The following is a 137,285-nucleotide window of genomic DNA, read 5'->3' on the forward strand; positions in this document are numbered from 1 at the left end:
CATTTTCACAATATTAATTCTTCCAATCCATGAGCATGGAATATTTTTCCATCTCTTTGTGTCTTCCTCAATTTCTTTCAGAAGTGTTCTGTAGTTTTTAGGGTATAGATCCTTTACCTCTTTGGTTAGGTTTATTCCTAGGTATCTTATGCTTTTGGGTGCAATTGTAAATGGGATTGACTTCTTAATTTCTCTTTTTGAACTTGGCCACAGTAACTTCTTGCAAGATACATCCATGAAGGCAAGAGAAACAAAAGTAAAAATGAACTATTGGGACTTCATCAAGATAAGAAGCTTTTGCACAGCAAAAGAAACAGTCAACAAAACTAAAAGACAACCTGCAGAATGCGAGAAGATATTTGCAAATGACATATCAGATAAAGGGCTAGTTTCCAAGATCTATAAAGAACTTATTAAACTCAACAGCAAAAAAACAAACAATCCAATCATGAAATGGGCAAAAGACATGAAGAGAAATCTCACAGAGGAAGACATAGACCTGGCCAACAAGCACATGAGAAAATGCTCTGCATCACTGGCCATCAGGGAAATACAAATCAAAAAACAATGAGATACCACCTCACACCAATGAGAATGGGGGAAATTAACAAGGCAGGAAGCAACAAATGTTGGAGAGGATGTGGAGAAAGAGGAACCCTCTTGCACTGTTGGTAAAAATGTGAACTGTACAGCCACTCTGGAAAACTGTGTGGAGGTTCCTCAGAGCATTAAAAATAGACCTGCCCTATGACCCAGCAATTGCACTGCTGGGGATTTACCCCAAAGATACAGATGATGTGAAACGCTGGGACACCTGCACCCCGATGTTTGTAGCAGTAATGTCCACAATAGTCAAACTGTGGAAGGAGCCTCAGTGTCCATGAAAGATGAATGGATAAAGAAGATGTGGTATACTTATACAATGGAATATTACTCAGCCATTAGAAATGACAAATACCCACCATTTGTTTCGAGTGGATAGTATTGGAGGGTACTATGCTGAGTGAAATAAGTCAATCAGAGAAGGACAAACATTATATGGTCTCATTCATTTGGGGAATATAAAAAATAATGAAAGGGAATATAGGGGAAAGGAGAGAAAATGAGTGGGAAATATCAGAAAGGGAGACAGAACACGAGAGACTCCTAACTCTGGGAAATGAACAAGGGGTGGTAGAAAGGGAGGTGGGTGGGGGGGTTGGGGTGACTGGGTGATGGGCACTGAGGGGGCACTTGATGGGATGAGCACTGGGTGTTATGCTATATGTTGGCAAATTGAACACCAATAAAAAATAAATTAATTAAAAAAAAGACATATCAGATAAAAGGCAAGTATCCAAGATCTACAAAGAACTTATCGAGCCCAACACCCAAAAAACAAATAATCCAGTCAAGAAATGGGCAGAAGACATGAACAGACATTTCTCCAAAGAAGACATACAAATGGCCAACAGACAAAAAAAAAAAAAAAAAAAAAATTGGCCAACAGACATATGAAAAAATGCTCAACATCACTTGTCATCAGGAAAATGCAAATCAAAACCACAATAAGATATCACTTTACACCAGTTAGAATGGCTAAAATTAACTAGATGGGAAAAAACAAATGTTGGCAAGGATGTGGAGAAAGGGCGACCCTCTTACACTCTTGGTAGGAATGATACATTCTACTGATACAAAGCTGATACATTCCATACTCTGGAAAACAGCATGGAGGTTCCTTGAGAGGTTAAAAATAGAGGTACTCTATGACCCAGCAATTGCACTACTAGGTATTTACCTCAAAGATACAGATGTATTGAAATGAACGGGCACCTGCACCCCACTGTTCATAGAAGCAATATCCACAATAGCCAAACTGTGGAAGGAGCCAAGATGTCCTTTGACAGATAAATGGAAAAAGAAGATGTGATATAAATCAATTGGAGAAAGACAATTATATGGTTTCACTCATATGCAGAATATAAGAGATAGTGTAGAGGATCATAAGGGAAATAGAGGACACTGAATGGGGAAAAAAATAGACAGGGAGATAAACCATGAGACACTCTTAACTCTGGGAAACAAACAGGGTTGCTGAAGAGGAAGTGGGGAAGGAGGTGAGGTAACTGGGTGATGGGCATTATGGAGAGCACATGACGTGGTGAACACTGGATGTTAAACACAATTGATGAATTATTGAAAACTACATCCGAAACTAATGATGTACTATATATATTGGCTAATTGAATTTAAAAATTAAAATAACCATTTTTATTAAGCCATCAGCAATAGTTTAACAAAATGTGCATGGCAGCTAAATACAGAATGCTAAGATTTTAGCTCCAGTGTGTTTATCATTTAAAACTGGAGCAGCCCCAGTAGCTCAGCTGTTTAGCACTGCCTTTGGCCCAGGGCATGATCCTGGAGACCCAGGATTGAGTCCCACGTCGGGCTCCCTGCATGGAACCTGCTTCTCCCCCTGCCTGTGTCTCTGCCTCTCTCTCTCTCTCTCTCTCTCTCTTCGTGTCTCTCTCTCTCTCTCTCTCTCAAATCACTTAATTTCTATGAACTTCAATTTCCTCAAATTTGGAAAAGGCCTCTTTCAAAGGAGTTTTTGTACAAACATCTAAAACCTATCCAAAACAAAACCATTATGGTAATTTCTGTTTTGATTTCTTCTTCTTCCTTGGAAGACCTCTATTCTATCCTTAATTTTTACCTCCTGAGAAATCAGAATATTCAGGACTGAATACTCTCCTACTTTGTCTACATCAAAAATACCTACAAAAATACCACCGAGTGACCTGAAGCTGGTAACTAATTTTGTTTCTTCTGTAATCTTCCTTTTAGGACTATTTTGGCCATCTCAGTTACTCTTTTCTGAACATTTTCCAGAGACAAGAGACATGGTGTAATATCATGATGAAAGGGATTATGAGTGAATCTTATATCTTTAAATTAAATCTGAATCACAGCTGAACACTTAACCAAGTTTCCTTCTTATTTCCCTCTATCTACAGACAGACGCTACAGTTTCAGATGTCTCAAGATCGGGATATCTCCCAGAATGCACCCAACAGCTCAAGATTTCAAGTGTCTAACTTCATCCTGATGGGGCTTCCATGCATTCATGAATGGCAGCTCTGGCTTTCCCTGCCCCTGGCTGTGAGATGTCTTAGCTCTTGGTGCCAACATTCTTATTGTGATCACTGTTCACCATAAGTATAACCTCTAGAGCCCATGTATCAATTCCTTAGTGTCTTGGTTATAGTGGACATTGGCTTGTCAAAAATCATCATGCCCAAGATTTTGGCCATATTCTGGTTTGATGTCAAGGCCATTAGCTTCCCTGAGTGCTTTACTCAAATTTATGCTGTTCATTGTTTTATTAGCATAGAGTCAGGCATCTTCTTCTGCATGGCTGTGGATAGATATGTAGCCATCTGCCACCCCACTTCAATACTCCTCCATAGTTACTGAAGCTTTTGTGGTAAAAGCACAGTGTTCATGGTGCTTAGGAATGTACTGTTGACCATCCCAGTGCCTATAGTGCCCAGAGACACTATTGCTCCCGGAATGAAATTGAGCACTGCATGTGTTCCAACCCAGGGGTTACTGGCTTGGCCCATGATGATATTACCATTAAAATGTTCTATCAATTGGCTTTGGCATGGGTCCTGGGTAGAAGTAGCAAGGTTCTAGTCTTTATTTCCTATGCTCTAATCTTTCAATCTGTGCTGGTTCTGCACTCTACTGAGGCAAATAATCAAGGCTCTGAGCACCTGCCGTTCCCATCTCATCTTCATCTTCTTTTTCTACACAGCCATTGTGATGGTATCTATAGCTCATCTGGCTGGAAAAGCAGTTCCCATCTTCCCTGTTCTTCTAAATGTGCTCAACATTGTCATTTCCCCAGCCCTCAACCCCATGGTATATGCTCTTAGGGCTCAGGGGTTCAGAGTAGGCTTCTGGAGGGTATTTGAGTTAGAAAAGAACGTGTCCCCAAAATGACACAAACTTAAAGAATGTGATATGCCATGTTACAAAAGAGCACAGGTTTTGAAAACCCAGGCTGCAGTCCAATTTCCATCTTTCATTAGGAAATACAATTTGCTAGCCAACAAAAATTCACACTGTCTAGAAATAAAAATGTTGTAAATTAAATAGATATGAGAGGCAGTTCCTGACTAAATGGAACTATATACTTGTTTTTAATGGAATCAATTTACATTTAAAACCTACAAACTTAGGGAAGGGCAAGATGGCTGAAGAGTAGGGTCCCCAAATCACCTGTCCCCACCAAATTACCTAGATAACCTTCAAGTCATCCTGAAAATCTAGGAATTTGGCCTGAGATTTAAAGAGAGACCAGCTGGAATGCTACAGTGAGAAGAGTTCGTGCTTCTATCAAGGTAGGAAGATGGGAGAAAAAGAAATAAAGGAACAAAAGGCCTCCAAGGGGGAGGGGCCGCGAGGAGCCGGGCTAAGGCTGGGGCGAGTGTCCCCAGGACAGGAGAGCCCCGTCCCAGAGAAGCAGGAGCTGCACCAACCTTCCTGGGTGGAAAGGCGCCCGCAGGGAGTTAGAGCAGGACCCCAGGAGGGCGGGGATGCCCTCAGGCTCCCGGGGACACTAACAGACACCTGCGCACCCAGGAGAGTGCGCCATACCTCGTGGCCGAGCTCCCTAAAAGACTGAAGCACGCTCCGCTGGACCTGGAGCTGCTCGGAGGGGCTCGGGCGGCGGCTCCGCGGAGGGGGCTGCCCAGCCGGAGCCCAAATCCAACAGAGCAGGCCCCAGAGCACAGGGCGCCGGGACACAGCCCAGGATCCGGCCTCCCCCCCGGGACAGGCAGAGGCCGGGAGGGCCCAGGACCCCAAGGACGCTCCTGCCCCGAGCTGAGCAGATCAGCGGCCCTGCCCCCGAGCATCCAGGCCCCTATAGACAGAGAGCTCCGGAGTTACTGCGGGAGCTGACTCCAGGGCTCCAGAGCTGGCCGTAGCCACTGCGGTTCTTCCTCCTGGGGCCTAACAGGGTAAACAGCCCCCACTGAGCCCTGCACCAGGCAGGGGGCAGAGCAGCTCCCCCAAGTGCTAACACCTGAAAATCAGCACATCAGGCCCCTCCCTGAGAAGACCAGCTAGACGGACAAGTTCCAGGGGAAGTCAAGGGACTTAAAGTATACAGAATCAGAAGATACTCCCCCGTGGTTTTTTAATTTTTTATTATTTTTTATTTTTTTAATTTTTTTTTATTTTTTGCTTCTTGATTTGTTTGCTTCCCCCACCCTTTTTTTCCTTTCTTTTTTTTCTTTCTCTTTTTCTTCTCTTTTTTTTCTTTTTTCTTCCTTTTTTCTTTACCTTTTTCACTTTTCTCTCCTTCTTTCTCCTCTTTTTCTCCTTTTCCCAATACAACCTGTTTTCGGCCACTCTGCACTGAGCAAAATGAGTAGAAGGAAAACCTCACCTCAAAAAAAAGAATCAGAAACAGTCCTCTCTCTCACAGAGTTACAAAATCTGGATTATGATTCAATGTCAGAAAGCCAATTCAGAAGCACTATTATACAGCTACTGGTGGCTCTACAAAAAAACATAAAGGACTCAAGAGACTTCATGACTGCAGAATTTAGATCCAATCAGGCAGAAATTAAAAATCAATTGAATGAGATGCAATCCAAACTAGAAGTCCTAACGACGAGGGTTAACGAGGTGGAAGAATGAGTGAGTGACATAGAAGACAAGTTGAAAAAAAAAAAAAAAAAAAAAAAAAAAAAAAAAAAAAAAAAAAAAAAAAAAAAAAAGAAGACAAGTTGATGGCAAAGAGGGAAACTGAGGAAAAAAGAGACAGACAATTAAAAGACCATGAGGATAGATTAAGGGAAATAAACGACAGCCTGAGGAAGAAAAACCTACGTTTAATTGGGGTTCCCAAGGGCGCCGAAAGGGCCAGAGGGCCAGAATATGTATTTGAACAAATCCTAGCTGAAAACTTTCCTAATCTGGGAAGGGAAACAGGCATTCAGATCCAGGAAATAGAGAGATCCCCCCCTAAAATCAATAAAAACCAACACCTCGACATCTAATAGTTAAGCTTGCAAATTCCAAAGATAAAGAGAATATCCTTAAAGCAGCAAGAGACAAGAAATCCCTGACTTTTATGGGGAGGAGTATTAGGGTAATAGCAGACCTCTCCACAGAGACCTGGCAGGCCAGAAAGGGCTGGCAGGATATATTCAGGGTCCTAAATGAGAAGAACATGCAACCAAGAATACTTTATCCAGCAAGGCTCTCATTCAAAATGGAAGGAGAGATAAAGAGCTTCCAAGACAGGCAGGAACTGAAAGAATATGTGACCTCCAAACCAGTTCTGCAAGAAATTTTAAGGGGGACTCTTAAAATTCCCCTTTAAGAAGAAGTCCAGTGGAACAATCCAGAAAAACAAGGACTGAATAGATACCATGATGACACTAAACTCATATCTTTCAATAGTAACTCTGAACATGAACGGGCTTAATGACCCCATCAAAAGGCACAGGGTTTCAGACTGGATAAAAAAGCAGGACCCATCTATTTGCTGTCTACAAGAGACTCATATTAGACAGAAGTACGCCTACAGCCTGAAAATAAAAGGTTGGAGAACCATTTACCATTCAAATGGTCCTCAAAAGAAAGCAGGGGTAGCAATCCTCATATCAGATAAACTCAAATTTACCCTGAAGACTGTAGTGAGAGATGAAGAGGGACACTATATGATACTTAAAGGATCTATCCAACAAGAGGATTTAACAATCCTCAATATATATGCCCCAAATGTGGGAGCTCCCAAATATTTAAATCAATTAATAACCAAAGTGAAGAAATGCTTAGATAATAATACACTTATACTTGGTGACTTCAATGTAGCTCTTTCTATACTCAATAGGTCTTCAAGCACAACATCTCTAAAGAAATGAGAGCTTTAAATGATACACTGGACCAGATGGATTTCACAGATATCTACAGAACTTTACATCCAAACTCAACTGAATACACATTCTTCTCAAGTGCACATGGAACTTTCTCCAGAATAGACCACATACTGGGTCACAAATCGGGTCTGAACCGATACCAAAAGATTGGGATTGTCCCCTGCATACTCTCAGACAATAATGCCTTGAAATTAGAACTAAATCACAACAAGAAGTTTGGAAGGACCTCAAACATGTGGAGGTTAAGGACCATCCTGCTAAAAGATGAAAGGGTCAACCAGGAAATTAAGGAAGAATTAAAAAGATTCATGGAAACTAATGAGAATGAAGATACAACCATTCAAAATCTTTGGGATGCAGCAAAAGCAGTCCTAAGGGGGAAATACATCGCAATACAAGCATCCATTCAAAAACTGGAAAGAACTCAAATACAAAAGCTAACCTTACACAAAGGAGCTAGAGAAAAAACAGCAGATAGATCCTACACCCAGTAGAAGAAGAGAGTTAATTAAGATTCAAGCAGAACTCAATGAAATCGAGACCAGAAGAACTGTGGAACAGATCAACAAAACCAGGAGTTGGTTCTTTGAAAGAATTAATAAGATAGATAAACCATTAGCCAGCCTTATTAAAAAGAAGAGAGAGAAGACTCAAATTAATAAAATCATGAATGAGAAAGGAGAGATCACTACCAACACCAAGGAAATACAAACGATTTTAAAAACATATTATGAACAGCTATATGCCAATAAATTAGGCAATCTAGAAGAAATGGATGCATTCCCGGAAAGCCACAAACTACCAAAACTGGAACAGGAAGAAATAGAAAACCTGAACAGGCCAATAACCAGGGAGGAAATTGAAGCAGTCATCAAAAACCTCCCAGGACACAAAAGTCTAGGGCCAGATGGCTTCCCAAGGGGAATTCTATCAAACGTTTAAAGAAGAAACCATACCTATTCTACTAAAGCTGTTTGGAAAGATAGAAAGAGATGGAGTACTTCCAAATTCGTTCTATGAGGCCAAAACCAGACAAAGACCCCACCAAAAAGGCGAATTACAGACCAATATCCCTGATGAACATGGATGCAAAAATTCTCAACAAGATACTAGCCAATAGGATCCAACAGTACATTAAGAAAATTATTCACCATGACCAAGAAGGATTTATCCCCGGGACACAAGGCTGGTTCAACACCCGTAAAACAATCAATGTCATTCATCATATCAGCAAGAGAAAAACCAAGAAACAAATGATCCTCTCATTAGATGCAGAGAAAGCATTTGATAAAATACAGCATCCATGCCTGATCAAATCTCTTCAGAGTGTAGGGATAGAGGGAACATTCCTCGACATCTTAAAAGCCATCTACGAAAAGCCCACAGCAAATATCATTCTCAATGGGGAAGCACTGGGAGCCTTTCCCCTAAGATCAGGAACAGACAGGGATGTCCACTCTCACCACTGCTATTCAACATAGTACTGGAAGTCCTAGCCTCAGCAATCAGACAACAAAAAGACATTAAAGGCATTCGAATTGGCAAAGAAGAAGTCAAACTCTCCCTCTTTGCCAATGACATGATACTCTACATAGAAAACCCAAAAGCCTCCACCCCAAGATTGCTAGAACTCATACAGCAATTTGGTAGCATGGCAGGATACAAAATCAATGCCCAGAAATCAATGGCATTTCTATACACTAACAATGAGACTGAAGAAAGAGAAATTAAGGAGTCAATCCCATTTACAATTGCACCCAAAAGCATAAGATACCTAGGAATAAACCTAACCAAAGAGGTAAAGGATCTATACCCTCAAAACTATAGAACACTTCTGAAAGAAATTGAGGAAGACACAAAGAGATGGAAAAATTTTCCATGCTCAGGGATTGGCAGAATTAATATTGTGAAAATGTCAATGTTACCCAGGGCAATATACACATTTAATGCAATCCCTATCAAAATACCATGGACTTTCTTCAGAGAGTTAGAACAAATTATTTTAAGATTTGTGTGGAATCAGAAAAGACCCCGAATAGCCAGGGGAATTTTAAAAAAGAAAACCATAGCTGGGGGCATCACAATGCCAGATTTCAGGTTGTACTACAAAGCTGTGGTCATCAAGACAGTGTGGTACTGGCACAAGAACAGACACATAGATCAATGGAACAGAATAGAGAACCCAGAAGTGGACCCTGAACTTTATGGTCAACTAATATTCGATAAAGGAGGAAAGACAATCCACTGGAAGAAAGACAGTCTCTTCAATAAATGGTGCTGGGAAAGTTGGACATCCACATGCAGAAGAATGAAACTAGACCACTCTCTTTCACCAGACACAAAGATAAATTCAAAATGGATGAAAGATCTGAATGTGAGACAATATTCCATCAAAATCCTAGAGGAGAACACAGGCAATACCCTTTTTGAACTCGGCCACAGTAACTTCTTGCAAGATACATCCAAGAAGGCAAAAGAAACAAAAGCAAAAATGAACTATTGGGACTTCATCAAGATAAGAAGCTTTTGCACAGCAAAGGATACAGTCAACAAAACTAAAAGACAACCTACAGAATGGGAGAAGATATTTGCAAATGACGTATCAGATAAAGGGCTAGTTTCCAAGATCTATAAAGAACTTCTTAAACTCAACACCAAAGAAACAAACAATCCAATCATGAAATGGGCAAAAGACATGAAGAGAAATCTCACAGAGGAAGACGTAGACATGGCCAACATGCACATGAGAAAATGCTCTGCATCACTGGCCATCAGGGAAATACAAATCCAAACCACAATGAGATACCACCTCACCCCAGTAAGAGTGGGGCAAATTAACAAGGCAGGAAACCACAAATGTTGGAGAGGATGTGGAGAAAAGGGAACCCTCTTACACTGTTGGTGGGAATGTGAACTGGTGCAGCCACTCTGGAAATCTGTGTGGAGATTCCTCAAAGAGTTAAAAATAGACCTGCCCTCAGACCCAGCAATTGCACTGTTGGGGATTTACCCCAAAGATTCAGATGCAGTGAAACTCCGGGACACCTGCACCCCGATGTTTATAGCAGCAATGTCCACAATAGCCCAACTGTGGAAGGAGCCTCAGTGTCCATCCAAAGATGAATGGATAAAGAAGATGTGGTTTATGTATACAGTGGAATATTACTCAGCCATTAGAAATGACAAATACCCACCATTTGCTTTGACGTGGATGGAACTGGAGGGTATTATGCTGAGTGAAGTAAGTCAATCGGAGAAGGACAAACATTGTATGTTCTCATTCATTTGGGGAATATAAATAATAGTGAAAGGGAATATAAGGGAAAGGAGAAGAAATGTGTGGGAAATATCAGAAAGGGAGACAGAACATAAAGACTCCTAACTCTGGGAAACGAACTAGGGGTGATGGAAGGGGAGGAGGGCGGGGGGTGAGGGTGAGTGGGTGACGGGCACTGAGGGGGGCACTTGACGGGATGAGCACTGGGTGTTATTCTGTATATTGGTAAATTGAACACCAATAAAAAATAAATTTATTATTAAAAAAAACCTACAAATTAGAAATAATTCAAACATGCATCAGCTGATGGATGGATAAATAAAATGAGGTATAGCCACCTTTTGGTATATTATCCAACAATAAAAATGAATGAAGTGTTGATACTGCTACAATATGGATGAACCTTTAAAACATCATGTTAATTGAAAGAAGCCAGACATAATATGTCATATATTGTATAATTTTATTTTTGGGAATTGTGTTTAATAAGCAAATCTATAGAGATAGAAGTTGATTGGTGTTTGTCAGGGACTGAGAATGTTGGTTGTAGGAGAAGAGTGATCAATGCTCTTAGATAACATTTCTTTTTGTGGTGATGAAGTTGTTCTGGAATTCTATAATGGTGATAGTTGCACAATTCTATGAATATATTAAAAACCATTGAATTATACACTTCAAAGTGTAAAACAATAGTATGTGCAATACAATTTTATTTTTTAAATTTTGCCAGAAGCTTGTCTAACATTGCAGGCAGCAGACTTTCTTCTAGAGATCAGTATAATAAAAATTAATTATATGTGGCAAGCATATAACATACATTATTTTGTGACTTGACAAAGGCTGATCTTTCTCACTATATACAGAGCCAATTTTTATTTGATCCAAGAAAGCTTTCTGGAAGAGAAGTAATGAGACCACCTGCCCCTATAATCTCTTCATTTTAGATTTTAATATATGCCTTTTCTCAAAGAGTGGATGATGATCCCAACAGAGTCTAGACCTATCTGCATCAAAGATCATAGAAAATTTCTCAAGGGGAAATCTCACCATCAGTTAAGAGAGAGAGTATGTGTTGGGAGGAAGTAGAACTGATGTCCTGGGACCAGTATCAAAATCCAGATGGACAAGGGAGGGTTGCCAGATTTAGCAAATAAAAATACAGAACATAAGTTAAATTTTAATTTCAGAAAAATAGCAAATGTTTTTTAGTAATAGTACATGCCATGCAACATTTGGTATCTACTCATACTTAAAAAATTATTTATTGTTTATCTAAAATTCAAACTTAACTTGGTGACCTAAATTTTATCTGGACTGCCACCAGGTAGTAGATTGCTCAGAGTCCCCACATGGCTGAGGGTGTGAGACTCTCTCTGACTTAGTCTCTCCAACTCTATAGGAAGACTTTGGGAAGAGTATTTTTCATAAGATGAAGCATGTAAGTACAAGGTAAAGGGCTGTCAACTTGGGAGTCTCAGCATGGAGCGTGCTTGGCCAAACATACTGAGGAAATGTATTCATCCTACCACAAAGAAATTTTTAGGAAATAGAAAGTGGTATGACAGTGTGGAGAAGTCATAAATCTTCTTCCTAGGAAACTATAATATTAGAAATAATTATCAGAAATACTCACATCATGGTTCTGGATACCACCCAGTGGAAAAACTACATATTGAGAGACATTTATTGAACAGCTGCCAAATGTTGGGTAGAAGACACAGGACTCTTTTGTTCTTGCATGGAGTGACTCCCATGTAACCTCTTCCAATCCCAGTTGGTCAGTATGACAATTTCACCAGCGAAAGACTGGGTGTAAAATTAGCAGCTTCATTGTCAGAGAGGCTGATTATTTGGAATGAAGAGTGTAAAACCCTTTTCCAGGGTGAAGGGGAAAGCCCTGCAGTCATCCTAGCCAGAGAATGATGCCCTGACTGGGGTTAGCAGCAGACTAGAAGACTGGCCAGATGTTCACAAGGAGATATTAGCAATGAGAGAAGCTTAGAGGCTTTGATTAGCTCTTCACACATGCCCCACTGACTAGAATTTTGTACAGACATTCAAGGGAGAACAAAGAGACCCCAAATTCTCCACACATCCTAAGCTGCCCAGAGGCTAAGTGCAGAAAACACTTGAGAAGACTGATGGAAAATTAAAGCCAGGGCAGACTTAAAAATTGCCTAAACTTTGAATATAAGCACATTCCAAGCTGAACACAAATCCACAGCAGAGGAGACAACTATTACTAAGGTATTTAGACACATCTGATAAATCACTGGTAGCCTACTAAGCTATGCAGACACAAGGAAAGTCATTAAATTCTAGGCTTAATAATAAAATTTTAAATTTAAAACTTTCAAGCAGAGAAGTCAGGTGAGCACTGTGGGAGAGACAGGTTTCACAGATGCCAGGAAAAGTTACTTTAAAAAAACAAAACAGCAACAACACTTGCAGGGGGGTAAAATCAGGAAAAAAATATTTAAAATGCATAGTTTTAAAAAGCTGTTTATTTAAATAAAGTAGGAGACATGTAGAGAAAGAAGATAATAAGACCTATGGTGGGGGGGTGGGGGATGGAGGAGTCATCAAAATGGACTCTCAGTGGACCCAGATATTGCTTTTATCAAAGACAGATTTCAGAGAAGATATTATAAATATGTTAAAAGAATTAAAGGGAACCATACTTAAAGAATTAAAAAAGATAGGAAGACAGTGACTACAAGCAGAGAATCTTGATAAAGAGATAAAAACTATATATATATATATAAATATATATATATATTAATCAAATGGAATTTCTGGAATTGAAAAGTAGCATAACTGAGGGGGAAAAAAACAACAGTGAATTTGCAAGTAAATCGAGAAAAAGAATACAATCTGAAGGACAAAGAGAAAAAAATAGTTAAAGAAAAAGGAACAGAGACTCAGAGATCTGAGATACAACAAAATACCAACATATGTGAAATGCAATTCTCAGAAGGATAAGAGAGACCAAGAATGGGGCTGAAGAAAATACTGAAGAATCAAAAACACTTAATAAAAAAACATTAATCTACATATTGAAGAACATCAGAGTCCCAGCTATGATAAAAACAAAGAAATCTACATCTACACACTGAGAGTCAACCTACTAAAGACTAAGACAAAACAATCTTAAAGGCAACAAGAGAAAAATAATGCATCATAAACACACATTACAATTGATAATGACACTTGGAGGCCAGAAGGCAGTAGAATGACACATCCCAAGTTCTGAAAGTTCTTAGTGTCAACCAAGAATTCTATATCCAGCAAATTATCCCTCAAAAATAAAGGCAAAATAAAACAATCACAAACAGAAAAAAAAAAAAAAAGGCTGAGGAAATTCACTGCCAACAGACTTTCCTTATAGGAAATACTACAGAAAATCTTGGAGGAAAGCAAGTAACACCAGACAGTATGTTGAATCCATAGGAAGAAATGAAGAAACTAAAAATGGTAAATATGTGGCAAATATAATGACTGTATAAATAAATATATATATTTTTTTCTCTCAAAACTTCTTTAAAAGACATAAGACTATATAGAGCAATAATAACAAAACTGTGTTGGTGGGTTTGTAACACATAAAGATATAATATTTATGCAACAGTGAGAACAAAGAAGGAGGAGGTAATCTAGATATTCTGGAACAAAGTTCTTATATTTTATCAGAATCAAGTTTTTATTCATGTAAATTGTGATAAAAAGAGGTGCATTCATAAAGCAATATCTAAGAAAATAACCAAAGCACAGTTTAAGAATTAAAGGATTAAAATGGTACAATAAAATTTTTATTTCATACAAAATAAGTAAAATGGTAGTAAAAGCAATAGATGAGCAAAACCTGGAGGAACCTGAGACATACAGAAACAAAAAGCAAAATAGCATATACAAATCCAAACATATAAACAATAACATCAAATATGCAGGGATTAAACACTACCATCAAAAGTACTCAAGGGACGCCTGCGTGGCTCAGTGGTTGAGCATCTGCCTTCAACTCAGGGTGTGATCCTGGAGTCCCTGGATTGAGTCCCACATCAGGTTCCCTGCATGGAGCTGGCTTCTCTCTCTTCCTGGGTCTCTGCCTCTCTCTCTGTGTCTCTTGTGAATAAATAAATAAAATAAAATCAGAAAGAAAGAAAGAAAGAAAGAAAGAAAGAAAGAAAGAAAGAAAGAAAGAAAGAAAGAAAGAAGAAAGAAAGAAAGAAAAGAAAAACACTCTGAAAGTACAAATAGTTTAAAATTTAAAAAGTAAAAATATAAGCTATACAGATAAAAATCGTAAGTGCTGGACTGACTATATAAATGTCAGATAAAATAGACCTTAAAACAAATATTTCTAGAGTCATTTAATACTGCTAGAACAAATACCTTAAAAAGATATATCATCTATAAATGTGGGCACCTATCAATACAGCCCCAAAATGTTTAAAGCAAATCTTACATAATTTAGAGAAAAAAACAGCTCAACAACAATAGTTAGGGATTTCAATATGCCACCCTCAATAATTAATAGAATAACTAAACAGAATATCAGCAAGAATACAGAACACTTGAACAACATTATTGACCAACTTGATATAGTTGATATTTATATAACACTCCATCCAATGACAGCAGAATACACATCTTTCAGGTACATTTAAATATTCCAGGATAAATCAAATACCACATGATAAAACCAGTCTCAACAAATGTTAAAAAAAGTTTAAAGATTGATACCATATAAAATATTTTCTGATCCCAACAGAACTAAATTAGAAATTCAAAACGAGGGCACCTGGGTGGCTCAGTGGTTGAATGTCTGCTTTTGGCTCAGAGTGTGATCCTGGAGTCCCAGGATTGAGTCCCACATCGGGCTCCCTGCATGGAGCCTACTTTTCCCTCTGCCTGTGTCTCTGCCTCTCTCTCTGTGTCTGTCATGAATAAATAAATAAAATCTTTATAAAAAAAGAAATTCAAAACAAAAATTTCAAAGAATCTCCAGATGCTTAGAAATAAAATTACACACTTCTAAATAAACCATAGGTTAAAAAAATTATAATGGGAATTATAAAATATTTTAAATTACATGAAAATTAAAATGCAACATATGAAAATGTATGGAATGCATCTGAAGCAGACATAAATGGAAAACTATAGCTTTATTCTTTTTTTGAAAACTGTAGCTTTAAATATCTGTATTTAAAAAGAAGAAAAATTTCAAATCTGTAATCTAAGCTTCTGTTTTAAGATATTAGAAGAATTAAAACCAAAGCAAGTAGATGAAATAATAAAAAGAGAACAGAAATCAATGAAATAGAAAATTTAAAAAGAATAAAGAAAATAAATAAAACCATTAATCCATCCTAAATATTTATTTAAAGAAAATAATCTGTAAAAAGGTGTGAATTTTATTAAGAAAAATGTTCATTGTATCATTACTCAAAAAATAAAATGCAGTCCATAAAAAGCATATCTACAAGACTTTATAATTTTAGGGGCACCTGGGTGACTCAGTTGGTTGAGCATCTGACTCTCGGTTTTGGCTCAGGTCCTGATCTCATGGATGGTGACATTGAGCCCTAAGGCGGTCTCCATGCTCAGTAGGAGTCTGCCTGGATATTTTCTCCCTGTCCTTCCTCCTACTCATTCTCACTTTGTCTCTGTCTCCTTCTCTCTCTCGCATAAGTAAATAAATAAATATTTTTTTTTTTAGTCTTTATAATTACAATGGGAAACTATGAAATAATATTAATTTAAAAAGAAAACTATAAACTATCTTCAATAAGATATCTCTCTCTCTCTTTCCTTCTCTCCCCCTCACCCCCAACATTTACTATTTGATATGCTTTGGTGAAAGAATGATAAAGTTTTTGGAGTGCCTGGCCTGATCTGCCACATAATGGTGGTTGACACCTAGCTTTCAGTATCTACTTTTCTAAGAAATGTCCTCCCTAATCATATGATTGACAAGAAGGCACGCTCCTTCCTCACAATATTTTGGAGGAGGAGTAGGCATTTGACTTCAACTGAGCCTAAAAGACCATTCTCTAAAATTATTAGGCAGTCACTCGCCAGTGAACAAAATTTTTAAATGTAACACTCGGAAACTATATTTCCAGGCTATGGAGAAAACCAACCTATAGTATGATATATAACTACTACACACAGGAAATAGAGATGATAGTTGGACAGGGCTAGTTCCAGCCCTTCCTAAAGTCTAATATCTTTGCCTTTCCTACAGTATAGTTTTTAAATCTTCAAGCTCATAGGTTCCAATTTTGTTTGCAACCTGTGTTCTATTTTGGTTAGCAGCAACCCAAAAGACAGAACAGTGTCCTTCATGACTTACTTAACTTCCCTATTTTTTTCTCATTTGTACTTTGGGAATAGTCCCTGTTTACCTACGTAACTATGATATTGATAAAATTAAAAGATAGGAGAGGACGATGTGCTTTTTTTTTTTTTTTGATGTGCCTTGAATGTGCAATCCACATAGAGATATTTAGTTACTTTGCAATAAAATTCAAAACCTGGACAAATGATCCCACATACTCTTTGGGTGGAGACTAGATGATTGTTTTCTGTTTTTGCCTCTCTAGTGAAACTATAAACAAAACAGTATACCTAGCACAGGACTAGCACCCCACAGCTGCCTAACAAAATCTGTGTGTCACAGGTCTATAGTAAATGTAGTCTTTCCCAGTGTATTTTTTTTTTAAATGTTCTGGACCATTCACTGAAGGGAGCCTTCAGGAAGCTTATGGATGAATCCACACTTGGGCATCAGCTGCTTGGAAAACAGATTCTGGATGGATGTGGAGCAATGGTAGGAACCATGAGGTGACCAGCCAGACTGGTCCAATGCAGGGCAGGATATGGAGGCTGAAAACCCACAGCAGAGCCACGAGTAATCAGCCCTTAAACTGGGATGGGTGAACAGGAGAGGCAGCAGTAAGGAGAAAAGCTGCATCCTTTTCCAGCAGGTCAGAGTGATTCTTCCACCAATGAAGTCTTGAGATTAACCCAATATCTTTCATTTGTCCACCTGGCAGGAGCATAAGAATAATAGCAATGCCCTATATAGAGTATCTGGCAGCTAAAAAATTACCATAAAGTCTCATTTAATCTTCATAAAATTATTAGTTAGTTATGCTCCTCGACATTCAAAAACTCCAAGAATCAGACTAATTCAGTGGCTGTATTAATAATACAACTTCAAATTTTCACATATTTGACACAATAAAGCATTATTTGCTATTCATACAGAAAGGAAAAAATGATAATATAGCTAGCAGGTTGAATAGGACTACTAGTGGGTTTCCTCCAAATGTCATTTTCCCCAGCTTTATTCAGATATAATTGACATACAACGTTTTATAAGTTTGAAGTGTACAATGTTTTGATTTGATATACTTATATATTGCAGAATGATTGCCACCATAGAGTTAGCTAACATTTCCATCACATCACATAATTACTATTTCTTTTTAGTGGCAAGAACATTTAAGTTCTACTCTATTAGCAACTTCCAAGTATATAATACAGTATTATTGCCATGTTGTGCATTAGATCCACAGAATTTACTTTTTTTAAAACTAGAAATTTGTACTCTTAGACCAACATCTCTTAACCACCACCATGCATGGTAACCACTATTCTACTGTTTCTATGACTTTGGTTTTTTTAGATTACACATATAAATTATGTCATACAGTATTTGTTTTTCTCTTTCTGACTTGTTTCACTGGTACTTTCCCTTCTGTCTGCCTTTTTTATTTATGAGGGCCCTTATGATTACATTGGCTCCACCCACATAACTCAGAATAATACCTGCTGATTAGCAACCTTAATCCCTCTTTGCCATATATCCTAATATTATTGCTTCCAAACAGTAAGAAATTACTTTTTAAAGCTTCAAGCAAAATTTCTCAGTAAATTAAATTGCCAAAAGATAAAAATCATGTTATGAGCGTACTCTCCAATAAACATCTCAGATGGATAACAACTGAGAGCAAAGGTCAAATTAAAGGTGGTACCTTCCCACTAAGGCATCAGAGTCCCAAAGTAGCCTCCATTTAGTTCAGAGATATACATGGAAGTGATAAAGGGAAAAATAGAAAAATTTGGAGAATTATGTCTTTAAAAGATTTGGAATGTGTTTATTGGCACATAAGTGGAACCAAGTACATAAGAAACATACTAGGTTTTTAACCAACTTATGTTGCCAAAAAAAAAAAAAAAATCAAGAGCTCAGCTAAGAAATCCCTTGACTGTGATCCCTGGGTGGCTCAGTGGTTTAGTGCCTGCCTTTGGCCCAGGGCATGATTCTGGAGTCCCAGATCGAGTTCCACATCAGGCTCCCGGCATGGAGCCTGCTTTTCTCTCGGCCTGTGTCTCTGCCTCTCTCTCTCTCTGGTCTTTCATGAATAAATAAATAAAATCTTAAAAAAAAAAAAAAAAAGAAATCCCTTGACTACTTAAGAGTTAATCTAACTCTTGAGATAAAACATTTCAACACCAGAAAATGGACTGAGAAACCTCTGCTGTCCCCAGAAAGGACATATTCCCCCATCTCCCATTTTAGATATGACCTAAGAAGATAAGAGAAAAGAAAAAAGATTCCAGAGAGATGCTTTCATGAGTCACAGTAAGGAATGGACAAGAGAGTTTCTGCTAGAGAATCTATCAAGAAACTTCTTCCACCCACCACCTCCCCCCAAAAAGAGAAACTTCCCCCAAATCCAGGGCACAGAGAGTATTCCCAGTGTCTGCCCAATGGGGACTTCAAAATTGCTATGAATTAATGACCATTGTATGCCTCATATTCATCATCTTTCCAAATGGAAGAAGTTGTTGTTAAATGTTCCTGTCACTCTATCATATAATTAATTAGGGGGTGAGGAGTCAGCAGATAAATTTCCTTTTAAATCATAGGTCTCAGGGCACATGGATGGTTCAGTGGCTGAGTGTCTGCCTTTGGCTCAGATTGTGATCCTGGAGTCCTGGGGTGGAGTCCCACATCAGCTCCCCATAGGGAGCCTGCTTCTTCTGATTATGTCTCTGCTTCTATCTGTGTGTCTCTCATGAATAAATAAATAAATATTTAAAAATACTAAAAAATAAAATATTTCTTAAAATAAATAAATCAGGTCTCTAGGCCAAGAAAAGCCTGAAACAAATCTGATGGAGAAATTCTTGTGTATCAGCTGAAGATCCTACACTTAGAGCTGGGTGAAGTGCCTGGATAGGACTTTGGGGTTTCTACAGTGGAGATGATTTGAATGTGTTCTAATATGGGAAGAAGAGAGAACACAGAAATATTAAGTGATCAAAAGCATGGGTGGATCATGGATACACACTCAGACAGCATTCACTGCAAACCCATGAGCTTCCCTACATTTCCAACCTTCCCTTGCAGTTGAGTTATGGCCTTGTTAAGACAATGTGCTCATCAAGGAAAACGTGAGCAAAAATAACAAATCACTTCAAGACCAGGGCAGCCTGGGGGGCTCAGCGGTTTAGCGCTGCCTTCAGCCCAGGGCGTGATCCTAGAGACCCATGATTGAGTCCCACGTCGGGCTCCCTGCGTGGAGCCTGCTTCTCTCTCTGCCTGTGTCTCTGCCTCTCTCTGTGTCTCTGTGTCTCTCATGAATAAATAAATAAAAATATTTTTTTAAAAATCACTTCGGGCAGCCTGGGTGGCTCAGCGGTTTAGCGCAGCCTTCGGTCCAGGACGTGATCCTGGAGACCCCGGATTGAGTCCCACATACGGCTCCCTGCGTGGAGCCTGCTTCTCCCTCTGCCTGTGACTCTGCCTCTCTCTCTCTCTCTCTCTCTCTCTCTCTCTCTCTCTCTCTCTCCCTCTCTCTGTCTCTCATGAATAAATAAATAAAATCTTTTTTAAAAAATCACTCCAAGACCAAAAAAGGAAATAATTTCTCTTCCCTGCTTTCACAACTTAGAGAAACGCATGTTGATATGCCGACACTTCACAAGACAGAGGGATCCATAATTTCAGGTTACTTAATGGAGAATAGATTCTGTTGATATACACTATACTTTAAATGAGAGAGAAATGAACTTTATAAATTCACTGAAATAAAGTATAGCTTAAACTATCCTAATACAGACATGTTTATTTTGAGATGCCATAAGACTTATAACTAGAGATGTCAAGAAACAGTTGAATATATGATTTTAAAGAAAAATTCAAGGCTGGAGATACCAATTTGGAGGTCATTCTATTTTAGAAATGGAATTTAAAGCCATACAACTGTCTCTGATTAGGGGAGAGAGTATGGATATAGAAAAAGACACAGAATCACAGGATATTACCTTATTTCCTCTTTTTAACATCTGAGTATTTGTGTGTTGTACCATATTCTCTATTATCACTGTGGACTCATAACTTGTTCTTGGTTCATGCATCCAACTCAGACAACTAACTCTGAGGGCAATGCCTATGTCTATGTCACTCAACCATTTTCTGCATAAGTTAAAAAATTTATTTTTTAAAGCTAGTTTTTTGTCTTTTAAGATTTTATTTATTCATTCATGAGAGACAGAGAGAGAGAGAGAGAGAGAGATTGGCAGAGACATAGGCAGAGGGAGAAGCAGGCTCTGTGCGGGAGCCTGATGTGGGACTAGATCCTGAGTCTCCAGGATCATGCCCTGGGCTGAAGGTGGCACTAAACTGCTAGGCCACCGGGGCTGGCTAAGAAATTTATTTAATATAATAATAGTGATAGTTCCTTGCATATAAAATGTAATCATTTTTCAATGATTTCAATCCTTAGTCTTTTTCAACAGCTTACTTTAAAAAAAAAAAAAGCATTTTTAATGCCTTTTACCTAAATTGATTTATACAGCATTTGTGGTTATGATGGCAATAATGTTGGAGATGATGATGATGGCTATCACACAGTCTTGGATGGTAAGCAGAAGGCAGAACAGCCTCTGAAAATATCGGAAATCTCACATACATCAAATCTAAAGCATCTTGCTTGGGTAACGAACTTCAAGTTAGAATGAGAGCTAATATTGAACACCCCCAGTGCTGAGCAATGTACCAAGTAGTTTCCAGATTTTAATCTTTACAAAACCCTTACAGCATAGGTACAATTGGTTCTCCTTATTGGTTAGGACTAAATTTCCAAAAGGTGGGAATCTAACTATGGTCAAAAATCAGGAAGTAAGGGAGTTAGGATTTGACTCCAAGTATATTTTATTCTAAAGCCTATTTGAAGCCTTTGTGCTTCAAAACACTAAAGTACCAAAACTGGGGTCTTGATTGATAAGTTCTTTTTTTTCTCCTGCTAGTAAGAGAAAACTGTGAAAGAAACATAAACTTTCTCAAGACTTCCCCACAACAGATAACATGAGCCATACTGTCCCTGATTTGCTTGGTTTTTGCTCCATAGATGATGGGATTAAGCATGGGGGAAATTAATGCTTAGAGATTTGCCAGAAGGATGTGGATATGGTGGGGGATATTCTTGCCAAATCAATGGGTCAAGAAAGTAAAAAAGGATGTGATGAAAAAGAGAATGATTTCAATGTGGGAACCACAGGTATTGAGAGCTTTGTGCCAGGAATCCTGGGAAGGAAGTCTAAACACAGCTCGGATAATCAAAGTGTAATATCTACCAAAACTGGTGCCATTGGCACTGAGAAGCCATACAAGATATTGACAGTGATGTCAGCACAGGCCAATCTGGCCACCCAGATATGCTCACATTATAAGTGGGGGATGATATTTATTTGACAGTATGGCAGTCTCTTCAACAGGAATATGATCAGGAACATGTCCCAGTGCTTCATTCCCAGATTGCCAGAGTCATTTTTCCAATTGCCATAGGAGTTAAGATGGTTATGTATCTCAAGGGAGTACAAATGGCCACATAGTGGTCAAATGCCATGGCCATCAGGATACCTGACTCAGCCACAAAGGCAACATGTATGAAAAACACCTGAGTGATGCAGGCATCAAGGGCAATCTCCCCAGCATGAAACCAAAAGATAGCCAGGGCCTTGGGAACAGTGGTGGTGGACAGCAGGATATTAGTGCCAGCCAACATGGATAGGAAGACATACATGGGTTCATGGAGGGTGCATTCACTGAAGACAACAAGGATGAGGGCTTCATTTCCCAATACTGCAGTGATGGACATGTGGCAGAAGGGGATAGAAAGCCTGGCATGGTAGTTTCCCAGTCCCAGGATGCCAAGTAGGATGAACACAGTGGGATGGAAGGTGTGAAGTTAGCACCAAACATACCTACTTTAGGAGTCTCTCTATGAAGACTACAGAAAGGAAGAATCAGTGGGCAGAACCAACAATAACTTTCACTAAAAGTTGAACATTAGATAATTAAATCAATCACTAATGCCTTGACTTAGAGTATATAATGCTATGCTTTTATTTCCTACATTATCATTATAAACACAAATATAAATATAAGTTCCTGCTCACACCTCAGCAATGTCTAGAAGCCATACATAGCTCCTCATTCTCACTTACGTGTTCCATCTCTGGCTTTAAGCATCCTTCACTTGTTCTGGTGCAACAGCATCTTAAATAACTGAGTTCTCTATCTCCCAGTTTCCCATCCTCAACCCCTCCATGTCCATGAGCTAGCTATGTTACAGCCTGGCTGCTATGCACAAAACAAACTGAAATCTTATCAGATTTCCTCTTATAATCTTTATATAATGATTTATTCATCACAAGATAAAGCCCAAACTTCTCAAGCATACAAAGCTTCACAATCCTCCTGATACTCTCTTCTCTAGCTTTTGTTCCATTTAGGCATTCTGATATTAAATTACATGAAAGTTAAATAGATCATGATCTATTCTCCACATAAACTCTGAGTTCTCCACCTTTCATGATTTTTCTCAAGCTTTTCTCTTAAGCTGTAACATACTTTTCTACCTTTGATGTTTGTTAAACCCCTGAGCTCCCAATTCACAGCTTAAATATTTATCATCTGAGAAGTCTTCTCCGGGTTGAAATTCTGGGCTTCCAACTTTCTGATATTGACAAAAAGCAAGTTTTTTACACTTCAGAAATTTAGCCTAACCTGTGAAAATGAACTATTCATATTTACCTTGCAACGATTAAACCAAATACTTTCTTTAAACTGCCTACTATAATGCCTAGAATAAAAATGCTACATAAATGCCAGTTATTAATAGTCAGCAGATCAGTACAACTACATAGAGAGCCCAGAAACTAATATATTTGAAATTTTAAATGTAATAAAATACCATTTCAATTTAGTGAGTAAAGGAAGGCCTGGCCAATTAATGTCATTGGGATATTGAGCAATGATATTTTTGTAAAAGAATAAAGCCAGTTCCCACCTTACTCACTAAACAAAGAGAAATCTTAGATAAATTAAAGATGTATATATATTTTTAAATATGTATATTTTTAAAATAAAACCAAAAAATATTAAAAATTAAGGTGAAGGTCTTAGGGGAAAACAAAAGAAAATTTTTAATTTTGGAAAGATTTAAGTTAAGAACATGGTATTTCATGGACAATAATAATTGAATGATATAACTATGCAAAAATGTAGACAAGAATAAATTCTAGGAGAACAAATAAAAGTTCTAATAGAAAAGTTATAACACATATAATAGACAAAAGACTAATATCCTTATTTACTAAAAGTTAGTATAAATGAATGAGCAAAAAACAAAAAATATGCAAAGAATCAAAATAGGCAATTCACACAAGAAAAGTGGCCATTATACACATGAATAGATACCCAAAATTTAAAGAAACGAAAATCTGTCATTTTGAAGTATCATAATTTTACTGTCAAATTGGAAAACATAAGGAAAAAATTAGCCTCCAGTGCTGGTGACACAGCATGAGAACATATAGATATTTCTACAAGGATATTCATTGTTATACTGTTGCTTAATAAAAGAAATTATGACAACATCTATATCTGTTAATAGAGGAAAAATAAATTATGGCATATACAGTACAATAATATGTTTTGTTTCCATTTTTAACAAAAAAAGTATCAGCCAAGGCATACAATTAAGTGAAAAAGCAAATTGAAAATTAAAATGAATACAATAATTCTTTTCTTCTTTCTTGTATCAGTTATAGCACTTTACAAGTACAGAAAAATCCAATCTTACTTTGACTTGAAAACAGAAGGAAATGTCTTTCTTCTGAAACTGAAAGGTATGTTTCTATCAAGTTTATAAACAAATTTAAGCAAGGGCCATATTTTTTTCTGACTCAGATCTGCCTCCAGGTGTTGAGTCTCCTAAGGCCAAGACTAAGGTGAGATGAATGAGAACTTACCTCCGTACAAAATGTTAAGTGTGCAAAAACTCAGTAAATAGGATAAGTAATATTTTAATACAATTTTCAAATCAAAATTATTGCAAAATATCCATGATGAGGAAGATAACAAAATTTTAAATAAATAAATTCTAGGAGAACAAATAAAAGTTCTAATAGAAAAGTTATAACACATATAATAGACATGATTAACCATGCTGTACTTAGCCATATCAGAGCCCAAAGTAAAAGGGAAAATGGGAACACTTCTATATATATGTTTTTATGTGCTTTTATTTTTTTTTAAGATTTATTTATTTATTTTTATTTATGATAGACACAGAGAGAGAGAGAAAGAGGCAGAGACACAGGAGGAGGGAAAAGCAGGCTCTATGCTGGGAGCTCGACATGGGACTCGATCCCGGGACTCCAGGATTGCGCCCCGGGCCAAAGGCAGGTGCCAAACCACTGAGCCACCCAGGGATCCCATTTTATGTGCTTTTAATGGTTAATTTTTTCCCTAATTTTATTTTCAGACCATTATTTATGAGTTTCTCCCATTAAAGCCACTAAAATTATAATAAATTCTAATTTGTATATAAATAGTATATTTAAACTTAATGTCGTGAGTTTTAGTATACTTACTTTTTAATTGTGTTCAATTTTTTTCAACAGTGTGGACAGTGTTCCATTTTTATAATTTTTTAAAGATTTATTTCTTTCTTTGACAGTGTGTGTGCGTGTGTGTGTGCGCCCATGTGAGTCAGGGGAAGGGCAGAAGAAGAGAATCCTCAAGCAGACTCCCCACTGTGGAGCTTAACATGTGTGGAGCTTAACATGGAGCTTGATCTCAAGACCTATGAGATGATCTGGGCCAAAACCAAGTGCCAGACACTTAACCAACTGAACCATCCAAGAGCCCCCAGTATTCAATATTTTTTTAAACCACTGTTAATTCTGGAAAAATATTTGTTATACCCCCCAATCCTGCATAGTAAAAAACATATGTAGCAGTTCAAGATGTCAAGATGTATGTACTTACACTACATTATCCAGAGGAATCAAGATCTGATCTGAATCAATAGTTTATTAAGTTTATGCCAGAAAAACCTACAATTCCTAGGAATGAAATATTTATCCCCTTCCTAGAAACTTGCCCCAGTTCAAGAGAAAGTTCTTCCTCGACATATGAAAGAAGCTGACAGATAGACTCTGGAGTGAAATAGGACAGTATTTGAACCTCATCCATAGGAATCTCTGCAAGGAGAGAGCTTCTATTCCACTCTTTAGGGAGCATCTGCTTTAATCAGACAGAAGCAGACCCCAGCAGGACCAATCTCCAGAGATCACTCATCAGGAACCAGAGTGGGCAATCTAACTATGCCCTACCTATAGCAGTCAATACATACTGCATCTGTTAAAGACCCCATGTCTCTGGCGAAAATATGGGCAGAGTGGATTTGAGTTGCTGCTAGTCAATACATAGAACGTTGAAACCTTGCCTACACCAGGTAGACCTCAATGTACATACAAACCTGTGAAGATGTAGAAATAAATCAAAAGGAACTAAGTGGGGTGTGTGTGTGTGTGTGTGCATGCATGTGTGTTCAAATGATTTTCAGTCATAAAATTAGATAATATTTAACAGTGAAGGGTCCAGAAGTCAACCACTTTATAACATTTAATATTAATCAATCCATAAATATACATAATTAATCCTGTGCTAGATGTTGGAACTATGACGATGGGTAAGACTTATTCTTTGCCCTCACAGAACACAAGCTCTGATGGTTTCATAGAGTAATTAATATTCAGTTGAAACATAAATGTTATTACTATGAGAGCCAAAGGACAAAGTAATCACCTCTGACTTGGGGGGATTGACAAAGACTTCTAAAGGGAACTGACATCAATACTCTACCATTTCTCAGCTGAGTGGCCTTCGTTATTCATCCTCTCTGACACTTGGGTGCCCCTGTGTATATAACTGATAGCAAAGATACTATCTCATAAGGCTATGTAAGTATTAAATAAGTTAATACATCAAAGCATTTAACATGGCTCCCAGCATTGATTAATCCCTTAATAAATATTAGCTATTGTCTTAATTATAATTATTAATATTATTATACACTAATGCATTACTATATAGTGGTATGTTTTGAGATAGAAGTGGAAAGGTAATTTAGGACTACTTACTTTAAGTTAATGCTTGGCTTAGGAATTACCTTGTAGTCCTATGATTTCTAAACTGTGGTTAATGGAACACTACGTTATTTTAGAGGTGTAAATTGATGGGCTATCAGAAAAATGAAAAACAACAAAGATATGGACACAAATATCTATGTTCACATTACTATGGGATATGATGCAAACTCTAGCTTTCCCTTGGACAGCCATGTGAATAACCCATGGAGTGTCAGTACATTTCACTTATTTGACCATGGAACTTTTTTATAAAGCATCTATTATGATATCTGCTATTTCTGCAGAATATTCTATGGAAAACATTTCTGTAAATAATGAAGATTGCTTGAAAGTATTTGACAGAAGCTCTGCCTTTTCAAATGTTTAACTTCAAGTCAATTTATAGTTTACCTATATAATATACCTATATAATTTATAGGTTACAGTGTAAATGACTGAAAACATGAAATCATTAAGAAGCTAATGTTTTATCTGAGGTGAAAGATGATAACAGACATAAGTAATTGGTACAAACAATGTGAAAAAGAAAACTAACAATACTAAAACCTTAGCATTAATGAAATATTTCTCAGATACTTACTATGAGCCAAGGATTAAGTACTAGCTATGTGGTTTATTTCATTTCAACCCTATGAGGTATTATTGCTATCCCCATGACAGATGGAAGAAATGAGAACTAAAAATATTAAATATGTTTCACACATTCACACAGCTAGAAAATAATAGGGACATGACTTTAATCCTGACAAGACTCCAAATATTATCCACATAACTATTTAGTGGTATAATAATCAATATTGGTAACAATCATTAACTTCTTGAGGAACAGGACAAAGAAGAAGAGGTTGAGTAACTCCCCAGGGTTTCCAGCTCAGCGACGTTGATGCAATCAGCATAATCTAGTTCCTAAGAAAAGGAATTGAACAGGAAGAAAAGCTAGCCTCAATGGGAGCTCCATTTCCTGGAGGAGATATCCAGTTGATAGATATATTTATCAAAAAAGAGTTCTAGGATGAAGAGAGGGATGTTGAATTCATTTGTGTAGTTGAAGAAATGAGTATATAGGCTCTCTTCTGAAAAAGCATGAAAGAATGACAGGCAAGACTAAACTCCAAGAGATTATTACTTTAATGTTGCTAAACTGGCCAGGAATAATGTGCTATAATTCCTAATACTGAGAAGGGTCAGAGACCAGTTTAGAAAAGAAAATCAAAAGTGCCCTGTTTCCTCTTACCCTAGTCTATTCCCTGGTCTCTGTGTTACAACAAAGGTGTAAGTAAGATGCTCCACAACCCGCAGCTTATTTGCCTCCCTGACACCAACTGCCTTTGTGAGGAACTGATTTACTCACCACTGGTTTGTGGACTAATTCAGCTGATCATTTGAGTGCATAATAGAAATGCATGTTCTAACATCAGGAGGTAATTGTGCTCTCATTCATTTTTCAAAATTTATCATGTGCCAGGCATTTTATAATGCACTGAAGTACAAATATGAAGGATACTCACTCTTCTGATTTCAAGGAGTTAATAGTCAACTAGGGGTACAAATAAACAACTCGTTATAATTCACTATATACATTTTGGGATTTGTATAAGGTGCAATCAGTATACAAAGATACTAACCTTGGATTGCTTGGAAAAATCACAAAAAGAGTTTTCAGGGAAGCTAGTTCTTTAATTTAAAATTTGAAGAATGAACAGTTTTTCAGAGGGCTGAAGGGCATGCATGACTGTTTTTCAAAAACACTTGCTATTGTAAAAGTGAGGAGAGAGCTACTTGAGTCTGTATAAAAAATCAATGTACATTTAAAGATTTTTTTAAAATAACTGGAACCCCTTCAAATGTTAAATATAAAATTATTCTCATCCTTGTATTTATAACCTGCTTTCTGGTGTGTTTAGTTCTCTGTGTTTCTGGAGTATGTCTGGTCTACTGAAGGTATCAATATTCACATCAGAGGCATGTATACTTAGTTATTATTTCTGGGTTATAGAGGAGGGATATGAGAAAAGAAGATACAGAAAACAAACAAACAGGAGAAGGAGGCAAAGATGTAGAGTCAGAAGGGGAAAAAAAGAAAAGTTGGAGGAGGATGACAACAAAGAAGGAAAAGAAAAAGGAAGAGAACTAAAAAGCCCTCTCTGTCCAAAAAATTTCTATATTCCATGCCTTGTTTCCTTGATAAAGCTTGGAGTGCAGATTCGTGGAGAGCCATTAGCCCAGAGGGGAAGCACAGCACCAAGTCTTGATGTCAAGAAACCGGTGGGCTACACCCTCCCGGATCTGCTTAGTCTTCACACCATAGACGATGGGGTTGAGCATGGGTGGTACCACCACATAAAGATTGGCCAGCAGGATATGGACATGTCGAGGAATGTTACGTCCAAAGCGGTGGGTCAATAGTGTAAAGAAGGATGGAACATAAAACATGAGGATGACACAGAGGTGGGAGCCACAAGTGCTGAGGGCCTTGTGCCGGGCATCCTGGGAGGGCAAACGAAACACTGCTCGGAGGATCAGTGAGTAAGACACAGCAATGAGGATCACATCCAAGATGACCATGACAATGGGCACTGAGAAGCCATACCAGATGTTAATGGTGATGTCAGCACAGGCCAACCGGGCCACTCCAATATGCTCACAATAGGAATGGGGGACGATGTTGGTCCGGCAGAAGGGCAGCCGCTTCAATAAGAAGATCACTGGGAAGATGATGCAAAAGCTTCGGGTGACAATGGCCAGAGCAATCCTTCCCACAACTCGCCATGTTAGCACTGTTGTATAATGCAAGGGAGCACAGATGGCCACAAAGCGGTCAAAGGCCATAGCTAATAGGATGGCTGACTCCCCTACAAACATCACATGGACAAAGAAAACTTGGGTGACACAAGCATCAAAAGCAATATTATGGGCATGGAGCCAAAAGATGGCTAGAGCTTTGGGTACAGTAGTGGTAGACAGCAGGATGTCCGTGATGGCCAGCATAGAGAGGAAGAAGTACATGGGCTCATGAAGATTACGATCTGTGATGATGACCACTATCAGGATGGTGTTCCCCAGGACAGCAGTGATATACATGAGGCAGAGGGGTACTGATAGCCAAATGTGGTAAGCCTCCCACCCAGGGATGCCCAGTAAGACAAAAACTGCAGGGTGGAAGATGGTAAAGTTGGTGTGAGTCATGATGCACTTTAGGGTTCTTTATAATGACTCAGAAGCTGAAGAGTCTGCTGAAAGTGACAGAAACAGAAAAGACCTCTGAGTGTATGCAGAGATCATAAAAGATACGATCTCTAAACTGTGGGACTCTCCAGGCAAGTTCTCCTGAGAATGCTCAGTTGGGCGTAGGAATGACTTCTGACCCATGGTGCCTCATTACCATGTAGAGCTTCTGTGCCAATCATTCTTCAAGAACTAACAGAGGCTTCACCCTGCCTCTAGCTACTCTACTTCCAAAGTTTGGCCCCATTAGACTTTTCTGATCTCATTCCACCATTTCCACCCAAATGACATATGCTCCCTTGATTGTTTTATACTTTTCCCTCCCCCAAGATCTTGCTCCTTCTCTATTTACTTGGATTTCCCCTTCTCTTCCACTTCTACTTACTCAAATTTTAACCTTAAAATACCTTCTTATATTCATTTGGGGATTATAAAAAATAGTGAAAGGGAATAAAGGGGAAAGAGAGAAAATGAGTGGGAAATATCAGTGAGGGTGACAGAACATGAGAGACTCCTAACTCTGGGAAACGAACAAGGGGTGGTGGAAGGGGAGGTGGGCAGGGGGTTGGAGTGACTGCGTGACGGACACGAGGGGGCACTTGACGGGATGAGCACTGGGTGTAATGCTATATGTTGGCAAATCGAACTCCAATAAAAATATATGCAAAAAATAATAAAATTATAAGATATTTAAAGTAAAAGAAAAAAAAACCTCCTTAAAATATACCACTTTGCAGTGGCCTATGTTTATAACAATGTACCTCAACAGTGAGACAGCACAGGCAGGGTGGAAAGAAGGGCAGCAATGCCTGAATGACTGTTATTGAGCTTCCAGAAAGGAGGTTGCTGTGTATGAATAAGGACTTTCATTTCATTCAATGGCTTCTGAGGGCCCCATCTCAGCCTTGCTAAGGGTTCTCAGCAGGAGGGTTGTTGGCTCATTTAGGAAGAGGGATGAGAAAAGAGGAAAGTCACAGGCACCAAGAAGCACAGCCAAAGTCTCATAGAAAGTACTTCCCAGAACCCTCAGAGAATATCTACATGAGCAAGAAATAAAGATCCATAATGGTGGAAAAGGGGCAGGGAGCCATACTGAATGGGAAGGAGCAGGTATAGTAGGTGAGGACACCAAGTTCTGGAGCCAGACTTCCTGGGCTAATATTCCAGTTCTTTCCTGACTAACTGTATGATCTTGGGCAGTTACTTTACTCCCTGTTTTTTCATTTGTAACATGTGAGTGACAATGAACTGCATGTGGTAATCAGTAAGATTAAATGAGTTAGTTCAGATAAAGTGTTCCAAAGGTTATTATTCTTGTTATTATTATCTATAAATCTCTTTGGCTATCATCCCATTATTTTTTCAAAAGGCAAAACACTTCAATGAATATTCAACAACATTAAAATCTTATTATTCACCTAAATATGACCAAAGGAAATTCCTTTCCAAGGATAAAGAAGAGTCAAAGGAGAAAAGTGTCCAAGGAGAGAAAAACAGCCTCAGAACAGATCTCTCAGAAAGACCCAGTGTCTCAGAACCAAGACCCGAGGGCTGGGTGGTACACCAAGCAGGTCCACCACTGACAGAGTTTGGTTGGGTCATAACTAGCTGGCAGGTTTCCCTTAAGTGCTTTGAAAAACACCCATATATCTAAGCAGAAACAGAGACTGTCTCCATCACTTATAGAATGCTGGGGGCAGGGCAGAGTGATGGGAGTTGGAGTTTCAGCTCTAGAACCAAGGAGACCCAGAAGTGAGCATCAGTGAGCATTCAGTCCAGGCTAAGGAGAAATGAAGCCATTTCTTCCCTGTAACCCCTGAGCAGATTTTGCTGTCTCCTTTCCTCCTGGTATCTTCCTTTCTTCCTGCGAGTCCCAACCAATTCTATTTTTTAGTTATGCCCCTTCTCTCTTTAGGGGGCTATGTAAAAGCCTTTTATATCTTCATGCAGTCTTAATTTTGGAAGACTCTCCTGACACAAGAACATTAAAATGCACTCACAAACTTCATTAGGGATAATTGTTAGACAACTATATAGAAGTTGAGTCCATTACTTTTCTGCCTAGTTGTATTATGTAGATATTTATTTAAACAAATAGTAATTTATTTTGCCATTTTCTTTGTACATATGCTTCAGATCTCAAATGTTTTTCACCATTCTTGGGTTTTTTAAAAGGTACAGGCTCTACACACTGAAGTCATGTCCCTAATGGATAAAACAGCCTGCCCCTGGCTCCACATTACAAGGGTGGCCTCTGTTTGCACCACAATATATTGGAAAGATTAGTTATGAGATCTGTCACAAGAAATTCCTTTCAATACATAAGGTACAAAAACTTGTGAATGTTTATCTTTTCAATAAATTGGAATAAAAGCAAATTTATCTCTCTAATAACCTCACTCCTGCTCACCTCCACTTAAACCCAGAATGTAAAATGTTTTCATAATCTAAAGCCAGTGTTAGCTATACTGCAGAGGTACTGATATACCCTTAATTCACTGACATAGTAACTTGTGTTTTTTAATAAACATCTCAAGGAAAATTTCCACCTACCCATTGTTTCACTTCAAATGAGCATTTTAAAGATTTTGTAAAAAAAAAAAAAAAAAAATCTGTGTAAACATATAGTGGTGTAACATGTGTAAATATCATCCACCATATTCTTATGTTGTGATGGCGAAAATATGGAGAACACTGCTCCAAGGCACAATCTCTTGTTTCAATCTCTATACCTATTCTACAAAGTACAGGATGGGAAACAGAATAAGAAGGACTTTCCTGGCTTATACACACCTGACACCCAAATTACCAAGAAAAGTTTCCTCAAGAGTCCTCCTCACTTTGGGACTGGGAGTTCACAGGACTAAGCACAGAGTCTGGCACATCATAAGTACTTAAGAAATATCTGAACAAATGAACCCTGGAACTGGTGAATTAATCTTTAAACACTAACTTTGTCTGTTTCACCAGAAGTATTGACCAAAATCTGAGGCATTTTCATGAATAGCTTCCATTGATAAATTCTGTCTTGATATGGCCTGATGCTGACTGCTCTGTGAAGTACCATCAAACATTTACCATGGGTGTCCGGCTGGCTCAGTGGGTAGAACATATGACCTGACCTCAGGGTTGTGAGTTCAAGCCCAAATTGGGTGTGAAGCCACTTTAATTTTTTTATTATTATTTTTTTAATCAAGAAAAGTCTCTTCCTTCACATTCCCCAGTGCTTTTCCTCCCCCATTCTGCATTACCCTTCCTAACTAGTGCAACCTCCTGGTCCAACTGACATCTCCCCCTGTGCCCACCTTCCTCACCCTGTACTCTGCCATGCTGCATTCCCTCTCTCATCCTTTGTCTCATTCCCACATCTCTACTTCCTCTCTCTCAGCTCTAGTCTCTGGCCTTCACAGATACTCCTAAATACACACATGCTCACACTCACAGTTCTGTCCACCCCTCCCCTGCCACCTTCAATGCTCTTAAACTCACCACCAAATCATAGTATCAGCTGAAGGACTGAGAAGGTGGTAGAGCAAAGCTCAAAGCATTGCTTGTTCTGAAAGAAGAGGAATGAGAAGAAAAGAGAAAGCTGGAGATTGATCATGTTGGCACGAGGGGATATCACTATTCCTGCTCTGTTCAGGGTGCTTATATTTAGACTAAGAAGACACATGCTTTCTTCTTCTGGAGGCAGGTGTCAGAGTCACCCCTGGGATCATTAAGCATGGAGCCAATGAACCAAAGGAGAAAAGAAAACTCTTCCCCTAATGCCAACAGGGAACACTAACTCTAGGGAAAATTAGTAACTCCAGACAAAATGCACAGAAAATATATGAAGACATAGCATAAGAGCAGTGACAAAAATCCCAGTGATAAAATAATAACATAATGACAGTTAACATCTAATGAGTCCTTATTACATCCTTGTCCTTATTACATCCTTGTCACTGTGTTAGAGCTAAACATAAATTATCTCATTTAATTCTCACAGCAATCCAATGAGATAAGGACTATTATTATATTCATTTGGCAGATAAAAAGATAAAGGTTTAGAGAGATCAAGTAGCTGATAAGAAAAAAAGACAAACATCCTCAGATGAGCATGTCAAAGTGTTCAGACCCAGTCTAGAAACTCTGATTAAAAGAACTAAGAGGAATAATCTGGAAGCAACCTTGGAAGATCAATCACTTATGGTAAGTTTAAGAAAAAAGAAACAGTAAATTAAAGATTGATTAAAATATTTATCCAATAAAAGCAAAATTTATTTTGTGTGAGCACTTAATTACAGTACTCTAAAATTTTTGGGAAGAGAGTACTTCTTCCCAACTCATCATGTAACTTTTGGAGCAAAAAGTTGCTAGGAACCCAAAAAGGAGAAAAGAAAATGACATCAACTGAACAATCCCATTTTCATGTATTTACCCAAGAGAAATAAATCATAAACCCACAAAAGCCTTGTACACAAGTGTTCACAGCAGCTTTATTCTTCTTTTTTTAAGATTTTATTTATTTATTCATGAGAGACACAGAGAGAGAGGTAGAGACACAGGCAGAGAGAGAGGCAGGCTCCATGCAGGGAGTCCTATACGGGATTCGATCCCAGGACTCCAGGATCACACCCTGGGCAACGCTGAGCCACCCAGGGATCCCCAGCAGCTTTATTCATAGTAGCCAAAAATAGAAACAACTCAAATGCCTATCAACAGAAGGATGGATAAAAAAAAATTGTGATATATTTATACAATGGATCCTGTTCAGTAATTAAAATGAAAAAACTACTAAAACATGCATCAACACAATTTAAACTCAAGATCATTATGTTGAGTGAAAGAAGTTAGATACAAAGGCTACATACTGGGATCCCCGGGTGGCGCAGCGGTTTGGCGCCTGCCTTTGGCCCGGGGCGCGATCCTGGAGACTGGGGATCGAATCCCCACGTCGGGCTCCCGGTGCATGGAGCCTGCTTCTCCCTCTGCCTGTGTCTCTGCCTCTCTCTCTCTCTGTGACTATCATAAATAAACAAAAATTAAAAAAAAAAAAAGGCTACATACTGTATGATTCCATTTGTAGGAACTTCAACAACAGACAATTAATCTGTGGTGACATAAATCAGAGTGCTTGCCTCCAGGATGGAAGGAAGCAGGGGGAGTTTCTTCGGTAAAAATATTCTACATATGGAGATGTGTGAGTTTCATGTGTGTCTGAATTTGTCAAAAGAAGGATTTAAAAAAAAAAGAAGGATTTTTTTGAGCATCAGAAACAAAGATCCCATTTAGAATTGCACCAAAAACCATTAGAAACCTAGGAATAAACCTAACCAAAGAGGTAAAGGATATGTACTCTAGAAACTACAGAGTCTGGCACATCACAGGTACTTAGGAAATATCTGAACAAATGAACCCCTGGAACTCATGAATTAATCTTTCACCATTAACTTTGCCTGTTTCACCAAAAGTATGATCAAAATCTGAGGCATTTTCATGAGTAGCTTCCATTGATAAACTCTGTCTTGATACAGCCTGATTCTGACTGCTCTATGAACTGTCATCAAACATTTACCACAAGTAACTTATAAAAGTTACTGGCTAACTTATAGAAGAAATTGAGAAGGACACAAATAAATGAAAAAACATTCCATGCTCATGGATTGGAAGAACAAATATTGTTAAAACATCTATGCTACCCAGAGCAGTCTACACATTCAATGCAATCCTTATCAAAATACCATTGACATTTTTCACAGAGCTGGAACAAATAATCCTAAAATTTGTATGGAACCAGAAAAGACCCCAACTAGCCAGAAGAATGTTGATAAAGAAAACCAAAGCTGGAGACATCACAATGCCAGACTTCAAGCTATATTACAAAGCTGTGAGCATCAAGGCAGTGTGGTACTGGCACAAAAACAGACACGTAGATCAACAAAACAAACTAGAGAACCCAGAAATGGACCCTCAACTCTGTGGTCAACTAATCCTCAACAAGCAGGAAAGAATAACCAATGGAAAAAAGAAGTCTCTTCAATAAATGATGCTGACAAAATTGGACAGCCACGTGCAGAAAAATGAAATGGGACCATTCTCTTACACCATACACAAAGATAAGCTCAAAGTGGATGAAAGACTTAAATGTGAGACAGAGTCCATCAAAATCCTTGAGGAGAACACAGGCAGCAACCTCTTTGACCTCAGCCACAGCAACTTCTTGCAAGACATGACTCCAAAAGCAAAGGAAGTGAAAGCAAAAATGAACTTTAAAAAAGCTTAAAAGCTTCTGCACAACAAAGGAAACAATCAACAAAACTTAAAGTCAACTTATGGAATGGGAGAAGATATTTCCAAAAGACATATCAGATAAAGGGCTAGTATCCAAGATCTACAAAAAACTTATCAAGCCCAACACCCAAAAAAACAAATAATCCAGTCAAGAAATGGGCAGAAGACATGAACAGACATTTCTCCAAAGAAGACATACAAATGGCCAATAGACACATGAAAAAATGCTCAACATCACTTGTTATCAGGGAAATACAAATCAAAACCACAATAAGATATCACTTTACACCAGTTAGAATGGCTAAAATTAACAAGACAAGAAACAACAAATGTTGGTGAAGATGTGGAGGAAGGGGAATCTTCTCACACTCTTGGTAGGAATGCAAGCTGATACATTCCATACTCTGGAAAACAGCATGGAGGTTCCTCAAGAGGTTAAAAATAGAGGTATGCTATGACCCAGCAATTGCCCTACTGGGTATTTACCCCAAAGATATAGATGTATTGAAATGAAGGAACACCTGCACTTCAATGTTCATAGGAGCAATGTCCTCAATAGCCAAACTGTGGAAGGAGCTGAGATGTCCTTCAACAGATGAATGCATAAAGAAGATGTGAGATATACAGAGATAGATAGAGATAGAGATGATAGATAGATAGATAGATAGATAGATAGATAGATAGATATAGATATAGATAATGGAATATTACTCAGCCATCAGAAAGGACGAATACTTACCATTTACATCGATGTAGATGGAACTCAAGGGTATTAGACTGAATGAAATAAGTCAATTGAAGGAAGACAATTATCATATATGATTTCACTCATATGTGGGATATAAGAAACAGTGCAGAGGTCATAGGGTAAGGGAGGCAAAACTGAATGAGAAGTCATCAGAGAGGAAGAAAAACCATGAGAAACTCTTAACTATAGGAAAAAAACAGGATTACTGGAGGGGAGGTGGGGGGGGAACTGGGTAATGGGCATTAAGGAGGGCATGTGATGTGATGAGCACTGGGTGTTATATGCAACTGATAAATCATTGTACACTACATCTGAAACTAAATATGTACTTTATGTTGGCTAATTGAATTTAAATTTAAAAAAATTTTAATTAGAGGATCCCTGGGTGGCTCAGTGGTTTGGCGCCTGCCTTTGGCCCAGGGCACGATCCTGGGGTCCCGGGATCAAGTCCCGTGTCAGGCTCCTGGCATGGAGCCTGCTTCTCCCTCTGCCTATGTCTCTGCCTGTCTCTCTCTCTCTCTCTCTCTCTCTCTCTCTATCATAAATAAATAAATAAAACCTTTAAAAAAATAATAAATAAATAATTTTAATTGAAGAAAAGAAACAAAGAGCAATGACAGGAACAGAAATATGGGTAAACTTTTCTTCTCATGAGTTTTTCATTTTGCATGCAGTGTTTAAAACAAATATTATAATACCATCTGATATGCAAGATAATGATATTTAAAAGTGGCAAGAGCAAAGGGACATCTAAATGGAACTATGGTTTTCACACTTCACTAAAAGTGGTAAGAAGTTGATACAATACCACTGGACTATGAGTCACATATATAAACATTGTAATAAAACCACCACAAAGAAAACTATACAAAACCATACACTCAAAATCCTATAAATAAATCAAGAAAGAATCCTAAAAATGTTAAAGTAACCCACAGAAAGGTGAGGAAAGAGACACAAAAGAAACAAACAGAAAACAAATAATTAGATGGCAGACTTAAGCCATAGCATATTAACAATTATCTTAACTGTAAATTATCTCAATGTACCAATTGAAAAACAGAGACTGAATTTAAACACACACACACACACAACTCAACTACATACTATTTACAAAAAATTCACTTCAAATTCATGCTGAGATAGGTTGAAAATAAAAGGATGGGAAAATACATATCATGCAAACATCACAAAAAAAGTAGCTTTATTAATAGCAGATAAAGTAGACTTCAAAGCAAATTACTAGTAACAAAGAGACACATTACATAGCAATAAAAGATCAATTCACCAGGAAGATACGATGATCCTAAATATGTTTTGCTTCAAAACACATGAAGCAAAAACAAAAAGAACTGAATAGAAAAATAGACAACTCATCATTGTATTTTAGAATTTCAACAACCGGGCAGCCCCGGTGGTGCAGCGGTTTAGCGCCGCCTGCAGCCAGGGGTGTGATCCTGGAGACCTGGGATCAAGTCCCGCATTGGGCTCTCTGCATGGAGCCTGCTTCTCCCTCTGCCTGTCTGTCTGTCTGTCTGTCTAAATAAATAAATAAATAAATAAATAAATAAATAAATAAATAAATAAATGAATGAATCTTTTTAAAAAAAGAATTTCAACAACCTCTCAGTGTCGAAGTCCTATATCAGCAACTGATAGAACTACTAGATGGAATATCAACAAGGAGAAAGGAAACAGGATCTGATTGAAATATATAGAACAGTTTACTCAACAATAGAACACACTTTTTTTCCAAGCACCCCTAGACATTTATCAAGGTAGATCTTATTCTGAGCCATAAGACAAACCTTAGCAAAATTTTTTGAGTCAGACATCATTTGAGTCAAATGTCTAATATATAACATTTCAGATATGTATACAATTATACATATATAGTTAGGACAAATGCTTGAAAAAAGTGTATAGTTTGGTCTTTATATATATATATATAAATATATAAATATACATATATATACATATATATAGCTAACATATAGTAGAAGCATGGAAATAGGCATACTAAAATATCCACAGTAAGTTCTTTTTTTTAAAGATTTTATTTATTTATTCATGAAAGACCCAGAGAGAGAGAGGCAGAGACACAGGCAGAGGGAGAAGCAGACTTCATCCAGGGAGCCCCATGCAGAACTCAATCTCAGGTCTCCAGGATCAGGCCCTGGGCTAAAGGCGGCGCTAAACCGCTGAGCCACCCAGGCTGCCCAAGTTCTTTAAAAGATTATATTAGGAGTGCTGTTTATTTTTCTTTTTTGCTTATTCTTACATTCTAATTTTTCTACAAGAGTACATGAGTTGCATTATAAAAATTTTGAAGTTTATCTTTTAGAAGCATATGTATATTCAACTGAATTTTAGTGTTAATCCAGGCTATTTTTTAAAATTTCTCTTTAATGTGTGTGGTGAGCCATTTGTTAAATCAAAGGATGTGTGATAGCATAATAATATTGACTACTGACTTGTTCACATTATTTGAGCTGCTTTCATCAGTTTAAAAAACAATGCCATTGAAATGCGTACTTTACTCACTTAATATTGTTATATATTGTGGAAACTAGAAAATGTTCCCTGGGTCACAAACATGAAAAATATTAAGGATAAAATTTTAAAATATGCTATATTTTGAAGGACTCCATTTTATTTTTAAGGAAAATGGAACTTTTTGCTGTGCCACTAATTTTTAATTAACTACCACATAACAGCAACATTATCACATTCAAGTACCAAAAAGAAGCATTATTACATCATTGGAATATATTGGTCTACAAAAGAAAAAGTGGGGAAGATAAAACACCGTATATTAGTAATCGTTGTGTTTTCTTTTGTTGAGATCATGGCAGCTCTACTTTTACCTAATTAAATTTTTGTAAGCATTCCCTAAAAAACATAATATACACATTTCTAAAATTATGTGGAAAAATATTAAAAACTGTGATGGTTAGGTGCACCTGGGTGGCTCCATCAGTTAAGCACCTGACTCTTTGTTTTGGCTCAGATCATGATCTTGGGGTCCTGAGATGGAACCTCATGTTGGACTTCATGCTCAGTAGGGAGTCTGCTTGGGATTCTATCTCCCTCTCTCTCTGCCCCTCCCACTCATGCTCTCTCTTTCTCTTAAATAAATAAATAAATCTTTTTTTTTTAAGAGTGATGTTTAATTTTATATGTCAATGTGACTGAGCTAAGGGATGCCCAGATAGTTTGTAAAACATTATTTCTGGAATGCCTGGTTGGCTCAGTCAGTTAAGTGGCTGACTCTTGATTTCAGCTCTGGTCATGATCTCATGGGTCATGAGATCAAGTCATGCATAGAGCTCTGAGCTCAGTGTGAAGTCTGCTTGTACCTCTCCCTCTGCTCCTCCCCCTGCTCGCACCCTCTTTCCCTCTCTCTCTCCAAAATAAATAAATAAATAAAATCTTAAAAAAAAAAACATAATTTCTGGTGTGTCCATGAGGGTAAGCCTGGAAGACATTAAAATTTAAATCAGGAGACCAAATAAAAGAGATTGCCCTCAGCAGTGTGTGGGGGCATCATCCAATCTACACAAGAGCCAGAGTAGAACAAAAAGGCAAAGGAAGGGCAAATTCACTCTTTCCACTTAAGCTGAGACATCCATATTCCCCTGCCCTCAGACATCTGTGGTCCTGGTTCACAGGCTTTTGGATTCAGGTTGGGACTTTACACCATCGGCTACCCAATTCTCAGGCTTTCAGACTCACTACTAGCTTTCCTAATTCTTCAGCGTGCAGATGGCAGATCACGAAACTTCTCAGCCTCCATAACCATCTGAGTCTGCCCAATAATAAATCCTCTCTTAGAGATAGATGATAGATAGATAGATAGATAGATAGATAGATAGATAGATAGATAGATAATAGAGATAGAGATATATCCTACTGGTCCTTTTTCCCTGGAGAACCCTAATTAATATATGACTCATTTAGGGATGCCTGGGTAGCTCAGCGGTTAAAGCATCTGCCTTCAGCTCAGGGTGTGATCCTGGGGTCCCAGGATTGAGTCCCACATCGGGCTTCCTTCAAGAAACATGTTTCTGGGGCAACCCCAGTGGCACAGCGGTTTAGCGCCACCTGCAGCCCAGGGCATGATCCTGGAGTCCTGGAATCGAGTCCCATGTCAGGCTCTCTGCATGGAGCCTGCTTCTCCCTCTGCCTGTGTCTCTGCCTCTCTCTCTCTCTCTCTCTCTCTCTCTGCATCTCTATGAATAAATAAATAAAATCTTTTAAAAAATTTATAAAAAAAAGAAACATGTTTCTGTCTCTGCCTCTCTCTGTGTGTCTCTCATGAATAAATAAATAAAATCTTTGAAAAATATATACATATATGACTCATTTATTTACTCATTCAACCAAACAACACACACGTGCACAACACACACACACACACACACACATAGACACACACACTTGAAGTGCCACCATGGATTGAGGAGGGGGTTGATACAGAATCTGGATAATATGTAGTCCTTGTTCTGCAATATCACAAAACTCACAAGCAAAGATGATAAAAATATGATAAATCCTTAATGAAGAAGTACACAAAATTCTATGGTAAAATTGGGCAGGAAACACCCATTGCTTCCCATGGTGTTAGGGAATAACATATCACAAGAAGAGATATTTGAATTGAGTACCTAAATCCTTGAAAGGAGTATAGGAGTTCAAGATAAATATCAGACATAGGAAGAAAAATGTGCAAGAGAAGCACTAAAGAATATGACATACTCCCTGAATAAGGAGATATTCATCATAACCAAGGAATATTGTAAGCTTCAGTAGAAAAGTAGAAAATCAATCCAGATTAAATTAGACAAATTGGGGCTACACCTCTGTCAAATTAAAAGAATTGAAATCACATAGATTATGTTCTCTTACCATAATGGGATCAACCTGAAAGGCAAAAACAAAGAGAACAGAAAAATCTCTAAGCACTTAAAATTAACACCCTTTAAGTAAACCATGTTCAAGGAGGAAGTCATCAAAGAAATTTTTTAAAAACATACAACTGAATGGAAATGAAAATATAAAATATCAAAATTTATGGAATATTACTAAAGCAGGGTTGAGAGGGGCTTTTTTTGCATTTTTATTCAGACATAATTAACATATGTCTTGTCTCTTAGCAACATTCAAATATACAATACAGTAGTGTAAACTATAGTCATCATGCTGTACTTTACGTCCCGTCCCTAAGACTTATTTATTTTAGAACTGGAAGTTTGTAACTTTTAACCACCTTCATCCATTTCACCCAGCCCCTACTCCCCCCACCTCTGACAACCACCAATCTGTTCTCTGTTATCTATGAGTTCAGTTTATCGCTTTGTTTTGTTTTCAGATTCCACATATCATTGAGCTCATGAAGTATTTATCTTTCTCTGATTTATTTCACTTAGCATAATGTCTTCCAGATCCATCCATGTTGTCACAAATGGCAGGATCTTTCTTTTTTATGCTTAACATTATCCCAATGTGTGTGTATCACATTTTTAATCTACTCATCCACCAATGGATGAGACTTCTATAGCACCAAATGCATATATTAAAAAAAAAAGAAACATCTCAAATCAAGAATCTAAGTTTCTATCTCAAGAAACTAAAGGAAAGAGAAAAATAAACCCAAAGCAAACAGAATGAAGAAAATTACTAAGTTTAGAGCAGAAATTAATTAAATGGAAAATGAGAAAAATAGAAAAAAAACAATGACCTAGAAAGCTGGTTCTTCAAAAACAATCCATAGAATTAATAAATCTCTAGCAAAATTGACAAACATAAAAACTAACAAGATTAAAATCAGTATCAGGAATGAAATGGAGATTATATCACTATACATTTTTTATTACTACAGATAATAAGGAAATATTATGAACAACTTTATGCCCATAAATTTGACTATTTAGAAGAAACCAATCCCTCCATAAATCTTTTCAAAATTTAATTTTTTGGAAATTTTATTTAAATTTTAGTTAGCTAACATACAGTGCTAGATTGGTTTCAGGAGTAGAATTCAGTGATTCATCACTTATATACAACACTCAGTGCTCAACATGACAAGTGCTCTCCTTAATACCCATCACTCATCTAACCCAGAAGGTGGAAAAAGGAGAGAGGGAAACAAGCCATAAGAGACTCTTCATGAAAGAGAATACTGAATTTTTAATTAAAAATCTTTTGAAAAAGAAATCTTCAGGCCCAGATGGTTTCACTGCAAAGTTCTATCAACTTTAAAGAAGAATTAAAACAAATGTTTACACAATCCCTCTCAGAAAAAAAAAGAAGAAGACACTTCCCAATTCATTTTATAAGGCCCATTTTACCCTGAATCAAAAATAGATGAAGACAGTGGAGAAAAGACTACAGATCAGTATCTCTTAAAATTGCTCAACAAAATATTAGCAAATCAAATCTAATAAAATATTTTTAAAATTTTACACCACAATCAAGTGACATTTTTTTTCCAGGTATACAAAACTAATTCAACATTCAATGATCATTCAGTGTAATTCATCAAATCAATAGCCTAAAGAAGAAAAATCAAATAATCTTATCGACTGAAGCAGGAAAAAGTGTCTGGCAAAATTCAATATCCATTCATGATAAAAATTCTCAACAATTTAGGAATCAAGGAGAACAGCCTCAATTTAATAAAAGATATCTACAAAGAACTGACAACTAACATCATATCAATATGCTAAAGGACTGAATGATTTAGCATTCAGTAGGTAGGTCAGGAATGTAGCAAAGATACCCACTCTCACCAATTTTATTCACATCATACTTGAAGTTCCAGCCACTGTAATAAGACCAAAATAACAACGACAACATTAATAATAATAATAATGCAAATGAGAAAGGAAGAAATAAAACTGTCCTTATATACAAATGGCATTATTGTATACACACAAAATCCCAAGGAATCTTCAAAAATATGTATATTCCTAGAATGAATAAGTGAATTCAACAAAGTTTTAAATCAACACACAAAAATCAGTCACATTTCCACTTGCTAACAAAAAGCATATGAAAACCAAAATTAAAGATACAATACCAGTGAATGATGGCAAGAAATCTACTATTTCAACCCTTAAACCCCCATAGAAACATCAATTATAACAGCCACTCATAGACAAAAATACCTTTGTGGGAGCCCAGGAATCCGGCTGAAATGTTCCATTACCCTATTGGAGCAAAAGAAAAAGATAAAGAATAAAGACATTAAAGAGGGTACAATATTAGAATAGTTTCACTTTAACTACATCACTCCTTCCCCAAAACAGTAAAGCTCAGTGACAAGAGAGACTCGCTCAGTTTACAACCTCTCCCACAAGAAAAGAGAGAGTGAAGTCAGCATCCAATTTCCCCCGCCTCTTAGGACACTGCCCAAGAGGCCACTTCTGCCTTGTCCCACTCAGAGCATAAGGAGATCAGCTTGGATGAATAGTCTGGGGACAGCTATGACCAGGGGAAAGGGAGAGGGGCTCTTAACCACCAATGCAATTATCTCAGCTAAAATTCTTACTAACTGGCTTGCAGTCTCCACCAATAGCCCATCCATGAATCCTGAAGAACACCTCACCTGTGGAAAACCCCCACAATAGCCAGTGTGTGCCCCCATATTCATGAGTGCCCCTATAGCCGGCACCCTGCATTCCTCTACACATAGTGTGTGTGAGCATCCATAGATGGCACACAGATATCAGCAGTCAACCAGATTCAACTGGCATGGAAGGGAGTACACAATACTTAGGGTACCACCCTAAGAAAAATAAATGGGAGACTCTCAGCACCCAGCCTGGCTTGGTAGGATCAAAAGAAGACACACAATCCTAAGAATTTCTCCTCAAGAGAGAACAGGAAAAGGGAGTAGACGTATCCTTAGAAAAGGTCTTAGAGATCCTTAGAATCTCTGACCAGGTGGACGGGTGAAGATCTTTCTCTCCTGAAGCCAGTCAGCAAAGACTGGAGGAGGTGAGTGCTTGTACAAATGCGAAGAGAGAAACTCAAAGCTTAGGACAAATTAAATGAAAATACAACATAGCAAAATTTATGGTATGCAACAAAAACAGGTCTAGGAGGGAATTTTATAGCAATAAACACCTACATCAAGAAAAAAATTCTCAACCTAAATTTATAGAACTAGAAAAAGTACTAAGTCCAAAGTTAGCAGAAATAATAAAGACTGGAGCAAAAATAATGAAATAAAGACCAGAAAAACTATTTTAAAAAGGTCAACAGGGGATCCCTGGGTGGCTCAGCAGTTTAGCTCCTGCCTTTGGCCCAGGGCCTGATCCTGGAGACCTGGGATCGAGTCCCACGTCAGGCTCCCTGCATGGAGCCTGCTTCTCCCTCTGCTTGTGTCTCTACCTCTCTCTCTCTCTCTCTCTCTCTCTCTCTCTCTGTGTGTGTGTGTGTCTCATGAATAAATAAATAAAATCTTTAAAAAAAAAGTTTAAAAAAAAATTCAACAAACTAAGAGTTTATATTTTAAAAGATGAACAAAATTGACAAACCCTTGGGTACATTAAGAAAAAAAGAGAGAAAACTCAATAATAAAATCAGTAATGAAAGAGGTGATGAATAATTATGTGCCAACAAATCGGATAACCTACAAGAAATGGATAAATTTCTAGAAACATGCAACCTACCAAGACTAAGTCATGAAGAAACAGAAAATTTGAACAGACCAATGATGAGTAAGGAGGTTGAATCAGTAATCAAAAATTTCCCAACAAAGAAAAGCCCAGGATCAGATAGCTTCATTGGTGAATTCTCCCAAACATTTATAGAAGAATTAATATCAATCTTTCTCAAACTCTTCCAAAGAATTGAGGATAAGGGAACACTTCCAAACTCATTTACAAGCCCAACGTTACCCTGATACCAAAACCACACAAAGACATTATAAGAAAGAAGTAGTACAGGCCAATAACGCTGATGAAGATAGATGCCAAAACTCCTCATTAAGTTACTAGCAAACTGAATTCAACAGCACATTAAAAGAATAATACACTATGATGAAGTGGGACCTATTCCTGGGATGCAAGGATGTTTCAACATATCCAAATCAAAAAATGTGATACATCACCTGAACAGAACGAAAGGAAAAAATCATGATCATCTCAATAGATGCAGAAAAAGCATTTGATGAAATTCAATATCTACTCGTGATTTTTTTTAAATTCTCAATAAATTACATATAGATGGGATGTATCTCAACATAATGACAGCCATATATGCTGGGTACAGCTAACATCATACTCCACAGTGAAAAGCTGAAAGCTTTCTCTCTAAGATCAGGAAAAAGACAAGGTTCATACTCTGAACACTTCTAACCAACATAGTACTGGAAATCTTCACTAGAGCAATGAGGCAAGAAAAAGAAATAAAAGGCATCCAAATCAGAAAGGAAGAAGTAAAATGGTCTCTGTTTGTAGATGACATGATGTTATAGATAGAAAATTCTAAAAGCTCCACACAAAATACCCTGATAAAGAATAATAAAAAAGTTCAGTAAAGTTTCAGGATACAAAATCAACATATAAAAATCAGCTGCATTTCTACATGCTAACAGTGAACTATCCTGAAAAGAAATTAAGAAAAAAATACTATAAACTTGCATCAAAAAGAATTAACTACTTAGTAATACATTTAACTAAGGAGGTAAAAAAATCTATACACTAAAAACCATTAAACACTGATTTAAAAACTTGAAGGAGACACAAATAAATGGAAAGATAACCCATCTCCATGGATGGGAAAAATCAATATTTTTAAATATTGATCCATACTACTGAAAGCAATCTCCAGAGTCAGTGCAATCCCAATCAATTCCAATGCATTTTTCACAGAAATAGAAAAAAAAATAATTCTAAAATTCATATGGAACCATAAAACACTAATAAGAGCCAAAGCAATCTTGAGCAAGAACAACGCTGGAGGCATTGCAATTATTTCAAATTATATTATAAAGCTAATGTGATCAAACAGTATAGTACTGACATAAAAACAGACACATATACCAACGGAACAGAATAGAGACCCTAGAAAGAAACCCATACATATACAATCAACTAATCTTCCACAAAGATGCCAAGAATCCAAATTGAGAAAAAAAAACTTCAATGACTAGTATCGGGAAAACTGGATATCCAGATGCAAAAGAATCAACTTGGACCTTTATCTTACATATTACAAAATCAACTCAATATAGATTAAAGATTTAAATGTAAGGCTTGAAACCACAAACTCCTAGAAGAAAACATAGGGAAAAATTTCCTTGATATTGGTCTTAACAATGATTTTTTGGATATGACACCAAAAACACAGTCAACAAATGCAAAAATTAATAAATTGGATTACACCAAACTAAAAAGCTTCTTACAGCAAAGGAAACAATCAATACAATGAAAAAGCAACCTATGGAATGGGAGAAAATATTTGCAAACCAAATAGCTGATGAAAGGTTAGTATTCAAAAAATATAAGGAACTCACACAGTCAATAGCAAATGAAGAATCAACTTAAGTAAAAAATGGGCAAAAATAAATAAATAAATAAATAAATAAATAAATAAATAAATAAATAAAAATTTAAAAAAATGGGCAAAAAAAAAATGGGCGAAAGACTTGAATATGTCTCTAAAGAAAACACACAGGGGTACCTGGGTGGCTCAGTTGGTTAAGCATCGGCCTTCAGCTCGGGGCATCATCTCTGGGTTCTGGGATGGAGCCCTGTGTCAGGGTCCTTACCCAGCAGGTAATCTGCTTCTCCTTCTCCCACTCCCCACTCCTGATTCTCTCTTCCCCTGCCCCCGTCTCTCTCCCTCCCACTCTCTCAAATAAATAAATAATAAAATATTTAAAAAAGAAAAGAAGACACATACACACACACAAAAAGCACAAAAGTAGATACATAAACAGCCAACAGGTGTGTGAAAAGGCTTTTAACATCACTAATCATTCAGAGAACTACAAATCAAAATCATAATGAGATATCACTTCATACCTGCTAAGATGGATAGCATTTTAAAAACAATAGATAACAAGTGTTATCAGCAATGTGAAGAGAACCATAGTACTTGGTCAGAATATAAATTGGTAATAGCCATTATGAAAACTTTATGGAGGCTCCAAAGAAAACAAAAAAATAGAACTACCATGTGATCCAGCAATCCCACTTCTGGATACTTATCCAAAAAAATTAAAACCAGGATCTTGAAGAGATAGCTATGCCCCCATATTTGTCATAACATTGTTTACAATAGTCAAATAGTGGAAATAACTTAAATGTTCATCAATGAATGAATAGATAAAGAAAATGCGGTATAGACATACAATGGAATATTACTGAACCTTAAAAAGGAAGGAAATCCTACCATTTGTAACATGAATGGACATTATGCAATGTAAAATAAGCCAGATACAGAAAGACAAACACTGTGTGCTCTCACTTATATGTGGAATCCAGAGTAGTCAAACTCAGAATCAGAGTATAAAATGGTGGCTGCAAATGGCTGGGGAAGAGGGAAATGGGGAGGTGATGGTCAAAGGATACAAAGTTTCAGTCATACAGATAAATAATTTCTATATATCTACCATTCAGCATAGTGCTATAGCTAACAATACTGTCCTGTGTACTTAAAAGTTGCTAAGAGTATAGATCTTACATTGTGTTCTTATCACACACACACACACACAAACAATAATAAAGAGGACAAGAAAAAACTATGAGAGGAAATTGATTTCTATGGCCTTGATGGTGGTGATGTTTTCATGGGTACACCCAAACTCATCAAGTTGTGTACATTAAATATGTATCACTTTTTACATGTTAACCATACCTCAAAAAAAGCTGGCTTAAAAAATAATTTACAATCACTCAAAGAAAATGAAATACTTAGGTAAACTTAAAACATGCATAAGATCTATATGCAGAATATTACAAAATGCTTGTTTAAAAAAAAGAAGACATAAATAAATGGAGAGACATATTGTGTGAAAGGATACATTAAAGATGTCAATTCTCCCCAAATTGATCTATAAATTTTAATGAAATTCCTATCAAAATCTCATCCAGGATTTCTTGATAGACATAGACAACTTATTCTAAAATTTATATGGAAATATAAAAAATCTAGAATAGTTAAAACAGTCTTGACAAAAAGTAGAAATAAAGTAAGAAGTATTACTCTAGCCATTATTAAGCCCTATAATATAGCTATAGTAATCAAACAAGATGGTATTGGCAGAGGAAGAGACACATAGATCGAAAGACCAAAAGAGTGAACCCAGAAACAGACCCGCAGAAATATGCTAAATTGAGTTTTCACAAAGGTGAAAAGTCAATTCAATGAAATAGCCTTTTCACCAAATGATGTTGGAGCAATTGCATGTCCATATGCAAAAAAAAAAAAAAAAGCAACTCCACCTAAATTTTACACCTTATACAAAATTTAACTCAACATGGATCACAGGTAAGTAAAAACATAAAACTATAAGAACTTTTAGGAAAAAAACATGAGAGAAAATCTTAGGGATTGTCTAGGCAAAGAGTTCTTAGAGTTGATATCAAAAGCTCAGCCCATAAAAGGGGAAAAAATAAATTGGACTTCGTCAAAATTTAAAATTTGCTCCACAAAAGACCCTGTGAAAAAAAGATGAAAGACAAGCTACGGACTGGGAGAAAAATATTTGCAACCACATGTTTAACAAAAGACTGATATCTAGAATATATGAAGAACTCTCAAAACCCAACAGTAAAAATAACAATCCAATTCAAAATTGGCAAAAGACAGGAAGAGATATTTCACTGAAAAGGATATACAGATGGCACATAAGCACAAAAAAAATGTCTAACATCAGTAGCCATGAAGGAAATACAAATTAAGACCATGATAAGATATTCAATGCCCACCTCTTAGAACAGCTAAAAATACAAAATAGTGACAACACCAGATGCTAACAAAAATGAGAAACACCGAATCACTTATACATTGTTGGTAGAAATATAAATGGAACATCCTTTCTGGAAAACAGTCTGGCAGTTTTCTACAGAACTAGACATGCAACTACCATATAACCCAGCAATTGAACTCTTGGGCATTTATCCCAGACAAATGAAAACTTATGTTCACACAAAAACTCATACATGATTGTTCATAGAAACTTTATCAGTAATAGCCAAAACCTGGAAACATCCCAGATGTCCTTCAACAATGAGTTGTTCAACAAACTGTGGTATATCCATACCATGAAATATCATTCATGGACTACTGATTCAGACAACAATCTCGAGAGAATTATGCCAAATCAAGAAAAGCAATCCCAAAAGGTTATATTGTGTGATGCCATTTATATAATATTGTGTAAATGACAAAGCATAGAAATGAAGAGGTAATAAATAGGAATAGACTACTGATTCATACAAAAATCTCGAGGGAATTATGCTAAGTCAAAAAAGCAATCCCAAAAGGTTATATACCATATGATGCCATTTATATAATATTGTGTAGATGACAAAGCATAGAAATGAAGACAAGGTAATCAGTTGCTAGGAGTTTTAGAAAGGGATGTAGGAAGAAGGGAAGGAAGTAGGTGTGCCTGTAAAAGAGCAAATAAAGGGATGCTAGTGGTAACGAAATTGTTATGTATCTTGACTGTATTAACATCAACTTCCTTGTTGTGATATTGCATTATAGTTTTGCAATTTGTTACTACAGAGGGAAACTAAATGTTACGCAGGATTTGTCAGTATAGTTTCTTACACTGCATATGAATATATAATTATCTCAAAATAAAAAATGTGTTGTGGGACACCTAGGTGGCTCAGTGGTTGAGTATCTGCCTTCTGCTCAGGGCATGATCCCGGATCCTGGAATCAAGTCCTGCATCAGGCTCCCTACAGGGAGCCTGCTTCTCCCTCTGCCTATGTCTCTGCCTCTGCCTTTGTCTCTCATGAATAAATAAATAAATAAATCTTTTTTAAAAAAGTGGCTTGTGTATGTGCATATACAGCTATTTTAAAAGAATACATTAGCACTATATCTATTGACCTGAAAAATATACTATTAATATTACTATTAACTAATAGTTGGAAAGAGGACAAGATGAAGAGAGAGTATTGAATTTTTTTATACATCTTTATAACTCTGATTACAGTAAGCACCTCTGAAGTTTGAGGATTTAGGAAAGAGACAACTAAGAAAAGATAGTTTGAAAATATTTTTAGATTTTTTCAAAAAGGTAAATAACCCAATACAATGAAAGTCAAAGAATATGAATGTGTGAATATGACTGTGGGATGCTTTTACCACACTGATATTCAAGTGGTACAAAGTTTGCAAAATGAGGCAAATGCAGCTCTTATCTACAAGGAAGTGGTGATGAGACCCCAAGGTGAGAAGAAAGCCGGAGGCTCAGTGCTGACAGACTAAGCACAAGAAGCAATGGGGAGAAAGATAACTCTGTGACAACATATTCACCAGATTCAAGAGACAGTCCACACCTAGACTCCCTGGACTACCAGACAATTTTATGGCTTTGTTCCCTCCACACAGAAAGATGGGCTAGGAACGCAAACATAACAGTGACTATCAAATACAGAGAGTGGAAAAAAAAATATATATATATATATATATATACACAGAGAGTGGCACTAGCACTGTTCACGTTGCAGAGGAGGCACATTTGAGTGAAGTGAAAACTGAGACACAACTGACATTTGCAATGAATCCTCAGCCCGTCAGTGACAGAGTTACAGTGAAGCAACTTCTACAGTGTTTTACATTGCTTTCGGTGCACAAGGGAAGGAAGAGAGGAAGAGAGAGGGCTGCTGGCCAGGGAATTATGGAATACTGAGTGTCTTAAGAGAAGCTGGAGGACACAGCTGCAGGACTTTGAGGAAGGAACTTTGTGATGCAAAATTCACAATGGCAACTACAGAAGAGAGGCAGAAATAGCATGTTATTTCTTCATTACAGAAGCTGTAATGAAGAGAAAGAAGGCATTGAGTTGGGTGAATGCAAGACTATTCAAGTAAGCTTAGAGGTTAGGAGAAAAGCTATCTTATTTACCTACAGATTTTAGGCAAAGCAAGATGGCTGGTCCTTCAACTTGAATATGTGCATTGATCTAGGGAAGGAGAAATGCAGGCTAAGATGAAATGAAATTGCCTATGATCAAAAAATGGAAACCAACCTGATTTAGTTTTATGAAGCCAACATAATCCTGAAATTATATAGTCATTAAAAGAATCCATTTTGGACTCACACTGACCTGGATTTTTTCTTTAATGAAGATTTTATTTATTTATTCATGAGAGGCACAGATTGAGAGGCAGAAACATAGGCAGAGGGAGAAGCAGGCTCCCTGAGTGAAGCACAATGCAGAACTCGATCCCAGGATCCCTGGGATCACAACCTGAGCCAAAGGCAGATGCTCAACCACTGAGCCATCAGGTGCCCCCACACTGATCTGGATTTAAATCCAGACTCATTTGAAATTTTGTGATCAGAAGTCAGCTATTCACATTTTAAGGAGTTTATTTGTTAAATGGAAATAATGATAGTACCTACCTCACAGAGACATTATATTGAATGAGATGATACATGTAGAGTGCTCAGTCCAGTGCCTGACTCACAGTGTTCAGTAAATCATAACTTGGTAGATAATACCAAAAGTTGGCAAGGGTGCAAAATAACTAGAAATCTTATACAATTTTGGAGTGCATAATGGTACAACTACTTTGGAAAAGCATTTGTTAGTTTCTTATAAAGCTAAACACACATTTACCATATGATACACCAATACCATTCCTAGATATTTACCCAAGAGAAATGAAAATATTTCTACACAATGATTTTTATGCAAATGTTCACTATAGCTTTATTAATAATAGTTAAAATGTGAGGACAACCCAAATGTCTATCAAAAGAATAACGGATAAATAATTGTGGAATATTCATACAATGCAACACTACTCACCTGTAAAAAAGAATAAACTAAAAAGAAAAAAAAAAGAATGAACTAATGATACCTACAACAAAATGGATGACTCACAAAAACATGTTAAGTGAAAGAAACCATACACAAAATAGTACATACTACATGATTTCATTTATATAAAATTCTAGAAAAAGTAAAACTATAAGAACAGGAAGTATACCATTAGCTGCCTGAGGCTGGGGCTGGAACAAGGAAGCCAGAGAATTAACTGCAAAGACTAGCAAGGGAACATTTTGGGATGATAAAAATGTTGTATTTCTTGATTGAGATGGGGCTTATATGGCTGTATACAATTGTCTAAACCCATCAAATTATACACTTAATATGAATGCATTTACCCCAATAAATTGATTTTTAAAACTATAAGAAACCAAGAACAAATTTTCAAAAGATGTACATTAACATCTGGAGAAATCTTTAAATTTTATTGAATAAAATATAAGGAAACTAGAATAAACAGTAAGATATAACATATTTTGAATGGAAATATTCCATATTGGATGGCTATTGATGCTCCTAAATTAATCTATAAGCTGAATTCATTCCCAGCTAATCCCATAGGATTTGGAATTTAGCGAAGCAATTCTAATAATTGTGTAAAAGAATGAAGGCATCAAAAAAAAAATCCAAGATGTTTCTAGAAAAACACACACACAGAGAAGAATAAGAATGACTTACCTGCCAGATATAAAGATAATTACAGTAGTTAATATTGGTGAGGAGTTAGCAAATAATATTAATGTTATAAGGACATAGCCTAGATCAAAGCTATTATATATAGGAACTTAGTGTATAATAATTGTATATCACTGCAGAAAAGTGCTGGAAGAACCAAGTTTCCTTTTAAGAAAAATAAATAAAATTAGATCCTGGTCTCATGTTACACACAAAAATAAATTTCAGATGGATTAAAATAATTAAACATAAAAGATATGTAAATGCCAAAAAATGTATGATAATATCTTTATGATCTCAGGGTAAGAAAGAACTTATTAAATAATACACAGAAGTACATGGCCTAGATGTGCTTTTTATTAAAGTTCAAATTAGTAAGACAAGTGACACCATAAACAAAATTAAAAGATAGTTAACAGATTGGAAGTTTATATTTCCAATATAAAACAAAGGATTAGTAACCAGAATATACAGAGAAAGAGTACAAAAAATATATAGGGGGGGAAGACAGCTGAACAGAAAAATGGACAAAAGATAGATCAGACAATTTATAGAAGAACTATAAATGACCAATAAATATATTAAAAATATAAATTAAAATGAGTTAATATTTCTAATTAACCAGATTTGCAAAAAGGTAAGAGTCCGATAATATAAAGTGTTGCCAAGGATGTTAAAAAATAAGATCTTTCATAAAAACTACAAGGGAGAATATAAGTTGGAACAACTATTTTGAAGAACGATTTGACAATATCTGCTAAAGATGAAAATGTGCATATCTCATGACCCAGCAATTCCACTCCTAGATGTATAGTCTAGAGAAATTTTTATACATGTGAAAAAGCAGACATGTACAAAAATATGAAATAGCAGTATACACAGCAAAATAGGCAGGAACAGTAAGTCCACCAATAAGTAAATAAATAATATTTGGCATAATCAGATGCTATAAAACTATGTAGAAATGTAAAGGAATGATAAACATCTGTATATCTGCATAAACAGAACTCAAAACATCATTTCCTATATACACTAAGAAATAATTTATGTAAATGTCAAAGAGCACCAATTAGCAAAAGCTTTAAAAACTGAATTAGAAAGATACACTGAATTCATGATAATTGCTGTTTCTAAGGTGAGAATGAAATACAATAGGAGATAAAAGAGACTTTAATTTTATCTTTAACTTTTAATTGCATTGATTAAAAAGGAACTGAAAGCAAACTGGGACAAAATGGTAATAATGATCAGTTCTAGATGTCTGGATAATATGTGCACTTGTTATTCTTTATAATTTTATATATATATTAGCCACTTCTCAAATAAAAGTATAATGAGAAAAGAAAACACAACAAAGTATATTAGAAACACAGGTATCAGTTATGAGACTGCTGCAATATTCTAAGATAAGGCTGTGGGGTATACAGTGGGACATTTTCCATTGGGGATGAATGCTCTTAAGGAAGTGGGCCTTGGTGGCTGTGTGAATGTAGTGAAGAGAGGCTGGTTCCCCATTCACAATACTGTGTTTGGCATGTAATGAGTTCGTAATAATGTTTACTGGATTCTGTGGACGACATTAGTATTTTCCTGGTTGTAAGAGCTTCAGCCATGCAAGTGAGCTTGGAGGAAGGGAGGTGATAGTAGGAAAAGATAAAGGCGCTACCTATTACCTCAGAATAGATCTTTAGGGAATTAATTTCTTGAAAGATGGCCCCAAAAAACATAGTCAGTTCCAAAGTCCCCCTTCTAAGTGCTACAGAACCTTTAGAGGGAACTACTCATCTTTTGCAAAGAAAGTCTTTGGAAGACTATCCCAGCACTGGTCTCAATAGTGGTCAGAGATAATTAATCTGAAAAAATGCCTCTTCTGTGCCTCACACTGAAGGAAAAGAATGATTGGACAAGGTAAGGCATTGGGGGAGGTGTTTAGCATCATGACCCAATTTTTCTTATAGTGTCACCTGGGAGACCAAGACAGGAACTATAACAGCATGTCCTCAGCATGCAAGAGAACACTGGAGTCACTACTACCTATGGCCAATGATAGAGTGAATTGAAAGGACTGATCCCACTGCAGAGGAAGGGGAAATGGATAAGGACACCAGACAATATTACAGGAAAATTGATTAAAATTAGATCTGAGCTATCCCATACCCCTAACAGAACCTGAATCCTACCAGATCCTATTATAACAGGGAGAACAGTTAACCTCATAAGTTTATAACCTCAGTGCCAGAATATCTACTATCTGGGGTATTTGGGTATTTTAAAAAATATTTTATTTATTTATTCATGAGAGACACAGAGAGAGAGACAGAGACAGAGACAAAGACAGAGGCAGAGACACAGGCAGAAGGAGAAGAAAGCTCCATGCAGGGAACCCGACATGGGACTCGATCCCAGGACTCCAGGATCATACCCTGGGCCGAAGGCGGCGCTAAACCGCTGAGCCACCCGGGGTGCCCATATTTGGGTATTGAAGGAACTTAATGACTTCAATTTTGTTGGGCTTAAAGGATCTGTGATTTATCTTATGAACAATCTTTTGTATAGTTGGTGCCCAGGATAGGCATATGTCAGCAAAAAAGTTCCATTAGTGTTCTCTTGAGGCTTGGCACTCAAGGGCATTTTTTCCCAATCAATCATCTCCTTCACAGCTCTGTATTCACTGCCCCCAGCTCCCAAGTGCTACTCTCCTTCTTCAGCAATCCTAGGACAACCTTTCAGGTACTGATCCTTTTGGCCCAAATACCCTAGAAAATACCTATTTTTGTTCTAAGTCTCAGCAGAAAAGTTTAAAGCAGTGGCTAAGAGCAAGAATGCAAGGGCCAGATCCAGTTACTGTCTAACTGCTACTTAAGAATTGTGTGACCTTGGATAAGTTTGTGCCTTAGTTCTTTATCTGTAAGATGGGGGAAATCATTATACTTACTGCAAATGCATGTGGCAGAAATAGGACTTAGAGCAGTGCCTGCACATAGAAAACTCCATAGGACATAGCCATTACTGTAATTCAGAAAATTTCCTAACTCTCCAGGGAGAGGGAAAGGCTTCTTTCTCTGTATTCCCACTATATCTGTACTAACCTGAATTAATGCAATTACTTATGTAGCCTTCCAATAACTTTGCATCACTATGTCCACTAGACAGTGAGCTCCTTGAGGGCAGCAAGGTCTTGTTATTGCCATTGTATCTTCACCATATGGTACAGGGCCAGGTACAACAGAGATTCAATGAGATTGCTATAAAGCTGATTTTGAAAAGCAAATGTGTTTCAAACAATTGACACATTGGGAAACTCAGTATAACCTGTGATTCCCTCTGCCAGGAACTACATGAATGCACAAAACTGCATTCAAAACTGCTGAACACAGCAGCAAAAGAAAATCCAACATGCTCACACCTGAAACATCTATCACAACTTAGGTTATGAAATACATCATGCATATGTAGTGTTATAAGATTCCACCAGATTTCATATTATAATAGTCCCCTGCTATCCACAGGTTATACATTCCAAGACCCCAGTGGATGCCTGAAATCAGAGATAGTACTGAACCCTATATATACGGCATACCTCAAAAATACTGCTGATTCAGTTCTGGACCACTGCAATAATGGAAATATAGCAATAAAGTGAGTCAAATGAGTTTTTGTTTCCCAGTGCATATAAGGGGTGTTTATATAATACCATAGCCTATTAAGTGTGGAATAGCATTATGTCTTAAAAACAAAACAAAACAAAAAACAATGAGACTAACTTAATTTAAAAACTTTATTGCTAGGGGTGGCTCAGTGGCTCAGTCAGTTAAGCATTGAACTCTTGATTTTGGTTCAGGTCAGGATCTCAGGGTCATGAGATCAAACCCCCATGTCAGGCTCTGCACTCAGCAGGGAGTCTGCTTGAGATTTTCTCCCTCTCCCTCTATCCCTCCCCTCAGCATGAGCTCACTCTAAAATATATATATAAATCTCTGAAAATCTTTTTTTTAATCTCTGAAAATCTTATTGCTTAAAAAATGCTAACCATCACCTGAGCTTTCAGTGAGCTGTAATCACTGATCACAGATCAACATAACAAATATAATAATAATGAAAAAGTTTGAAATACTACGAGATTTACCAGAATGTGCCACAGACACAAAGTGAACAAGCACTGTTGGGAAAAATGGCACCGATAGGCTTGCTAGAAGCAGGGCTGCCACAAATTTTCAATTTGTAAAAAATACATTATTTGTGAAGTGCAATCAAGTGAAGCACAATCAAATGAGGTATGCCTATATGGTGTTTTCCTATCTTACGTGCCTATAATAAGGTGTAATTTATAAATTAAGCATAGCAAGAGACTAACAATAACTGATAATAATGGCAATATGCTGTAATAAAAGTCATGTGAATGTGCGCTCTCTCTCTCTCTCTCTCTCTCTCAAAATAACTTACTGCATTGTACTCACCCTTCTTCCTGTGATGATTTGAAAGGATAAAATGCCTACATGAGGACACGAAGTTAGGGGGATAATAACACAGCATTGTGACGTAGTGTTAGGCTACAATTGACCTGATGATTCATCAGAAAGGATCATCTGCTTCCCAATAGTGGTTGAGGGCAGCGGGCAATTGAAACTGCAGAAGCGAAACCACAGATAAGGGGGACTATCATAGTCTCCCCTTCTACCATTTCTCAATTATTCACAAGCCTCTAATGGTTCCACAAGGAAAACTCTAGGTACTAATGTGTCATATTTATTGGTGTGTTTATGTGCTTTCTAACCAGTTAACATATGTAAAATGGTGCCATTTTTATTAGGGTCTTATCCTTTTTTAAATGTGTCACTGACAAGGTTTTTGAATGTTGTACCCTATTGCCACCTTTCCCACAAGCCTTGTTTTTATTACATTATCTTGCACACTGTGCTGATTTTTAGGATAGGTCTCCTTAGAACAGAATCATACCCAGTGGACTCATGGCTGATGGTGAATAACTTTTCTTTCTCATCTCCATGGATACCAAAGGCTCCTGAAACTGTAGGAGCCACTGTTAGTCAGTAAATGCTGTTTGGGCCAGCAGTACTATCACACAATTAAAAGCAATAAATATTTATTCATAGACAACTAGATGCCAGGCACTGTGATGAGCAGTAGAGATGCTGGCTAATAAAAACTGCCTACAACTCTTTCAATCTGGGGATGGGGGTGGAAGGGAGAGAGACGAGTAATTACAATAGAGAGGGATCAATGCTATTCAAGAATATAGCAAGGGCTTCTCTCCAGACTTCAGGGAGGCAGCAAAGACTGGAAAGAGGAAGTGTTCCTCTTTCCCAGATCTCTCCACTCCTATAAATCAGTCTCTTTCCTTGTTGTCCCCACCTCTGCCTCCTTCCTCTACTTCCTGAGTTATCTTGCTGTCAGCTCTGAGCAAGGAGGCAGCAAAGGGAAGAGTTAATGTGGCACAGGTGGGAGGGGTAAGGTCCCTGAGGGGAGCAACTAAGAAGCTTCATAAAGGGCCCCATAGGCATTGGTCAAGGTAAAGAGAAGGTGCCAACACACAGTGCTCAGGATCTTTCTCCAGTCAAGTCTTCTGGGGTGCTCTCCTCCTGTTCATTTATCCATTCAATGTTTATTCATCTTCTGCCGTGAGCCAGATTCTGGGTGAAATCGGTTCTACTCACCTGACCTCCTCCTACATCAGAGATGCTTCTTCCACGTAAGGCTGCTACTCTGGGTTGAGTGCCATTTCCTCCCCCTTTGGAAGCTCCACTCCCTCAGGTACCCCAGGAATAAGACTTTAGTGGGACCCCTTTCTGGATTGTGAAGAAGGAAGGGAGACAGAGAAGTTCCCTTTTATGCTGCCATTTCTTTGTCAGTGCTTTTTGCCGCCCAACTTCAACTCTCCAGCAGGTGTTCAAGTTCACTACTTCAGCATCAAGGTAAAAATAATGTAAGCACCCCAAAAACCCAGGTTTTCTCCTGTCACGTGAGGCTTCCAGCTTCACTGCAGATCCAATCTTCCTCCTCTTGTTTCTCCTCTTCTCTCTACTCTTCTTCTCCAAGGGTTGATACCCAGAATGTTAAAGCTGGACAACACTACAATCATTGTGTCCAGCCCCACTGTACAGCTGAGGAAGCTGAGGCCCAGGAGCTCTGCCTAAGGATATACAATCAAGGACAGTACAGCCTGGGGCCTGATCCCCCACCAGCTCTGGCTTTCTCTCCACCTTAAGGAGACTGAGATGGACTCTACTTTGGATCCTGAGGAAGAAAAACACTAATCTCAGCCCCAACTATACCAGCAACGGCAGGTGACCTCCAGCTATACCAGCAACTGCAACAGTGAGGCCCTCATTTCTCAATACCAGTGTCCCTCCCCCCCCCCCATTTGTCCCCCTACAATACTCATGGGCTTTTAGGCACAAAGGATTCTCCCATCTAAGCTAGGGTAGTGACTTTAATTATTTATCCAAAACCCCAAACAAAGGTTATAACCCTGTGACCCCCCAACCCTGCACTCCCCCTACACATACCCCATGGATGGGTCTGTGCCCCTGTAACACCCTCCAATATCTCTCCCCTATCAGGAGTCATGCCCCCATGAGCCCTAAAGCTTTGCCCCCACAGGATGGCAGAAGGTCCACATCCCAACTCCACCTTCCCACGCCCCACTTTCTTCATACTGACTGGCATTCCAGGGTTAGGGGGTACCCAGACCTGGCTGACACTGGTCTTTGGGCCCATGTATCTGCTGGCCCTGCTGGGAAATGGAACACTGTTGGCATTGGTGCAGATAGACTCCACACTGCAGCAGCCCATGTTTCTACTCCTGGCCACACTGGCAGCCACAGACCTGGGCTTAGCCACATCTATAGCCCCAGGGTTGCTTGCTGTGATGTGGCTTGGGCCCCGGCCTGTGCCATATGGTGTCTGCCTGGCCCAGATGTTCTTTGTTCATGCACTGACTGCTGTGGAATCCGGTGTACTGTTGGCCATGGCCTGTGATCGTGCTGTGGCAGTAGGGCGTCCCCTACATTACCCTCTCCTAATCACCAAAGCCCGTGTAGGCTATGCAGCACTGGCACTGGCCCTGAAAGCTGTGGCTATTGTTGTGCCTTTCCCTCTGCTGGTGGCGCGATTTGAGTACTTCCGAGCCAAGACCATAGACCATGCCTACTGTGCACACATGGCAGTGGTAGAGCTGGTGGTGGGCAACACACAAGCTAACAATTTGTATGGGCTGGCACTTTCACTGGCTGTGTCAGGCATAGATATCCTGGGCATCGCTGGCTCTTATGGACTCATTGCCCACACTGTACTGCGGCTGCCTACCTGGGAGGCCCGGGCCAAGGCCTTTGGCACATGTAGTTCCCACATCTGTGTCATTCTGGCCTTCTATGTACCTGGTCTCTTCTCATACCTCACACATCGCTTTGGTCGTCACACCATCCCAAAGCCTGTGCACATTCTTCTCTCTAACATCTATTTGCTGCTGCCACCTGCCCTCAACCCACTCATCTATGGAGTCCGCACCAAGCAAATCAGGGACCGGCTCCTGGAAACCTTCACATTCAGAAAAAGCCAGCTCTAATGAGCACAAAACAATGGAGCCTGCTGGTGGAGGTGAGGGAACATTCAAGAGAGTCTAGAGCCTGGAGGTGGGGATTATGTCATGTTTGTCCCACTGTCTACATATGACTGTGATAACCATTCAACAACTATTTGCTGTGAAGTCTCTACTATCCATTATCACTAGCATCTGCAGACTTTAGCCTATCCACATATCTTGCTTGGGAGGAGTGAGGTAGGGGGCTACACGTTACCATGCAGGGAAATAAGATCAGGAGTTATCATGGCTTATAGTACATGAGATTTAACTTAAAGAAAACTCTCCTCCCTAGCCCCTCCATCATTTTAACCTAAGTCTCCCCGTGTTTCCACACAAAAGCTCCCCTACAGATGCTAGACCTGGGGGTCTAGGAAGAGTGATGCTGCCTCAGGAGGCAAGTGTTTGGGTACTTGTCTGGGATCATAGTCCTCTCCATTTCTGGAGCCAGATTCTATTTTCATCCTGTCCTTAGGGAAGGAATTACAGGCTTATTCCCCACATTCTGAGAATCTGGATAATGCACCCAGACTAGGGTCCCAAATTTGGCCAGCACACTGATCTTTGCCATTCCCAGTTCAGAGAATCCTCCTTGTCTAATGTGTAATTACTCCCACTCTCCTGTCAATATCTCAAGAATTAATTGCTAGAATTTCTCTTCCTGGGCCTAAAGCCTCAGGAGTCAAAGGTCCAACTGAAAGAAATTTTTATATCCCAGGAAATCATTATAATCACTTCACTTGCTTGCCTGACATCCAGTCACTGTGGTCTCTTATGAAGTTGCTCTTCTCTGCATCCTCAGCCAGGAACGTTGAATTCTCAAATAAAATCCACATCAACACCCCCATTTGTCCTAGCTAACATCACTAGAAGCATATGATGTTGGTGATATATGATTAAATAGGAGTATTTCCCACTGCTGTGGCTAGCAGAGAATAGAGGTATTACACAGGAAGCATCATGGTGTTGCCCAACAGGAGATTAACTCAGTTAAGAATCTATACTGGAAGGGACATTGTGCAAAAGCTCTTTCACACCAGCATGGAGCCAAAAATGAATATAATATCAGACAAAAGGCAGGGATTCACCATTATAAGATCTGAGAAAGCTGCAGGCCGCACAAGTAGACCCAAGCTCTGGGGAAACTACCATAACTGCAGGTCTTAAAGTCAGCCATGAAGACCTAAAGTGAAGTGCAGTGCTGACCACTCAGCACAGATACCTGGGCCAAACACCATGGGATACCACACAGAAGAGGAGGCTGCAGATCTGAAAAAGCAGGTGACATCCTCTCCAGGGCCACATGGGGTCTCACCAGGTTCTCATTAACCAGGAGCTAAAGAGATAGTACAGAGTTCTACATGATTTTCAGAGGTGTTGTCACACTGAGGAAATCTACAGTTTTCCTCAAGTGTGGGCTTAGTCATTCTCAAAACTAATCTTTTTCATGAAGTTCTGAGTTAAAAAAAACTCCTCAGGTAATGATTTTGTGGATAATTGTGACAAAATCTAATCTTAATTGGTCATGAGTCTTTAAGATGTCCATATCCTTCTCTCAGGGATTCTTCTTCAAAAAATCTATCCTGACAAAATAATTAGAGATGTAAACAAAGATGTATGCAGTAAGATATTTATTACAACATTATTATAAAGAAATGTATATGTGATATCCCCTGTCACACATACACATTATGCACATTTTTTGCCTTTCCCCTGTGGTACATGAAAAGGGAAATCCTATGCAGTCAATGTTCATAAGCAATGAATTCTATCACCTTCCCACCACAGGAGACCTCCTGTCTAAGGCACCTTCGTTCCCTGGTTGTGCACAGCTCCCCAAGGCAGCTGATTTCAAAGTCGTGCATTATTCATTGCAAGAACCTTCTTTCTTCAGGCCAAAAATCCACCCACTTGGACATTAGTATTTTGTTTTGGATTGAGATCACACACCTACCGTGTGATGTGTTTAGAAAACTACCAGCACTCCCTTACTCCTCACAACAACCTGAGAGTAATCCCATGGTCCCTCATCCACAATTCCAAAATAAAAAAAAAATATCTGAAGAAACAATAGCTTTTTCATGACTTTGGTTCAAAACCCAACCTGAAACATCATGATGGTATCTATAGTATTTTATTTATCTCACTTGGTGTGAATATTCATACCTTTAGCTGCAGAAATATTGATGTGTTTGATTATAGGGCACTGCCCTAAACCTCACTGGAGTACTCCTTTATATATGATAAAGGCACTATATTCCCTTTCTAAAACCTGAAAATCTCAAGTCCAAAATATATCTACCCCTAAAGGTTTCAAATAGGGACTTGTATAGTTATCCCTGTAGCCTGAGAGTAGTGAAGAGACTGGTTAGGGCTCTTTATTCCTCCAAAGGCTTGGCTATCAACACTATTCTATACTGCCCTGGAGGTTCTTACAGAGAACCTCATGTTTCCTAAATAACCAGCCCCTGCCTGTTTGTTCCTCTCGTGCTCTGCAGTCGTCACCACTCAGATATGATGCAGATGATCTGTGTCCAGGGAAACCCCAGTATGTGCCACACTAGAGACAACCCCATGACCAGGTATGGCCCAAACAGCTCAGCCCTTAGGCTCAACTCCATCCAGAACTCACTCATTTGTTTTCCTTCAGCAACTTTCAATCTCAGACTCTATGAGCCAAAGGGAAAAATAGACTCAGTTAATGTCAGGGTAGGGCAGTGTGGAATGCAGTGAGCTTAAAGAATTATGATCATCAGCAAAAGAGATGAAGACATGGGCTTCTGGCTGAGGAGTTTATCTATACCCAATTTTACCCTTTTAGCCTCCTCTATGAAAATCTGAAAAAATCCTCTTCATATTTCACCAACAGCCCATCATCCCTGTCCCTACCCTATTCATTCCCTTTTCATTCTAGAACCCCCTCAGGATATGGATGTACACCATCCCCTGCCTATGTTTATCAGTAACTCTCATGTCTGTACCTTTGCATCTCTGCCTCCTTGCACTGTTTGTGTCCCTTGTCCTGGTATAATGTCTCTCCCCAACTGCTACCTCACTCAGGATTCCTTTCTGAAGGGAACAGAGGTACCAACTATACTACACCAAAGACCACTCCTAGTGCAGAGCTAAGAGGGCACTAGAGTAGAAATTTGGTTTTGCCTGCCCTGATAAGAAGTTTGGGGTTTCTCATTTGGTCTACTGCAGCATTTCTCTCATCCTGCCCACTTCCTTTTCAGTACACGACTTTGCATGTCCACTGAGCAGGCACCCTCCCACCATACACTCAGGAGAGCAGAAAGGACACAGCAATTTCTCCTTCCACGAAAAGGAACTACCATTCAAATTTAAATTTAAAAGCTGGAATCAGGCCAACTTGGATTTGAATCCCAGATCCTCCATTAACTCACTGCATCCCTTGTATTAATCTACTTAACCTCTCTGAGCCCATCAATTCACTTGTAAAATGAGGAAATAATAGTACCTACTTCATGGCATTACTAAAAGGATTAACCAGGGTAATGAATTCAAAGTGTTTGGCACAGTCTCTAACATACATGACTTAAACAACTCAACAAATATTTAATATCAATTCCTCTCCTAGAGCATAGTCCCCTGTCCACTGTTAAATCTTAAACACCTAGCACCCACACCCTTAGCCCTGTCTAGAGAGACCACTTCAGCCAGATCAGAGGATAGCCAAATTCATGGGACAGCCCTACATGTTAGGCCAGAATAGGAAAGAATGCTCCCCATACAGAAGTGGTCTTCCTGAAGATGCAGAAGACTCTCTAGAGGGACTCAAAAGAAGACTTTGTGGACAGATAAATGGTAGAGTGGGAGAGTAGCTACTAGAAAGGCTCTCCAGAGTGGTTCTTCTCCAAAAAGCCACTCTTCTTATCCAGCAAACACCGGGTTGAGATCTCTGGGACAGACACAAGGGGAAATCACACAGAGATTAGGACTGCAGTAGGAGAATGCCAACTAGACACAGATTAGTTTAGGACAGGGAATGGGGCATGGAGAAAAATTTCCTCAAATTTACCTGGATAATTCTGGCTTCCTGAAAGTCCTCTTCAGTTACTAAGGCAACATTATCCCAATTAGATTCTTATCCACCACATTGTCACCACTCATATGCACCCTCCTACACACACACCTGGTTTTCACTGCAACTGTAACCTACTCATTAATAATAGGCTTCAACCTAAGCTGCACCTAAGAATTGCCTGAGAGGCTTTTAGAAATCCTAATGCCTAGGCACACTCCAGACCAATTAAATCAGAATCCCTGGGGGTAGGATCCATGTATTTGTAGTGTTTAAAGCTACCAGATAATTCCAAAGTATGACCAAGGTTAAGAACTACTGCTTAGTTCTCAGTTTAAGTCCTGATTTATATTTCTCCCATGTCCTTCAGGACCCCTATCTAACCTCACAAGGAAGTCATCTGCAGCTGATAAGATAGTACAGCAAACTGCTTCAGGAGGCTACTGAAGGGGGAAATCTGATTCTGCTTCCTTAAATAACTCAGGCCAAGAAATACACACACACCTGCACTCACACATGCACACACAGACATATACAAATGCACCCAGACACACCTGCATTCTTCTCCCCTAAGGAGGAGAATGGATAAGTGACTTGAGGGTATGGTATCAGGCTATGGGCATAGTGAGGCTAGTAAAGTGACTGCCCTTTCCCCACCCAAGGCCCCATTATCTACAGGACCTCTATGACCTCATGCTATAGTAGGTCAAAGCCTGAGGCCTGGGGCCTCACCTCCTTGGGCAGCTTGGGGTTCCTGCAGCAGCCACTGCCCTGCCTAACCCCTCCCACAACCCACCATGTTAGTTGGTACCCCCCACCTGCTGACACTGGATGAAGCTGATGCCACGTGGGCTCTCATCAAGGATAAAGTAAGAGGGCTAAAAAGAAAGTAACAAAGTGTAACCTAGATGAGTCTGAGCAACTTATGAGTAGGAAGGGGTGGGAAGCCTGGAGACAATAGTAACTAGTATTTACTCAGTGCTTGTTCACATGCCAGACACTGCACTAAGTGCTTTGCACACAGTCCAATTTCGTTATCACAATTGCAAAACTGGAAAAAGTTTCCTTGAAAAGCAATAGGAATCAGTGAGAACAGAAATAAGTGCTAAATCAATGTAGGACTTAGGTCAGGAAGACTTCCTGGAGAGTGACATTCTAGCTAGGCAAGGAGAAATTATTCTCATGGAGAGGGAAAAGGAATTCCTGATTCATAATTGGTGCTTAATAAACACCTGAGTTAACGAGTAGGTGGGCAGGTGAGTGAGTGAGTGAATAGTGTCCTAATTAAAGGTAGAGCACATACAAAAGCCAGGAGAGGAAAAGGAAAACTATGTATTTGTGAACTACAAATAGTCCTCTAGAGTAGAGTTCAAATGAGTAGTAGTGAAAATGAGGCCAAAGAGGTACAGGGGCTGATCACAAAGGGCCCTTTAAACTTTCTAAAGAAACTTCGACCTCTTCACCTTTAACTTCCACAGAATGGAAAATTTGGGTTTTGAGCAAAATATGTGGATTTTCAGGAGCAGGCAGATGTCCCACCAAATCAGGATGGCTCAATTTCTGAATTTGGAGAATTTAGGGATCGGATTCCAGTTATGTAATTTGAAGAATAATGAATTTCAAACACTCATTGAAGGCAGCCAAGCAAGTTTAAAAAAACCATCCTACAGTAGTGCCTATCAGACTCAAAGCAACTTTAATAGCATGTAACTCCAGCAGCTCACCACAAAGGTCAGCCTCCCAGGGAAGTAGAAACAGAAGCCAAGGCCCTCCCAAGTTCAAAGTACCTGGTTTCAGCTGTGTAAAAGGTTGATCTAGACAAGATCAAACATTTCATTAGGATGAACGTTAATGTGATCATCAACTAGTAAAAAGTTACACGATCTCTGACCATCAGAAAAATTCCCTAGTTAAAGGCAAAATTATCAGGAAAGGCAACATAGACATTGAGGATAAATCACTGGTAATATTTTCCAAAATCAAGGCGCAGGACACCTCTGAGTGACCTGGTTTCCTCTCTCCAGAACTGCTGAGAGTTTACTGAACACTTTGTAGAACATACAGCTAACCAGAATGTGGCTCAAGAGTTCCTCATTCAGAATCCAAACCAGCCAAGGTACCTCCAGGAAGACAGTCTTCCACACTCACCTTCCCAGGTTGCCCCTGGGAGATCTCAATTTGCAGGCCTCTATGTCTCACAGAACTCACCCAGAAGTAAAAGTGCAGTGAGAACAGGTAGTGGTCTCAAATGGTGACTCTACCAAGAATAGTCACCCTGGCATAGAAATGAGTGCCTTATTTTCCCTATTTTAGTATAACTACTGGGGGCCTCAAGGGTAAGAAAGAGGGACTAATAATAAATCCCCCACAAAAGGCAGTATCTATACTCTGGGAAAAAGCCTCCAACTAAATCAGGGATTCATCTTTAAACAGACACTTGGACCATAAGAACTAGGATTTTTTTTTTTTTTAAGATTTTATTTATGAGACAGAAAAAGAGAACACAAGCAGGGAGAAGGGGCAGAGGGCAAGGGAGCAGACCCCCAGCTGAGCAGGGAGCCCAATGCAGGGCTCAATCCCAGGACCCTGAGATCATGGCCTGAGCCAAAAACAAAGATGCTTAACCAAATGAGCCACCTAGGTGCCCCAGAACTAGGAATTTTAAATGTCAAGATCCCATTAAAGTATCCCCTTCTGGGGACACTCCTATTTGTCTTATTTGTATAGGATACTAGGGACCAGCTAGGGTAGCATTCTAAAGCTATATAGTGACTACACTTTCTTTGTCAGACCATTCTATACAAAAATGCCAAACCACCAGTGCTCTGCTGTCACCCCTAGTAACCCAAATGGACCTTCTCAGAGCCCTGTCCTTCAGCCTGATGCCCCCACCAGAAAGAATTCCATGTCTCAATGAAGCAAAGGAGAGGAATGATGGGAAATTCTTCCATGCAGATTCAGAAAGAGCACCATTTATTTCCTTGCTAGGTGACAAAAGACATGGACTTCAAGCTATCTCAGCTTGTTTTAAGTGCAACTATATCAGTTAGCTACTCTCCTCTCATGCTATGGGGCAGCACTTCCAAAACAGCTCTATGTAGCAAAATCCAAACTGGCCTTAAGGGATCATTGATGAATTCTACCAGAAGACCATCAAAGTGGCCAATGCCAGCAATAGGGAGACAGACATGTTGGAACTGGGGGCTGAGGAAGAGGAGTAGAACAGAGCATTTTCAGAATAGGTCTCAAACAGAAAAGGGACCCAAACAGGGAATTTTCTGTACTCTCTAACAGAACACAGAGCCAGAGTCTCGGCCAGCAATATCTTTGGTGAGTAGAGAGCAAACCTACGTACAATTACTAGAGGAGATCTTACAAGGTTTCCAAGTTGGTCATGAAGTTAAACTTTCCAGAACTGGATTACCAAACCAAAAGCCAAGATAAGAAGGACAAAACCAACAGGCACTAGAATCCCTAAAAACATATTGGGACCAGCATTACAGAGATGAGGCCTCAAATCCCTAACACTACTCCTTGCAGCCAGAGCAGATGTTGAAGAGTGGTCATTCCAAACCTCTCCCTGTGTACCCACTGTAGTGAATGACATCACCCATCTAACCAGTCATCTAAGACTATTCCTTCATGATTCCTTTTCCCAGACTCCTTAACTGACCAACTTCTACTAATTCTATACCCTACAGATCGTCCTCCATGATTTTAGTTGAAGGCCTCACCATGTTTTGGTTGCAGTATTATAATACTCTTAACTGATCTTTCTCTCTCCTTATTTTGTCTTGCTATTCAACATTAACTTTTTTTTAAAGATTTTATTTATTCATGAGAGACACAGAGAGAGGCAGAGACATAGGCAGAGGGAGAAGAAGGCTCCATGGCGAGAGCCCGATGTGGGACTCGATCCCGGAACTCCAGGATCACACCCTGAGCCGAAAGCAGATGCTCAACCGCTAAGCCACTGAGGCATCCCTCAACATAATTTTCTAAAGCACCTTTCTGATCCTGCTCCTCTTACCCAGAGCCCTCCAAGTGGTTTTCCATTGACCTCAGTATCATATCCCTATCACTTAGCACACACAAGATCTTCCATAGTCTAGTTCCCGTATTCCTGTCCCTCTTCAGACCCTATGTTTAAGTACTAGGAAATTATGCGTTCCTGAATTGCCCTTCTTAGTTTATAAGTTCAGGTTTTTTAACTGGCTGTATCCTCTCCCTGGATTGACCATCCTACCTAGCTAATTTCCTCAAAGCTCAAGTATTACCACCTAGGAACCTTCTCTGATCCTCTTGTGTCAAAGACAAAAGGTGTTAAATCACTTCTGGTCTCCTCCACACCTTGCTATTATTTTATTTAGCTGACTACTGTTTGTATTTTTGTCTCCTCCATTAGACTAAATCTCATGTTTTTATGTATTCCCAGTATCTGCAGGGTCTGGCACATGGTAGACATTCAAGGGTTTGCTACAGGACAGAACTAGGAAATAAGGAGGAAACCTAACAGTCTGAGCACATTGTGGAGATATAGTTACAGTGAACAGTGGGAGGGTCAATCTAGAGTAGGCTACCAGGTAACTCCTGACTCAGTCCCTGACCTATAAACTGGCCATCTGCAGGTTATCGAGGAGCGCTTTGGGCCCAATGTAGTGGCAGTCCCTTTCCTGTCGGATGCAGCCTGCTATGACCTACTGGGTGTGCTAGTGAAGCAGTCCCGCCCAGCCCACACCCGCCTGGCTTTACCAGGTCGGCAGGGTCGGCGGGCACTACAACCAGTGGGGCCACTACCGAACCTCCTGGAGCAGGCAGGGTCTGAGGGTGCCTTTGCGCACTGCACTCGGGAATACTCACCAAACGGCAGAGCAGAGATAGCCTATGAAGAAATGCGACTGTTGGATGGGCAGCCCTGCCGGATCCGCCTGCACATGGGTGGCCTGCGCAAGAAGGTGGCCTTCCTGCTGCTGCCACCAGGGCAGGTGAGCCTACAGCAAAATCTTCCCTGGCTCCGAAGCACCCACAGCATCTATGTCATCTACCAGGTCTTCTCCTGTTCCTGGCTGCAGCTCGGGCTGTTACCTACAGCCCATGAGCCCCAGCTGCTTCGGTTACAGCGGTCACTGCCTGTTGCCTTCTCCTGCCTCAAGTTTTCACTGCAGCCCAAAGGAGTGCTGGGACCGCAGAAGCCTCTGACCAAAGATCCACTGCCCCATGGTGCCAACTGGGTCAGACCCAACCTCGGCATCATGCCATCTCTGGCCCCTACATCCGCCCCTGCCAATACCCCTGAAGCTGCTGATGTGCCCCCACCTGTCCCAGCCCCACCTACACCACCTCCACAGGAAAGGCCAGGAGGCAGACCCACCAGATTCTCCTACAAGGGTCGAAACCCCTTCCGCAGGAGGCCCCAGATGTTATCAGGTACTAATAGGGGATATGAAGCTGAGAGGGATGAGATCGGGTGGAGGGAAAGAGCATAGGGAATATAGGAATGTGTGCCCCAGGAATGTGTGGGGGCACCCTTAACTCCACACTGGATCCTGGTAAAGGGGATGGAATGAGGGAGCTGGGGGGCAATGAGGTGGAAGCCTGGTCCTGGTGAGGGGGTGGGCACAGCACAGAGGGCCAGGGAGGGACCAGGGAGGCAGAAAGACCAGGGCATGAGTCAAGCTGTGACTATCCCCAACCCTGGCAGAGAACTGGCTCTTCAGCCCCCGCAGCCCCCCACCAGGAGTCCAGGGTGGGGGCCCCGGGGACCCCGACCGGCACTCCATGTCCCTGCCCCTGCTGCAGGGTCTGTCCTCAGAATTCGACAGCGACGAATGAAGCTGAGGCGAGAGATGCAGGGGGCGAGGCCCCCAAGATCTGGCATAGGGATACTGGTCCCCAATAAACATCAGCTGCTGCTCCCCCAAACCATGCTGGGCCCATGCTGCTTCTTCCTTCTGGGGGATGGAGGAGAGTTCCTACTTTCTTCCCTAGGCTCCATGACCCCCTCATCCTTTAAGGGCATAAGAAGCACCTTGAAACCTTAGTACCAATGTCCCCATGAGAGAGAAATTACCCCTGACCTCCCCATTAATATACAACCTTCCTGGGGCTGCAGCCCCAGAAAAAAGGGTGGGAAAGAAGAATGAGCACAGAATAGAGATTTCCCTTTTATACATATTGCAACAAGTTCTCCATAAAACATTCATCGGAAATAAATTAAAAAGTCCTCTTGCCACTGCCTCCAAACATAAAAAGGAGCCTACACCCCGGCCCTGGCCCAGGCCACACGAGGCTCTGATTGTCCATGGAAGAAAGTTAAGGATTGAGGGGCCCAAAGCCTGAGACAGGAGGGCCAGATCCCTCCTCTGAAGTATCCAACAAGAAAGGCGAGGTGACAGCATGGGCCTGGGAGATGGCAGCCAACTCCTTGAGAAACTCAGGGAAAATGACTGCACAGTAGACCGCATTCTTGACTCGCAGAGCCTCACCTTGGCGCTCAGGGGCCCCACCCCGAGGGGGCAGAACTGGAGTTGAAGCCCCAGGGGAGCCCCCACCTAGGCCAAGTCCTGCGCCGTCTCTCCCAGGCTGAAGAACCAACTGTGCCGCCTGCCGGGCCCTGGTTGGACTGTGTGCATGCCGCAGGAGCAACTCCCCCAAGGATGGCCTCCGGCTCTTCACTGGGAATAAATGGGTATCGGGGATTGTGAAGGTGCTGGGGTCAGGCACACTCTCCCCATCTGAGAGAGATGCCCCCCTCCCTGGGTTCATGGACGTCTCAACTAGGACTCGAAAACCAAAATGCTGCCTGCCGAACCTTCTTCCCTCTATCCAGCCTCCCCACCCAGCCAACCATCCGTCAGTCAACACTTGAGCCACTTATTCCTAACCAAGACCCCTTCCTCACACCCTCTCACCCCAGGGACTCTCTCACTACTCCCTTTCCAATCAATATTCTACCATCACTAAGCTCTTTCTCCTTAGTCCATAACACACCCTTACCTTATGCTCCTGAACTGGAGCCAACCACTTCCACCTTCCCTCTGCCTGCCTATAACACATGACCCATATCCTCTGCTCCTTCCACAACCACAGGGCCATATATGCAGTCACAGTTCAGGGGCTTTACCACTTCTCTCAAACTCCACTAACCCTCCAGAATCTGTTTTCCTATGCCCCCACTTTGCCTACCACCAATCCCTCTCCTCTATCTACCAAAGCACCCTTTCTAATTCACATCAGCTTAGACAACTTTACATGGCCAGACAACTTCATCTCAGCTTAGACTCAAATAAACCATTTAAAATATTGCCCTCTCTCCTATAATTTTCTTCCTAGATTCCTGGATCTGGATCTTTGTCCAATATGTAGGGCCTAGACTCTGAGGATCTAGCCTCTAGAGCATGCTACAGTTCCCATTCTCTATCTCTAACATTGGCTACAGAGATATGCTACACAGATCTATTAAATATGGCATTCAGAAGCCTTCACAACCAGGCTCACATGCCCCCTCCGGCCCCTTCTCCAAACTCTTTATACCTTCCCCTGCCTTTGTACCCACACTATCTGCTTTTCCTGAAATCCTCTAGGCTCTTTTCATGCTTTGGTAGCCCTCTCTACCTTATTTTTACTCTCCTTACTGTTTTCATCCTTGGCCTAATCTCATTATCCCCACCCCTCTGAGAAACCTCTTCTGATCTACCCTCCACTGGCTTCCCATTTCACTGCCTTTATCACACTGTATTGAAATAACTTAAGTATATATAGGTCTTCTATCTCATATAGTAATCTGTAAACTCAAGGGTTCAGACTCTTATTTACCTCCACAGTGAACACAGTACCAGTACTATGGACATAAGACACCTTCACAGTACTGTACCATGGGGGAATCATGCTAAGGAACTTCAGCCGTATAATAACCATTCTGGTACTGTCTTCCCAACCCACATCTCTCAAGATCCTCCATTTTATTGCTGCTCTCTTGCTCTTAGCAGATTATTTTGCCTCCTATTTTAATTAGCAAATAAAGGACTTCAATTTCCTGACCTTCCTCTCTGCACCTCACAACTCCATGGATACATATCATTTCCACCTTTTATCTATCCTTATTTGCCTGGACGGGAGGGGGAATTTTTCCCATCCAAAGTTAATCCTTTCCTCGTGCACTAGATGCCACTACATCTACCACCTTTGGGACCTTGCTTTCTCAGTTATGACACTTCTCTAGTCACTCTCTAGACTGACTGTCAGCTCTTAGAAAGCAGATGTCTCATCTTGTATCTCCCTGAGCTTCCTGTTCCAAAGCCAACGGCCAGCACATACGGCAAGTAGACACTTGCATATTTAACTCTTCCTTCTTCACTATATATCACAACCATTCACCAGATTCTGCCAATACTTCCTTTCCATTTCCTACCTTATCCAATTCTTCCTTTCTGTTTCCACTATTCTAATTCAAGCCTTGCTGGTCACAGCTGCAATACAGCAGAAGCCTCTTGACTCTATTTTCTCCTGTCTCTAATTCACCTAGCACATGAACTTAACATGCTTATCTCTCCAGTCTCACATCTACAAACCTCCAGTGGGTTCTCACTGCCGAAAAGATCACAACTTCTACTCCGCTCAATCTCTAATCTGAGCACCTACTGCTCTGGCCAAATCTTTCCAGCCTTACTACCAACTATTCCACCACCTTCTAAATCCCCTGCTCCAACTAAATAGTTCCTACAGTCCCCTGGACAAAAGAATAAAGCCATCCCATTCTTTTGCCTACCCAAGTCTTAACTATCTCTCAAAGACCATGTCAAATGCCATGTCCTTTCCCGAGCAGTAACAATACCTCAATCTAGAGACTATTCTGTCCCCTTGCCTGTCCTCAACTCCTAAGCAGTTTTTGCTGGTGCTGCTGATTTGGCTCTTGGTGGATGTAACTGTATTTTATCCTCTGACCAGAGCCAAATAAACAAACATCAAGACTCAATTTTCTGCAATTCCTCACTTCATGGCACAGAATTCACTCTTAAGAGCTCAAAACTAACCTTGGCTAATAAGCTATCTAGGGAAGGTAGGGAGAGGGGTAGAGTGGTGGGGTAGGCCTCACCTAGGGGATCAGAGCGGCGGGGGGCAGGTCCTGCTGTAGGGCCCTCGGCCCAATCCAACTTGCCACGGGCAATGAGGTACTTCTTGGCTTTGGACAGCAGTGCTGGGAAGTCTTCCTGGGAGGCCGCAAAGCTCTCAATTTTATTCTTCACAGAACCCAGCACCTATGAAGCACAACTTCATGACACTTCTGTGTGGCTCTAGACTGACAGTCCTTTCTAGTCCCACTGAGCCTGTTCCCAGTCCCCCCAGGGCCACTCCAGCTGCGGGCCTGGCCCACCATGGAGCCTGGACGCACCCATGCATGCATGCATCGCACACCTGCAGCAGGGACTTGACACTGGGCTGGAAGACCATGTTGGTGTTGAGCAGGAAAGAGCGGAGCAGGGGCTGGGGGTGACAGGCCAGCTGGGCCACCAGCCCCGTCAGCAGGAAGTTGACATAGACGGAGTTCTGCAGCATGTTCTCGAGTTTGGCAAAGAGCACAGCCATGAAGGGGCCTGGGGGAGGGTGGGCACAAGGATACAAGGCCTGAACACAATGCACATCACACTCATTCCTCCCAAAACCAAGAGACCGCCCCCAACTAGATGAAAATTTTTTGTATGTCAGTCTCTGGGTATGTTTAAATATCCTGTGATCACCTACTTTGGAGGAGATAAAATGGCAGACACCACATGGACTCATAAGAGTCCAGATGCCAGCTTTACACACACTCAAGATGAAGAGTCAGATCATAGGCTCTGAAGTCAGACAGACCCGGGTTTCAAATTCCAGCTTTATCTTTTACTAGTTATGTTACTGGATGAATCAAAATTCTCCAAGCATGGTTTCCCACTTGGCAAAATAAAATATACCCACCTCACAAGATTATTAAAAGGATCAAAAAGATATTCTTACAAAGCAGTTAGCCCAAGATCTAGCAAATTCTAAGTACTCAATAATAACTATAAGCTACATAACCTCTCCCAGTTTTTTAAGCTTCACCCAAGAGGCACAAAAGAAAAAAGAATGAGCAAGAAAGTGATTGGAACCAAAAGAAGAATCAGGTTACACACATGACAAAGGATAACACCACATATGGGTCAGAAGAAAGCAAGAATGAACCGTAGCAAAAACAAAGGTGACTACACAGGCCAACTTCAATATAGGAGAGAAATCTCTGGAAGCCCAAAAAGAAATCAGCTGTGTTTAGGAACTGGGAACCAAGAAGGCAGAAGAGAATTCATAGGAAAAAAAGAGTTTAGTTCACAGCCAGAGGAAAATGATTCAGGGGAGACTCTGCCAGGTGAGAAGATAACAGAAGGGATTAGAATGATCTGCCAGGAGAATTGGTCTCAACTGAGCTAGATCAAAAAGCATGAGGACTCTAGAGCCATCAAGGTCTATCTGACCAGGGATCTGTAAGAAAAGGAAATTATACCCAAAAACTGCACTATGAACTAAGGAGAACAATGAAGGGAAAGAGGCAATGAATTCTGAAAAAGATCCTAGAACATTCGCCACTCCAGATACTAGTCTTAGCTCCATACAACTCTAGCTTAACAGGGTCCCAAAGATACCCCATAACTTTGTCCTTCTGTTTCTCTCATTGGGTCACTCTTGCAAGAGAAAATTCAAAAAGCTCAGATAAGTTTACAAAGAAGAAAAGGGACATAAGTTTCAATTAATGCTTGCTTCAAGAATGTGGTAAAACCTACATACCACCTTTCAAGGATATTGGGCAGGAAGGAGCAAAGCCTAAACAAATGGAAAGATATTTTCTAGTCTGTAAGAGGGAGTTGTGATGACTCTAGAGCAGTTGTTTTGGTGCTGTGCAAGCAGGATGGCAGCATATCCCAGGCCCAGTTAGGACTGGACTGGTAACTTGACTACATGATAACTTGACTGCAAACAACCAGAAGATGGGTGGGTACCTTGGTCAACTTATATCTGCCATGCACCCAAGAGATGATAATCCTAGTGAAAAGCTACCACGTGCTGAGTTTTCCCAATGCACCAGTATCAACAGTACATGGTTTACATCTATCAGTGATGCGGATGGACACTAATTCAAGGTATGTCTAATCTAAAGCACTACACTGCTTCTCAGAGGTGTTTTTTGCCCATACAGTAAGAGGAGTAAGGATAAGAACCAGATAAGAGGTGGGATGGTAGAACTGGCTCTCAAACAAAAATCAAAGAGGAGTTAGTTAGCCCAGCCACTCAGGTCAAAACTAGCTCCAGGGTCTCTGGAAAGACCAAAGAACTCAGCTGGGGACCTCAGGACCACACTTTGTCATTTGCCCTCAAAGAGGTATTTCACTCTATCTGCTTCAGTCCTTACTACTAACCATAATTTTTAAGAAAGTCTTACTGGGTAGTCACAGCAACCAACAAGGTACAAGGACAGGGACAGGAAAAACCTGAAATTGAATCCTTCTCTGAGGAGACTGGGAGAAGAAAGGAGGCCAGGGCAGAGTAGAGGAAGAACACCAGAAGAGCTGATCCTGGGCCACAGAAAAGTTGACAAGAGACCCAACACCCAGACAAATATAAAGGTGGGAACAGCAGGGAACAGCATGGCTTACAGGTGCCGCACATACAGGATAGCACGTATGTCCTCCATATATATTATTCAGATATATTGCTGTGATTCACCAGGAAACAGCAAACACAGAACATCCTAATCACAATCCCAGGAAACGGCCAGATTGGGGAAGAGGAGGAACATGCACATAGGACAGACATACAAGGCTCAGACATAAATCAATACTCAAACCAGCACAAGCATGAAGACATACAGACAGACACAGAGACGTAAGTATAACATGAAATGGATCTGGAAGGGACCCAAGCAACATGATGAGGAGCTAGGCAAGTACACAGTAAAGACATGGCCAAGAAGTCTCAAAAATCAGCACAAACATGTCGAGTACATGCAGAGAGTACACAAAGGAGAAGGCCTAGGCTAAGTAGCTTACCAGTGAAGGGTTGGCTTGGCAGCTGGTTGAGAGTCCGCAAAGGGCTGCTGAGGAAGGGGCCAGGGGGCTCAGGGGGACAGGTGAAGCTCTCATAGGCCTCCTCCTCCTCAAGAGGTAGTGGAGGCTCTAGCGGGGGTTCTGAGCCAGCCCCCCCATTGCTCAATGCCACCTCCAGTTCCCGGAGTTCCTGCCCAAAGCCCTCTAGTCCTGCCATGCCCCCAGAGGTGCCCTCCAGCAGCTCCCCAGCTCCCTCCTGAGGCACCCGTCGAACTTTCTTTGCCCCCTCAGGCCATGGTCCTGGCACCCCATTGAGCTGGGGAGGAGGCAGGTGGCTAGGGCCCTCCCCTGCACCCCCAGCAAGCCCCCCACTCCCCAGCTCTTCCTCCTCCCCTTCCCCCACATTGTCCCTGTCCTCCTCAGGCAGTAGGCTGCGTTTCTTAGTCCGGGAGCCAACAGGACTAGGCTCAGGAGGGGGCCGCTCGCCATCATAGGGGGCAGACCAGGTACGGCAGGCTCGGACACACCGGTCCACACCACAGCGCGCCTCACGCAGATACTCCAGGTAATTGTCTTCCAGCTCACCAGGCTCCTCCACAGGGCTGGGCCTTCGGCCAGGGCTGGAGGCTGGGGATGCAGCAAGCCCTGGTGAACGAGGGGCTGGAACTGGGGATTCTGAGCCACCCAGACTCTGCTGTCGCAGGAAGAGGGCCAGACGAGATGGTGTGGAGGGCCGGGGCACTGTCACCACGGAAGAGGAGTCAACACTTGGGCTTCCAGGGCCTACACAGGGAAAAAAACATAAGAGGGATCAAAGAGACAGAGGGCTAGGAGGAAGGACAAGACACCTAGGGAGACTAAGAGACAAAGCAATGAAGCAACAAAGACATGTGACCTATTCAGGTAGCTGATTCTCCACCCTCCAAATTAAGCTTTTCCGTATTCACCACCCCCTCTCACCATCCCCAACACCAAAGAAACAATGAAAAATAGAAACAAAAAAAAAAAGAAAAATAGAAACAATACAAGACTGGAATGAAGAAAAAGAGCAGCTTTGCTCAGAAGCTAATTTTCTTTGGTGGGGTTAAGGATCTACCCTGCAAGACCCCTCATCGACCTCCCCAAAGATAGAATGCCACTCATGGCCCCATCCTTCCCCCTACCCTAGCCCCACCTTCTTGTTAGACTCCCCAGAACCCAAGCCATACCCGTGGTGTCCTCCCTTCTCCCTGCCTCTCTGCTAGGCCCACCTCGTGCCCATGAGGCATGCTCTGGACGGGGTGGGCTAGGGGCACGATGCCGACAACAGCGTGGGATTAGGGAGAGAAACTTGTCTGCTGCTCGTCCATAGAGGTCCACATCACGTACAGCTGGCTTCTGGCTCAGCATCACATGGTTACACGGGACAAGATACCTGGGAAACACAGCAGAAAAAGGACACAGGATAGATGAGGAAGGACCAGGCTTGGCAGAACATTAAGCCAATGGAACTACATGGCTAAGCCAGGCTCCAAGAGGAAAGGCCTCAGTAACCCCAATACAACCCATTGCCCAGCAGTGCACAAGGCCCAGAGGGGTCAGGATCAGCCATCCCTCAGCCCTGTCCCCACAGGTACCTGAGAACCAACTGCAGCAGGACATCCTCACAGCTGAGGTTCAGTAGGGTCCTGAAGAGACTCAGAGAGACCATGCAGAGCTGGGAGGGGGGGGGGGGCGGGGGGGAGGAGGGACGGAGTCACCATAAGAGCTCTCTACCCTCCGAGATATTTACCGAATGGGAACCCCCCCAGCCCCAGGCCCAACCAACCACTCCTAGAGTAACAACGTGCACAAGGCCCAGCACATAATAATCAAGTATTAAATAAATGCTCATATGGGCTTTGTAGGCAAGACATCAACTGTTCGCAGACAGGAATGAACCATGTGTCAGATTCTGTATTTCTACAGACCACACACGTCGGCAGACCCTCTGGCTATATATACCTGTTGGCAGAGCTTCCAACAATACTTAATGGAATGAACACCTATGAAGAGAGACCCTGAGAAATGCGGGGACTGAGTGAGTGGCTGCCAGGAGACAACAGCAATGTAATAAGTGAGGGAATGCCTGTCAGTGGAGACTGCAGCAGCACAGAAGCCAGAGGGAACCTGGAAGAATCCCAGCTGGGAAGTGGGCGGGGCTGTGAACAAGGAGTCTGAGTCACCTTCTCCAACAGTGGTGTATCTCTCAGGAGGTAGAAGAAAAAGAAGCTCAAGCACAGCTGACAGGAAAAGGAAAAAATAGGTGGGTCCAGAATAGAGGAAACCATTTGTTTTAGAAAATAAGAAGGGTAGTTCTTCGGTGGCTAGGCTAAGAGAAGAGAAGAGAACAGACACCTGTAAGCACTCCCTGACTCCTCTGAATCCCCACAGCACTTTCCCTCTACTTCCCATATGGCACCTGGAGCTCCCTGAAGACAATTATCGGGTCTTGGGCCAGGGCACAACTGCACAGTCTAGGCACTCATCATTTACTACATAACTGTGGAAGGATTAAAAGCCAAATGCAGTGGGAAAGAGATGAGACAGCAGTTTACACTTTGGACAACACAGATGTTCAGATTTACCCTAAATGACCATTTTAACTAGCAAGGAAAACATTCCCACTCACTGAAAGGTTGTTTGGTAGGTATAAAAATAGCCCCCCAAAGATGTCAGGCCCTAAACTCCAGAACCTGTAAGTATTTTACCTTACAGGACAAAAAAGTATGGTTATGGTTACGGAATTTGAGATGTGGACAGTAGCATGGATTACCCAGATGGACCCGTCTAATCACATGAGTCCTTAAAAGCAGAGAGCTTTTTCTAGCTGGGTCAGAAAAAGGAAAAGAAATCTGAAGCATGAGAGAGACTTGATCCACCATTGATGGCTCTAAGGATAGAAGGGGACCATGAACCAAGGAATTTGGTTGGCCTCAGAATCTGGGAATGGTCCTCTGCTGACAGCTGGCAAGAAAACGGGAATCTCAGTCCTATACCTAGAAGGAAACAAATTATACCAACAACCCTACTGAGTAGGTAAATGGATCCAGTCTTAGAGCCTCCAGAAAGGAACACCGCCCCACCAAACATTTTGACTTTAGCCTGACGAAATCCATATCATATACATATATATGATTACAGAGCTGCAAGATAATAAATTTGTGTTGTTTTAAGCCTCTATATTTATGGTAATTTGTTATGACAGCAATAGGAAATTAAAACAGATAGGTGCACAGACAGATGAGCTAGCATGATTGATGTTAAGCCACAGAAGACAAACTTAAAGAAGTTCAAAGTCGGGGCAACAGGATCAAGCCTAAAAAGGCCAAACAGTGGAAAGGAAAGCAACTACATCCTGAAATCAGAAGTGTTCCGGTTCCTCGAAGAAGCAGGAACCAAGAAGAAATACCCCAAGAACTTGAAGGCTCCTGAGACCAGAGGACCAAGACTAATAGAAACAAATGCCAAAAACGAAAGACAATGGGAGAGAACCAAAGAAGTGAGGATAAGATTAAGACAAAAGCAAGATGGATAGGTAGAGCCTGGCATAGGGAAAAGAAAAATCAACCTTAAGAAGGAAATCAATAGTCCCAAAACACAAAGAGGACATTCCATCAGGCCAAACAGATATAAGACCATAGTCTAACTTTAGCATAATGAGAAATAAAACTTTTTTGGTATCTTTATAAAATTAAAGCTTTGACACCAATTCCCTGTTGATTTTTGCCAATAATAATTTCTCCATACATGTATCATAATTACTTTTTGGAATAATGTAAAGACGTGTATGCCCTGTATATTATAATTCAAGAGATCTCAGGCAGAGTCTAGAAAATACTGTTGTTGCCATTTTTAAATTCTGAGTTGTGCACCTGGTTCAGAAACACTGGTCTCATCAGTCAGAGTGGAATATCTCATCTGTAACCTCAGTTATTCAGAAATCTCACCTATACAAAATATAGCTCTCCTGAAACCTCACCTACCACAAGGCTGACTACCAGGTATCTCAATTATCTTGAAGGGTTTTTCCATAACCTTTAGTAATCCAAGGACTTCTATTTTAAACATCAGGACCTAGGGAACTTCAATTATTTGTAAAAAGAAGAATAAGATACAAAAATAAGAAACAAAAATGGTTCCAGAGCCAACCAAATGCCGTAAAATCCATAATTAAATGAATGCTTTATTCCCGTAGAAAGACTCTGGGTCTTTATTACTTGGAATCTACTTACTCCTATTTCATATATATTTCTGCTGGTTAAAATCCAAACTTTTTACCATAGTCTACAAGGCCATGCCTGATCTGAATCTTACCTACCTTTCTACTTTCATATTATTCCCTTCTTTCCCTTGCTCACTACATCTCCAGTCATACTGGTCTTGCATTTCCTCAAATACATTCAGCTCATCCCCATCTAATGTCCTTTGCATGTTGCTCCCTCTGCCCAGACTCTTATATCACTTGTTCTTCAATAGGCAAACTCTCTCATGACCTTGAGGTCTTAGCTCAGAGAGGTTTCTGACCACCTTATTATTTTCTAAGCACCCTATTTAGTTTTTTCATAACAATGACCACAATTTTCAATTATTTTATTAATGGGCTTATGTATCTATAAAGGAAGCTCCATGAAGTCAGCACCCATGTCAACCTTGTTTACCATTTATCCTGAGTATAAATGTTCAGAAAGGAATGTTTAAGTAGGTAGGTAAGTGGATGGGTGCTCCAAGTTATAGCAGTTCAAATGCAGCAAATCCAAAGGGGAGAAAAACTAAGCATATCAGTAGCAGCAGGATCACCTATCAAAGCAGACACAAAACCTGGAGAAGTGATCTCAAGTCACCCACAGCAGGCCCCAGAACAATACACAGCTAAAGAGAACCTCAGGCCAATGCTACATTACAAGTATAGCACAATGGCAAAACCTCTAGTCACGAGGAGCGGCCAGTTATCCAGAAAAAGTAACTGTGTTCTAGATTCATATATTACAAAAGCAAGGGAGTAGATTAAAATCTGTACCCAAAATGGTCAAAGTTTAATACTGTAAAGTAAATGCCACCTAACTTTGAAGTGATTGCTGGAGACAAAGGCCAAAGAAGGGCAGACACACCCTCCCAGAACAACAGTCAGAGAGAGAAGATGGCTCACCCAGGTAAGCCAGGACAGAGGTAGGGGCCATACCCGGGAGTTGCTGCCAATTCGGGCAACGAGGGTGTCAAGAATGGTATGGGTGTCATGCCGGTGTAACAGCAGGAATCGCAGGAAGGTACGGAGCAAAGCAGGCTCTGAGATACTCCGTAGGAAAAGTTCCAGATAGGCGGTACTGGCGATCATCTCTTCCACAGACGTCTGGATGAAGGGAAGGGAAAGTTTGGAAATTTAGGGCTTCCCTGCACATATACTGACTCATTTTCCTTCTAAGAAGGAGGCAGGAGCAGACAGGATAGAAGGGAGGAGGACCCAGCCCACTGCCTCCCACACTGGTTCTGGTATTTAGGTCACCACCCCTTAACCTAATACCCTAATCTACCTTGCCACCCATAACTCTCACCTTGTGCAGGGCAGGGCCCATGACAGGCACTAGAAACCCATTATGGATATAATCAACTAGCTGCTTCTGCACCAAAGGATGAGCCACCTGTAAGGGTGCAAGAAAGAGGGTGGAGGAATGTGAGGTGGCCACTGTCTGGGAGTGGAATGTACAAAGCAGGCACCCTATCCCCAAAATGGCAGAATAGAACTCCAGGGAATATGCCCCCTTCCCCCGCAATATCCCCAGAATGACCAAGGGACCAGACCTCCTGGGAACCCATCCCACCTGAATGACTGCATTGCAGAATTCTAGGGAACTCATGAACAGCGCAAGTGCTGGCACTCCCAGCCAGTCCTCCCGTCGCAGGCAATGCCAATCATCCCCTGGAACCTCAATCTTTCGGGGCAGTGAGGAGTATAGGGCACTCAGCCCTGTGGCCAGCACCTGGGGGCCATCCCCAAGGACAAGTTACAAAAAGCGCAGACAATATAAAAATAGGGAATCAGGGGAGTTACTAACCCAGAGTTTTGACAGGAGTAGGGGAAAGAGCTATTCCTAAAGCAGATACTTAGTTACTGAATGTGCCAGGACATCACCTGGGAACACTGGCCCATGAAGAACCTTAGTACCTGTGCTATCCACCTAAGCCCATGTTTCATCCCCACCCCAACCCCAGGTACTTCTTTCAAACCCAAGGGGTCACTACCTAAAGGAGAAGGACCCAGTACATAGCCCCTCCACGTCTTCTGGATAGCGAGTGTCTACACACCATACCCCACCCCCATCCCAGGAGGTGCTGACCGGGCAGAAGTACGAGTGATCTGCAATGTAGCGGCCCACAGTGGGACTCCCAGCTGACAGAGCCATGAGCAGGAGTAGGGCGTCACGAGCCTGCTGGCCCAGCGTGCCCTCTCGATGGACGAAGGGAACAAGGCGAGAAAAGAGGAGAAGACGGGGGGCAGCTCCAGGCTCAGGAGGTGGCTGTAGGAAGAACTCGAGCAATGAAGGCTCCCGGGCCAGACACACACATAGCTGGCTGAGAAGTAGCACCAGGCCTTCATCTAGTGCTGGGCTACTGGGCACAGGGCGGCCACAGGCATCCAGCAAGGTCAGCAGAGCCTCACGAACTGGACCATGTCGCAACAGTGGCTGGCGAGCTTCGCTCACTAGCATCTCAAACAGTTTCAACTGCTCAGCCCGCCGTTCCTCAACCCCATCCCCAAGCTCATCCCACTGAAGCTGCCACGCCAACACACGGGTTAGCAGGTCCTCACGCAGAGCAAACTCCAGCAAGGGCCCAGGGGCCGTGGGGGCGGAGGGAACCGCACGATCTTCTACCAGCAGTGTCAACATCTGGTAAGTGTGGTTGCGCACAGCACTGAGATCATCTACACCCCCAGCCGCACGAGGTCCTTGCCGCTCCAGGATTCGCACCACCTGAAGAAGACAAAAGATAGAAGGAATCTAAGATGTTATGATGACTAAATGGGATGGTGAGAGAACACAGCAGGTTAGAGGATTCAGGTAGCCAGTAGATCAGGCCATTTTGCATAGAATCTCCTACCTGAGACCAGTGATTCTTGAAGACCATGAGGCAGGTCTCAGGATCAGCCATGACAGGGGTCTGCAGATTGGCCCCCTGAGGTACACGGTGCCCAGGGCCCCGGGAGGCCAATCTGCTCAGCCAGTTCATCCTCTCCATGAGGCAGGCTGGGCAGGGCCAGTGGCCAGAGGGCCACTCTCTGAGAATCTGCCAGCTGGAGGCTTTCTCCACTTGTATCTCTAGTCTGCTTCATCCGGTCTGTAGGAGCCAGTAGCTGGCCATGGAGCCAAAAGATATACCAGGCTAGAGTAGTAAGCCCAGAGGTCACTGCCTAGTCCAGACCTGCAAATCTAATTCAGAGAGAGAGAAAGGAAGAGATCAACAGGAGTTTGCCTCTCTCCACTCCCCAACAGGCAGAACTCAGAGCCACCAATCCACTGAAAATTCCACTCATGCATAGCATCTTAAACAGAACTCATTTCTACCACCAAACCTGTTACTCCTCCAGCCTTCTCCATCTCAAGAAATGATACCAACATTCACCTACATGCTCAGGCCAAAAACTTGAGGATCCTCCTTATTTCTTCTTTTCCTTAATTCTAATACCTAATTCAACAGCAGCAAACCCTATCACCTATACCCTCAAAGCATATCTTACTATTGCAATTGTTTCCAATCTGGTCTCTGTGCTGCCAGTCTTGCCTCCCACCTCACCTCCCTGACAGGTATTTCTTTTTCTTTTTCTTTTACTTAGTTACTTAGTAGGCTCCACACCAAGCGTGGAGCCCAACTTGGAGCTTGAACTCAGGACTCTGAGATCAAGACCTGAACTGAGATCAAGAGTTGATACTTAACTGACTGAGCCACCCAGGCACCTCAGAGCAATATTTGTAAACTAAATTATGTTACACCTCTCCTCTTGAGGTGTATACCCACTGAATACTCTCCAATGATTTCCCATCACACTAGTAATAATCCAAATACCTTACCGTGGCTTTTAGAGCCCTATATGATCTAGTCTGTATTCACTTTCTACCATCCTCCTCCTCACTCATACTTTTCTCGTACAGGCCTTCTTGAATACGTTCTACTCCCTCAACCTGGAATGCTCTTCTGACCTTCACATTGTTCACAACACTCCATTGTTTCTGAATGCAATTTCCTCAGAGGCCTTACTTAATTCTATCTAACTAGCACATCTTTACTCTCTAGCTTCCTAATCTTACTTTCTTCTTAGCAGGTTTCACTATCTAAAGATACTTATTTGCTTATTTATTTGTCTAGCTTCACCACTAGAATACAAGCTCACTGAGGGCAAGGTTTACCTGTTTTGTTTACTGTTGTATCCCCGGTACCTAAAGCAATACCCAGGGACTCAGTAAATATTTGCTGAATGTACGAATGCTTAAGTAAATAAATGAATGAACAAATGAATGAACGATCAAGAAACCCAGTCTTGGGGCACCTGGGTGTCTCAGTCAGTTAAGTGACTGTGGCTCAGTTAAGTGACTGTGGCTCAGGCCATGATCCCCGGGTCGTGGGATCAAGCCCCCTGTGAGGCTCCCCGCTCAGCAGGGAGTCTGCTTCTCCCTCTCCCTGTACACCTCTCCCCGCCTCCCTCTGCACTTTTCTCATGCGCTCAAGCTCTCTAAAAAAATAAATAAAATCTTAAAAAAAAAAAAACAAAAAAAAAACAGTCTTGGCATACCTGGCTGGCTCAGTCAGTAGAGCATGCTACTCTTGGCCCCAGGGCCAACGTGAGTTGGAAACCCACACTGGCTGTAGAGATTACTTAAAAAAAAAAAAAAAAAAAAACTTAAAAAAAAAGAAAGAAATCCAGTCTTGATCCGACTCTAACCATCTGGGACGGCTGAGGAAGAAATTATTTTGTACCTGTCACAGTCCTTCCCTAGAAGCCTACCCAGTAGGAAATTACCCAATAGACCCTTAACTAGCTGAATATACTTAAGAGGTAGAAATCTAGAGCCAATCAAAAGAGCAGGACATTCATTTCAGCAAAGAACACAGGGACACATTCCCATATAGAGATACATATACCCCACTCCTGCCAGATATATACAACACTCACTCCTGGGGACATGACATGACACCCTCCCTAGAGAAAGGGGAAAGGTACCAAAATAGCTGTTGGCCTAGACCATAGCTCACAGCTCCTTCTCTATCACACCCCTCACCCCCTCAGTAGTATTCAGAGGAAAGGTGTGGTTCAGTTGTCCTTCCTCTTTAGGCTCAACAAAGGCTGAAGGAACCAGAGACCTGGCACCGCCTCACACTTTGCCCTCAGGTTATGTTAACACCATCCCCTTCCACCCAGATTCTCCATTACCAACTCACAACTAAAGGAAGGTAGCAACTAGGCTTAAGGAAACCTTTGAACAGGAGATAGTCTTCTATAACAAAGGGCAGAGCCAATCCTAAACAGCAGGCAGGACTCACTCACTAACTCTGTAACTAAGTACATCCATACTGATAAAGTACTGAGCACACTGCTAAATAATCAATGGAAACACAAAGACAGATAAAAACAGTTGGAGAACATAAATAAAAACTCCAATGAATATTACTAACAGAGGTATTTACAAAAAAGTTACAGAGACATGAAAGAAAGCAACTAATTCTGCCTGAGAGACTATAAGAGTTTCCAGAAAAGAGATGATGTCTTACTTAAGTCTTTAGCAATGAGATACTGGCCACAAAGGGAACAGAGGGAGAGGCCTTCATATTAAAACAGTATGTACAAAAATACGGCACCATGAAAGAACATGATAAACTTGAAAAACAGTTCCGGGTTTGGGGTGGCCTAATCAAAGACTACTTAGAGAAGAGAGATACAATATTTAGTTGAAGGGTAAATATGGGTGAAGGTTATAATTATCATTGAGTATCAAGTTTAGGTTTTATCTATTGACACCCTGGAAACAAAGGAGGTTTTCAGACAAAGAAATGACAAGATTAAATTTGCTTTTAAAAAGATGTCAGATAGCAGTATAAGATGGAGCAGAGAGAGGCAGATGGCAGATGAATTAAAGTGGTAAGAGCAAGATTAGAAAAGATAAATCTGAGATTCACCTTTATCTTAGCCATGTCCCAGGTGATAATGAAATTATTTACACCTGTAATATCTATGCCAATAATAGCAAGCTCGTGCAAAAGGGATCAGATCACTCCTTCTTCTTCACATTACAGTGCCAACACAGTGCCTGGCATTCAACAATGTTTGTGGAACTAAATGCTAAATTAAAAATAATTATAGTTAACATATATCGAGCACTTACTATGTGCCAGGCTCTATTCTAAGCACTATATGTAGTAGCTCATTTAAACCCCATAAAAACTCTAGATGTACTATTATCTCCATTTTACACATGAGAAAATCAAAACCTACAAAGAGTAAATATACTAAGTCAGCTAGCTAAAAGGAGGAAGACTGGGATGCAAATGCAGATACTCTGCATCCACTTAATTTAGCCAGGAGGTAGAAGCAACAAGACCTGACAAATGGAGGATAAGAGAAGACTCTAATATGAACTATAGGAGATTCAGTAAAAGATAATGCCATTAATGGGTCAGAAACATATAACAATAGTATAAAAGTGTTTTAGAAAAGAGGATGAATAGCTTTGTTAAGCTTTGAGACACCTATAGGATATCCATAATGTTCAGAAAGCAAATAGAAATATTATCCTTGAGCTCAAGAGTGAAATCAAGACTAGAGATATATACCCAGGACTCAAGAGTTTATATAGGTGGTAGATGAAGCTATGCGATGGATGGAATCAAACAAAGACATCAGCAGATCTTGAAAGGAGCTGAGGATGACATCATGAGGAAAACCAGAAATTAGGAAAGCAAAGGAGGTGTCTTTGAAGACTGTGAAGGTAGCCAGAAATGGAAGGAAAAATCCAAGAAATAATGATAATCTAGAATTCAAAGAAAGGAAGTTTCAAGAAAGTGGAGACTGCCATAATCATAATGTATAGTCTACGGAGAGACTAAGTAAAATAAAGATTGAAAATGATCAGTCAGTTTTAGCAATCAAGTTTTAGATAAACTTAGGAAACTAATTAGTTAAAGAATGACTAAGCCACAGAAGTATAAGACACAATAACAGGAAAGTCAGTGACATAGGGAGGGATGAAAATAGGGCAATGGCTTACAGAAGCTAGGAGGGATGGGAGGAGTCAAGAGAAATAGCTTTTACTCTTTGGTTTGGTTTTATTTTAGGATGGAGAGCCTCAAAGATGTTTGTTAAGTGAGGAAAAGAAGTATGAAGAAAATAACAGGTTGTAGATAAATGAGCTGGGGATAACTGACAGAAAAATCAGATACAGGACTAGTCTGAGAAAAAGAAGTATTACTACCTTCTCTGAGAAAGGAGGAAAATAGTAATAAAGGAGGCGTGCCAGTTCAGGTAGATCTGAAACAGGGAAGCTAAAATCTTCCCACCTAACCTTCCCTCACTCACTCACCCAAGAGAGTAGGGGTGAGGCAGAAGAGGAATGAGAAGGTGATAGAGCCACAGAACGGATGTTCAGTCTTTCACACATGATTTCCTATAAACCATCAGTCATACAGTCTAGTAGCTACCAGCGGCAGGGATGTGCTTAGCCATCTGCCCAAGTCCTTATGCTACCAAGTAAGCACCGGCTGGGGAAGGCAAAGCCAACAGTTGAGAATACTGGTAAGAAATGTCTTCTTTTACGGGCTCTCTCACTGCTAGTAGCCCCAGGAGACTGCATCCTTCCTTACTGGTTTCCTGAACTCTGCCCATGCCTTTGTAAAACAATCCCTTTATTAAATTCTTCCCAAACCAAATTTGTGCAATCTGCCCCCTGCAACTGATACAAGAGCATTACTGGTTACGGAATGCTTCTCAATCATATCTCATTTGAGGACTGAAAATAGAGGCCTGACGGTCAAGTAAGAGTAACACAAAGTAGTAGGTAAAGAAGGAGCTCTGGTTTGAATCTCAGTCCACCATTTTCTAGCTGTGTGACCTTAAATAAATCATTTCACACATGGGAGCCTCAGTTTCCTTACCTAAAATTCCTGATAAAATAAGTATTGTCAGTATTTTAAAAATTAAATAAAATAATCTATGTAGGGGGGCACCTGAGTAGCTCAGTGGTTGAACATTCTGCCTTTGGCGCAGGTTGTGATCCTGGAGTCCTGGGATGGAGTCCCAATTGGGGGACTGCTTCTCCCTCTTCCTATGTCTCTGCCTCTCTCTGTGTGTTTCTCATGAGTAAATAAACAAATCTTTTAAAAAATAAATAAATAAATAACCTATGTAGCATGCCAGGCATATAAAGCAGGTGCTCTGTAAATGACATTTTCCTTTCTCCTTTCCCTTTCCTGATCCTACCTGACCAGGGTATCCTCATCCCTGACTTAGAGGAGATCTAACCTGCTCTGACACATCCATCCCTACCACCTCCCACTCAAACTCTGGTGAGCTGAAGAAGAGCCAAGCATCCAGTTTCAGCAAAGTAAAGCTTTAACATGTCCAAAACTAAACTGTCTTCAGCTCCTAGAATTCAATTCCAAAGATTAACAACCAACTCCTACCTTGCATATAACTGGAGTGCCCACTTCTGCTTCACTGCTTGACCAACAAAGGGCACTGCTCACAGACGCAAGGGGAATAGCCTCCAGGACCTTTCTTCATCCCCCCACCCCCACCCCAACTCCAACTCTACTCAAAGAGAAGAGCCACACTGAAATCAGTGTCTCAGAACACAAAAGCTAACATGTAACCCGGGCCTCCTTCACATACTGCAAAAACACAAAAGAAGACCATAGCTTGGTGTTCCTGTCACCTACTTAAGACTTTCTCATTCCCTGTTAACCGTACAAAGTTCAAAACGAGACAAAGAGAATGGAATTAATACCCTATTACTGTGCCCTTTCCTCTCATTACAAAGCCTAGAAAAAAAGAGTTGACCCCTCTTTCCAGATTTATCTTCAGGCTCAGCCACAGAGGAAAAGGAAGAAGAAAGAGCCAATCTGTCAGAACCACAAACAGCCAAGGTCAGTCACTCACCTTACAGCACAAAATATGGCCTTACAGGCACATTCAGCAAGGGTGTCCACCAACCTCAGAATAGCAGGCACAGGGCGGGAAGTGGCTCAGTCTTACTTATGGACCTTTGCCCTGGGAGAGGCAAAAGAGGGAGGGAGCTATGAGCAGGGATACACACCTGCAATACCTACAGCAGACAGGAAGACCAAAATGACCTTTCAAGAACAGGTCAGTAAAATCCTGGCATTTCTTTCCCTACAATAGCTCTTTCTAGGCAAGATGACTGATTACTGACATAAGAGGATTGAATAAGCCATTATCCTAAATACTGAAAAGTAGAAAGATCTGATTAAAACCTCATAGGAATACAAATGGTAGGGGGTGAGGGGCCAGGAGAACCTCACAGAAGCCTCCTAACCTAGAGCTCAGCTTACACATAGTCTCCCTGCTTGTCCATCCCTCATGTATAGGACAAATGGGCTATCAGTGTGTGATCCCAACTCACTCCCTCCCCTCTCCCCAAGAATCTCCGTTTCTTGCAGGGATCTCACCTGACTCCAGGACACCCTTTATACAATGTGAACCTCAATCACAGTGACTCTCCTTTACAGCAAGGAAGCTCCATGTCACACGTGGTTCTTTCTCCACCCCTCTTGGGTGATGACAAAGATGTCAAAAAGAGGAGGAGAGAATGAACTAGATCCTAAAGAACAAGGAAAGTTCACTGGGCAGAGAAGAAAAAGTATTCTTAGTAAGGGAAACAGCTATTACAAAGATCTCAAGGCTCAAAAAAGTAACATGTTTGTTAGGGAACTGTGAACAATTTATTCAAGCTAGAACACAAAATAGGGAGTGGCAGGAGACAAGGCTGGAGAGGTGAGTTCAGGCCAAATGATGCCATATTAAGGAATTTGGATGTTGTCCTACAGAACACAAAGAGCCAAAGTTTTTAAGCAGAGGAGCTCCATGATTACATTTGTATTTTTAGAAAGATCATTCTAGGGACAGACTAGAAAAGAGCAAGTCTGAAGGCAGGAGACTGTTGGGGGTGGAGGGGAGTCCAGATGAGAGACGAGGAGGAAGTAAACTAAAGCTTTACAGTGAAAATGTAGCCATGGAGATGAAGAGGAAAATAATTTAGAGGTTAACATACTAAGATTTTAGTAACTGACTAAATACAGGGGGTGAAGGAACAGAAAGAATGAAGATAACAGTGAAGCCTTTGCCTGGACTGTGATACAGCATGTGGTACAACAGCACACTCTCAGAGCAAAGACAGTGAGTTCTATTCTGGACATGTAAATCTGTAATACCTGTGGAGATATATGGCAGAGCACTGAATATATATGACGGGAACACAGAGAGAGATTATATCCTCATGATATGCTTTTGTATTTCACACTCTCTCTCTAAATTAAAATTATCTTTTCATGTATCTACCTCTCCCAACCTGAGTGAGAATTCCTTGAGACCTTAGACGACCATGTCTCACTCATCTTATCTCATAAAATTTAAGTTTCAGACTACATACTGAAAAAGTATTTGCTAAATGAATAAATGAATTCATATATGAATGAATGAATTTGCTTTCCTAGCACTCAGCAGAGTACCTGGTGCATAGCCAAAGTGGAGTAAATGGTTACATACAGCACTCTAAATATGTTTCTATCTCTACATCACCATCCTCATTTATGTTACTTCTCAGATCTACCACTAGTCTGTATGTCTAAGTCAAAAGCCATTTTACTTACTGTACTACTATTTCAACAGAGTTCAGTATAGTTTACCAAACCCAGTGCTTTCTCCAGAACACTCAAGAATTTGGACAGTCCCTAAGAACCCTCTGATGACTTGACTAATCCAACCACCATCACAATGTGATCCAGGTACTACGTGATCTGTTCCCATGTCATTGCCACAATATTAAACAGAACCCTCATCTTGGGCAGCCCCGGTGGCTCAGTGGTTTAGCACCACCTTCAGCCCAGGGCCTGATCCTGGAGACCGGGATCCAGTCCCACGTCGGGCTCCCTGCATGGAGCCTGCTTCTCCCTCTGCCTGTGTCTCTGCGCCTCTCTCTTTCTGTCTCAAATGAATGAATGAATGAATGAATGAATGAATGAATGAATAACGAACCCTCATCTCTGTGGCACTCTCAAAATCTCTTTAATCTCTTTTGGAACCACATTAATTATAAATCATTAAAAAATGCTTTTTGCCAATATAACGTCCTCCAGGTCATCACAACTCTTCCCAAACCTAACATGTCTTTTACTCCACATGGCTTCCACTCTCTGCTACAAATCTTCTTTCCCCAAGTCACTCACTCTCAGGAAACCAAAGTTTGGGCTCAGCTTTGTCACTGTCACGATGTGACCTCTGGTTTATGAATGATTCATCATCTATAACATAAGAATTCCTGCCCTTGCCTACTTCACAAAGTATGTAAACCCAGTGAAATGTGAGATTGAATGAATGCTGTTCAAATGTCAGAAGTTATCTAGAATTACTGTCTAAACACAGGCTTCCTAAAAACATAACAACAACAGCCACACCATCATCACTCTAAATTTCTGCATTTCAGGAACCAGTAAAAATAATTTCTAAAAATTTTTGAAAATAGGCTTGTTACTTTTTATTTCGGCAAATAAGACCATTTCTTTAAAGCCCACCATCTACTGTCACCGTTATTTCATCAGTCAGAAAGCACTTTAACACTAAAATAATCATCTCAGAATGAACTTATCCTTATGGAAAACTCATGTTTCATGTCATCTTCCTCTCTTTCCTCCTGGATGGATGAAATCTTTATCGTGGACTGACACTATCCTTGGCCCAATGTTTAGTAGTCACTGCTCCAAACCCTGTCATGATACATGTCAGTTACAGGGTTTTGCTCATCAGGGTAGGCGGTAAAGGGTTCCACCAGCAACAAAATGTTTGGCCTCCAGAGAGAAGCAATGGAAACATACCACGGGTCAGAACAGTTGGTTCTGAGGCTGAGACTCTAGAACAGAATGGCAACTTGGGCTTTGGCTGCTCCTCATTCTCAAGAGAATAGTCCTGATGGGAAAGGCCTAAATCTCCCTGAGGTCGGGGAAGGATAGTATCTGGGCTCTATGGTCAACTGCCACTAGAGAGGACAATTTAGTGGTGAAGTGCCATCCCAGCTGTCTGGAACTTATAAAATGTTCATGTGAGTATGGGTTGGCAGGGAGAAAGGGATCTGTAACATACTAATAATAAAGTGAATCCAAAACTGTGTCATGGACAGAGGAATGAGTTGCAAAGGGACAGGAGAAAACTTCTGCGGGCGGTATATGTTCAGTATCTTGAAAGTGGTGACGGTTTCACAGATGTAAACATATGGCAAAACTCATGTACAGGTTACCTATGAGCAGTTTATTGTATATACATTTACCTCAGTGAGGTAGGATTTTTTTTTTTTCTGTGAGAAACTGAGAGCAAACCCATTCTGTTTGAGACCCTAAATATAGTGTTGCATGTAACAAACCACGTGACTTTCACGAAAGTAGAATTAGCTACTGAAAACGGTTAGTCCAACTTACATGACAACCCTCGGAGTCCCGCAGCCAAGCATAGGTGTAGGTGAGGGGCAGCAGGGGAGTAAGGATGCCCAGAAGCAGGTGGAGAGAAAACAAACGAGAGGCTGTCACAGCCAAAAAAAAAAAAAAAAAAACAACTCCATGCGAGGGACCATCTCCAAGTCTGGAGTCCCAAAGAGGAACTTGAGAAACTGGCAGTTTCAGTGATTACTCTGGTTGAAAACTAAGCCTCAAGAAATGATTTTATCATAGTTATTACTGCTCGTGACGCCTTCATTTTTCTGTCCTCGAAAAGCCAAGTGCACGACACTCGCACCCAAGCTGTCCTACTCGGTCTGCAGCTGGGCAGGACCCTGGGCAGGACAGTCCATCCAAGTAGGCTCCGGAGCCAACCTCAACGTTACGGATCCTCGTCCCTTCCCGCACGCCCTACCCTCAACTCCCGCATCCACGCCCCAGCAGCCCGCACGCTCCTGCCTTTGCCCTCTCCTCTCCCCTCCCGCACAGGCCGTACCCTCACTCAGCTCCCAGGGCTGCCCTCACCCCTGCCCACAGGTGCCTCAGCCCCTCCATAGCCGTGTTCACAAGTCCCTTCCCTTGGCCCCTCGAGAAGCACCCCCAGCCCCTCCTCCCTTGCCCGCTCACCCTCCGGCTCTCCCGTGCTCTCCTACCTGAGACACTCACACCGGCCCCTCACCACATGCCAGCCCCTCACCCTGTCCCCTCACAACCAGCAGTCACCAAGTCCGCTGCCGTCTTTCGTCAGCTCCTCAGCCTCTCACGCGCCTCTCCGGGCCCTGCGGCCCATACTTGCCGTTCACTCACAGAACCCCGACCCTGACCAGGCCCGATGGCCGCAGCCCTGCTAGGTGAGCTCAGGCCGCCGCCATCGCTCCTCAGGCGCACCAGCCGCGCCCCGCCCCGCGCCACACGCAACCCGCGCCCCCGCGCACCCCACGTAACCGCCCAGCGACGCACCGCTGGGCAGTGGCGTGCCAGCTCATTGGCTGGACCCGTCCAGAGCCGGAGCGTCGAAGCTTGTTTCCTGGCAACGGCCGAGCGCAGGGGCGGGGCCGCCGACGGCATTCCGAGCAAGGAGCCCCGCCTCTTCCCCGGGCCCCGCCCCCTCGCGCCCTAAACCCCACCCCTCTGAAGGACTCCAGCGTGTCACAGGGAAAGACTGCTGGGGAGGCGGAGGCCCGTAGGGCGGAGGCGGAGCCTGAGGAGGAAAGGTCGAACCGGAGGGCAGAAGGCGGGACCTGAGGGAGGGCCGCGACTCTAAGAGGCAGGGACAGGCCAGGGGCGGGGCTGAGGAGGGAGCTGAGCCCGGGAGACTCCGTGGGGGGCGGAGCCAATGGTCCTGGGCGGTGCTGAGGGTGGAAGAGTGGGCCGGGGGGCGGGGCTAGAGCGAAGGGTGGGCCTGCGGGGAGGAGTCAGGGGGGGGGGGCGGGGCCTATGGAAAAGCTGAGCCCAAGAGAGCGCTGACTGCAAACAGACCAGGTCGTTTTTGCCCCAACTGCGCGCAGGACTTGGACAGTGCCGGGGCGATGACCTCCCCTTCCTAGCTTCCCAACACCCGCTGTCCCGTGATTCGCCTTGGACACCGTCTTGTTCAGTCACTCAAGGAGCAAGGAATAAGCACCCCCACCCCAGGCAAGATTCCAGATCAACTAGAACCCATCTCTGTCCTGCAAGACCTCAGCCCTTTTTTTTTTTAGTTTTTTTTATTGGAGTTCAATTTGCCAACATATAAAATAACACCCAGTGCTCATCCCGTCAAGCGCCCCCCTCAGTGCCCGTCACCCAGTCACCCCCACCCCCCGCCCACCTCCCCTTCCACTATCCCTTGTTCATTTCCCAGAGTTAGGTGTCTCCCATGTTTTGTCACCCTCACTGATATTTTCACTCATTTCCTCTCCTTTCCCTTTATTCCCTTTCACTAATTTTTATATTCCCCAAATGAATGAGACCATATAATGTTTGTCCTTTTCCGATTGACTTATTTCACTCAGCATAATACCCTCCAGGTCCATCCACGTCGAAGCAAATGGTTGGTATTTGTCATTTCTAATGGCTGAGGAATATTCCATTGTATACATAGACCACATATTCTCTTAAGACAGACCATTGCAATATAGTGTAATAATTGCTATCAAAGAGCAGCACTTAGCATGGCTTGTGTGTATGAAGGGAAAGAAGGGCGAAGGGGCTTAGGAAAACCATCAGGAGTAAATGATGTCTGGGGCACCTGGGTGGCTCAGTAGTTGAGCATCTGCCTTTGGCTCAGATCATGATCCCAGGGTCCTGAGATCGAGTCCTGCGTTTGCTTGTCCCTCTGCCTATGTTTCTGCCTCTCTGTGTGTGTCTCTCATGAATAAATAAATAAAATCTTCCCAAAGAAAAATGAGTAAATGATGTCTAGGAACAAGCAAGAATGTGGTAAACTAAGATACAGAGATGAAAGTTTCAGATCAGGTCTGTGATTTATTTCAAAGTATTGTACCAATGTTAACTCCCTGGTTTTGATCACTGTACTCTAGTTATATAAGATGAGAACAAGGGAACATGGCTAAGGAGTTTACAGGAACTTTCTGTACCTTTTTTGCAACTTTCTGCAAGCCTGAAATTAGTTTAAAATAAAAAGCATTTAAAAAGAAGAAATGGAAGTTTCAGCCCAAAGGATCAGTCATACTAAGGCAAGGAAGAATGAACAACAGGTGGGAAGGTGCTCTGGGAACTACAATCAGTACAGCATGCCTGGAGCCTAGACAACATGCAAAGGAAACACAGCAATGAGGCTGAAGACATGGATAAAGGTCAGGAACAGGAGATTTGCATGCCATGTGAAGGAGTTCAGATTTTATCCTTGGGATAGCATAGAACTGTAAAGAATTTTATACATGGTCAAACTGAGAAGGCCCAAACTGAAGTAATAAAGTTACAGAGAAATGGACATGTAGATATTAGAAGGTAGGGCACCAGGGCTTGAGGACTAGATGAATATGAAAGGGAAAAAAATTAAAAACTGATGCTTAGTTTATATAAGTTTATTCACAGGCAAAACTCAACTATGGTATTAGAAGTCAGGCTAGTGATTACACTTGGAAAGCACAGACTGGAAGGGGGCAGAGTAGGGTTCTTGTGAAGGCCACTTACATGGGTGTGTTCACTTCATGAAATTCATCAATCTATATACTTAGGAGATGTGCACTTTTTAATATATATGTTTGTTCTGGTTACTATGCTGCATAACAAATCATCCCAAACTAAGTAGTGTAAAACAACCACCATTTCTTTATGCTCATAGATTCTGGGAATTCAACCAAGATACAGCAAGAATGGTATATCTCTAGTCCATAATGCCTGGGGCCTCCTATAAGACACCTGAATGCCTGGGAGTGACTTGAGGCTGGTGGCTAGAGTTATTTGAGTCTTCTTCACTCTTTTTCACATGTCTGATGTGAACAAGGGCTGGGACAACTCAAAGGCTGAGCTCAGTTGGGACTGCCAAACACAGTACAGAGACACAACTGTTCTTTGTGGCTTGCACTTCTCACAATGTGGCAGCTAGGTTCCAAGAGGGAGTATCCTGACATGGAGCTTCCAAACAATGAGAATTCCCAAGAGAACCAGAAGGAAGTTGCACAGCCTTTTATGATTCAGCCTCAGAAGTCACTCCTGCTATATTCTATTGGCTGACACATTCATAAGGGAGGAGTGTCAAAGAATTTGTGGCCATTTTTAGAAACTGCCACAATGTCATGACATTAATAATAATGAGAGTAATAATAATAAATACTAGTGCTAGATGTTTGGGCTGAAGGCCAGAAGGAGGGATTACAAGAGAAAGAACAGATAAAGGAAAATAGCTCAGTTATAGATCCAATGGGCTAAAGGTGACTGTGGAATATCCAAGGGAGGACATCCAGTGAGCAGTTAGAGGTATAGATCGAGTTCCTGAGAGTCATTAGGTAGGAAAGGAAATCCTTTGGGTGACTAAGATTGGCCAGAGAGAGCTAGGAGCATGGAAAGAGAGAAAGGCCTAGGTCATAGTCCTAAAAAAAACACCAACACAGAAAGGATGGGCAGACTGGCTTACAAAAAGACTGAGAAAAAATAAGTAAAAACCAAGAAACTGTGGTGTCACAGAAGCTGTGGGAAAAGAGGATTTCAAAAAAAAATAAAATGTTGGAGACTATAGACATTTCTTCCATGAAATTCTTCAAAACACATATCTGACCATATTACTTAACTATCCAAAACACTCCACAGGTTCTCCATTGCCTTAAGATAAAACCCTAGCTTTATAAAATGGCTGAGAAAGTTCTCCCTGGGCTGTCCTCAGCCTGCTTCATCTTGCACCACTAGCCCCTCACATTCTCTACAGAAACTATTTGATGTCTCCCAATCACCCTTGTTTTTTAAAGCCTCTATGCACTTTGCCTCTACTGCTTGCTCTTTGTTCTCCCATCTCTAGACCTAACTCCTGTTCATCCTACAGAACCCAGGCTCAGTTGGGACCCTCCTTATAGTGTAATGGCTGTATGTATATCCACCTAACAGAGAAACCCATCAAACTGATATGTAACTGCCTCTCGACCCGATTATTTCCCCTACCAAACTCTGAGTTTCTAGAGGGCAGGGAGTATGTTTCATTCATCTTTTATCCCCAACATTGAGCATAATAGTGGCCTGGTACATACATAGCAGGTATTCTGATTATGACTGAGAAAAGATGATAGAAGTGAAGGGGACATCAGTATGAGGGAGAATTTTTAGGACTTTACTGTTTGTTTTGCTATGGGAGAGATTTAAGCATGCTCATAGAAAGGGGAAAATTAAGAAGGTTGAGGATCTAGATAACATATGAAATAGCTAATGGGATCAGGTACTAGAGGTAATAAGAAAGGAATGAGGGCAAAATCCCCAAAGAAGGGCCCCCATCACACTCATCCAGTAAGATTGAGGTAAGGTGGGGTTGCCTGGGTGACTCAGTTAAGTGTCTGACTGTTGATTTTAGCTCAGGTCATGATCTCAGGGTCAAGAGATCAAGCTCCAAGTTGGGCTCCATGCTCAGAGGGGAGTCTACTTCACATTCTTTCTCTCCCTCAGCCCCTTCTCCTGTTATTCTCTCTCTCTCTCTCTCCCTCTCTCTCTCCAATAAATAAATAAATCGTTTTTTAAAAAAATTGAGATAAGTTGGGTGCAGAAAATGAAAACAGAACTCACATTTGATATGACAAGCGTTCTTTGTCCCAAGAGACTAGTTCAGCACCTGACATAAGTGAGCTATTCTGTAAATAGTTGTTAAATGAATAAATAATGAGGCCCAAGCAGGTAATTTACACAAAGTAAAACAGAATGACTGAGCCTACACTGGCACCCGCTTCTGCTGACTTAGAAGACCCCTAAGTAGTTCAGCTTGGCAGGTGAGAGAAGAAACAAGGCCCAGGCTTACCTCTGAGGTATGCACCCCCACCTCCTCCAGGGACCTCATTAGAGATGTTTAGCTGGGCAAGTGTAAGCCCAGGCCCTGGGAGACAGGGCGGGGCGCTGGAGCCACACCGCCTCTGCCCCTTCAGTAAGGGCTGGCCCTGGTTGTGTTGCTAAGAGCTTCAGAAGTCAGGGAAGAGTCACAGCTGGAGATCAAGGGCAGCCTCTTCAAGGCAGGCAAGCAGGCAAGCAGTAGCCCCCACCTCCTGAAGCCACCCATCAATCAGCAGAGGCCCTGGGTATCTCACATCCAAGCATCAGGCCACAGAAGCATGAACCAGGACAGCAAAGTAAAGACGACGGAGTCCAGCCCCCCTGCCCCACCCAAGGCCAGGTGAGAGATCCCGGTCCCTGTGTCACATCTTTCCACCTAACTGAATGGAGTCTGATTCTTATTGATGCCCCCAGTGACAAACTCAATATTGAATGTCTGGTGAAGAAAATGAAGCACTGCTTCTCCTCTTCTTTCCACAGGAAGTTGCTGCCTGTCCTCGACCCATCTGGGGATCACTACTACTGGTGGCTGAACACGATGGTCTTCCCAGTAATGTATAATCTCATCATCATCGTGTGCAGGTTCGGCAGGGTGCTGAAGGAAGGGTCTTAAGCAGAGATAAGAGCTCAAGAGTCAGGCCAAGGAAAGGGGCAGGCCCTTGGTCAGGACCCAAGGGAGAGGCAGCATGGTAGAGAGGACCCAGGGCAAAGTGCTGAGTGCCTTGGGGAGATTGCATTACACAGAGGGTGTTCTTGAGCCAACCTTTTCTATCCCTGACATACAGAGCCTGCTTTCCTGATTTGCAACACAGTTATCTGGTGGCCTGGTTAGTGCTGGACTACACAAGTGACCTGCTATACCTACTGGACATCGTGGTGCGCTTTCACACAGGTCAGTGAGCCCAAGGCTGACCCTTTGTCCCATGTTACCTTCCTAAAGATGGTCTTTGAGGCACAAGGAAGTGACCCCCTCCCTGATAGCAGTTTTGCATGCCTCCATGCTCACAACACCCCTATGCCCATCCCAGAAACCCTGGAGCAAGTTTATGTCCATCCCTATCCTGTCCCCGTGTCTGTCTCCCTGTCTTACGGTGGCCCACCCACACTCAGCCTTATTAGTGAGGTAAGCGGTGCCTTGACTCAGCCCCATACCTCACCCCATCTCATGGCTGATCCCAGCCTGTCTCCACCTCCTCCTCCCCAGGATTCTTGGACCAGGGCATCCTGGTGGTGGACAAAGGCAGGATTTCAAGTCGCTACGTTCGCACTTGGAGCTTCTTCTTGGACCTGGCTTCCCTGATGCCCACAGACTTGGCCTTCCTGCGTCTGGGCCCACACACTCCTACAGTGAGGCTGAACCGCTTCCTGCGTGCGCCCCGCCTCTTTGAGGCCTTTGACCGCACAGAGACCCGCACAGCTTATCCAAACGCCTTTCGCATCACCAAGCTGATGCTTTACATTTTTGTTGTTATCCATTGGAACAGCTGTCTATATTTTGCCCTGTCCCGGTACCTGGGCTTCGGGCGTGATGCCTGGGTGTACCCTGACCCCGCACAGCCTGGCTTTGAGCGTCTGCGGCGCCAGTACCTCTATAGCTTTTACTTCTCCACGCTGATCTTGACCACTGTGGGTGATACGCCGCTGCCAGCGCGGGAGGAGGAGTACCTCTTCATGGTGGGCGACTTCCTACTGGCTGTCATGGGTTTTGCCACCATCATGGGTAGCATGAGCTCTGTCATCTACAACATGAACACTGCAGATGCAGCTTTCTATCCAGACCATGCACTGGTGAAGAAGTACATGAAGCAGCAGCATGTCAATCGCCGACTGGAGCGGCGAGTTATTGACTGGTGAGGATGCTGGGGTCCCAGACCAGAACAGGGAGAGGTGTCCTGGATAAAGCCTGAGAAAGGTGGCTGGGTCCTTACTGCCTAGCAGGCCAGGCAGGGCAACTAAAGCATGGCATTCATTGAGAGGTTCACTGGGCAGGGCTTAGAAAAGAATGTCTTCCACTAGTTGCATCTGGACTTAGGGGACTGGGTTGGATAAGAGATTATAGGGAGAGGAACTCATACACAAGGAAGGATAACCTGGAATAAAAACTGCCACTGCCTGGTAGGGCTCAGAAGTCCCTGGAAGGGCTAAAGGGAGAAGAGCAAGACTTGCCAGAGGATGGCCAACAAAATGGTTGACTATGTCATAGTTGTCCATATTATGGGATAAACAAAAGGAAATGTCAGCAAGTAGAGGAACTCAAGCAGGGGGCCGTTAAATACAGGGTTTGGTGATTGAAGTAGGTAGCAGTGGGATGGTACAAGGCATCACTGAATGGTGGGTGGGGTAAAGTTTGACCGTAGGTAAAAGGTATCTTATTCATTGTCGACTGGAGGCTTTCAGGCCCTGGGTAAGGGAAAAGAGGTCAAAACATATCTGTGTAGTGACCCTGGAGTGAAGATATTCATCAGCCAACTGTCAAGTATTCCCATGACCCCTGTGAGATCTCAGTGTGACTGGGCCCTTGGCTGAGGCTTAGCTGAATCCTAACGGAAGGAATAGAGTTAGGCATCTAAGGAGCTGGTGAAGAACAATTGCTGCCCTTGTCCCCAGGTACCAGCACTTGCAGATCAACAAGAAGATGACCAACGAGGTAGCCATCTTACAGCACTTGCCTGAGCGGTTGCGGGCAGAAGTGGCTGTATCTGTACACTTGTCTACTCTGAGTCGGGTGCAGATCTTCCAGAACTGTGAGGCCAGCCTGCTAGAGGAGCTGGTACTGAAGCTGCAGCCCCAGACTTATTCGCCGGGAGAATATGTCTGCCGCAAGGGGGACATTGGCCGGGAGATGTACATCATCCGTGAGGGTCAGTTGGCTGTGGTGGCAGATGATGGCGTCACACAGTATGCTGTGCTTGGTGCAGGGCTCTACTTTGGGGAGATCAGCATCATCAACATCAAAGGTAGGCACCCCAGTGTTTGTTCCAGGACAGGGCTGGGAGGGGACAGCAGAACCCTGCACTGACACTAAGTGGTACTCCAGGGCCTACAGATTAAGGAAACCTGCCCCCTTGCCTGAGTCACTAGAAAAGCAGGACACAGAGGGTCTGTACCCTGAGAAGAAGCCGAGCCAAGGTTAGCATACAAGGTGGATCCTTGGAAAGAGGAAGTAGATCTGCTCTGTGGCTGTCAACCCAAGGCACCAACAGACCAGTGGAAAGTGACAGAGATGATATTTATTGCCACACTCACCACTTGCCATGTTCAAAGTGCTTCACAAGTACCAACTCACTAAATTCTCACAGTAACTCAGGTAGGTACCATTACCTGTATTTTAAATGTAAGGAAATAGGGGTACAGAGATGTTTGGGAAACTGTCCAAGGCCATTGAGATAATAAGTACACACACTTGGAGTCAGTACAAGAAACTTTCTCACAGCCAGATGGAAAGGAGGTTAGAAGGAAGGCATTGCCGTTCTCTCCACCAACTCCAGGCCAGGCCAAGTACTAAGCGCTGACACGCCGATTCCTTTTATCCACCTGCGCAGTAGGTGTCGGTATGCCTAAACACAAGCAAAGACACTGAGGCCCCAGGAGATGGGGGGACATGGCAAGGAGTGAGTGCGCTGTCACTGACTGAAGCCACGGGGCTGTCAGCCTGGGGATTGCACTCTCTAATTGTGCCAAGGGCCTCACATCTGGCCTCCAAGGACCCTTCAAGCTCCATTTCCTGGATGCGGTCAGCTGCTGTCTACCTGGTTTTGGACAAGTCATTTCCCTTTATTAGGCCTCAGTTTTCTCATCTATCCAATAGGGGATGATATCAAAAACCCAAAGGGCAAAAAATAAATAAATAAATAAATAAATAAAAATAAAAAAAATAAAAAAATAAAAAAATAAAAAAAAAACCCAAAGGGCTATTTGTGAGGATTAAATGAGTTCTATGGATAAGGCATCAGCACAGTGTCTAAAGCATAGCAAGTGTTCACAAAGGGTAGTTCCTCTGAGCTTTGCAGCATTCGGCCTAACGTATCTTCCCCGCAACCCCTCACCAATACCTTCCTAAAAATGTGAATACAGCTCCCTTGCTCAAAATATTTCAGTACTTTCCCACTGCCCTCAGAATAAGGTGTAAACTCCCTGTAGTGGTTTACCACACCCAGTGTGCCCTGCTCTCCCTTCCTCTTTCCATTCTCTTCACACTTTGTACTTCAGCCCCTCTGGACTGCTTACAGTTTGCTGCAGCCACCTGTCTCCTACCTACATCTCCCTCTGCTCATACTCCTCCCTCTGCCTGGATATCTCTTCCCTCCCCCAGCCCTCCCCCTCTGACCCCTGCTCAGTCAGACATCACTCCCTCTAGGCTTCCTCAAAGCTTCTGCCAGCTTGTCAGGGACTCTTTACCAGTCTTCCCACAGCATTGGATGCACACCTCTACACTGCACCAGCTATATACTGTTTTGTTACTATTCCTATCCCATTAGATGTCTAACACCTCTAGACTGAATTCTTGCAGGCACATCACTATTACCCACCCATCTCAGGGCCTGGTCCCCAGTAAACGAGTAAATGAAAGAATTAATAAAGCAGAAAGAGAAGCCTGAAAGCACAAATACGGAGGTAGGGGTCCTGGTTCAGGAATGAAAAACCCCTGACACCTATCCTAATTAACTGTCCTGCCATGTGTCTGCCCATGGGCCACAGGAAACATGTCTGGGAACCGCCGCACAGCCAACATCAAGAGTCTAGGTTATTCAGACCTGTTTTGCCTGAGCAAGGAGGACCTGCGTGAAGTCCTGAGTGAATATCCAAAGGCCCAGGTTGTCATGGAAGAAAAGGGCCGTGAGATCCTGCTCAAAATGAACAAGTTGGATGTAAATGCTGAGGCAGCTGAGATTGCCCTACAGGAAGCCACAGAGTCTCGACTACGAGGCCTCGACCAGCAACTTGATGATCTACAGACCAAATTTGCTCGCCTCCTTGCTGAGTTGGAATCTAGTGCACTCAAGATCGCTTATCGCATTGAACGGCTAGAGTGGCAGACTCGAGAGTGGCCAATGCCTGAGGAAATGGCTGAAGCTGATGATGAGGGCGAGCCTGGGGAGGGAACTTCCCAGGGTGGAAAAGGCAGGACTGGCCAGGAGGGACTCCCAGACCCAGAGTGACCCATTCCTATCCCTAGGACCCCTACTTCCAAGGGAATCCAGAGTTGTAGGAAAGCCTGCCGGCAGAAATTCTGCTATCCTGTCTGCTAGGTTCAGAGATGGGAATGAATTGGGGGTATAAATGCTCACCTAGAGATATAGGAGTATAGCACCCATTCGCATCCCACTCCCCAGCGCACCCATACACACATAGACACACCCATATACACATAGACACACAGACACACACATAGACACACAGTTGCATATACACATATTGCACTCAAGACTGCATTCCATATAAAATACTCTCGAGTTCCCATTTTCAGAACACATATGCTTTCTCACAAACATAGGTATGTCTTATACCCACATAATACATATGCATTCATGCACCTCATAAAGACCCATATACTGAGACACACACCAATAGACACACAAATGCCCTCCACAGGTGTGCACACCCTTGTGAACACACAGAAACACACCCAGAGCCCTTTTCTTTACAGATATCCTTTAAATGCCTCTCACAAGGGAGTTCACAAATGTAGCCTGCAAGTTGCACTTCAATAAAGTATTTGCCTCCTCATTAAGCATTTTTGGGAGTGACAGGAAAAGGCAAAGCCAATAGAGGGCCAGGATGAATTCTGTCTGAATTCTGAGTCACCCGGAAAAAAGAGCATGTGCTGTGTAGTAGTTGGTAGATTTGATTCAACAGGGGCCTGGGATACATGATAAATTGAGAATCAGTGCTGAGCCAAGGCAAAGCAGGATCATGAATCACATGATGTAAGTGTGCACATGCTCTCATAGATAATAGTCACATATACACACTGACCATTATATTTCATTCCAGAGTATGTATCTTTAACTTTGTGAACTCTGAGTGATTTGACCTAGCTTAGTGGACCAGAGTAGACACCTCTTCTCCTTCTTCCTTCCTCTGGCCCAGTCCTGGAGCCTGAGGGCAGAATAGAGCTACTTCATGTTCAGGACTGATTTCACAGGGAGGATAGTTCACAGGGCCACTCACCTAGCCCTGCTCTACTCTGTCAGTTGTTGGAGCTGGCTTTGGTGCTGGCAGAAATCCAACCGTCCCTCTATATGGTATTTTTACTTTTTTACTTTTGGGGGTTTACTTTTTTTTTTTTACTCTTTGGGTTTTTTTTAAAGATTTTATTTATTTATTCATAGAGACACGGAGAGAGAGAGAGGCAGAGACACAGGCAGAGGGAGAAGCAGGCTCCATGCAGGGAGACTGACGTGGGACTCAATCCTGGGTCTTCAGGATCAGGCCCTGAACTGAAGGTGGCGGTAAACCGCTGAGCCACCCAGGCTGTCCTATATGGTATTTTATAATACAGAGCGGCAGATAGGGACTAGGTGGAGTAGAACATCATGATTGGAAACCACTGGAGATTAGTGTTTGGGGAGTTTTTAAGTAACTGTGGCATACTTGGACAGAGGTCTGCAGACTTGGGGCAGAGAGAGTGTCATGGGGTCTCTGGGGGGAATCTCCAGATCATAACCACCCTAGTCACAACTTGAGCTCCTCCAGGGCCTGGCCAGTCTTTGGTCTAAGCTGTGCCAGGTGGTGTTTTAAAACGTACCTTGGATTTAATTCATCAGTATGACTGAGTGATGACACATAGCGGTCAATGCCACTGAAAGAAGAATTTATTACTTACAGTCCCCAAGAGGAAGGGGCACACCACCATGCAGGGCCACCCAGGGAAGCACCAGGGTGATGAGAAAGCAGAAGGAGCAAGGGAAAAAAAATGGGCAAAAAACTCTTTTTGCTAGTTCTGGAAAGTTTTTAGGTGGGGACATCCACTTCCTGGGCAGGAAGATTTGGGAGCTTATGGTTGGATAGCTAGTAATACAATTTTCAAAAACCCGTGAAAGTGAGACCACAGATCAGGTTGGCCCATGATTACAGAATATCAAGAATTATTATTACAGGTAGTACAAGAGAATGGAGGGTAGGGCCCTTAGTGCTGACAGGGCAGGAGGTGTGGGAGTATCTGCTGATGTTTAGTCATGGAGACATTCCCTCAGAACTGTTGGTGTCCTCAAAACTGAACAACCTTTTGAATATAGTGGATGCAGATAACACAGATGCACCCAGACATGAGAGACTTGGAACAAAACTTTCTCACAGAACCATAGGAACTGAGGCTGTGGCTGGAGTCCAGGTGTCAGAAGGCACTACAAGTCATTGCATTAATTCTTTTAAAAATATGGGGTTATTTGTCATCTCTTCCTCACAAAATATGAAGGCTGGCACTAAGTCTATCTTGTTCATCTCTGTATCTTCAGGGCCAAAACTGTCCCTGACACATAGTATGTCCTCAACTATGTACTTGACAACCAAAGAGATGGGAGTTGAAACAGATAAAGACCCAAAGTTGGAGAAAGATGTATGTCGATTTCTTAAGAGATGTACCTACCGTCTCTGCCCTCAAACTGTGTTGAGCTAGAATGGGTGGATATCTTATACAGGCCATTTTTGTGTACCTGATGGATTTAGGGAGCTGAGAATAAGCTTTCCATTGACACACTACAATGTGCACACTTGTCCCAAGAGAAGGAAGGCTCTCTTAGAACAGGTGGCTCCTACCACCCCCCATAGAATCCTGTCTACAGCACGAGGAGGGTGGTAACTGACCATCTTTCCTGTCCCAGATGGAGAAACAAAACTCTTCTGGGGCCAGATGTGCATCTAGCTCTGCCTCTGCTATTTCAGGATGCGGAGGGTTCCTCAGGGTGGAACCACCATGCCAAAAGACATCTTGAATATCAGCAATTCCAAGCTGGCATCCTCTATTGCTGGAGTGATTTCCATCACTGCATGACAGACACTGTTTTGACAACTTGGGATCAAACTGGGTTGAATTAGGTCACAACAGACAGAATATTAATATTAGTTACTGTGTATTAGATACCAGGGTAAGAGTATATGTGGCAGGAAACTTTATTGAGATACTCATTTGGGTTTTGTCCATTTCATCCTTCCTCCCATCATAAGAAAGTATCAAAGTCCTTGTATCCTCTAGACTTAAAGCTTTTTTTTTAAGTAGGCCCCACGCCTAGCATTGAGCCAATTGTGGTCCTCGAACTCACAACCCCAAGTTGAAGACCTGAGCTGAGACCTAGAGTCGAATGCTTAGCCAAATAAGCCACCCGGATGCCCCAAAACTTGTTGAATTACAGAGTCAAAAATAGAGATTTTCAGAAACTCCCTGCCATATCTTTTGTTGGTGACAACCAGGATTCTAGGTGAATTGTGCCCAATTGTCTGTGAGACCTTTAGAGTTGAAGAAGCAGGAGCTTCTGAGCCTAAAGAGAGGGGATTCCCCAAGACTAAGAAAAGGAATGGGATTCTTGAGCATTATATTAGTTTTCTTTTGCTGCTATAACATGTTACCATGAGTTGAACAGCTTCAAACAACACTTGTTTATATTTCAAAATTCTGGGAGTCAGAAATTCTGGCACAGTGTGGCTCAACTAGGCCCTCTGTTCAGGACCTCCAAGGCCAAAATCAAGGTGTTGGGTGAGCTGGTCTCTTTTCTGGAGGCTCTGGGAAAGAATCTGCTTCCTGGATCACTGAGGTTATTAGCAGAATACAATTCCTTTTTGGTTGTAAAACTGAGACCTGTTTCTTTGACACATGGCCCCTTCATCTTCAAGCCAACAAAGTTGTTCTTGTAAAACTTCCTCACTCTTCAAATCTCTTACTTCCCCTTCTATTGCAAGGCTGAGAAAGATGTCTGTTTTTTAGAGCTCATATGGTTAGACTAGGTCCACCTAGATAATCTAGGATAATCTCTCTAATTTAAGGTCAGCTGATTATTAATCTTATTTACACCCACAAAGTCCTTTTTTGCCATAAGCCAGGAGTAACACCAGAGGACAAGGAAAGGGAAGCCAAAATTCCACCTATCACAGGGTTTCTGGGGAGGAAAACACCCTGGACCCCACTTTCACAGGGGCCCAGAATAAGGAACAATACAAACTGAGTCCTTGAAACTGGAGAAAGATTACACTGGCTCAGTGGCCCTGGAGCCTCAAAGCAGCACCACCTAGAGGGAACACAGCCTTGAGCAAGGTGCATTCTCTGTATAACCCAGTACGGTCTCTAAGCCCAGGCCTTCCTCTCCCCCAAAGATTCTGTCCAACAGAAAACCCACAGAGACTTTTTGCAAGAAGCTAAACTGTGGGAAAAGAGAGTGGAAAAGAAAGCCAGAAAACACAAAGTGAGATTAAAGCTTCCATAAGCTGGGTGGTTAAAAGCTTAGATGAGAATTGTCTGATTTGGGGAATCAAGGAAAGATTCAGTTTTTTTTTTTTACATACTATTATGGAATCATTTGTAACTGCTATCTCATACATTACCTCATTATCTCTTATAACAACGTTAGGAAGCTTAAATTATTATTAGGCTTGTTTTTCCAGATCAGGAAACTGAAGTCCATAGAGCAACTAAAAATATTAGATATGACTTATTGAGAAGCTATTATATTCCAGGTCCTGGATGAAGTGCATTGTCTCAACTAATCCGCACAACTACATGAGAAAGATGAGACTACTTCCACCTCTTAAAATGAGGAAACCAAGGCTCTGGGAGATCAGAAAATCTGCCCAATATCACAGGGGTCCCAAATCACATGGAATACAAAACCTAGGTCTGCCTTACTGTTTCCTTTAGGGAGATAAGTAAAGGGACCACCTCAGCTGAGACTGAGGCCAGGCAAGCTCCTACCTTTCTTAAGAATGACTACTGCGAGCAGTAGCAGTATTGGGGGTAACCAAGAGAGAAGAAGCCAGTAGTGTGGAGCAAAGCTTGTGAATCACCAACAAGCCTGCCCAATGTGCCGAAGTGTTGGTATCAGGGCTGCAGCCAAAGACAAAGGACCACCCAGTGCTCTGGAGAAGAGCACAGCTCTCGCATCTGCACACATGGAGCTGTGGGAGGAGGGCAGAACTTTTGGAGTGGCTGCTAGATTCCCTCAAGGGTGAGCTGTAATTCTCCTATACGAACGGTCCAAGGACCTGCTCCTGAGAGCCCAGAGGCTTCTTGCTTAGCGCTTGTCTCTCCCACAGAATCTAGGCCTCACCCACTTCTTTCCTGGGATCATGACCTCAGGGCACCTTGGCCTGGCTAAGATTTGAAATGTGCACTCCTCCTCAACATTCCCAGTTAGCTACACCCACACCCACCCACCCCACCCACACACACACAGAGGCTTCTTCAGCCTCCCCACTTTATCTTTTTCTTTCTGAGAGCTTGGCTGCTCGCCCAAAAGACAGATGGAAATTAAGTATCAAGCTTGGGAGGAAATCAGATTCATAGGGAAAAGGGCCATCCAACCCAAGGAAAGATCTGGTGCAAACACTAGGTGCCAGGAGCAGAAGGCAAGGTGGGTGGATTCGAGCTTGAGGCTGAAGCTAGGGTTTGGCCTGAATCTCTGATCAGAGAAGGATGGTTAAGCCGAGTTAGAGCTGGGGTCAGAGTCAAGGCTTAAGACAGGACAAGTATTAGGCTGGCCTAAAAGCACAACAGATGGGAAAGAGCTTGGAACCAATCCAAGTCAGATTTTAGTTCTGAAATATCAATTACTTGCTGGGGGACTCAGCCTCCTGCACAATCGTTTAGTGTTGTTGAAAGAAATGCTTGGAGAATTAAAATGTAAATGAGATAATGACTGTAAACTTCCTGCTGATGCCTGACAAATAGCAAGTGCTTAATAATGAACAGTGGCTATGATGATTATTCCTACCCCTCTAGCAGAGGCAAGGGGGGCACAAGTTGTCTGGCCCAGCTCAGCCCGGGGCCTCTGGCCTGTACTGGCAATGCCAGGTCTGGACAGCAGAGGGCGCAGGGCTCCCCTTCCCTCCCTCCTTCTACCTCCTGCCCTGGCCTCCTAAAGCTGGCAGAACTAGAATCTTAGGGACAGAGAAATGGGATCTTAGGGACAGAATTGTGGTCTTAACTGGTTTGTTAAAACTCTTGATTTTTTAGCAAAGCCTAAGATGCAGCAGTGATGATGCCAAAAGCCGTTACAGACGAAGTTGTGCCAGGGCAGACGCTGAGGCAGCCCTGCTAGGGGCCGCCCTACTGAATGGCTGAGAACATTCAGGATGCCCTCTCCTACAGGGTGGAAAATCCTCGTGCTTTTCATCAAACACGCATGGGCCCTCTCTGTGTCTGGCATTGTCATTCCAGTTTGAGTATCTTCGCTTGTTGTCCTCAACCTTGCTGTTCACCAACAGGTGTCCGAGGGCCCCACCAGTTAATAACTCAGGTGTGTTCATAGAAGCCCTCTCTCTGGTGAGTGAGCCTTCCTGTGGCTTTTTTTAGCTTTCAAATGAGGCCCTGACCCAAGAGATTCAGGCCCCTCTTGGCCTACTCACGAGAGCCCATGTCTGAAGCCAAGTGTAACCATCAGTGAGAGCCAGCCCCTGTGTGTGCGCTCTGCTCTCCCTAGGACAAGCCCCGGGCTCCAGAAGGGGATACTTTCTGTCATTTCTTTCCTCTGACCAACATCTCTGCCTCCTCTGGCTCCAGTCCGTCTGTCTTCTCTGCCTGTTCCCTCTTTAATTATCCCAAGAGAAGAGCCTCCTACGTGGGCAGGGAGTGTGTGGGCAGCAGCACAGCACAGAAACATATCTGCACATCACAGAAATGCAGACAAGAGAAGGCCTTGAAAGATGTGGAGAGAAGGCAACTTAATGAGCCACAGAGGGAGGGACTGAGCCAGTGGGTGAGTGGGCATCTCAAGGACTAATCTGTGACTGGTTCCGCTCCTAGCACTGGATCCCAGCTTGGGGGAGGGGGTGTGTGCAGTGTGTGTCAAAGCCAGAGGTGCTGGAGGCAGACCTATCCCACCACCCTCACACCACTCTGTGTGTGAATACTGGGTTTCCTGGGTAAAAGCACTGATAAATTTTGTGGGCCTGCAAGATCCCTAGAATAAGCAATACCTTATAAAGCTGGTTATCGGACTGTACATTAGGCTCTATATTCTCCTCTCTTTAGTTGTTTCCCCAGAACATTTACTGAAGTGTTGTTTAAACGTTCCCCTCTTATCTCAATTGTGATACAGAATATTGAAAGAAGGATCATGTGCCCACACTTGAGCCAGTGTGGCAGTAGCTAGGTGATCGAGACTTCCCCAAGGGAAAGGTAAATTATTCTAGCTATAAGAGTCAAACTAGGTGGGCCAGCACTCCCCTTCAAAATACACACACACACACACACACACACACACAGAAACCAAAAAACCTGACAACCTTGGCAGATCAAGGCTTGAGTCACAATAGCAACTTCCCTCAGAACTGATCTTGGCCCTATGTCAGGACATCTTCCACTTGCTTCCTTGACCTCTTAGGTTTCTGACTTGTTCTGGGATAAGGGTCAAGGACTCTTTCCTCTTGGCACCCATGTTGAGTTTGCAGTTCCCTCCTTGCTCTGATCCTGAGCAATCCCAATCTCCCTAAATGCTGACTTAATCCCTGGCATAGATGGAATTTCCCGGTTTTGAGAAATGAACTTCCACCCTCTCGGCACCTCATTTTCATACCCTCCTCTGCACACTTTATTCTCCCTTCTCCACTCTGCCTATCCCTTGGAAGTGTTTTTTTTTTTTTTTTCCTCTAATGAACCATCTTCTTGAAACAATCTATATTCACCACCTCTCCATCACCCATCTGCATTTAGAGGGGACAGTATGAGCGAGGTACAAGGGTGATGAACAACATGGAACACACCATGAAACTATAAGCAATTCAAGGTTCTTTGAGGATAAAGACAGCAAACAAGTAATGAGAATAGTGTAGAGAGTGGTTTGAGAACCTGTTGGAGGAAATGGCAGGAGCCAGAGCCTTGGAATACAGGCAAGCAAAAGGACAATTATAAGACCTGTTTTGGGGATTCCTGGGTGGCTCAGTGGTCTAGTGCCTGCCTTCGGCCTGGGGCATGATCCTGGAGTCCCAGGATCGAGTCCCACATCTGGCTCTTTGCATGGAGCCTGCTTCTCCCTCTGCCTGTGTCTCTGCCTCTCTCTCTCTCTCTCTCTCATGAATAAATTAAAAAATAAATAATATAAAAATTAAAAAATAAAACCTGTCATTGTAAGAATTACCATAACAAGAGGTACAAGGTGTTACAGAAGACCATAGGAGAGGTGCCTAACTCCGGAAAGCTTCTCAGAGAATTTTCATCCTCAGTAACCATCTTTCAACATCAGCTTCTTTGGACACTCTCCCAAGTCCCATGTTAACTAAAGACAGCAATCCTCTAAGGATGGTACACCCTCTACAGAAAGGCGTGGCTCCTCTTCCTTTCACAACTCAGATTTGGTACACAGATTTGGGGCCCTCTGCACTCACTGATGCAGCTGCTTCACTCTCAATACACCCCTGCTCCTCGTCACTCCTCGATATGTTTTTTGCACTACTCTCTTTCCTTTTTCACTGCTGACAACTCCAACTTTCTGAAGCCGACTTATTTATTACTCATGCTAGACTTTGTTTCTTACTTCATAGTTCTGTCTTTTCAACGTCCCGCTAAGATTTCATGGCCCATCATTGTGCCTTGGTCCCTTTGCTTTTCCATCCCACCCAACTGGCAAAATCTCAACTTTGGATGAACCGAACAATCAACATTCTTCATGCTTGCATCCCTCTGAGCTCTGCTGGAAAAACTGATACCACTAGAAATTCAGTCATTAACTCTTAGGTCGGTCCTCAATACTTTCCCAGTTATCTTATTATATTCCTCCAGCGTCTATTTCTCCTTTCCCATTTTATACAGGTTTCCTAAACCACCTTGACTACTAGAATTTCAGTCCTCTCCACACACACACACACACACACACACACACACACCCATACATACACCACTCACTGATAACCAGATCTCCAACTCCACAGAGAAAATAGAAAAATATAAGACAGCAGCTCCCATTAAATCTATGCATCTACTATGTTAATTAAGATGCAGAACAAGTTGTTATGGCAAGAAGAGAAAATATGTAGGGCCTTAAGATTGCAGTTTCTTTTTCATACAAGAAAACATGGGGTAGTAAAATGGCTTGAGTATAGGAGACCCAGGCTCCTACCATCTTATCACTCTGCCATCCCTAGTGTGTCACCCTCATGGCATGACTGAAGATGGCTTGCCCTCACATTCACATTCAACCTACAGGAAAGGACAATGAGGAAGAAGCAGTCCACTCCTCTCCTGTAAAAGCTTGATCTTGAAGCTGTACTTATAACTTTTGCCCACAACCACTGTCCAGAACGTGGTCATAAAGCCACACTTAGCTGCATGGTGTCTAGAAAATAATAATTGTTAGCTGGTTGGCAGTGACTTATTTTCCATCTATGATTATTCTCTTCTAACTTCCTCTTACAATTGAGTCTTTACCCCTATTGAAAGATAGAACCTTCCACATGTGCTGTGGATTCCATACCTCCCCTGCCTTCTTAGAAATCTTGCATTAGAAATTAACTTCTCATTCTCTCTCCTCCCCTTCCTTTCTCTCTCCGTTTCTCTCCTCTTCTCCTTCTCCCTCATCCTTCTTTCTCTTTTATTAGTTTTCCTTTCTTTTTTATGATGGCTGTTCCCCTTCTTTTCCTCCCACCTCTCTGTCTACTACTCTTGGTCTCTTTCCCAGGCCGGACTTTCTCAATTCAACCTTTAAATACGGTTTTTTCCCAGACTTCTGACCTGGCTTCTCATTTCTTCTTATTTAACACACTATCATTTTTTTTTTTTTTAAGAACACAATGAATCGCTTTTATTTCCGTATGCATCCACATCTCAGCATTTAGTGGTCCTGAACAGAAAAGTGGAAAAATGCAGCAATTTGCCAGGAAGTCAAGCCCGCCAATTTCGGGGATCTGCTGTGCACACTGAGTTCTTTCTCGATCCCTGCTGAGGACCATGAGACGCAGCAGCACCAAAACCAAAGTATGCACCAAATCCAAGGTTCTTTTCGTTCCAGTTGTCAGATTCCAAACTAGACCCAAATGGATTGTAAGATGACCACATGAGAACCCTGTTTAAAACTTCTTCAATTGTTAAAAGCAAAAGCAATTACAGGAAAAGAAAACAATTCATTCAGAGGGATCGTGTGTGCTTACAAGTGTCTTCTGTGGCCTTTCTCCAAGTTTTACCACTAAGCACTTTGAGAGCTGGCAGGTCTGAATACCCCTGGTGACTGTTCTTTTCACTTTATCAAAACCTGAGCTAAAAAACGGCATCAGCTGATGATGACTGCAGAGGGTGGCAGGGCTGAGGACCCAATATTCATTCCCAGGCTGGTGGAGAGTGAGTAAATGTGGTTCCAAACTAAATGAGGGAAGTCAGAGACTCTTTCCAACCTTACCTGATGGCTTCTGGCCAAAGCAAGGAAGTATTGGGTTGTGAGGGTGCAAAAAGGGACTTGAGGAGGAAGGAAAAAGCACCCCTCGATTAAGGTGGGGGAGAAGATATGGGGAAAGCCCTGAATCCCTCACCAAAGGCCAATTTCAGAGGGGAGCAGAGGGGAGCAGAGGGGGTTACAAATCTATGCTTCGGCCGAGGGATTAACACACTATCATTAATTCTATGGTTTGCATTATTTCCTATGCAACCTGTATATTCAGCTTCCTACTGGAATTCCTACTTAGATGTCTAATAAGCATCTGAAACTTACCATGTCCAAAATGGAACAGATTCGCTGGTGGGAGTTGCTGTCTGATAGTTACTATTTTCTCTGTGAAGTGGGAGGACCGGGTTATTTATTGTGAGTGAAGGATGGTATATGAGCATGGAGGGGTGGGGAGAGGACATGAGAGATTTTACGAGCCCAAAAACATTGGAAAAAAATATTGTGTAAAATGAGAGAAAGAAGGTAGTCAGAGAAACTCAGTAAAACTTTTGCTCATTCTTAGAAGCATCATAGTATGAGCACCTGAATTCCAATGCCCCAAATCCCTGGCTTTGAATTGTAACTTTTTCACCTAGTAATTTTGTGGCTTTGGGCAAATTTCCTGAACTCTCTTAAAGCCACAGTTTTTTTCAGCTAAAATAGTGATCAGTCATATTGTACTTAAATGTACAGTGCTTGGTGAGGATTAAAACTAATGTGCTTTGAACAGAGTAGGTGATCATCAAACAATTCCTATCCAGTTACCAGAAAACTTATGCGTGTTAAGTGGCATCCTTCTCCTTCACCCTCCACATGGAAGCATCCTCTAAATTCTGCCTACATCCTAAGTAGCTCCTGGGTCCATATTATCCACTACTTTCATGACTTTAAACTGAAGCTTTGAAGCTTCATTGAAACTGCTGTTATATGTCACCTGAGTTATGTCATGGACTATCAACTGGTCCCACCCCTTATGGTGCCCTCCATCTCAGCTGCCATAGCAGTTACTCCAAGTCTTTCTAAATCCTAACAAATTTCCAGTGCTTCCACTTCTTCCTTGCATCGCTTGCAAATGTGTTAGTTTTCTATTGCGACTATAGCAAATTACCATGAATCTGGAAGCTTAAAACAACATCCATTCATTAGGTTGCAGACATGTGGGCCAGAAGTCTGGTAGAGTATGGCTGAGGATCCTCTGCTCAGGGCATCACCAGGCTGAAGTCAAAGTGTCAACCAGATGAAATTCTTTTCTGGAGGCTCAGGGATTGGTGGGGGGATACCCTTTTCTAAGCTCATTTTTGTCATTAGCAGAATCTTGTTCCCTGTGGTTGTAAGACTAAAGTGCCTATTTTCTGGCTGGCTGTCAGCCAGAGGCTGCTCTCAGCTAGAGGCCACTCTCAGGTACCTGCTCTGCACCCTGCTCCTTCATCAAGCCAGCCACAGTCCCTTGCATTCCTTGCCAGAGTGGCCCCCTCCATTTTCAAACCAGCAACAGTGTGTGAATTCTTCTTCAAATCTCTCTGACCTCCTCTTTTGCTGCATATCAGAGTAAATTCTTGTGATTTGGCTAGGATGACTTGGATAATCTCTTTACCTTGAGGTCAACTGATTAGTAACATTAATTACATCCGCAAAATCTCTTTTGTCATATAACATAATCATGGAAGTAGCATCTCATCATATTTACAGATTCTACCCACACTCTAGGGAAGAAGATTATACAAAAGTGAAAATCCTTTGGTGCCATTTCATAATTCCACCTACCACAGGAGGGGAAGCCAGGAAAAACATCCCTGAGAAATTCTGATACCTTGAGCTGAGATGAGAAAGATGAGCAGGAGTTAATTAGATAAGGAAGGAAAGTTTTTAGAGACCATGTGTAAAAGTCATATAACTGGCAGACATAAACTCAAAAAAAAATGGACTCAAGAAAGGCCAGTGTGTCTACAGGGGAGAGAACAAGATGCATAGGGACTTGAAATAAGGTGGTTAGAGAGGTCAAGAGGAGCCAGATCACACAGCCTTCAGAGACTGTGAAAAGATTTTCTCTATCCCCAAGGCAAAGGTCAGAAGAGTGGCACAATCAGATTTGTGTTCTGCACATATCACTCTGGCTATAAGGTGGAGGATGGATGTAAGGAGGCATCTGTAAATGTGGTGGACCACTGAAGAAGCTAGGAAAGCAGTGCAAGAAGCAATGGGATAGTGTCAGCGCAGATATAAGCAGATGGATTCAAGGAACACTCAGTGGCTAAAATCAACAGGACTTCATGATTGATTGACTACGGGAGGGAGGCAGTTATGTTCCCCAGGAAGCAGAGTCTAAGACAGAGATTACTGTGGAGGATGTTTACTAAGGAGTGCTCTTGGAGTCAACACCTGTGCAAGAGCAAGGATGAAAGAAGGACCGGGTGAAGGGAGAAGAGGAGCAGTGGCTCAGTCCCCACAATGGCCTAGGTCAGACCCTTGAGGCACTAAGCTGAGCAGTCACTGGATGCAGGATGCTTCAGGAAGGGAACATGACCTCGCCTGAACAGGCTTTTCCTCGGCTCAGCCAACTCCCACAGGGGCTGGAAGGTGCAAGCTGACTTCCCGAAGCACTCTCTGCAGCTGCAGAATAAAATCCCTCACATTTGGAGAGGAGTCTGGGCTTTTTGTCATAGCCTCTGCTCCGGTGGAGCATAAGGGAGTAAGGCAGCCAGGCTGATTCCTAAATTTCTGACTGGTGCATCTTCGCAGATGTACATCCAACCATATGTCATAATGGTTGGCTTACCTGTCACTTTCTCCCCAGGAGAGCTGGAGCTACTCGGGCACAGAATGTAAGAGACAGCTAGTAAACAGCCCTATAGTTGGCACATGCTTTGCTGAATAAGTGAATGCCCATCTCCTCCTATTTCCACTCCTCTCTCCCTCCTACATTTCCTTTACTCCCCGCCCCCACACCCTGCCGTCATCCAATGTGGGAAAAGTCCAGCAGGTTATCTGAGGTGCCACCTGTGCTGGAGCTGAACAAACAGCAAATCAGGCTCTTCTGGTCCAGGGCACTCTGATGGGGAAGGCAACCAGTGCCAGGAGGAGGGGAGTGGGGGGGAGACAGGTGACAACATCCCCACCCGCCTCAGGCTTAAATCCTCCTTATAAACTCCGTGCTAGCTGGAACAGGTCCTCTCCAAAATATAGACTGGATAGGGCTCTCTGAATTCCCCAGAAACTCAGACCTCATCCACAGTCTAATCTGCTCTTTGACCGGTGCCCCCACCTCCAACAGATACTGCTGGGAGCCCATGAGTGGAATTTCAAGGTCATATTGGAGTTTCCTTGGAATGAAGAATGGAGGGCCAGCACGGCTGAAATATAGTGGAGGCAGGTCCTGCCAGAGGAACTGAGCCCACCACCTCAGGCTTGTGTTTGTCCCCTTAAGCTTTGCTCCCGCTGCATCCCAGGGATCTGGCCCCTTTCCGGTCCCCTCTCCTGGGAACCTGACCCTCCCCCCCATGGCTGCTCCACCTGCACTGGGAGCAAACAGGGAGGGCCAGTGTGTCGGTGAGGGTGGGCGAGGGTGGGCGCTGCCTGGAGACCATGAGAGCCAGCCGCCCCCTTTCCTCTTGTGCCCAGGGCTGGGCCGGGATTGGAACCAAGCCCCACCATCAGCGCCCCCCCTCCCCCGTTCATTCTAAGCTGTTCTCACTGCTACCCAGGCGGCCCTGACCCCCAAGTCAGACTCTTCCTCCGCGCAGCCTTTTTGCGAGCCAAGATTGCCCGAGGACAAGTGCTGCCCGCCAACACCCCCGCACACACCCCGCCCCGCCGGCGTCCTTGCCCCGGGGCGGAGGGTTCCTTGGGAGCCTGGGTGTTGCGCCCCAAGATAGGAGGCGGAGGGTGTGGGGGCAGATGCAGGGGCAGATGCAGGGGCCGCCCCAGCCCCTTGCGAAGAGATTCAGGGAACTATGAGAGCGATAGTGTCACGGTCACTGGGGCCACTGCGGCACAGGACAGTAACCCGCGGCTGATGCCACCGTGTTAAGTGCCACCTCCACGTCCCCTGACCCACCAGGGGGAAATGCCGGATCCCACGGCAGCCGCGCCCTAACTCCTCTTACCCTCTCCCCCCCCCGCACCTCCCTCTCCGCCACCCCTCCATCCACCCGTAACCCCCACCGCTACCCTCGCCCATACACGCGCGCACACACACACGCACGCACACACACGCACACACACGCACACACACGCACACTCCCAAGAATTCCACCGAGGGACGGTGGCGAAGGGGAGTGGGCGGGAAGGAAATCTCTAGGAGAAAACCGGGGAGCCCGGGGAGGGGGCGAGCCTGAAGGCCATCGGGGGGCGGGGAGCGCGAGTCCCGAGCGTGGGAGGGGGGCGGGGAGTCACCTGGCGGGACCGCGGCGGCCGAGCCCGGCGGGGAGGCGAGCCTAGGCGGGGCGCGCAGAGGAGGAGCGGCGGGGCAGGGGCCAGGGCTGGGGGCGGGGACCAGGCGGGGCGGGAGCCTCCGCCCGAGCCGCGGCGCGAGCAGGTGGAGCCGCAGCGGGAGCCCGCCCGGCCGAGCGGAGGGAGGCGGTGGCTGGGCCGGGGCCATGGAGCTGCTAAAGCTGAACCGGAGCGCGCAGGGGTCCGGAGCCGGGCCGGGGGCTTCCCTGTGCCGCGCGGGGGGCGCCCTCCTCAACAGCAGCGGTGCGGGCAATCTCAGCTGCGAGCCGCCTCGCCTCCGCGGAGCCGGGACACGAGGTGGGTGCCCCCCTAAACCCCCTCCGCCAGCTCCTTCTCGCTGCACCCCACACCGGTAGAGGCCCCCACTGCCTCCCCGGACGCCTACACCATCCCCTCAGTACTCCCTCGGTCCCCAAACAGCCCCCCCGACACTTCTGCCCCCCCCCACCCCCCCGCCCGTGCCCTCCCCAGCTCATTAAAAACTCCATCACAGCTTCACACCACCTGATGGGAGCCCCCTCACACCCGGGGCTCCCGGCCGCACCCAACACAGAGCCCCCTTCTAGGCACAGACGGTCAGGGGGCAAGGACCTCCTCTTCCCTCCAGGTCTCTCTTCCTTTTAAATCCAGTTCACAGAGCCACAATGGGGAAGGAAAGAAAAGAAAAGAAGGCAAGACTGGGGAAAGAAGAGGGTTGGAGGAGGGAGGGAGCACTCTGGAAGGCTTAAATGGGAAGTCAGTTATAATCTCCTGTGTCCCCCACCCCAACCCCCAGCCTCACCAGAAGAGAGCCTCAAACCTGAGTTAGGCTGGACATGGGGGGCTGCTCCCTAGAGCTGCCTGTCTCCATTTCACTCCTCAAATCCTCCAGCCTCCCAAGGTGGAATTCTAATCAAGACTCTGTCCCCTCTCTCTTCTGTCTCCCAGGCCCTTCCAAGGCCCCTCTCCAACCTGCCTCTCTTTAGGTCTCATCTTCTTACAGCCTGGCTTGGCCCTTCATCTCCTATCCATTGTGCCACCATCTCTTCCCCACCCCCAGTGGTTCCACTTACTCAGTCCCCAAAATGACTTTCACTCCTCCCACGGGCCAACAGCCGCATTTTGTTGATAACCCAGCTCACAATATATGTTTTCCCTTCCTAAACCTTTTCTTTCCTTAAATGTCTCCTGAACACCTGCTGTTGTAGTTGAGCAAGTGCTGGGGACATAGGGATGAAACAGACCCAGTCTAGACCCTCTTCTGTCCACAGTCAAGTGCAAAGGGAGACAAACCAGTGAGAAAATAACAACGTGAGAAGTCCCAGGAGAGGGTCTGAATTGTGGGCATCCAAAGGAGATGGAAACCAAGAACTTCATAGACGAGGTGAACCTGGGAGCTCGGTCTTGAAGTCAGCCTCCTGAGAAGTAACTGAATAAAAATTAAAAAGATGAAGGAAAGCCAAACAAGTGAAGGGGCAGGAATGGCATAAAATAAAATAAAATAAAATAAAATAAAATAAAATAAAATAAATAAAAAACCAGCATTCTAAGCCGAGGAACAATATGATTAAGTGCCCAAAGTTTAAATCTATGGCACTTTCGTTCGCTGTGTCAGTTTCTGAGTGCCTGAAACATACAGTATAAGAGAGGGAAAATGAGCACTCGGGATGAAGACCAGAGTTTATGGTCTAGAGGGTTTATGAAGAGCCTCATAGACCAGGCTAAGGAGTGGGGATTTTTTTTTAAAGATTTTATTTATTTATTTGAGAGAATGAGCACGAGCCAGGGGGAGGAGCAAAGGGAGAGGGAGAAGCAGACTCCCCTCTGAGTAGGGAGCCAGTGCTACCAACCTGGGGCTCAATCCCAAGACCCTGGGATCATGACCTGAACTGAAAGCAGATACTTAACCCACTGAGTTGCCAAGGTACCCCAGGAGTGTGGATTTTTTATTATGAGGGTAATGGCAACTACTGAAAGGCTCCACAGTACAGCCAGGATTAGTTCTATAGTGTAGAGGATGGACTGGAGTACAAGATAGGAAAGGTGGGGGCTTGGGACGCCTGGGTGGCTCAGTGGTTAATCGCCTGCCTTCAACCCAGGGCGTGATCCTGGAGTCCTAGGATCGAATCCTGTATCGGACTCCCTGCATGGAGCCTGCCTCTCTCTGCCTGTGTCTCTGCCTCTCTTTCTCTGTCTCTCATGAATAAATTAATAAAAATCTTTTTAAAAAATGAAAGTGGGGGCTGGGGGGACACTTTAGAAGGCTACTATATTACTCTGGTGAAAGATGATGGGGGCTTAGACTAAGGTATTCACAGTGGGGATGGAGAGAAGTGGGTGGATTTGAGAAGCACTTCTGGAAGGAATCAACAGAATTTGGTGATTCATTGGAAATGGAGAGGGAGGAAGAGGTCAGGGGATGACATCTAGGTCTCTGGCTTGGACAAATAGATTAATGTTGGTGCTATATCATGAAGAAAACAAAGGAACAGAAACAAGTTTGAAGGAGAAGATTATAAATTCAGCTTGGAACCCACTGAGTTTAAATGCTGGTGAGATGCCCAGGTGTGGTTAACCAGTGAACTGTTGAATCTGGTCAGGATCTTAGGGGAGAGGTATCAGCTGAAAATACAGATTTAAAATGTCTTTGCCTACAGGAGTTAATGGAAGCCACGGGAATAGATAAAATCATACAAAGATTATATAGGATAAAAAGAAAAGAGGTCCTGGGGCAGAACCCCAAAGGAAATTGATATTTTTTTTCAAGATTTTATTTATTTATTCATGAGAGACACAGAGAGAGAGAGAGAGAGAGAGAGAGAGAGAGAGGCAGAGACACAGGCAGAGGGAGAAGCAGGCTCCATGCAGGGAGTCTGACGTGGGACTTGATCCCAGGTCTCCAGGATCAGACCCTGGGCCAAAGGTGGCACTAAACCGCTGAGCCACCCGGGCTGCCCAGGAGATTGATGAAAAGGCAAAGGAAGGAGAGTTCATGACGAAGCCATCAAAGAGATAAGAAGGCAAGGAAAAGAGTTCAAGCAGGGTGGGATACATGATGTCAAATGCTGCTGACGTAAGTCAATACGGACAGAACAGCATCCTTCAGATCCAGTAAGGAGGAAGTCCTAACAAGGAGGAGTAATGGGTGTTAAGGCCTGACTTATAGTAGGTTGAGGTTTGGGACAGTGGGGAAGGGGATTATGAGAAGTGAACCAGGTATGTAGACAAGACTTCTGGAAGAAATAGGATAGTGTCTAGAAATAGCACGGAGTTGAGGAATGTTGTGTGTAGTAAGGGAATTGTCTTTGTGTGTGTGTGTGTGTGTGTGTGTGTGTGTGTGTACACAGTAAAGGCACGAGTCTTTTTAAAATGTTGATGAAGAATGGGCCGAGAGAGAGAGGCTGAAGGTGTAGCAGAGAGCAGGGATAGTCATCAGAGCAGGGGACCCTGAGAAAGCAGAACATGAAGTGATTCAGAGCACAGGTGCAAGAATTGCCCTTCCTCATCTGGATGTTGTCGTCTACACAGAACTGTATGTTACCCAGGCAGTTACCCACGAAGACCCTTAGCCACTCACTCGGATATTACCCCCACAGATGCATGTTAGCCAGGCTCACTCCAGTGTTACCAGTAGAAATGTGGATGTTACCCACATTAGTCTTATATGTTATCCACACAGACCTGAGTGCTAATGTTCACTTGGATGCTATCCACAGAACAGCAGCTGTCACCCACAGTTACTTTAACATTGCCCACAGACATTTAGATGTCAGTCATCCATCAAACACACTTGCTTTCATTTTATTATCCACACATAGATATTGCCCGTGCTCACTTAAGCAACCTTTTCCAGATATTACTCATAAAATCATAGATGTTACCCTCATATGTTCAGATATTCCACAAAGACTCAAATATTACCTGTGTTCGCTCAGGTACTCAGTTATTTTACTCAGTCATATTAGTATCTCACTTAACACCTTAACATGTTAACATCTCACGTCCATACCCACTTAAACATAGCCCACACATACTTGGATATTACTTCTGCTTTCTCAGCTACTACCATCATCACTTAGATATTCCCCCAATTACATTCAGACCTCTGAATGTAATCCATGTTTCCTGAAAGCTGTTATCTACAAAATGAGATGTTATCCACAAACATATCTACAGATACTACCTCTGCTCACTCAGATGTTACAATTGCTCTTGCTCACTTCAGCAGCACCTATACTAAAATTGGAACAAATGTTACAGCACTTGCTCAGATATTATCTAAATCTACATGTAACCCACACTCAATCAGGCATTGCCTACAGACACATAGCTGTTACCCACCTCAGACCTTGTCCACAAAAATAAGCATTACTCTCACCCACCCAGATATTATCTCAAAAACTAGTTTTATCCAATTTTCACTCTGATATTGCCTATACATCCTTCTATACTATTCCTGCTCCCTCAGGTAGTGCCCATTAACATTCAGATATCCCCATTTTCCCAGCTATTACCCATAATCAGTTGGATGCTATCCACGCTCACCACAGCATTACCTTGACATCTGTGTTCATGAGTGACCGGATCCAGTATACCTGTGGAAGGTAGGATTTGAGGAATCAGCAGCTTCAGTGTTATTTCTTATAAAGTACTGATTTTTGTTTTATGGCACATTATCTGGGTTTTTGTGCTCATACTTCTCTGTCATCATCTGGACAGAACAAATGCAGATCCTCTAGACCCCAGAAGCAGAAATGAACTGCCAAAGTCTTTTGAATTCCCTGGCTCAGCAGGATGATGCCCACAGGTAATCAAGGCACTCATATTCAAAAAATGCCTCTCCCATTCTTCTACCCCTACATTAAGTTCCTAGTTGTTGGGGATCCCTGGGTGGTGCAGTGGTTTAGCTCCTGCCTTTGGCCCAGGGCGTGATCCTGGAGACCCGGGATCGAATCCCACATCGGACTCCCAGTGCATGGAGCCTGCTTCTCCCTCTGCCTGTATCTCTGCCTCTCTCTCTCTCTCTCTCTCTCTGTGACTATCATAAATTTAAAAAAAAAAAAGTTCCTAGTTGTTGAAGCCACTGTGATCACTCCCGTTGCACCATACAAATGCACACGGATGCATACACGTAGACAGAAACACACACACAAATCTTCATTCCAGTTGCTTTTTTGTGACTTTTGAGAAAACGAATAGATATTTATTTATTTATGTATTTATTTACTTACTTACTTAAGTAGGTTCCATGTCTAGCATGGAGCCACAGGACTTGAATTCATGACCCTGAGATCAAGACCTGAACTGAAATCAAGAGTCAGATGCTTAACAGACCGAGTCACCCAGGCACCCACTAATAGATTATTTTTACAGTAGTTTCAGATTTACAGAAAAAAATGAATGGAAAGCACAGGAAGTTCTCTGTCTCTCTCTCTCTCACACACACACACTCATTCCCCTATTTTTAATATCTTATATTAATACAATACATTTGTTACAATTGATAACCCAGTATTGATATATTATTAGCGAAATTCCATAGTTTACATTAGGGTTCATTCTTTTTGTTATATATTCTATGGGTTTTAACAAATATATAATAACATCTATCTACCTTAGTACCATACAGAACAGTTTCACTGCCCTAAAAACCCTGTGATCTACCTTTTCATCTTTCCCTCCCTCTCCCCAGACTTCTAGCTCTAAGATTTTTTTTTTCACATCTCCTAACTGTTCAACAGTAAAGACTAGGAAAGATAGTGGTGGCTGGAAATAAGGGAATGCCCAGCAAAACAAAAAAGTGATGGGCAATTTTACTGAGACTCTAGTTTTTTGGAGTCCCCATGCAGATTGAGAACTTCATAAAAGTGGGCATAGTTTCATCTTTGCTCCACCAACTTCAGGGATATACATGGGATACATCTGTTGGATGAATGAATGAGAAATGTGCTTTCCATACTCAGAGTGCTATACCAACTTGAATTGTGGTTATTGATTCCAAAACTAGTTAAAGGGGTGCCTGGGTTGCTCAGTTGGTTACGGGGCCGGCTCTTGATTTCAGCTCAGGTCATGATCTCAGGGTCTTGGGATCAAGCCCCACATCAGGTTTCCTACTCAGGCTGCTTGAGATTTTCTTTCCTTCTCCTTCTGCTCCTCCCCCATTCTCTCTCTCTCTCTCATATAAATAAATAAAACTTTTTTGAAAAAAGAACTAGTTGAAAAGAGACATGCAGAGGAGGATCTGAGAAAAATTGATAGAACTAGAGAGATTAAGGAAAGGGTGGGGGGAGAAGAGACACAAAATGTGCAGGATAGACTACCAGCTCTTTTTCTGGGTCCAAGGACCTCTCTGACAGAGCTCTCCCTCCTAGATGTTCTTTATTTACACACACACACACACACACACACACACACACATCAAATTTGCTACACATAAGCCTTCCTTGCAGAGAGGGAGACATGTGTCTCCAGAGAAACAGAGGCAGGCAGAGAGAAGGGGGCATCCTGGAGCTTTAGAGGCACAGAGGGGAAGCAAGAATGGGGAAGGACAAAGCAGGTGCATTTGTGTGGAAAGTGACAGAGATTCATTCAAAATTCATTAGCCAGCATGTGTGAACATGGGCACATGTTTTATGGGCAGGGCATTATGCTAAATGCTAGGGATAAGCTGAAGAACAAGATGGGCTTTGCCCCTGTCGTCAAGAAGCTCACAGTCCAGTGGAGGAGATAGAGGGCTAAACATAATACAGTGAGCAATGCCACCCTGGAGTACAGAGAGGCAGAAGGAGGCACTGAGATGGAGATTTGATTGGGAGAAGGAGGCAGCATGATGAATGACAGAGGGGTGAGGAAGTAGTAGGAGGCAAAGCATTTTAGAGATCTGGAGACTGGGCTGCCATTCTGATTCAGCAGCACCTTACTTGGCTGTGTGATCTGAGCAAGTAATGTTTCTGCTGGGTTCTGTTCAGGAATCTCTTGTAAATAGCATTCACTAGATGCCTACACCCATTTCAAATAAATTGGTTATTGTTATGAAAACAGTTAAATTCAGAGCCTAAGGCAAAAGTCAATGTATGGGACTGCAGAAGGGGGTTGCCCCTCTGGGCCCTTCCGTCCCCCACAACCTTGAAGGCTCTGTCCTTGCCCTCTCTCCCTTCAAGCTCTGGTCTTCCTCATGCTGAGGCCGTGGTTTGGGTGACTGAGACCAGTTTAATTCAATTCAATTTTCCTTTGATCTGCCTGGCTGTGATATAGAGACCCAAAGACGAATCCATCCCCCAATAGACAATGACACAAATGAATGGGGTCAGCCCTCTGTCTCGCCCAGCAACACTAGTGTTCCTCCTGTGAGCTCCTACAGCACTTTGTATAATCCTCAACTTCACTCCTTATCACACTGTGTGGCAATTATCTGTTTATATATCCAAGTTTCCCTCTACGCTGTGAGCTTTCACATGGCAGAGAATTTGTCATGTTCATCTCTTTGTCCCCAGCGCCTAGCACAAAGGGAGTCCTCTGTAAATGTTTGTTGAGTGAGAATGAATGTTTGGAGATAATTAAAATACAAGGCAGAAAAGAAAAAGCATTCTAATAGATATGTAAGGAACATGCATGGGTCAGAGGAAGAGGAGATTAGCTCCAAATGAGGTGTCTAGAAAAGCCTTACAAAAGGGGGGGCAGTTAATCTGAATCTTGGAGGGCAGTGGTGATTAAGAATTTACCAGATACAGGAAACAAGTTTGTGATGGGGGGAGGGTATTAGTGGGGCTGGTGAAAGAACATTCCAGGCTGAGAAATCAATGTTAGCAAGGGGGGGAAGGCATGAGCATGCTTGAAGCCTTCAAGAAACTGAGTCATCCAGTGGCTTAAGTGGGTGCATTGCAAGAGGAGGAGGGAGGTGGAAGAGGACAGTTGGCAGAGAATATGGAAAACATGCAGAGGGTTGCAGACAGAACAGAGCAGGTAAAGGGGTTGTTGTTGTTGTTGTTGTTGTTGTTGTTGTTGTTTTAGACAAGTAGGACATGACCTCACCTGTGTTTCAAAAGGTAATGGGGTGGTCAACAGTGTCAAATGCTACAGGGGGAACAAGTAGAACAGTCTGAGAAGAGAACTTTGGATTTGGCAGTTAAAGCTTCATGATCTTGGGGAGAAATGTCCAAATGGTGATGGAGGAGATAGATAGGGCACTGGACTGTCATGGACTGAGGGGTGAATGAGAAGATGTAAATAGCCCTTTCAAGAAGTTTAGCTGTAAAGAGAAACAAGAATTAGGAACAAAGCTTGAAAAGAGACAGACTTTCTCAAGAAGAGGAGGAGGCAAGCCAATTTCCCTAAGCCTCAATGGGTTAGCAGCCTGAAGGAGTCAAGTTCACCATCCACTGCGTGGGAGGAGGTGCTCCTGGGATGCAGAGGGATCTGGCTGGGTAGTAGAGGTGGGGAATGAGTGGGCTTGGAGGGTCTGGCTGAGTGGGACCCAGACTCCCTGCTGCCACCTCTTCCTTTTCCTACCCAGAATTGGAGCTGGCCATTAGGGTCACCCTTTATGCAGTGATCTTTCTGATGAGTGTTGGAGGAAATGTGCTCATCATCGTGGTCCTGGGACTGAGTCGCCGGCTGAGGACTGTCACCAACGCCTTCCTGCTCTCACTGGCAGTCAGCGACCTCCTGCTGGCTGTGGCTTGCATGCCCTTCACCCTCCTGCCCAATCTCATGGGCACGTTCATCTTTGGCACAGTCGTCTGTAAGGCAGTTTCCTACCTCATGGGTAGGTGAGACACCCCCCCCCCCCCCCGCCTCCTATCCTAAAGTCCTTGGCGTACATGGGGATCTTTCCCAGTGGGGCCTGAGAAAATCACACTGGTTGAGTGTGTAATACAAGTTTCCTAGGTGACCCCTTCCTCTTCCCTTGTTTAGGGGTGTCTGTGAGTGTGTCCACACTAAGCCTTGTGGCCATCGCCCTGGAGCGATACAGCGCCATCTGCCGGCCGCTACAAGCACGCGTGTGGCAGACGCGTTCCCATGCGGCTCGTGTGATCATCGCCACTTGGATGCTCTCTGGACTGCTCATGGTGCCCTACCCGGTGTACACCGCCGTACAGCCCGCAGGAGGGGCCCGGGCGCTGCAGTGCGTGCATCGTTGGCCCAGTGCGCGTGTCCGCCAAACCTGGTGAGGGTGCCCATTACCTATTCCTGGGAATTCCTTTCTCCATCTCCATCAGGGGTTTACTCCCATTCCCCAGAATCTTCCTCCAATTCCCTTTCCGCACCCACCACCCTGGAATTCCCATGTGGGGCTGCTCCCCAGTTCTCCAGCCCTTTCCAGCCGCACGCCAAAAAACCACTTCCTCCTCAGGGGCCTGGTCCCCAGCGCTAGAAACAAGCCCTGGCTCTTCCTCCATCTGTGATCATAGGTGTGATCTGCTCTGTCTCCAGGTCGGTACTGCTGCTCCTGCTTTTGTTCTTCGTCCCAGGCGTGGTTATGGCTGTGGCCTACGGGCTCATCTCCCGCGAGCTCTACTTAGGGCTTCGCTTCGACGAGGACAGCGACAGCGAAAGCCGAGTCCGAAGCCAAGGAGGGCTGCGGGGTGGGGCGGGACCAGGTGGGTGAGATCCAGCCTTGGGAAGGGGCGGGGCCCAGAGTGGGTGGACCAGAAAGGAGCGGGGGGGGGGGGGGGGGGGGTTGGGGGCGGAGAGGACGCAGCCGGCTCTGACCCCCCGGCTCTGTGCTCAGGTCCTGCCCCCCCCAATGGGAGTTGCCGGCCGGAGGGCGGGCTGGCTGGCGAGGACGGCGACGGCTGCTACGTGCAGCTTCCGCGCTCGCGTCAGACCCTGGAGCTGTCCGCGCTGACCGCGCCCACTCCTGGGCCCGGAGGTGGCCCCCGGCCCTACCAGGCCAAGCTGTTGGCCAAGAAGCGCGTGGTGCGGATGCTGCTGGTGATCGTCGTGCTTTTTTTCCTGTGTTGGTTGCCACTGTATAGTGCCAACACGTGGCGTGCCTTCGACAGCTCTGGTGCACACCGCGCACTTTCAGGAGCGCCAATCTCTTTCATCCACTTGCTGAGCTACGCCTCAGCCTGCGTCAACCCCCTGGTCTACTGCTTCATGCACCGTCGCTTCCGCCAGGCCTGCCTTGAGACGTGTGCCCGCTGCTGCCCCAGGCCTCCACGAGCTCGCCCCCGGCCCCTTCCAGACGAGGACCCTCCCACCCCTTCCATTGCTTCACTGTCCAGACTGAGCTACACCACCATCAGCACGCTAGGGCCTGGCTGAGGGGTAGGGGGAGAGTGGAGGCTGAGACGGGACACACCCATTCCTACAGGCAGGGACCCACCCAGACACACAAGAGAGGTAGATCCACTGACAAAGGAGACTACACCCCAAAGCATGGACTAATCCCAAAGCACACACAAACACACACATATACACAAGTGGCTTACTTGACACAAAAGAAACAAACCAGACTCCCACACAGGAAATAAAGCACACTGTTGATAGGGAACTGAGCCTGGCACATGGAAACATGGCCCTGACCTTAGACACACACACACAGCATCCCTAGCAGTGGACTATCCATACATAGTGGAAACTCTAAGAGAATCTGGGCTGCCTCTCATATACACATAGTAATGGCACTGATTCTTTAGGGCTCTGGAGCCTGGCACAGTACTGACTCCTGAGATGCTCCAGAGTGCCCCCAGTTTGACCTCACAGTGCCCTTCCCCATTTCAGCACTGAAAATATTAACTAGCCTAATCTCACACCTCCCTGACCAACAGCCTATTTTGCACTGAAAAGGCCCTTAATTCGTTTCCAGTTAAATAGTATGGCCCTGCCCCTCATCCCTCACCCAAACTCAAGAAATAAAAATGACTTGGCTTCCTTCCTGAACTTCCTTTCTGGACTTTTTCTGGGGGGCAGGTGAGGGGCGCAGGATTTTGTAGACTCTTCCCAGTCAGGTCTCTCTTTTCGCTGCTCACTCTTGTGCATGACCTCCTGCCAAAAAGCCCACAGTCTGAGGCTCAATGGGGATTGGGTATTCTCCTGGGTTGTCATCCTGGACCCACGTAAAGGCCAGGGTCATACACAGTAGCTGGGGATGGGGATGGGGGTGGGAAGTCAGATATCCATGATTCATCACGATTCCTCAGCACATTCTCCTGAAATAGTGTCATTGCTATATTAATAGATACTAAAATTTTATTGAAATGATAAGAGGAAGCACTGTATAAAAAGACTCAGTTTGCAACACCAGGGTTCAGATCATGATAGCTATACAGAAGCTAAAGAGTGGGGCCTCTTTAATGCACTCTTCTCTGGTGTCAGAATCTGGCCAAGCTTCTGCCCCATGGAATCATCTTTACTGGCCAGCAACAAAGGGGGGAGGCAAATGCTGGATCCGAATAGGAGGAGTCCCAGAGCCTAACCCCCTTTTGACTGTAACTCAGATCCAGCTCCAGAAAGAGGCAGAGACAGCAACATCACCCCTCCCCACACATAATGACAAGCAAGAACAGATGACCTCACCAAGGAACATACTTGGATATTCAGAAGTATGATATGTTGGGAGGCTTTCTTGATATTTCATCTTGTAGGATGGGAAAACTGAGACTGAGAGAGCAGGAAATAAAGCTGTTCAAGGTCATACAATAAATTAGAACATGACAGGAAAAGAAAATCCAATTGAAGTAGACACAGAGCTGGAGTTGGGAAAAAAGCCATACTCATCAGGAGGCAGACCCAAGTTTTATGGGGCCTGGAGCTTATAAAATTGGGTGCCTTTTTTTTTTTTTATGAAAAAGACTACAAAACTACAGATACAAAATTGCTAGGACCTTGGAAGTTGCCTGTGTAGTGAAAATCCCTGAAATTTAACCCTCGTTAAGCTCACAGCCAGTACCACCTCTAACTCCACCCGCTAACTGGGCTGGACAAAGTCTGAGTAGAGTGGAGGACAGTGAGAAAGGAGAGTGGTCTTCTGTTTACCAGTGCTGAGGCTGCTCCCATCCATCCTTTCTACAGGGCCCTGGGCTGCAAGAGGCAGGACACGCAGGAAGAAAAGGAGGGAGAAGGCGTTCCAAGCTGTCAACTACAACAGTACTGGTTAAAAATAGAATCCCAGCTGGTCTGACTTGCTGAAGACAAGATATTGGGCCTTTCTCTCTCATGCCAACTTTTCCAGGGGGTGGAAATAGGGTTGCTCACAGGCTTTGCCACACTCAAAGGGGGATTGCCTTGATGAGGCTGCTCTACTGTCAGCCCCTCCAGCTGGGGCCTGGGCTCCTGATGACCACCAGATGGCAGTGGGAAGCTCCGTGGGGGTAGTGCTCCAAGTTCAATTTCAGCCTAGAGTGTGAGCCTAAGTACTGTGGCCCAGCCTAGTCTAGAACCTAGCATGGCCTGAATAACACTATTTCACACACAGTGCAGCCCTTTGGTCTATGAGGTACTTACATGTCCATCACCCTCTAACCCCGGCCCTGTCTAGTTACTCGAATGTGGAATCTCAGGGACTTCTCATCCATTTTCTATCTCTTGAAATCTGTTGAACATTTCAGGTCTGGATTTAATATTGCTGTCTCCACAAAGTGCTCCTTGGTCATCCTCACAAAGCTTGTCTGCTCCTATAGTACTTACTGCTTTCTCTCTTCTATCATATTTATTTGTGTTCCTGCCCAATTTCCCATACTGGGCTGGGAACAGCATGATGTGGTGGGAAGATGACAGAGCCTGGGCTAGAAGTTGGGGTGATGAGAGGAGGGTGGGAAATCCAGCACTTCTCAATGCCATGTGACAGGCATCTTACAAATACCAATTCACTTCATTCTCAGAGCTCTCCTGCAGCATATTTCTCTTTATTCGACAGATGAGGAGGGTGAAGCTGAGAAAGCTTAGTGGACATGAGGTCCTACAGTTGGAATGTAGGCACACTGAGCTCAGGGGCCTGCCCCCAACACCTTTACTCTCTCCTGGCATGCTGTGTTGTCTTTTAAGCCTTAAAGACCTGGGTTCCAATGGGCCTGACCTGCCTTTTAAAATTTGTGTGATTTTGTACAAGTTATCTCAGTGAACTCAGTCTCAGCTATAAAACAGGAATGATTACATTAACTTCTGTGATATGTGATTTATAGTAAGACATACACATTCAGTCTTTATCCTCTTTCCTGCCACAGAGCCCCTATAACCCATGGAATTTCCTAAGTGATGAAAGCCAAAAAGGTGCCTTTTGACATGTTAAAGAGCTGACTTTCCCAAAGCCCCTAGGTCACTTTGAGAAAGGGCTGGTTGCAGTGACATATCTGATAAAGAATTAGTATCCAAAGTCTAAAGAACTTACCAAACTCAACACCCAAAAAATAAATAATTCAGTTAATGAGCAGAAAACATGAACAGACATTTTTCCAAAGAAGACATACAGATGGCTAACAGAAACATGAAAAAGAGGTTCAATATCACTTGTCATTAGGGAAATACCAATCAAAACCACAATGAGATACCACTTCACACCTGTCAGAATGGCTAAAATTAACAACACAGGAAACAACAGATGTTGGTGAGGATGTGGAGAAAGGGGAATCCTCTTACACTGTGGGTGGGAATGCAAACTGATGCAGCCACTATGGAAAACAATATTTTTAACTCAAAAAGTTAAAAATAGAGCTACTCTATTACCCAGCAATTGCACTACTAGCTATTTATCCAAAGGGTACAAAAATACTAATTCAAAGGGGCACGTAACACCTTGATATTTATAACATTATCAGCAATAGCCAAATTACAGAAAGAGCCCAAATATCCATCAACTGATGAATGGATAAAGAAGATATGATATATATATATATGATATTACTCAGCCATTAAAAAGAATAAAATCTTCCCATTTGCAATGACATGGATGGAGCTAAAGGGTATTATGCTAAGCAAAATAAGTCAGTCAGAGAAAGACAAATACCATATGATTTCACTCATATGTGGAATTTAAGAAACAAAACAAATGAACATAGGGGAAGGGGGAAAAAGAAAGGGGGAAGCAAACAATAATAGACTCAACTATAGAGAACAGTTGATAGAGGGAGGCAGGTGGGGGATGGGCTATATGAGTGATGAGTATTAAGGAGGGCACTTGTGTTGAGCACTGGGTATTATATGTAAGTGATGAATCACTAAATTCTACACCTGAAATCGATTTTACCATGTATGTTAACTAACTAGGATTTAAATAAAAACATGGGGAAAAAGTGGGCTCGTTGTCAAGAAACCAATCAAGTGATGGCGGGTTAGACCTTTCAGCCCTACCCCCTCTCCTTCAAGGAGGGGAAAGGGTCTGGGAATTCAGTTCAAGCACCAATGGTCAATGGTTTAATCAATCATGCCTACATAATAAGGCCTCTATAAAAACAAAAAGGACAGGTTTTGGAGAGCCTCCAGGTTGGTGAACACATAGAAATTGGGGAGAGTGGCTTAGAAGACTTGGAGAGATCATGGAAGTTCTATCCCCTTTGCCCACACCTTGCCCTATGCATCTCTTCCACCTGGCTGTTCCAGGTGTTCTTTTATAATAAACTGATGATCTAGCAAGTAAAATGTCTCTCTTGAGTTCTGTGAATGCTCTAGCAAATTAACTGAACTCAAGGAAGGGATTTTGGAACCTCCAATCTATAGCCAGTTAGGAGCACAAGTGAAAATTTGGACTCACAATTGGCACCCAAAGTAAGGGGGCCATTGTGTGACTGAGCCCTGAATCTGTGGGATCCAACACTATCTCTAGGTAGATAATGTCACAGTTAAGTTGTAAGATATCTAGCTGGTGTAAGAGCTTTGCTTGGTGGTGTGGGAAAAAAATACATCATAACTGGTGTCAGAATCGTAATTCACACTGCCATTTTGAGAATTATATAAAACAATGCTCAAAGTGCTTATCACAGTATCAGGCACATAGCATAAGAAGGGTTAGACTCAAGATTGCTTGAGGATCAGCATGCAGAAGAGCACCAGGAAACAAGGTCCTCTGCAGAGACCACTCCTAACTCAGGGGAGGAGAACACCGGGTCCAATAGGAGGCTCGGGGCCTGCTAAGAGATGGTATTAGAATATGGTGGAGTCAGGCAGAATTTAAATCCTGATCTGCTTGACCCTAAAGCCCACGCATCCTGAGCCCATGCATCATCACTATGAATCCTAACTCTGATGTCCTAGAGGGGTCATTCAGGGATGGGGAGTTAGGAGCAATTGGGAACCACTCAGACTCTTCTCAGGACTCAAAGTAGAAAAACAGGCAAGTTTATAACTCCCTGCAGACCTAGATCCTTCAGCAAGCCCCACTTCTCAAATCACCATTCCTGGAGGAAAGCCCCTGAAGATTCATTTCCCCAAAACAAGAGGGGGGCAACTGTCCTGAAAATCTTACCCCCTCAAACTTTACAAGAAAGCAGGTTTCCTGGCTAACCCTTAGATCTGGGGTCAAACCGGAGAAGAGGAAGCATCACAGTGAACATGAACAAAGGAGGACCTTAGGCCAAAAGCTGGCCCCTTTCCTAGACAACTCAAACCAGAGTCTTGGATGATCATACACTCTAGTTAGTCAGGTCTGATTAGTGAGAAGCAAAGGATGTTTTATGGAAGGACTTTGTTCCTTCAAGTTATTTCTGGGATAAAACAAGTGAGGGGGAGGAAAGCAAGTACAAAGATTGAAGAAGAAAACAGGCCCCAGCTGTAGTCAAAGTTCTGTTGCTGATATAATGCCTAGAGGAGGGACCTCCTGGAAATGATGGCCTTTGTAGATTCTAGCAACATTCCTTTAGCTGTTTCCTGTTCTCTGAGCTTTACTTACTATCCCCCAACCTACAGAGGCACTTGGTCAGACACATTCTTGGTCCATCACTAGCACCATGCACAAAGGTAAGTACCTTCCCCTTGGTGAAGCCTGATCTTTTGGAAACAGAATCTAGCCCAGCCACATAGCCACATTTTGAGGGAAGAAAATAGTTTACCAAATAGGCCCACTGAAGGAGCACTTTGTCTTAATCAGTTTTGAGCCCCAGAACCCACCTAGGCATGTAAGTAATAAAAGATAAGACGTGTAAATATGTATTTGAGGAATACATATTTGAATGATTATGCTGGTTTGAGTGATAAGGCTGTCCAATTTCCGGGGTGAAACAAGTAAGCTTTGAGCAATGTGGGAAAGGCCGAAGCACAGGACATTCCCAGTCATATACATGATCCTATCTATCTACGTTTCAAGAAGCAGGGCCACATCTTGTGTGTAGGCGGGGAGAGGCAGGTGCAAAGGCCCCTCCTGAAGACAGACAGAGCCTTTGAAGTGGGACTCAGTTTGTGAGCAGGGAGAAAATTCCCTTTTTCTCAAACCAGAAGTAATTCCCCAGTCCCTGCAAATTTAGTAATGGATGACCCTTTGGGGCATTTGAAGGCCAGCCCCAGGCTGCCTAGATGGACCTGTAGGTCAGCCCAGAAAAGGCAAGAGCAAGAGCAATGGGGTGGTTGAAGCAGAAAAGTCTGGCCTTAAGCATGGAATGTTTAGTTACTACAGCCAGAGAGATGGTGGGCCCTCCACACACGTCAGGGAAGAGCTGCCCCACCAACGTGGAATGGTAATGCTGCAGGACCAGTGAGAACTAAACAGCAAATATGGGAATCTAATGAGAGGACACCAAAAAGCAGCAACAGTATGGGAGGTAATGCCGGTTTCCTGGTGTGAAAACTGGTCTCACTGGAAGGATCTGGTATCCAGTCTACCTCAATGCTACTTACTAACTGTGGAACGATTAGTTTTGACTGGTAACTCCCTTTCTGAGCCTCAGTTTCCCTCAACTGCAAGTATCCTTGACCTGGGGATATCTTATGCTTTGCCATGTAGTTGTGAGGGTCACATGAGATGGAGCAGCTATCTCCCCTGGAAAATGTACAAGCCCAGGAAGATTGTTAGAAGCCCTCACACTGAGGCAATTCTAGCACCCACCTCCACGTGTAACCCAAAGTGAAAATAATACTGAATCATATAGCATCATGTGATGAAGTCCAATAAACTTCTGCCTTCCCCATGATGAGTACTTCAGAGACTTTTATTTGAGATGCCAAAAACGGATTTACTTATAATTTTTTATTAGTCTTATATGCACACAACTTAAAGAGTCAACTAGTTCTACAACATTAAGACAATTAGCAGTCCCTGCCCGGCCCCCTGCCTTGCTCCTTTCCACTACTCTTTCCCCAGAAGGAATCACGGTCAAATCTTTTATCTTTTTTTTTTTTTAAGTATTTATCCCCATATCTTTTAATAACATGCTAACATTACTTCTTGGTTCTCCTGGTTGGTAGTATTATCTACTGACTACCCACCATGGAAGATAAGGGTTTCCTATTTCTACCACCAGCCCACCAGAAATATAATACTCCTATACCCCCCTTTCCACCCAATAAAATCATAACTTTTGTTATCGTGATAACTAGCCTCCAAAGTGATCTTGAATGATGCTCACCTCCTTGTATTCACAGTCCTCTCTCACGTAAAGTAGAATTGACTTGCATCACCAACAAAATACCAGAATGTTTAAAAAAGCAGAACCCATACCTGCACTTGTGGGACTTGGCCTCATTCTCCTCACCACAATCACAGTCCTGTTGGGTCCTATCTTTATTTTACATTCTTATGTTTCATTCATCATGGATTTATTTTGCACTAATTTTTATTTTTCT

The 137,285-nt window shown here is 42.6% G+C and overlaps 6 protein-coding genes and 2 pseudogenes across 26 annotated transcripts; 5 read left to right on the forward strand and 3 right to left on the reverse strand.

Moving 5' to 3' along the window:
* Window positions 3,094-3,993, forward strand: OR56B40P (olfactory receptor family 56 subfamily B member 40, pseudogene; annotated as a pseudogene).
* On the reverse strand, window positions 21,548-22,475 carry OR52B22P (olfactory receptor family 52 subfamily B member 22, pseudogene; annotated as a pseudogene).
* Window positions 28,963-29,931, reverse strand: OR52B2 (olfactory receptor family 52 subfamily B member 2). Its single transcript, NM_001388732.1, has one exon. The coding sequence runs from the start codon at window positions 29,929-29,931 to the stop codon at window positions 28,963-28,965; it is 969 nt and encodes a 322-aa protein (NP_001375661.1).
* A 30,390-nt stretch (window positions 29,932-60,321) lies between these two features.
* On the forward strand, window positions 60,322-61,284 carry OR52W1 (olfactory receptor family 52 subfamily W member 1). The gene has a single exon (NM_001388733.1). The coding sequence runs from the start codon at window positions 60,322-60,324 to the stop codon at window positions 61,282-61,284; it is 963 nt and encodes a 320-aa protein (NP_001375662.1).
* A 4,770-nt stretch (window positions 61,285-66,054) lies between these two features.
* C21H11orf42 (chromosome 21 C11orf42 homolog) lies at window positions 66,055-81,594 on the forward strand. 6 transcript variants are annotated; one of them, XM_038568875.1, is made up of 4 exons: window positions 66,055-66,213; window positions 68,639-68,674; window positions 69,973-70,771; window positions 71,144-72,638. In XM_038568875.1, exons 1-4 carry the CDS (start codon window positions 66,142-66,144, stop codon window positions 71,383-71,385), a joined length of 1,149 nt encoding a protein of 382 aa, XP_038424803.1. In that variant the 5' UTR covers window positions 66,055-66,141; the 3' UTR covers window positions 71,386-72,638. The 6 variants fall into 6 exon arrangements, with proteins under 6 accessions (XP_038424803.1, XP_038424804.1, XP_038424806.1 ...); XM_038568879.1 differs by lacking the exon at window positions 71,144-72,638 and adding an exon at window positions 79,284-81,594 and having other exon boundaries at window positions 66,058-66,213; XM_038568880.1 differs by having other exon boundaries at window positions 66,058-66,213; window positions 71,157-71,275.
* Window positions 71,485-95,036, reverse strand: FAM160A2 (family with sequence similarity 160 member A2). 12 transcript variants are annotated; one of them, XM_038568865.1, is made up of 13 exons: window positions 94,843-95,035; window positions 86,201-86,283; window positions 84,514-84,842; window positions 83,751-84,386; window positions 83,235-83,393; window positions 82,968-83,054; window positions 82,565-82,765; window positions 79,014-79,093; window positions 78,606-78,811; window positions 77,401-78,180; window positions 74,759-74,937; window positions 74,439-74,601; window positions 71,485-72,018 (listed from the first exon to the last, which is right to left on the reverse strand). In XM_038568865.1, the coding sequence occupies exons 3-13, from the start codon at window positions 84,649-84,651 to the stop codon at window positions 71,657-71,659; spliced, it is 2,991 nt and encodes a 996-aa protein (XP_038424793.1). In that variant the 5' UTR covers window positions 84,652-84,842; window positions 86,201-86,283; window positions 94,843-95,035; the 3' UTR covers window positions 71,485-71,656. The 12 variants fall into 12 exon arrangements, with proteins under 12 accessions (XP_038424793.1, XP_038424790.1, XP_038424792.1 ...); XM_038568862.1 differs by lacking the exon at window positions 86,201-86,283 and adding an exon at window positions 90,557-90,667; XM_038568864.1 differs by lacking the exon at window positions 86,201-86,283 and adding an exon at window positions 90,557-90,667 and having other exon boundaries at window positions 94,817-95,035.
* Window positions 95,037-95,179: 143 nt separating this feature from the next.
* CNGA4 (cyclic nucleotide gated channel subunit alpha 4) lies at window positions 95,180-115,192 on the forward strand. 3 transcript variants are annotated; one of them, XR_005375698.1, is made up of 8 exons: window positions 99,279-99,928; window positions 100,069-100,170; window positions 100,374-100,480; window positions 100,793-101,438; window positions 102,196-102,545; window positions 104,287-104,382; window positions 110,750-111,032; window positions 114,514-115,192. XR_005375698.1 is itself a non-coding variant. In XM_038568874.1 (7 exons), the coding sequence occupies exons 3-7, from the start codon at window positions 100,127-100,129 to the stop codon at window positions 104,745-104,747; spliced, it is 1,608 nt and encodes a 535-aa protein (XP_038424802.1). In that variant the 5' UTR covers window positions 95,180-95,333; window positions 95,628-95,754; window positions 100,069-100,126; the 3' UTR covers window positions 104,748-105,852. The 3 variants fall into 3 exon arrangements, 2 of the variants coding, with proteins under 2 accessions (XP_038424802.1, XP_038424801.1); XM_038568874.1 differs by lacking the exons at window positions 99,279-99,928; window positions 110,750-111,032; window positions 114,514-115,192 and adding exons at window positions 95,180-95,333; window positions 95,628-95,754 and having other exon boundaries at window positions 104,287-105,852; XM_038568873.1 differs by lacking the exons at window positions 110,750-111,032; window positions 114,514-115,192 and having other exon boundaries at window positions 99,280-99,928; window positions 104,287-105,852.
* Window positions 115,193-119,740: 4,548 nt separating this feature from the next.
* On the forward strand, window positions 119,741-130,460 carry CCKBR (cholecystokinin B receptor). 3 transcript variants are annotated; one of them, XM_038568884.1, is made up of 7 exons: window positions 119,755-119,891; window positions 120,845-120,957; window positions 124,293-124,380; window positions 128,086-128,337; window positions 128,487-128,739; window positions 129,006-129,172; window positions 129,304-130,460. In XM_038568884.1, the coding sequence occupies exons 3-7, from the start codon at window positions 124,368-124,370 to the stop codon at window positions 129,840-129,842; spliced, it is 1,224 nt and encodes a 407-aa protein (XP_038424812.1). In that variant the 5' UTR covers window positions 119,755-119,891; window positions 120,845-120,957; window positions 124,293-124,367; the 3' UTR covers window positions 129,843-130,460. The 3 variants fall into 3 exon arrangements, with proteins under 3 accessions (XP_038424810.1, XP_038424811.1, XP_038424812.1); XM_038568883.1 differs by lacking the exon at window positions 120,845-120,957 and having other exon boundaries at window positions 119,752-119,891; XM_038568882.1 differs by lacking the exons at window positions 120,845-120,957; window positions 124,293-124,380 and having other exon boundaries at window positions 119,741-119,891.
* The last annotated feature ends 6,825 nt before the right edge of the window (window positions 130,461-137,285 follow it).

The sequence above is a fragment of the Canis lupus genome, chromosome 21, assembly GCF_011100685.1.
Source record: "Canis lupus familiaris isolate Mischka breed German Shepherd chromosome 21, alternate assembly UU_Cfam_GSD_1.0, whole genome shotgun sequence".
In the NCBI taxonomy this organism is placed as follows: Eukaryota; Metazoa; Chordata; class Mammalia; order Carnivora; family Canidae; genus Canis; species Canis lupus.

Coding starts and splice junctions, on each gene's coding strand:
- OR52B2 (NM_001388732.1), bottom strand. CDS start 29,931: ATGACTCACACCAACTTTACCATCTTCCACCCTGCAGTTTTTGTCTTA.
- OR52W1 (NM_001388733.1), top strand. CDS start 60,322: ATGGCAGAAGGTCCACATCCCAACTCCACCTTCCCACGCCCCACTTTC.
- C21H11orf42 (XM_038568875.1), top strand. CDS start 66,142: ATGTTAGTTGGTACCCCCCACCTGCTGACACTGGATGAAGCTGATGCC. Junction 68,675..69,972: donor CTCGGCCAGCAATATCTTTG/GTGAGTAGAGAG, acceptor GGCCATCTGCAG/GTTATCGAGGAGCGCTTTGG. Junction 70,772..71,143: donor GAGGCCCCAGATGTTATCAG/GTACTAATAGGG, acceptor CCCCTGCTGCAG/GGTCTGTCCTCAGAATTCGA.
- FAM160A2 (XM_038568861.1), bottom strand. CDS start 84,651: ATGGAGAGGATGAACTGGCTGAGCAGATTGGCCTCCCGGGGCCCTGGG. Junction 83,394..83,750: donor ATCACTCGTACTTCTGCCCG/GTCAGCACCTCC, acceptor GATGGCCCCCAG/GTGCTGGCCACAGGGCTGAG. Junction 72,019..74,438: donor CCGCCGCTCTGATCCCCTAG/GTGAGGCCTACC, acceptor ATTTATTCCCAG/TGAAGAGCCGGAGGCCATCC.
- CNGA4 (XM_038568873.1), top strand. CDS start 99,867: ATGAACCAGGACAGCAAAGTAAAGACGACGGAGTCCAGCCCCCCTGCC. Junction 99,929..100,068: donor CCTGCCCCACCCAAGGCCAG/GTGAGAGATCCC, acceptor TTCTTTCCACAG/GAAGTTGCTGCCTGTCCTCG. Junction 102,546..104,286: donor CAGCATCATCAACATCAAAG/GTAGGCACCCCA, acceptor CATGGGCCACAG/GAAACATGTCTGGGAACCGC.
- CCKBR (XM_038568882.1), top strand. CDS start 119,741: ATGGAGCTGCTAAAGCTGAACCGGAGCGCGCAGGGGTCCGGAGCCGGG. Junction 128,740..129,005: donor GCGCGTGTCCGCCAAACCTG/GTGAGGGTGCCC, acceptor CTCTGTCTCCAG/GTCGGTACTGCTGCTCCTGC. Junction 129,173..129,303: donor GCGGGGTGGGGCGGGACCAG/GTGGGTGAGATC, acceptor CTCTGTGCTCAG/GTCCTGCCCCCCCCAATGGG.